Source organism: Diadema antillarum, unplaced genomic scaffold (genome assembly GCF_040938485.1).
Source record: "Diadema antillarum isolate AM-2024a unplaced genomic scaffold, OU_Dant_1.0 scf00000154, whole genome shotgun sequence".
Classification (NCBI taxonomy): Eukaryota; Metazoa; Echinodermata; class Echinoidea; order Diadematoida; family Diadematidae; genus Diadema; species Diadema antillarum.
In genome coordinates this window covers 40,848-168,391 of record NW_027271043.1, presented here as the reverse complement: position 1 = coordinate 168,391, position 127,544 = coordinate 40,848, and the positions used below count along the sequence as shown (strand labels likewise).

Here is a 127,544-nt window from a genome sequence, read left to right as displayed (position 1 = left end):
CTGTATAGCGGCTGGTTCTTCGTAATATTGCATAATGATATCTTATTGTTTGATATTCTACTATCCCAATATTGTGATACTATGATACTGATACCAACCATCCCCTTTCGGCGAATCAATTAATATGTGATATGCGGACAGGGAAGTTGGTTGCTGTGCTAATGTGTTTTAAGTTGTTTATATATGAAATGCATCAATAGGTCGTTCAAGGCTTAGCAAATAGATAATTTGAATTCATAACTTGGCTGTCTGATAAGTTGCCCCCACACAACCATGATGAGGTGCTAGGCACCGCCACTTTATGGTGTTGTAGCAAGGGTCTGAGGCAGATCACAAAACCTTATCGTTTTGCTGGAATGGTCGAGTGTCAATGCATGCATGCAGATGTTAAAATGTATGTTTACAGGTAGCAGAGTGCAAACATTATCAAGCAATGAACAATGTAACATGATTGATATACAAGCCATTTCTGTGTATTGGGTGTGTGAATGGCGATAATGTTATTGAATTCTACTTGTTGTTTACTTCATAAAATATCTCCTTCACCATACACACGTAGGATTATTCATGAATGTCACGATATGGTAGTTACACGCACGTTACAATTTTGTGGAAACTCCATACCCGAAGGGTGGTATAAGAACTTATATAACCCTTATCTTTGTTCCCCTCATTAATGTTCCCCCCAATGTAAATCTCCTTTCTTCGTAAATATTTTGATTATTCTCTTACCATACAAGTGAAAGGTATGCTTAAAAGGCCTCCCAAATACACTGGGAAATAATGCATTAAACAAAATAAAAGCAAAACGTGATAGCCCTGATTATGGGTGTTCACGAGAATGATCCAGGCTAAATAAATGAGTTCCTTGTTGAAATTAAATCCTAATGAATGACCTTCTCATTAACGCTAATGACGTCATATTGAAATAATTATGTTATGCATATTTATTTTCATCATCAGTGCTGTTGATGGAAGTAGGCTTCTACTTTGTCACGAGCACTGCAAACTATTCACTCTTATCAGTCAGATTTTGGGCAGGCAACTCGCAACTTCTCCCTGCAAGAAACCATTCTTTTTGCAGCAAACGCTTGTTGGTAAAACTTTGACAAAATGTTCAAGAAGATAATAAAATGGCGGACAGGCAAAGAAGCTCCGGGTGAGTGATTTCATTGCAATTTTAAAAACAAGAGGGATATTGCTGAGGTCTGGTGGAAAAAAAAATTCCTGTATAATTGCAAGGCTTTAGAATCTTTTGTTCGAAATGCCACGGCCGCTGGAGTGTAGTTATAGTTGCAGAAAATTAAATATGCGGGATAATATGGCCGGAAATCATGGTTAAATCTATTTTAAATGAGCGCTGGCTATGATCGATCGATTAGCTGCTGACTATATCGTATATTGTAATATTGAGGCCTGAGGTCTATAAGGTAATAGTTTCGAGATTCTGTTATTGATGAATTATTGACAAACATGCACTTGTTGGCTCAAAACACTGTGTCCGCACATAACTAAATGCACATGGCGTTGAGAATATAACCATATATTTCTGACCTTTTTATGAACAATATCTCATTTTTTTTCTATTCAGTTGCATGGTAAATTATCGTGTTAATATCAAATTTATATTGGGAATACGGGTGCGTGATGTTTGATACTTCCCTCTCTAAAAAAAATCGAGTGAAAATTTTCACTCTTAAAGGAGTGAATACAAAAAAGAGTGAATTTAGAGTGAAATTGGAGTGAATTTTGAGTGAAAATGTTCATTTTCACTCGTTTTAGAGTGACGTCAGGGATCACTCCAAAATCTTCGAGTGATCCCTGAGGTCACTCCAATATGAGTAAAAATGAACATTTTCACTCGAAATTCACTCCAATTTCACTCTAAATTCACTCTTTCTTGTATTCACTCCTTTAAGAGTGAATATTTTCACTCGATTTTTTTTAGAGAGATATGTATTTGATTCAAAATTAATGTAAAACTTGTGTCAATCCGTTACACCGTGAGTAGAATGGATCTGCAAAACGTTATAGGATGAAGTGACAGGACTGGTATTGTAACTGTCATAAATATCCCTATTCAGTAAATCAAAATACAAAATGCAAAGCATATATACATTACACCGTCAATATTACTTTAATCAGTTTGAAAAAAAAGAGTATTCATAACGCAATGTGAATGGTAAGGTAATATAATAGGATATATAACGAGCACAATATATTTGCTAGAGATCAAAAACATCGATGCATACTTTGAGAAGTCGACAGAAAAGTAAGTGTATGGAAAAAGAGTGGTTCACTAAAAAGCAAGGCTTGTAATACATGTAAGTGGATTGCTCAAAACGTAATAGATGTCACTGAATAGCGACACCATACAGTACTAACAGGCAAATTCGGACCTACTTTATGATATTGCAAACTGATGCATTCACCATTCGCTGAGCGGTACGCATCCAACAAAATGATGAATGTGGACGAAGAAAACAACAACAAAAAGAATAGTATAGATACATCACATGCGTATGCAATTGTCCGCACACGTAAAAAAAATAACAACCCCCCCCCCCAAAAAAAAGTCTTTTTGTTTTGAGTGTATATATCAGAGTGGACTTTCTTTCCTATAAGCTTGCTATATATATATTTATTATATAACTACAAATGTACGAACGCATATGACATTAGTCATGGGCTGCTTCGCGTTTATTTGTTTATTTAGTTGTTTGCTTGTTTGGCGTGTTCTACGCAGATCATTCATTGCACGGCTACAAGACGTATAACCCTGTAATAATACACACCATTTATAACTATAGGTTATTGTGATCTTTGTCGATTTGTATAGAGACTTTGTAAAATCACCAACTATTCATGTGGGCGACCAGTCTTTTGTATAATCCTTTCCAAAACTGTTTCTTTCAATCTACGGCCAGCCTTCATTGAAGGAACATCATTGTGTTGATGTTAATGATGGTACAAAGTGCAGGTAACCAAGATAAGCTGATAGGCCTAATCCACTTAGAGGCTTTTCAGAATAACGAAGCTCCCTTGTACCGTTATGTTGACCCATATCCGGGTTCTTAATAGTATAATTAGTTTGGGTTGCCATTCGCTTTATCGCGTGGATATGACGTGTAATTTATGGTCAACGTTCTCAAAGAAAACGGACAAATATGATATTAATTATGTGTGTTTCTTGGTAATTCTAATTTATCTATCCAAATCACAGTCATGCTCTGTCCCTGTGATTTCCCACTTTGCAGATGTGTCATGATGACCACATGCTTTGAACAAACAGTTTGCGATGGGTTCTTTATGGCCTGTTCATTCTCCAAACAATATGTCAGTTTAGTCGACGTGCATGCATGCACGTTTGATTCATTTTAACCGATTTCTTTCTTGTTCTAAAGTACCTGACGCAGTATCATTCCACCACGTTATGCTATCTGGATAAAATGAACTAACCTTCAAAGAGCAAAAAGTAGGTAATAATAGTTCTCGGTGATGACATTATAGAGTAGACCTTATATTCAGACATCGTTATAAAGAAAAGAAACACGTATCGATGACATTGACTGTGCTTTCATTAGATGTTTGTTGCCACGCGGTGCTATGCCGCGAGGATGACAACCTTCTTAATAGTCTGTAAAAGTGAATATTTTCGAGCGACTAATTTTTCGCGCTTGGCGAGGTAAGAAGAGTTTCGCGTGTTTTTAATTCCGCGGAATCAAGACAGCAACTATACCGTACTGGAACACACGGCACGCAAAAATATTCGCATGTTTTTTTTTTGTTTTTTTTTTCACGCTAGCTTCTGGTTACGCGAAATGCCCGAAAATTTCCACTTTTACAGCATGCATTTTCAGAATATCATATACAATGTATTTCATCATAATCTGCTTTATTATATTGTTGGGAGCAGTTGCCTAGATTTGTGCAGAGTAAATAAGATAGTCCAAATGGTAAAACTTTTATAGTGAAATCGGTGAAGAAAATAGAACGAGAAACGTGCATGGAGATATATGTAGTTAATTGCTCTAATTGTAGTTTTACATGTTTGCACGGCATACTATACAGGAATTCCGTAAAGTGATTTTTTTATTTCTTTTGTTTTATCAAAAAATAAAGGGGGCTCGCGCGCTAGGTGCGCCCCCTCTGAATCAGCCACTATAAGAGGAGCATTATAAAAACTGTGTCATCGCCTTACAACTTTCACAATAGTTTGAATACTATAATATTTTCATGTAAGAAACAAAACAAAACAAAACAAAACCGTGTTTTATCAAGGAAACATACCATAATAATTATCAACAATCATTAATAAATGAAATGAAATGAAATAAAAGAATTTTTAAAAATACGTATGTCCAACAATCTTATTTTATTCAACTTTTCAACTATGCAGCTTAAAAGGTATCATTGCTAAATAGTTACACTAATGATCTAAAGGATATTGAACACTTTCCAGACGAATTCATTTTAAAATTAAAAAGTTTAGTGAAGATAGCATTGATCTATGCTGATCAGTGAGAGTCCTGCGATGGGAGGTCGTCATTGCCACATCCATCAATTGGCGCAGTGGTTATAAAGATTACCACAGCTCAGTGAAAACAGGAAGGAAGCTGAAATAAAAAATCCGTAAGTCTTTTTTATTTCATTTCATTTTTTTTTTTTGCGGGGGGGGGGGGTAATCCTATAACATTGCACGTTGTTTATTACCTCTCTGGTTTGACCTGACATAAAAAAAACCTGAACTTTATGGAATTTCATGCACTTTGTTCTTAGTCTTAAGAGGACAGATATTCTTGTATAACCGTGCATAACCGTGCATATCTCTCTAAAAAAAATCGAGTGAAAATATTCACTCTTAAAGGAGTGAATACAACAAAGAGTGAATTTAGAGTGAAATTGGAGTGAATTTTGAGTGAAAATGTTCATTTTCACTCATTTTGGAGTGACCTCAGGGATCACTTGAAGATTTTGGAGTGATCCCTGAGGTCAATCTAAAACGAGTGAAAAATGAACATTTTCACTCAAAATTCACTTTTTTTTAGAGAGAGTAACCGTGCATAACCGTGTATAACATTGCACGTTGTTTATTACCTCTCTGGTTTGACCTGACATAAAAAAACCCTGAACTTTATGGAATTTCATGCACTTTGTTCTTAGTCTTAAGAGGACAGATATTCTTGTATAACCGTGAGGCCCAATAACCACAAGAGACAAAGTCGATATAATCATGTACTGTGTGCACATAGCTTTTGCAATATAAATGCCTGTCCTGAATAAGCTGTATTTAGCGAATCAGACAGGCCCGATGTCGTAAAAGACACATTTGTCATTTGCAGATGAAACAAAAACCCAGCTGTATTGCTGTAGAATGATCCTGTGAAATGGGAGTTAGAGATAAAAACAATCGATGTTTAAATGTTAAGCATAATTAGATGTACAAAATGTAAACAATATTTTCATTCAAATCGTTTCTAGAATAAACTGTTTATTATGCACTTTTAGTTTATTGAGAAAATTAGTGATATCTCCTTATATTTGTGACTTTAATGCAAATAATTCTTTTTTTTTAATATGGTAGGATGTTTTGTGACACAACTGAAATATACATATGCATTAGATGTGATGATCAACTCGATCATTTTTAATTACTGCTCCCAATGATAAACAATGCATTTAATTGGTACAGGATATGATAGTAGGTGTCTCTGAATGCGGGTGGGTGCGCCTTCACAAACGTGACGCTATTCGTATTAGAAATTTTGTGGAATTCTGAAGTCAAGTCAATCGGTGCAATCGGTGCAATGCTCAAAAAAAAAATTAACCCATTCTATCATCGTTTGACATCCGCTGAGATAGATCCCCTACCCCCGTTTTTCTTTTTCTTGTTTTTCTTCTCCTTTCTCCCAACTACTCCCTCCCCTTCACGCCCCCCCCCCCCCCCCAGCTTTCTCCATGTGCGCTCTACCGAGTGTACTATAAACCGCGAGGGGCTTTTATCTGTATTCACTCATTTGGCACCATACGTTATACGAACCAGTGTGCCAACTCAAAAGAAAAAGACCCGGTATAGCTAGCTGCAGGGATGTGCTCACCTCCTGGGCTGCTGGGTATAGTAATCGTTTTTATCAATCGAGCGGCGTACATGCCCTGCTGGGCCCAGTGTTTATATACGGCATTCACAGGGAAGGTTAAACGCGAGTTAAGGAAATAGATACGTTAAAAAACGCGTATATTAGATTATGCTTTATAGTCAACCCAAAGACAAGTCAACTGTCAACCGGCTCGGCGCAGGAGTGATAGACTCGTTCTTCCACACTTTACTCACAATGGAGATGGGTTAACGTGTGAAGTTGCTGGTCTACAACTATTAGGAGCTGGATCAAGTGAAGTCCATACTTATGATAGCAGGACAGAGAGAAAAAACAGTTGAAAGTGAACCATGGAGGAAGATCTTGAGGATATCCTCAATGACGACTTCCTGTACGACCAGGGAGGCGATGCCGGTAACCACCGTCCGCAGAACGAGAACAACCACATCGCAGGTAACAACTTATGTCACATTTTCATATTCTGATTACTATAGGGTAACAGGCTGTGTACAATGGAGGTAATAGAAGAACTGCGTGTCAACTGCATCGATTTTCGCATATGGCAGACGAAGTGCTGCATACTGTAAATGCGGAGGTTATTATGAAACGGGTATACTGATTCATTTCATAATGAATCGGTGTATATCGTACATCTTTGTCAACGATTTTATGTGTATCATTTATTGACCCTATAGTGCCTACATTTTGTTACTGCTCATGACTGCATTCCCTTAATTGTAGACAAATAATCTTTTCATGATTGCCAGATCCATCCGTTGAACTATATCTACAGGCAGCGGAACTTGACTTAAACCTAAAAATCCCAATTGTAATGGTGGCTGATTTCTAACAAAAACTCGGGTGTCCAGATTTGTGAGGTTTATTTTATTTACAACATGTCACATAACACGATTGAAAAAAAAAAATCCCCTGCTTAATAAACACCTATTTCGAACAAAGAAACTCGAAACCCGACCTACACCCACCTCAGGTGGATATCAATAAGTGCGTAGTCTTGAAACGTATGTCATGTGAACTGTTTCTGCTGCTTCAACACATGCACTCTTTCCAATTGCTTTTGATCTTCGGAAATACAATTTAGTGCACGCCAGTGGACCTGTTTAATAAAGCTGTTTTTAAAATATACGAACGACTTACAAACGACTGATGATCAGTTCTGATGTGCTATTCTTATATCAAAATTCAATAATTCAGCGCAAGAACTGATCACCAGTCATTCTTAAATCGTTCGTAACTTTAAGAACAGCTTTATGAAACACCCACATGGTGTTGTATGTATATCTCTTTGTGAGTAATCTGCGACATTCAATGATTTGCATCTGTAGTGTCAACCTAGCGTATATACGCATTATAATTATATACATACGTACAGAAAATTTATGGAAAGTATACTGATGTGGGGAAAAGGGAGGACACCTTGTTATGATGATTGTTCCTAGGAACAACGAAAGTTTGATTAACTATCTTTTGGAAGCTATAATATGCTTTGCAGCGAACGGTGCTCTTGTGGCGGAATACAACATTGGTGCGAGTAGTAATTCATATTGTTTTTATAAATTTGCTAAAAAATGAAATTAGAATTAAAGCGTAAATGACTGTATATGAGTGAAAATTCATCCAGGGCGATGGACAAGAAGCCATGTCATGATGTTAGGTCAACAGAAGATAATCAGACGATCTGGGGCCAGTTGCATAAAAGTTACTGTTATGGTAGCTTTGCCATCCAATGGTAACTACCATGGCAACAATACTCAACAGCCTATCAAAACCAAGAATTCCATGGAAGTTACCGCATTGGATGGCAAACAAGTTACCATAATTGTAACTTTTATGCAACGGGCCCCAGGTTTAGACTCAGACGGTTCTGGTTTTAGCAAAGTTCGTTGCTACTTTCTATGCAGGTTCTGATGCTCGATCTGGACAGGACGCTTAGTGAGATACACCGGTAAAAATAATGATCAGAGCAGCGAGAGTCTTAAATATATGATACATACATATTTAAAACTCTAAGGTCTTCCTTATCCAGGGTAGTCTCCTCCGTGTTGCCACTGCTTTACCAGAGGGCCCTGCCATCATTATTACCCTAACGGTGCCAAGTACCCATTTTTATACAACTGGGTCGAGAGGGACGTTATGGGTAAAAACATCTTTTCCAAGGATAAGCACTCGGAGGGAATTGAACTCGGGTCCTCCGATTGGGAGTAGGGTTCTTATCCATTATGCCACAGCGTCCACGTATCAGCTAGCCAGCACCTCACTAAAATTCATGCTGTATACTAGTACATTATTTATCACCGGGAAGTATCCATAATATTCAGGTAGAGAACCAAACAATTTGATAATGTGCGAGACAAAAGATGTTTTCCCTCACAATCAAATTGTTTCTCCCACCCAGCATAAGCAAACCTTCCTATAGCTATTAAAAGATATTCATATTAGCACATCTCACTACCCGCATGAAACTAATTTACTTCGTGATAAAACCATGGAATGATCCCTGTCAGCCGTTAGACCTGATAATCTGCGACGTGATGATGGAAAATTGATCATTGGAATGGTTGTAAACACTCATAAATGATTGAACTTTGATTTCAAAATTACAAATCATGCACACTTAAATATGCACACTGCGTCCTCGCAAGGAAAACTTAATAATGGCGTCATTACGGGTGATGTTCCTTATCCCGAAGGTTCGTTATTCCGAACCTCAGAAATTCTCTATATACCTATAGATGCTCGTTAATCTGAAAAATATGGTTCTTTACTCCGAACATTTTGTGGCGTTATTCCGAAGGCCCGTCATTCCGAAGGTACGTTAATCCGAAAATGAATGAGGTTAACTAATCCGATAAAGAATGATATCAAGGTGCATACTGATGAACCTTCGGAATCACGAACCTTATATTTTGTTTTCGGATTAACAAACCTTCGGAATAACGAACTGTGTGAAAGTTAATTATACTACATAGAGGTTTCACTTATTATTGTATTCTATAAAAGAAGAGTTGAAGTGATAGCATAGAAACGTATGGTGCCCTCTCGAAACCTTTAGAGGGATGGTACAGTACTGGTGGAGATGAGGATTGAGCTTTTAACTTTTTGCGAGATACCAAGAAACCACTTACGAAATAGTACAGAGCACACCATTCTAAGAGGAATTCAAGGTTAACTCGATTAAAATCGGTTTTGTAATGGCTGAGACATCCAACAACAAAGTAAAACAAAGCAATCGTAATAAAAAGGTGCATGATGCAGAGCTTATAGGATAGCTCTGTTTTTGGATATCTCAGCCATTTCAAAATCAATTTTCATCAAATAAACGTTGAATTCCCCTTGAAATCGCATGCTCTTTCATATTTCATAAGAAGTTTCTCATTATCTCACCAAAATGTTCGAAACCTGAAGTTAGGACACAACCACAACTATACCATCCCTTTAAGCTCCTCCTACATGGGACGTGCATGCTTCACACTGCACAAGGTGAGTATTATTGCTCATCCCCTACGCAGAACGTTCCTGATTCCTCTTCCTTTCGGCCCATCTCAGCAGAGTCAAATTACGAAAGGACTTAGACGGGATATGGTTTGAGAAGCGATGAAAGCCGTACGCCTTCTACGGCATTACACGTGACCATGTTCACAGGAAAGCCATTGTTATTAACCCTTCCACTACACCACCAGCGCATAATGCACCTGATGTGGTTCTCATAATATAATTTTAGGTTGCAATGTATACCGTATAGGTAAAGCGAGATTTAAATATTCTCAAGTTTCAGTCAGAAAACACTGGTCAGCAAACTGGTGTGTGATAATTATTATGTGTGTGTAAGTGTGTATGTGCGCGCGCGCATGAATATTGAAACTATGATAGATGACAAAACCCGTTGATTGGGAGTGATAATGGTTTGTTCCCTCAAAGAGTTGTGTTAGGCATGATTATGATAGGTTATATTTCCATTGTTGTTATCTTTCTATGCTATGAGTCAGTTCAGTTTAGACAGCGTGAACTGCAATTCTATATGCAAGGCAATAACGTCTCATTTTCTGAATGTGGAGAGGGGAAATTGACGTAATTTGCGATAATGAGTTCTTTTTCCGAATATTTTTTTTTATCATCATGCATGCATAATCACTTAATTGCTTTCTCTGTAATCGCTTTGTTGAATCGCGTTTCGGAAGAAAATATCGTAAACGATTGTTTCGTCCCGCTGTTTCTGATTAGCTATTTGCATGATTGTTAATCACCTAATATCTTCAGTCATTCGAATTAGAAATCGTGGAGTTTTTTCAGGTTTCGGCACGCAGGGGTATTATTGTGACAATATTGTTAGCCCCCTGTTAACATTTTGTAGATGAAGAAAAAACAGCTTAAAGGGATCGTACAGTTCTGGTTGAGACCTAAATTCAGGTTTCTAACATTTTTAGGTGAGATAATGAGAAATCTTTTATGAAATATGAAAGAGCATGTAATTCTATGAGGAATTCAACGTTTATTTGATAAAAATTGGTTTTGAAATGGCTGAGATTTCCAAAAAAGAGCGATTCTAATAAAGTGTGGGACCCACACTTTGTAACGATCGCTTTGTTTTACTTTGTTTTTGGATGTTTCAGTCATTACATACCCGATTTTCATCAAATAAGCTTTGAATTCCTCTTAAAATGGTATGCTCTGTGCTATATCATAAGTGTTTTCTTGGTATCTCGCAAAAATTTAAAAGCCCAATTCTCATCTCCACCAATACTGTACTATCCCTTTAAGTGGTTCGAAGAAGTCATAAAACGTGAGTTAGGAATAAAAATAACCAACAAGAATATATTGATCAGTATAATCAATCGATGGGAAATGTAAACTATAGTTTTATCAAAAACCGCTTCCAGAAAAACCGTCGCCTTGACGGGGTATTGAGAAAATCAAAAGTATATCTCCTTGTATTTGAGGCTTTATTGCGACATTTTTGTACGGTATGGGTGTTTTATGACACAACTTAACTGTGTGTTATGCATCAAATGCGACAATTCGATCATATCTTTATCACATGTAGCTCCCAATGATGAAGTGGCTAGAATCGTTTCGAGTGTTGTATACAGTGACCATTCACAGATTTCTTTCGAGGGTTTCTTTTTTCGGTTTTTTTTTTTTCTGCAGGGGGAAAGTTACCCATGCAATGGTTGATAGTACCAATTTTTGTCACAAAAACATAACCAGATTTCACATTTCATCATGAGTACAATATTTTTATCTTGTTTAATAACAATTTTGCAATCATCAGTCCAGTCTATACTACGTATCTCTGCGAGAGGGTATTGTTTCATGCTATTATGAACAGTCTAAGTGTCTTGCTCTCAAAATCGCTGGTTGAAGATTAACCAGAGAGAGCATGTTCGCCCCTAATTAGGATTACAGACGCACTTGCATACTGGTCCCGGGCTTTTCTTGTTCGCAGTGTAGACGGACTTTGTAACCAGAATGTGAATTTGGCCTGGCTATTAATGTTTTTCATATCGACGTAAGGTATATATTATAACGACAATAAGCAGCATTATTACAGTTTTCAGGTTTTGTCAAAGCCTATAGCTGTCTAACGTCTGTGTTTCTACACACAAGCTTGGATGCGACACAGTTGAATTTAGGAAGTTATAGTTGAGCTGTATAGCTGAGCTTCTTCCATGTTGCAATCATTATGAGATGTAATTAGCTGTCAAGCACCACATTGAATGCTTCGCTGCAGGAGAGAGAAAAAAATGATAGTAAGGGCATGACAAAATGTCATTCTTTTAGCATGTTAAACAATAACATAGGTGTACTTTGAATGACAAAATGTCATTCTTTATTATGTGAAACAATAATAGGTGTACTTTGAATGACAAAATGTCCTTCTTTTATCATGTGAAAAAATAATAGGTGTACTTTAAAGCTGGCTGCAGATCATTGATTACAGATAACCACGTATACCAGTCTGCCCTCATATAAAACCCATTCAAACGTTACAACCGCTTTTACAAAATGATGTAGGCCCACACAATCATGTTTGTAGATATTTTTCCGTGACGATATGGATTTAATGTTCACACATTTCAGTACGTGGAATCCAGTTTGCCAGCATCATACGCAGTTATTGCTCTTCTGGGCAAGTTCAGGCAAGCTCTCCTATGAAACAGTATCAGAACATTCTTCTTTAGAAAGGTATACAAAACCCCTTATGTCAGTAAAGTGGTTTCTGACGTCACTGAGACCAAAAGAGTATCCCTATATCATATACGTTCATTGTGGATTAAACATAATTATAAGTAAGTATATCGGCAATGCAAAACTTGCACTATCAGAGAACAGTGGGAACATCGCTCTCGAGTTTTCTGCAGGCGTTTGTGTCTAAACGATACTTCCATCATGGTAACCGACCAGCAATCACACTCTGGAATTTGCTTAAGTCTGACATCTAGATGTTTAAAAAAAAGGAAAGAAGATAAGTCTGGGCTCCTGTTTACGGACACTCGGGTGCATTAATGTAACGAGAAAATAAAACGTTCCATCAAAGTGTAGAATGAGTCTGAACGTGCAGTTTCGGTTGCTGCTTCCCAGCTTAAAGGGGAATGAAACCCAAATGCGATAATATGTGGGTTGAGAGAATGCCAAAAATATCAGTAGAACACATTTGTGAAGTTTGAGGAAGATAGAACAATTCTTTCAGAAGTTGTGAAATTTTAAAGTTTCAATATCATGCACCAACCCATGATGATGATCTCAGGAGACAACATCAATTCGTGATGTCACAAATGGAAAACGAAATAAAAAAAAGATAATAACGAAATTTCACATTTTTCCTATATATCACAATGAAAGAGCATCTGGATCATCCACCTCCTTCAGGAGGCAGGGGGAATGATGGTACCCTCAATATACATGTCGGGAACAAATGAAAAGAACGTACACTTTTCATAAATAGTGAAATTATTTTGTGGAATTCTCTTTATATCTTTTCGATATGGTTCTCCAACTGTGCCGTCACGTATTGCAAATAATTATAGTCCCCTTATCTATATCCAGCGATGGTTATATCCAACGATGGTGATACTGCATTTTTAAACATTCATACATTTTGAATGGATTGTCCGATTTCCTTCAAATTTCAACAATGAATTTCACTAATGCATTTGCATTCACTCAGTTCACGTTATACATATTTGTCTTTCATTTTCTTAAGATTATCCTTTCATATGTTGTTTGCTTTTTCTCACCGACCGTGATTATATTGAGTTGTGACGTTTTTCCGTTTGTCATTTTGTTAATCATTTTTTTCTTTTGTCGTTTGTTCATCGTTGATGAATTAATTTTGCTGCATGGATCACTGATCCTACAATATCCAATGTGAGAAGAATTAATGGCATCTCTTTTAGATAATTATTCGGACTGTCATGCTCCTATGGGATATCATGATAACTTGTACGATGATGATACGCGTTTAATATATTATTGACGAAGAGGTATACACAAGCCTTGAATATATTCTGTTTGGGCTCCGCAAAATGTAACGCAAAGAATAGCCTTGCCACCAGAAGACAAAATCTTCAAACACAAAGCCTGACGTGAATTTTCTGCTCATTTCGGAGAGGCGTGAGCTTCTCTGTTAAAAGAAAAGGAGATTGCATGAATATTGCTACTGAGTGTTCATAGTTCAAGTTCCTCCAAGACCAATATGGCATTGTGTCGTAGCTCCACTATATGGTTCCAACAAGGAGGTAATAGGCGTTCATCCTTGGTTCCAACAAGTTTATAACCAAAGTGAACAGAAATGTTATGGAAGACGCACCCAAGGCAATTTTGGTGCTACCAATCCTCGCGAGGGAAGTATAGGCCTATAAATAAATCTAGTACCAGGGCAGGTGGTTGATTCTATTATACACAACCGTCTGCGGCTCATGTGCATGCAAAACTCCATTGAACTTCATCATTCCCTACCATCAGACCATGGACCATAATACCTAGTGATTATACCAACACGCTCCAGTGACAAACAATACAATGAAACAAACGTGCAATGCCCTAACATTAACGATGTATCATACTCGAGTAGTTTGTCCCTTATTATATGAGAGTCGCACATGGGGCTGTTCAGAGGTCGTTGTTATGGCAACCTGTAAACTACCGTTCTTTCACTTCACAGATTTTTTCTATAGTGGCAGGTGTATTTTCCTGTATATTACAGTGATGTCCTTGGCGGGAAAACCCCTATAGTATAAGGGAGATCGCGTGTGTCTGCGTGTTTTTCTATCTGCGTTTTAAAGTACAACCAATATAAAACGTCTTTTAGCATTTAACCTCCTGATAATACAGGGCTTTATGATATAAAATAAAACAACAACATGACACTCATTTCTGTAAAAGCTCTATCAGAATTTATGCTGTTATACAAAGTAAGATGTAACACGATGATGTAGTTAATCATGTCTGCCCTTCTTTATAAAATGGCAGAGGTAAATATAACACAAAATAAACTAAATGTAAATGTAAATCACAAATATCTTAAATTTATTGAATGACACTATCATTAGTCTCTCGTTCTCAGTTAATTGCAATAATACTTGGCAAAAGTTAAGAACCCACAAATTGTACATAGATTATGTCCACCTAATATGCCGGTACGCCGAAGTGTTCACACGATAAGACAGCCTAATACAGTTGTACATCCAAGCTTAAATGTTTCATTGTCAAACAGGGTATACCGTATATTCAAGAATGGCAATTCAGCATGCTGGCAAAGTCTGCATTATTCACATGCACATTATACAATCATGACGTAGGATGTGATGATGGTAACTCTAACAATATAATTATGTCGATGACAACGATAATGATAAATCAATCAATATCAATGATTTATAGCAACGGTAATGAAGACATCAGTTATAAAAACAGTATCATCATACGCTATCTATATTTCTGATGGCGATAATGATAAATAATTTTCTTCTTATTGCGTTGGAAAGTAAAAACTTACAATATTCCCATTTCAGTCCAGTGGAGCTATGAACATGGTTAATTGATTGAAATAATTGAGATTTTGAGTATGGTTGAAAACATCAATTTAAAATATAATCGTATAATACATGTCATATCCTAGCGACCCGAATCCATACCAACAGTAACTGTTATAGAGCAAAAGACCCAAACAAACAAACAAATAAACAAACAAAACAGAAAAGAGCAAGAAAATTACCTATATATTGATACTGGTTCATCACTGTCAAATTTGTTAAGTTTTCTGTCAAAACGCAATAAGACATGAGAGCGTTTAAACCAAGGAGGGAATCCTACAGGAGGACGTCTCACCAAACTCGACCATCGCAATATCTTCCCGGCAGCCATCAGCGAATACTAATACATCAACAGACCATAACCCATTATAAACAATGTTCAACCTGAACGTTTTTACGATCTTCACCGTCAACTTGTGTATAAAGGATATCAAATACACAAGAAATTGTCATTCCGGTCATCGCTCTTATTGAATTCAATCTGACACAAGTAGACTGATGGAATTTGCCACTGTAATATGAAATCTTTGTATATGATATCAACAGGAGACATTTTTGTCGTTGCTGTTGTTGTTGCTATACATATTATACTGCGCACTTTGTAACACCCAAAGCGGCCTATGAGGATTATCATTAATTCTGTATTGTGTCAACCGAAGACGGGAATTAAAAATCGACAGAAGCACAGTATCCTCCAGCTTGCGATATATCCTGATGTGCTTTATCATTATCTATCTATCTGTCTATTTTGCTCTTGGTGGATTTTGGTAGAGTGAAATTAAATTACATTTGCTGATTTGAAGGCAATTATAGTTGTAATTTCAATGTATGAAGTGGAAACGTGGACTTTTATGACACAAGTCATGACGATGTCGTGTCATATCAAGTGCCCGTGTGAAGTGTTTAATGATCATAAGATATGTTATAATATTTTCGTACTCTTATCGAGTTTTGTTGCTTGCAGTAACATTTCCAATTCGAAACCCTCAAACACACACACACACACACACACACACACACACACACACAAATGCACTATCATTATTTTTTTCTCTATTTTGGTTACGCGTATACTATACCTTCGAACGCAGACACATTGTGCTTCATGGCATACACACAATATTCATGATATTCGATTAATCCATGCTCAGGGTCCGGCTCAGGGACACCTTATTCTAAATCACCTAACTGGACAAAAGGCACATACCCCATGCAGAATGTAAGTTATACATCTGATGACTCCAACAGCTCCATTGTCTCACCCTGTGCGATGGAAGACGAGCATAATATATCTTTTGGGTCACTGATGTATAGGGCCTATATAAAATCGAATCATGCCTTCAGTAAAGTTTAATGATTAGCAGATTAGTAATGGAAATTTTCTCATTAGTGATCAGTAGTGATCAGTCCTCGATCATACTGTATAGGCTTTTTTTTTGTGGAGTTCTCACTTTACCTAGCCTAGAATATTAATGTACACAGAAGTTCTTTGGAACCCAATTGCTATCAATCACCTGTAGATGCTGTCACGATGCTGCCATAATAATACACACATATACACGGCACACGTACGTTATTTATTGATATTGCACGTATAGATACCTTTATATTCGTAGATCTATTCATATTTACGTTGGAAATGCACATTTGAATTAGTGATGAGTCATCGCGTCTTGTTATTTTGCTTCGTTGGCTATAATGTATTATATTTTGGATCAAAAACGTATCCTCTTGTCTAATGATTGCTTGAAAAAGAGCTTCACGCGATTATGGGTATTTTCAGCTATATCAGAGTTTTGGCATGTTTGATACTCCATAAAGGACTATTTGCAAAATGACATCACTCCTATGGCAACATTTTGCAAATAATTACTATTTGCAAAATGATGTCACAAAGCATTTCTGAAATTGTGCAAAGCTTTGCATCGTCACTCTGTGACATGTAACAATTTTTAACAAACAATTATTGTTACCTCACAAAGCAATTCTGACATCGAGCAAGTAACACCCATAGATGGGACTTGTTGAAGGGATTGTATAGTTTTGGTTGACACCTAACGTCAGGTTTATAGCATTTTTGGTGAAATAGTGAGAAACCTCTTATGAAATATGGAAGAGCATCTAATTTCAAGAAGGATTCAATGTTTATTTGATGAAAATTTGTCTAGAAATCGCTGAGATATCCAAAAAAAGCTATTCTAATAAAAAAAAATCTCTTGTTTTTTGGACATTTCAGTCATTTCAAACCCGATTTTCATCAAACAAACTTTTGATTCCCCGTAGAATAATATGCTCTTTATTATTTCATAGCGTGGTTTCTGTATATCTCGCAAAAATGTTACAAGCTGAATCCTCACATCACCCAGTATACTGTACAGTCCCTTTAGTTTTCTCGGACTAGTCAACATGATCAATGAGGATAACGTGACTATCCTATAGGGGAGGGGCGGCGATATCGCTGCTTTCAAGGGATTCGAACCAAAGACCTCGTGATTGATAGTCCTTGGTCTGAGCGACAACAGCACCAACAGATGCGGTTGTATATAGATAATGTTGTCCTCCGGTGTCCACAACAATCTAAGCGAGGCTATCAGCATGACAATGGAAAAAGGACGGTCCAGTTACCTGAGGGATTCGGACAACAATACCAATCGGACTTACTACTGTGTGAATGGTGGACTTATCGATGTTTCGTCGCAAGTAAGACTGTTACGTCACTGCGACAAGAGGAGAGGAAAAAAATAAGCTCAACAAAGTGTCAAAATTTTCATTCTGGCTCTATTTTTCCGCCATGCTGTATTATCGAGCGAAGAAAGGAAAAGAAACCTTAAAATGTATCTGTCAGATAACAGCTTGAAGAGGATAATTTTAACAAAGGAACAACCCCTGTCGAAACCTTAGTGGGCAAAGGTGTGTCATGATGCCAAACACATACTATACCAACTTTGAAGCTAAAACGCTTTATTCATAGTTCTTTTTTATCATGCCCATCGTTAGTGACTCTAATTAGGCGTTTTCACACCAGCCCGATGTTTCGAAATAGTGCGCTATTTTCTGACTTGGGAAATTGGAAAATATCTCGAGCTTGGATTTTTATCGGGCTGATGTGAAAACGCCTTATAAGTGACGAATTTAGAATTTCTCAGGTCTTTGTTGCAAGTTGGTAATGTTTTGCTCCAGTTCTTTTTGTTTTATTCGTCGAATTTGTTTTGATTTTGCACTTCGTCATGCATACGTTGAAACAAAAACAAAAACACACAAAAAAATACTGCAACCAAACATGCTATTATATCAATGTATCACTTGACTGTCTGGACTGTTGCTTTTGACAATTCTCGTGAAAATTCCGCCAAAGTGGTGTATAAAAGCAGTATGTTGCTGCTAAGGACAAATAGCAGTGAATAGCAATACGGCGTGGAGAACGGCTTTCAGAGTGTCGACTGTCCTATATGATGTAACATGTAATGTGACTATACATTAATGGGTGGTCCCTCTCCATGGCAACGGCGACGCCATGTCATCGTTTGGACTTTACACATTGGAAATTAGGCCTACTGTGCAACCAAGGCAACAGCGTCGCAGTTTGTTGCAAAAAGTTGATCCCCCTCTCTCCCCCTCGTTCTTTTCTTGTCTTTCCCTTTATCACTCGCTCTGTCTCCTGATCCAATTACTAAAATGCCGCATAGTCTCGAGAGTATACGGTATAGCATAATACTATACATATAGCAAACATAACGCTTTACACCAAGCGTGCATTTTGGTAATTGGATCAGGGATAACGTGTTATGCGTCGCACGTCAAAAAAGTGTCGATTTTCGATGTTCGATTTTCCAGTGGTCAAATTTGCCTTTACGTTGCACGCCAAAGTGATTTTAACAGATCTAAAAAAAGATATGTCCTTCATTGCTATGTTTCGTGATTAGCGTGAACAAGAGGTTTAATCACACCCTATAAGCAATATTACAAGACAACTAGTGTATCAATCTGCCGATTACAAGCAACCTGAAAGTAATGAAATAACTCAGCTCCCTTAATTGCCACCAACAGTTCATTTTCACCCCCCTTCTCGTTCTCTCCCCCCTTTCGATACGAAATTGAACCCCTTTTTACATGCTTGAAGTCTTGTGCTTTTTTTAAGATGTCCCGTAAGTGATACAATAATCATTAGTCCCTCCCCTTGTCGAGCTAAACAAAGGGGGCATTGGTGCCTACATTGGTGCGCACTGAGCTAAGCATGTATTGACCGGATCTCATGGAGTCCTCACGGCGCTTCATGTCTACACTCTCTAATACTTCGCTTATAACGTGAAGTACAGATTAGAAGAGGATCTCAGAGGAGAGAACCAATCGTTGGAGAACTTTTGGATGTGATTTTCGAGTATTTTGAAGTCCTATGATACAGAGTACATTATACACCTTATCAGGGACCTGTGGAACATTGCGTCATAATGGATGATAATCGTCATCCTTGATTATCTCTGCGTGGCTTTTTGTGAAATGGCCAAGCCGAGAAAGTTACCTCATCTTGATTTGGAATTTGAAAGAGCGAAAGCACCTGCCGTAGTGACGACCTCTCAGCTGGGCGCAGAGTACCACATTCCTTCCCATAAGCATAAAGCTGGTAGGTTCTTCGACATACATAATTATAGTGATCGTATATATTAGATGTATGCATTCATGTTTCGAATGAAGAATTATCTTTTACAAAATATAATCACGATGCTCATAAAGGCGTTTCACTGGTACGTATGCGTTTGTTTTCCTTTATCAAAATGATGGCTTATCTGTCAGAATGTAATACACCCAAAAGGGTGAACCAGGGAGGTGGGATTCTTCCCACCTCCCTGTATATGAACTGTGCGGGAAAATAGGACGTGCGTTTTATTATGAGAACAATTCTTTTTTTTTTTAACGCCCAGTATGGAGTTTTGATTGATTTTGAAATTCATTCTGGTCATTGTGAGCATGTTGACGTGTAAAATCCCTATATGGATATAAGTCTTTATTATGGGCATCACGTGTCTGTATTGATTTTCATTGTTTTTAACTTAATACTTTAAAATTTAAGTGTTCCATATACGTCATGTTGCCCTCTGAATATACATTGCAATGACGGTTGTATATTAAATCTAAACCATGTTCCTGAATAATGTGATTCACGTTGCAAGCATATAAAGCGTGTATACTCACCAGTGTGTCATTCTTGAACAGTCATGATAGAATTATGCAGTGCACCAATAGGTCTTTAAGTAATCAGCGAGTAGCTCTGTATAGGACCTAGTGGCTAGATACAGAATCTTTTAAGCAATCTTGTCATTATTTCATTTAATACAGTGCACGGCCATAATAATGACCAACACCACCCCAAAGACCATGGAATCATCCCGAAAACCACAGTTTTCACATCAATTCAAGAGATGTGTTTGACAATTCTTGAGACGATGATATAACAATGTCAGCAATGTTACTAATAACAACTACATATACAACAACAACGATGAAATGTGTGCATGTTTTCTCATATTATAGAATATAATATGCGGGAAGAACGTTACGGTGTAACTATACTGTACACACGCATGACACAAAATGGAATACTTTTACGCTAATAAATGTAAATGTACATAAATATTATCATAGTGTAAATGTATGGAGCATGCAGGTAATTTTCATTTTAGCAGTATACGTGATCTTGATTGAACTGAGTGGATTATCACTCACATCAACTGCAACTAATGCTATAGAAAAGAATATAAAAAAAAATAAACTGCTCATGATGTTGGTATTAGTAAATTGAATATCCTGCTCAACCTGAAATTGACATTTCATGGATGATGCAATTCAAATTTCTATAAACACAAACAAATACAAAAAAGTTATATGTTTCATGATATTCCATTGACCAATTATACAATGCATGAGCGTGTCGTATGTTGTTCGACACACACCGGTTTACTTGTCTTGTTCACACCTGTTGTTATCTATTGCAAACTTTGATGCCTCGTGGGCAGTCATGACTACAGTGAAATCAATTTATGTTCAAGTTGACATTTAGTAGACAGAAACATTCAAACAAACAAACGGGAAAACAAGAGTAATTACTAACATTTTTTATTTCAAATTTTTTTAATGTTTTCATGTGTGTGTGTGTGTGTGTGTGTGTGTGTTTAAGTGATGTCAGTCTCAATGACGATATTACTCCTTGTATACAGGCCTCGAAATAGGATTTTGGAGGGGCACGGCCATTTAGAAAAGGGCACTTTTTCCAAGAGGCCAGGGCACTTAAGTCAGTCAGAGGGGCACCAAGGCCACTTTGGAAAGGGCATGTTTGGTGTTTATGAAAAAAGAAAGAAGAAAAACAAACCGAGAAAAACAAACAAACACACACACACACACAAAGTGCAAAACACAACAAAAGCCTCTTCCCTACAGCTGTAACACATTCCCGATCTCCGCGTTTCTATCAGTGAAACAACATTTTTTTTTAAACAGGAATAAAACAACAGCAGGTATTGATTGAAACTCGACACCCTTTCAGGCCAGCCAGGCTGCCATGAAACTTCAAAGCACATTCCGACAGCTGGCTGGTAAAACCACAAGGCAAAGGAATTTGCGTGCGCGTGTATGATTAGTCTGTGACAGACAGTTCATGACCTCCAAGAATGCGCCAGTACGCCCGGTTTCTTCTGTTGATTGGTCTCTCTCTCTCTCCACCCCTCCCCATTCCCCACTCTGGCACACCTTGGCATCGTGGGATTTTTCTTTTTTTCTTGGTGAACTTGGGAGTTCACTCTTCACTACTCTATCTGAATATGCGCTGCCTAGCTAGTACATACTCGCCGCCGCTGCACTGCGGAGGCAGTCGGGACGGTAAAAGCCGGTCGGGCGTACATGTAGGTACGTACATGTCGTCTCGCATCTCGGAAAGATACTTTGAGTTTGAATCAGATATATCGGGACGCAAGTGAACTGAAGGTATGATATTTGAGATCGGGAAAGTTGTTCAAGCTTATTAAAGAGACTTTGAGAAAGGGCATATCATACGTCATAGATAATAACTTTCATTCTAAAAGGGCACCACGGCCCCAAGAAAAAGGGCACATTTTTTTTTGGCCGTAACTTTGATCAAAAAACAAAAGGCATTGCGGCCAACGAGAGGGGCACCGACGGCCATGGCCGTCGGTGACCGTCGGTTAATTCGAGGCCTGTTGTATACATAGACGAGACAATAAGGTATTGCATCGCTGGATTACGCCTGGCAATGTCTAGAGCCTTTTGTCATTATTTACCAACAGTGACAAGTTCCCTCATAATGAAAAAAAAAGGAATATCAATTATTGCTTTACGATTTTTTTTCTCTCTCTGAAATAATTCGATGATTTTTTTCTCTCTCTGAAATAATTCGATGGTATTAACAAATAGGGATAATGATTTCCTTCCTTCTTTTTTTTTCAGAAACAGGTTACTTTAAGCGAGCGGAATTTAGCGAAGATCTCTGTTCAAGTAACTGCGGCGGACTTGAATGAGGCCTATGCATTGTCGTGTATAATTTGCATATATTTTGTTATTACTTGTAGTCTAGCAGCCAGAAAGGGTCCCCGTGCACCCCCCCTAAAACAAAATTCTACGATATGTTCGAAGATCGTCAGAACCTGTATTTTCCGAATCCGGTTGTCGCCAGCGGAAAAAAAGGTTGCGCGCGCGTCTTATTTGCGTATTTCTAAAATGGCCGCCGCCCGTTGCTAGGAGACGGATTATTTTGGAATAACTTTAGTTAGGAATAACAAATTACCATAAAAATGGTATCATTTTGAAGAGAATTAAATTTCCTACAAGCTGATACCCCATTTGATGGGATAAATAGTTGTTGTCATGAAATATTAAGGAAGGAATTATGTTTTTTAGCATTTTTCTAAAAAGATACGGAATTTGGTTATAATGTTCTTTTCCATACATCTAATATGCATTTACAAATAACATTTGAAATTTCCTAAAATTATCCCCCAATCATAGCTATTATCATGTGAAAACGGCTTGACAATACACCAATTCCTTTAAAAGTTACACGACATTAAAGGGGATAAGGTTCAATAGGTTTTACAGCAATATTATTTTAAGGGTTATAATGTCTCCGCGCGCAATTGCGTAGGTTCTGTATCTGGGGTTTGTTGTAGATCACTGCTATCTATTGATCAAATCTCATCGAAATCGGCGAAGAAAGAAAGAAAAATTACACTTTCTATTCCTTATATGAAATAAAAATGCTTTTTTTTTCTATTCTGTGTTAACAAACTCCATCCATTCAGCTTCCCATATGAACAGTTTCTTGTCTTTTTGCATTCCCTCCAAAATCACAACTTATCTGATATTAAAAAGTTAATGAAAAAAATTTGACGTGACAGTTTCCTCTTATTGGAAGATTAAAGTGAAAAAAAGAAGAAGAATCTTATGCTAAAAGCCCTAAGAAATAAAGAACTTGTTAAATGGCCTTTCAGAGTTTAAAATGAAACATGGCTATCTTATTTTTTCATAACAAAATGAAGGGAAGTATCTGTGTAGTTCATGTCGGCCCATACTGGGTTACTATTCTTCAGAAATGGTCCCCGTGCACCCCCCCCCCAAAAAAAAAAAAAAAAAAAAAATCTACGATGTGTTCGAAGATCGTCAGAACCTGTATTTTGCGAATCTGCTTGTCGCCAGCGGAAAAAGGGTTGCGCGTGCGTCTAATTTGCATACTTCTAGGATGGCCGCCGCCCGTTGCTAGGATACGGATTATTTTTGAATAACTTTAGTTAAGAATATCAAATTACCATAAAAATGGTATCATATTAAAGAGAATTAGATTTCCTACAAGTTAGTACCCCGTTTTATGTAATAAATAGTTGTTGTTATGAAATACTAAGGAAGGATTTTTTTTTGTTACATTTTTCCCAAGAAATACAGGTTTCAGTAATGTTTTTTCCATACATTTAATTTCTGTCTACAAATAACATCGGAATTTTCTTTAAGTTAAACCCCATAAATAAGTATTATTATGTGAAAGCGGCTATTCGATACACCAATTCCTTTAAAAGTTACACGACATTAAAGGGAAAAGGTTCAATACGGTTATACAGAAATTTAAGGGTAATGTCGACGGCCGCACTTGCGTAACGCGTGTAATACTATAATAATCATTGCAAGTATGAGACCCTATCACTTCTTACATCCAAATTATTGATTAAATATCATTAAATGTGACTCTGCACCTCAAAACAAACAAAAAGTCGCCAGACATGAATTTTTAGTTAAGACCATATTCTGAAAGAGCAGACTTTAAGCTTTAAAATGATGTATAACTCAAATCAAATGGACTCTCCTAACCTATGTAAATATTGGAAAGAAAGCACAAACTCAGGAAAAGTGTGAACTGAGAAAAGAGGCTCTAAAGTACAGTGTCTATTCAAGCGCTTAATCTTTACCAAACCGTGCTGGCTGTGCGATGAATGGGACAAAAAACAGGAAGTAAACCACCAGAGTAACAACAATGAAGGGATTATCAGATTAAACTGAAATTAAATATGCCTCATTAACACATTCTGTCTATAATCAATATCAACTTTCAAAGCAGTAGCACTGTCCTTTCAAAAGTTATTAGAGTAGAAAGTGAAGAGTGTGGACAAAGTTTTTCAGAAATGAAAAGGGGATTCTAAAGACACACCTAATCACACTATTCTACCAAAAATGTTCGAGTTAAACTGCTAAAAAACACACTTTCCTGCCCGTTTTATGATATCAAATTTTAGCATAATGTAAAAGAAGACCCGCTCTTTCAGAAAATATGAAAAAGTCAAGTTCGGCTAGGTTGACCCATTTCACTTATTTTCAGTCCTCACGCAAAATCAGTGTGTGCGACTTTATGTTCGTTTTGAGGTGCACGGTCACAAATATTGTGGAATATGAAAGCAAATTAAATTTTTTATTCGCTATCACCTTTGATCTACTCAGCTTCACTTTTAGTTTACGTCTTTTTTCATCAAATAGAATGAAGGCCTTACGAGAGGTGTAATTTCATGACGGCCGAAACGGGCTTACCTGGATAGGGGTTTCCAACATATCGATATTAATCAAACTTCTCTTCATCAACTCTCATTCTTCTGATCATCTTCACACACATACTCACACCTCCAATATCACACACAGGCATTCATGCAGGGGAAATGAGCTCAGTCGTGAATTTCGTGAATTTATTCAATACGCCATTAATCAGTGGCGTATCTAGGGGGGGGGGGGGCAAGGGGGGCACGTGCCCCGGGCGCCACTCCTTGGGGGCGCAAAAAAAAACGAAGAAGAAGAAAAAAAAAGAAAAAACGAAGAAAAAAAAAAGAAAAAAAGAAAAAAGAAAAGAAGAAGAAGAAGAAACTCACCGGAAAGAGGGGGGGGGGGGGGGGAAAGAATGGTGGGGGGGGGGGGCAGAAAACCAAATCAAAAAAAGATAAAAACAAAACATAACGATGACTCGGACAAAATGACAATGTTTATTGTGTTCACACAAGAATTCTATGTAAGCTGAAATACAATTTTCGGCTCGTTCGCTGCGCTCGCTCTCTAAATTCTATATAGAAGAAGAAGGTAAGAAAAAAATTTGATGATGAAGCCGACAAAATGACAATGTCTATTGTGTTCACACATGTCATTTTATATTTAGCAGACAAAATGTTTCACTGAGCAGCGGCTGCAATTTCTTTCGTTCTGAAGCGATCGCCGATTGGATCAAAAGAAGGCGCCAACGGTTCCGAACATACGGGGGGGGGGGGGCGCCAAAAAAATCAAACAAGATAAGAACAAAATGTAATGATGACGTGGAAATATACAAATTTCGGCTCACTCGCTCGTACTAATTTAGAGTATTTCTTCAAGCCCTCAGTTTGTTGGTAAAAATCGTTATCTATAAGGCCGTCACTATATCTTGATTAGAATTGTAAGATTTGATAAGCAAAAAATGACAAGTGTTCCATGTTTTGTAAGCTGAAATACAAAAATTTTCGGCTCGCTCGCTGCGCTCGCTCGCCAAAATTTATCAAAACAAAAAGGAGATAAAAACAAAACGTGATGATGATGACGCGGAAATATACAAATTTCGCCTCACTCGCTCGTACTAATTTAGAGTATTTCTTCAATTCCTTAGTTTGTTGGTAAAAATCGTTATCTATAAGGCCGTCACTATACATTGTGTCTTGATTAGAATTGTAAGATTTGATAAGCAAAAAATGACAAGAGTTCCATGTTTTGTAAGCTGAAATACAAAAATTTTCGGCTCGCTCGCTGCGCTCGCTCGCCAAAATTTATCAAAATAAAAAGGAGATAAGAACAAAACGTGATGATGATGCGGAAATATACAAATTTCGGCTCACTCGCTCGTACTAATTCAGAGTATTTTTTCAAGTCTTCAGTTTGTTGGTAAAAATAGTTATCTATAAGGCCGTCACTATACATTGTATCTTGATTAGAATTGTAAGATTTGATAAGCAAAAAATGACAAGAGTTCCATGTTTTGAAAACTGAAATACAAAAATTTTCGGCTCGCTCGCTGCTCTCGCTCGCCAAAATTTATCAAAATTAAAAAGGAGATAAGAACAAAACGTGATGATGACGCGTAAATATACAAAATTCAGCTCACTCGCGCGTACATGGGGGGGGGGGGGGCATTTCATAAAGCAATTTGTCAGATATTTCGTCTGACAAACTGTTAAAAGCTACTGAAATCCTTGCTTCTGATTGGCTGAAAGCAAATTTTGTGCGACAAGTTGTCGGACAAAATGCTTCATGAAATGCCCCTCTGGTTTAGAATATTTTTTAAAGTACTCAGTTTGTTGGCATAGATAAATCGTTATCTATAAGGCAGTCACTATCTTGATTAGAATTGTACGATTTGATAAGCAAAAAATGACAAAAATTCCATGTTTTGTCAGCTGAAATACACAAATTTTCGGCTCGCTCGCTGCGCTCGCTCGCCAAAATTTATCAAAATTCATTACATTTAAATCACCCTCAAAAGACCACTTTTAAGGGCTTGAAAAGCATATCATGTGGACTTTGCTTAAAGTCTCTACCGGGATGGGGTTGGGGTTGAACACTAGTCTTTTTCAGAAATTAGGGGCGCAATTTTCGCGCTTGCCCCGGGCGCCGTTTTCCCTAGATACGCCACTGCCATTAATGCATTCATGGAACATCAAACTCGAATGCTTTATTTAGATGTCGAAATAAGAGTTACATGTATACCGCACAAGCGAAATATTTCTCACCATGCTCTAGCATGAAATCAATTTATTTTTTAAGATAAGATCGCACATACGTGTTCTCATTCTTTGGTGGTTCGCCTGATGGTTTTTAAACATATTGCTCATACGTTTATTATTGCCAAGAAACTAATAGATAGATTACAAATACCAAGGAATGGCATTGATAAAAACGAATAGTTGCAAGTCAAATCCAGTCGCTTTCAAATTCTGTGTTTTTTTTTTAATAAAAAATGATTTCATGCACTTAACTTTATTACATGGGTTGATTTAAATGCAATACAACGTAAACTTGGTTGTTAAATCCGTTAGGAGTGACTAATAATCAATATCATACAAAAATGAGAGAGAGAGAGAAAAAAAATGTTATGGATAAGTAGACCTTAATGCATGGATCTATAAAACATGAGGGAAATGTCTGAGGGAACATTAACCATGCATGCGTGTATGTATGTATGTGTGCATGTATATACTATAACTATGTATATATACTATATCTATATCTATATATAAATATATAAATAAATAAATATATATATATATATATATATATATATATATATCAATCACGTTTATATTTATGCAGGTTTGTATACTTTTGTGTTGTGTGTGTTTGTGTTCAAGGATGTTTGTGTATGACTAATGTGTTAAACATTAGACATATTCAGAGTGTAAATGTTTAACCACAACGAATACAATATTTTCATGTTTTCCACAGAAATTAGACATCTATTATAATTAGATAAATTTGCTAAAATGATTTGAAGTGTATCTGCTATAGGCGCATCTGACGTGCAATCCACTTTATAGAGCGCATGTAAGTTTCGCTGGAATAACAACTCATGCATGAAATAGATACACCATCCAATGTTTTCAGATATCCATGCCCTACTCGTCCGCCGGTCCTTTTTAGATAGAGTAACTATAAATGTGCATGATCGATACCCAAAAGATTATTGACATTGCACGTTAAACACTTTCACTAGGTTGCCATTGTCGCGAGTCTCGATATGCTAATACATGTATACTATCTACCACAGATCGATTCTTAGTCTACGAGTGACCGTGGTGATCTTATCATGGCTTATCACATCTTGAGGTCTATGGTGGTAATCGTGTTGATCGTAGAAGAATTATTGGACTGTTCGAGAAATTACTACGATCAACACAATGTCTTTGACTGACATCAAGATTTGATTGTCTGATGATCAGCACGATTAGTCCCCGAGTAAGACCACGATTTCGGGCGAATCGAGAAAGTGGACCCAGCTTAGTGAATTCCACGAGAGTGGTAACGTACCATAAGGATAATCAACACGACAGTTTCAATACCGTACATATCAATATTTACATATCTTCAAAGATTACTTCACCTATGTAATCTAGATTCTTTTGTATGCCTCCGCCAAGAAGTGGTGCCGGAGGCATTATGTTTTCGGGTTGTCCGTCCTTCCGTCCGTCCTTCTCTCCGTCCGTAATGAATTTTGTGGACAGCGTAACAAAAAAGAAAAAAAAAAACCTGAAATTTGGCATGTATGTGTATTGGGGGTGAAATTCTGCCTATCAACTTTTGGGTGCACATGCTCAAGGTCAAAAGTCAAAAGGTCGAGGTCAAATGCTTAAAATTTCACTATTTCCCTCATATCTCTGCAATGCCTAAAGATATTTTCTTGAAACTTAGTGTATACAGGTATTACCCAATTAAAATTCACTGGTAAAAGTTTGGGGTCATAAGGTTAAGGTCAAATGTGAAAAGGTCAAGTGAAAATGTTAAAATGTTACTTTTTTTCTCTGTATCTTGTATATTGTTCAAGGTATCTTCATGGAACATAGTATATATTATGCATGTACTGACTGGAAGTGATTATCTAGGGAATTTGGGGTTCATGGGGTCAAAGGTCAAGGGCAACACTTCAAAATGTTATTATTTCCCTCATATTTATGCAATGCCAGCAGGACTTAAACTTGGTGTATGCATGTATAACCCAAAATAGAGATTCTCCGGCAATTTCTTTTTTTTTTGCCAAAAAGGTCAAAGATCAAAGATCAAGAGAAAGTGCTGAACTTGCTTCTTCCTCCATGTCTCGGAAGTGGCTCATGGTATCTTGAAACTTAGTACATATTTATGCATGTTCTGCCTGACAGTAATTCTCTTATGAATTTTAGGGTCAAAGGCCAGATGAAAATGGTAACAATTTTCTACTCAATACAAAAATTGCACTTTTTCTCCATACCTTGAAAATTACTTAATGCATAAACTTATGAAAGGGCCAAAGTCAAGTTAAAATCCTATTTAAATCCCCAAATACATGCTCTCCTATTCATCCAATTAGACCTAGGTCAAGGAAGGTGACCATTTTGAATTTTGAATGGAAACAATGTCATTATCGTTTTCAAATTCCCAGTAACAGGGCATTTAATCTTGTTGCTTTCGTGTGGCCTTTCTTTCTATGATATACAAGAAGTAAATTTGTTATTGCTTTCAGCAATAACAAATTTAGGCCCGTTTATCTATATCATGACGAACCTCCGGAATAACGAACCTTTGGGGGAAAAAAAATGAACCTTCGGAATAATAAACTGTGACCAATATTGTTATATTGTACAAGCTTTAACGCCGACATCTATTAACCTACTATATTACTACTTTCACTCTTTGAAAGGAAACACGCCTAACAACCAACGACACAACAGGAATGGAAACAATGTCATTATCGTTTTCAAATTCCCAGTAACCGAGCATTAATCTTGTTACTTTCGCGTGGCCATTCTTTCTATACTATACAAGAAGTAAATTTGTTATTGCTTTCAGCCGGCAGCATAGCTTTCGATGGTTTGTGATATCATTAGAATTAAAACATTGAGCTCTCCATAGCTGACAATTGTAAAGTAGTAGCCCGCCAAAGTTGGATTACCTTTTTTTGATACGCACTGTATAACCTGAAAAAACAGATTTATTGGGTTTTTATCAATTGTACATTATAGCCACTCAAATAATGATGTATTGTTTGAGTTAGTCTTCGTACACCACTTAATTACCAACTGCTAATAGTAGTCGTAATCTTCGTTGTAATATTAAACTAGAAATGTCGCTATGACGACTGGTATGCCTCCGCCATAATGCATGATTCTCCTAATAGGTCTATAGTACATGTGGACAATGTGTGATTACATTTTCACAAAATTGGCAAAATATTATAATGGCATGTTTGTCACAAATGTGTTGAATGGTCACCTTCCTTGACCTAGGTTTAATTGGATGAATAGGAGAGCATGTATTTCACTTGATCTTTGACCTTTGACCTATCGCAGATTTTTTTTTGGGGGGGGGGTGCACGGGGACCATTTCTGAAGAATTTATGATGTAACCCAGTATGGGCCGACATGAACTACACAGATACTTCCCTTCATTTTGTTATGAAAAAATAAGATGGCCATGTTTCATTTTAAACTCTGAAAGGCCATTTAACAAGTCCTTTATTTCTTAGCGCTTTTAGCATAAGATTCTTTTTTTTTCACTTTAATCTTACAATAACAGGAAACTGTCACGTAATTTTTTTTCTTTAACTTTTTAATATCAGATAAGTTGTGATTAATTTCACGTTCTTGGAGGGAATCCAAAAAGACAAGAAACTGTTCATATGGGAAGCTGAATGGATTGAGTTTGGTAACACAGAATAGAAAAAAAAAAACATTTTTATTTCATATAAGGAATAGAAAGTGTAATTTTTCTTTCTTTCTTCACCGATTTCGATGAGATTTGATCAATAGATAGCAGTGATCTACAACAAACCCCACATACAGAACCTACGCAATTGCGCGCGGAGACATTGTAACTCTTCAATATTGCTGTAAAACCTATTGAACCATATCCCCTTTAATGTCGTGTAACTTTTAAAGGAATTGATGTATTGGAAAGCCGTTTTCACATGATAATAGCTATGTTTTGGGGATAATTATAGGAAAATTCAAATGTTATTTGTAAATGCATATTAAATGTATGGAAAAGAACATTATAACCAAATTCCGTATCTTTTTAGAAAAATGCTAAAAAACATAATTCCTTCCTTAATATTTCATGACAACATCTATTTATCCCATCAAATGGGGTATCAGCTTGTAGGAAATTTAATTCTCTTCAAAATGATACCATTTTAATGGTAATTTGTTATTCCTAACAAAAGTTATTCAAAAATAATCCGTCTCCTAGCAACGGGCGGCGGCCATCTTAGAAATATGCAAATTAGACGCGCGCGCAACCTTTTTTTCCGCTGGCGACAACCGGATTCGGAAAATACAGGTTCTGACGATCTTCGAACATATCGTAGAATTTTGTTTTAGGGGGGGTGCACGGGGACCCTTTCTGGCTGCTAGACTATTGTGTGTGACCGAAATCTATGTTATGAATACGCGACAACATTTTGAGATTATTTCAAAAGAAATATACGTATGGCATAATAGACCCTTTATGGAATAAAATGGTGGCATATTTTGCCTCAGATTTCAAACAATATATACGTCCACCCATACTCGATGCATTTCAGAACCTGCAATCAGCTTGCTTAAGTTTTTCGTTGCTGTATCCGGAAAAAAAAAACTCTGGAAAGCAATTCAGTTTTCAAAAAATGCTTTTAATATGTACTTACGCTTTGAATATGAAAAACTGGTCGTTTTCCTAACATCGGTAATCATCATTCATGCAGACTGCTTCTGTAAAATATGCGAATATAACAACAATAACAACAACAACAACAACAACACGAAAATAAGAAAATATAGTTAAAACTTAATACATGTACCGTCAATATCCAAAGAACGTTTAGCCAGCAGTTCGCCTCTGTATTTTTTTTTTCGTCTTGTTGTATTGTCGTTTCCAGTATCTTTGTCTCTTTTTCGACGATCTCAATAACTTTATACAGTCATGTTCGCCTACATCAATCAATAATATCAATTGCGCCAGGTATAATATTTCCCCCATATACCGTTAAGTGCCTGCGACGTATAATGCTCGCGTATTTATTGATTTCGTAATATACAGTCATCTATCTTTATTCCTTTGAAACAATTAGATCCATTGATCTTCCAATTCAACGATTCACTAAAAAATATGATTTTGGAAAGATGTAACCCTGCCTGGACCCACCGGATCTATAGGCTATTCTGAATCCCCCAACGTGAAGAAATCATTTGTGAAAGGAGGAGACAACTTTACAGCGATTATGGATAACGTTTTATCTAGGAAAGACAATGCACCTGAAAAAAAAAAGTCAATACTTTTAGAAATAGGCTTATATAGCGTTGAGAAATTGAATCCATTTGTTTTTCTCTTCAAAATCAATTAGTATCAGCTATACTGGCAAACGACCTAAGAATGATATTGATTTTAAAGGCATTGTTTTTCATTTGGAGATGAAAAGAAAATCCAGCTTATATAGTGCTTCAAAATATTTCTCAAATGTGAGTTAGGGATAGAAACAAAGAATATGACAATGTTAACAATATATTCAACGTAAATATTGTTAGATATATGAACAATATGATAAAAATTGATTGTTATAAACCATCTGCAGTTATACGGTTTATTGAGAAAATATATAGTGATATCTCCTTTTATTTTAGGTTTTGTTGCGACTTTTTTTTAAATATGGCAGGCTGTTTTGTGATACAACTGACCTACACAATACTCATATTCATCAATGTGATAGCTAGAACATTTTTAAATCATTGCTCCCAAATGTTACAGTGCCTTTAATCGTGCAGTTAGACTCAGAGGCAGTCTTTTTTTTTTTTCAACAAACGTCGTCACAGTAGTGAAAACACACCTATTTCATTCAGCATACAAACTCAATAATTTCAATTTTCACTCATTCCTCTATTTCTTTCTTTCTCTGTATGCAGTGTTAGGAATTTCTGTGACCTTTGAGCATTCCAACTGAGGGGTGGGGGACATTGGAAATAGCCCTGTTATTACTATATTACCGTATTATCTTTTAGAATGTTATTATTATCATTATCATTATTATTATCATCATCATTATCATTAAGATGATGATGATGATGATGATGATGATGATGATGATGATGATGGTGACTTTATTTTGCTTTTCACGGAGTGGGGGGAAAGTAGGCCCTATAATAAGCAGAGGCTCATTTTAATTGCTGAATTGTAAACCTTAGCAAAATACATCGTAAAAGGAAACAACAACATCACTAATACGATTCAGACGAACCTGATGGCCTTTATGTTTACCGACATCCCACAACAACGTCATTCAACAAGATTAGTAGATTAATAATGAAATTTTGGGATATTTAATTTGATTACGTAATCTTATCTCCTAAGTTATTCTAATGTGTCAGGAAGCAGCGGCGAAAGCGAAGATTCCGTGCTTCCACGTTAAAACAAAGGGAACATCTTCGATCGATAGATACTGAGTAGCGCCTCGACAGCCTCCCATTCATTGAGCGAATACACACTAGGCCTACTACTAGTAGTAGTCCGTGAGTTCCAATATCGGATCGGAACCCTGTGCTTGGACCTTCGTGAAGCAGGGTACAATGTACCGACTTGTAAAATTGTGTGACGATGTGCCTGCCTGATCAATGCCGTTCGGTTTACGTGTGTACAGGTACGAACGTGTGTCTGTGTGTTCCACCGTGACAACGGGAGTACACATATCAAGTCTCGAGAAATGTAACAAGAAATTGCCCTTTCCACCTCTTTTCAGGTGAGCACGAACTCAATGAAGTGACCCCGAGTGCACAAGATCTATATGGACCAGATGCTACGAAGGAATTCGGCACAACTCCAGCAACAGCATCAAAAGTTGCGATAGACGGAGTTGGTGAGGAGTTTGGAAACTTTCAGAACAACGGCGGCCCTGCACCCGTGATTACAGAGGCTGACCCCGTCATGTCTGGCCACGGCAGACCGCTGTCGCGGGCCCGTCCCGTTTCGAGAGGAAGCATGCACCATGGGCACATAGACGCTGCCGTGGAATACGAAATGAACAAGTACAAAGATGATTACTCAGAGGAGGCTATGGAAAAGAGAGCAAAAGTCATCAAGGCAGTCCCTACAACAATCGATAGAAAAAGAAGCTTAAGGTAAACATTTATTTATTTTATATAGATCTACAATGTATATTAATTAGGCCTATTATTATAGAAGGTCTTATTTTTTGGAGGGGGGGGGGGGGGGGGGGGGGGGGGGGAGTCTAGCTGGCAGCTACACAGTTTATTTAACACAACAACTGTTAGTACTGTCAATGACTTACTTTTCATTTACCGGCACTATTCCTGTGGGATGGAGGACACTCCACACCTCGCCATGATGCATGTTCACGTTGCTAAACTTTTTACCTCGCCAAGGAAGGAGGTTGAACTAAAGGTCCTGTTTACCTTTGGGAACAGTGATTTTGAAAAATTTCAAAATAGATCTAGGGCCTATGACATTTAATGCATAGGTCCTATAGACGTGTGTAGGTCTGTTATATACCACAAAACATTGTATCATAAAATTTTCACAATAAAGCCTAAAATATATGGAGATATAATGTATGTGTATTTTTCTCAATAAATCATAACTGCAGAAGATTTTAGTCTGGAAATATTCCATAATAAATTCAGGGCTGCCAATATTGGAAACTAGTTGAGAGTGAGACTCCCATCATAGGCCAATGCTATAATTTAGGAGTCAAAATGAGTAAGATCATATGCATGCAAATGAAGTAAAGTTTTAGAGTGAGAAAGGACCAAAATGAGTGAGTCTCACTCTCAATGAGTGAGAGTTGGCAGTCATGTAACTATTGTTCACAATTCAACGATACTTCAAATTTAAATTAAAATTCAAATTTATTTCACATGCTAAAAAGAAAACATCACGTTCACAATAAAACAAAAGAGAAAAATATAGAAGTTTCTACAAACAAACATAGCACTTAAATTGAGGGATCAGTAAAGGCCGTATGAAGCCTATTGAGGCCGAGTCCCTTACAAACAATAAATAGTACGCATGCAATTTCCATCAAATATACATCAAGGAACAAAAACAACGAAAAAACATCACTTGATACTGATTTTAGCGATTGACATTTTACATTGGTTGTTTGTATCCCTAACTCACATTTAAGAAAAAGGCTCTAATGCTGGGTTTTTGTTTCATCTGCAAATGGTAAAGTTATGCCTTCAAAGTGATCATCGGCATTTGTTTGTCTGTTTGCAAAATAACTCAAAAAGTTGTGTATGGATTAACGTGAAACTTGCATGAATAGTCAATATTGACACAAGGAACACCTCACTCAATTTTGGTAGTGATACGGGTATTTCTATGAATTTTTAAAGGATTTTTCAACTATTTGGCATGTATAAGGTCAACAAACTGAAGGGGTTCAAGCTGTGTGTACTTGAGGACTGGTTTATATGCACATTTACATTTGTAAAGCGTGCACTTTGCTCGGGCATGCGCCATGCAATGACATTTCTTTATAAACAATGCTTCTATTTGAGGAAATTGCTTGCGTGTAAGGGTGGAATTGATGAGTTGCTGCCTTTGCGGAGATCTGTGCTGTCCGAGTGCTTTTCTAGATAATGTTGCTACACTCTGTTGTGAGGTCCAATTGGATATTGAACTTTAGACACTGTGTCAGGAGTGAAATTAGGCAAAAATGATGGTACATGTTGATGTAAACACTAAAAGAAGTTGTAATCAAAATCAGACATTTTACTATTAAGATTAAGAAAGTTAGGAAATGGTAACTCTTGCACAAAATGTACTGCAGTTGGTCTAATGTTTCAAAGACACACAAAGTTTAAAACACAACTCAGTGGTCGTGTAGGAAGTATTTACAGTTTTTCATGCTGTAGTGGCCCCCTTGGCAGACAGAATATAAAAAGTTGTGGTTTCATGGCATTTCGATACTGTACGTCATCATTTTCAGCATTTTCAGTGTATGTCAGCATTTGGGAGGTCTGCATACAGTGTAGCTCTAAGTATAAGTATGTGGGTAATTCCGTGAAGTTGGGGCACAAAGTGTTACATTTTAACATACACCTGTAACTCAATACTAATTATGCTATATATATATTGTTTATAGGCTTTACATTTGTATTGAGACCATACATTTTCCTGGAAATTTTGTGCCATTCAGACTCAATTTTGATGAAGTTATTAAAACAATATGTAACAGTGTCCTGTAGCATCGTGACGTGTCCATGTAGCATCGTGATAGTTAAAATCTGGTCCTAAAAGACAAAGTAATGCAATTAGCTTGACCAAAATTTGATATAATATGCATAATTACTAGATTAGTCAGATAGCTAAATACAGTGTATCTTAATTCTCCTTTCCACAGTTTTACTTTTACAAATTTTAAAATTACACAATGTGTCACTCGTATGCTACGCGGTGTCCACCAAATGTAACAAAAAAGGACACCGAATAGCATTGTGATACATTTTGTTATTTTTAAAAAAAAATTAAAACTGTGTACAGGAAATTTCAGATATTTAGCTATCTCATTCATATCTTGTAAATGCATATTGCATCAAATTTTGGTCAAGCTTATTGCCATAATTTGTCTCTTAGGAGTAGAGGACCAAATTTTAAAATATCATGATGCTACAGTACTGTACATTGACATGTCACGATGCTACATGACACTGTTATAACTTCATCAAAATTGAGTCTGAATGGCACAAAATTTCCAGGAAAATGTGTGGCCTCAATGCAAATGTAAAGCCTACGAACAATAAATGTATAGCATAATTAGTATTGAGTTATGCTGAAATGTATTTTTTAAATATCATGATGCTACATGGACACTGCCCCAACTTCATGGAATTACCCATGTACATTGTAGATGTGTGCAGCCAGACACTGCATAGAAATGATCATAATTTCACAGGATATGATGTAATGTTGCCATTCCACAGGCCTGCATTCATGGGCCAACTGCAATTCACTTGTTTGGAAGAGGGCACACTACTCCGCTGTTCAAAGTGATTTTTACATACATTGTACTTCCCTGATGGGGGCAAGGATTTTTTGTTTGTTTGTTTTTTTACTTTTTTTATACTTTCAAGTATGTTTATGATTTGTCTGGTATGCAGGGTTAGCCAATAAATGTTGAGTAGTCTTTGAATATTTTCAAAATTTTTCCTCCAGAATGTTACCAGCATCTGACATACTGCCCAAACTTGAAAGATTCAGGAGTCTATTTAAAAAAAAAAAAAAGGGTAATGAGCATATTAAACTCTGTAGCTTTGCATACCAGTACACTGCTGTGCCTCCCTCATGTACTGCTACAGTGTAGCACATTTGATATGCTGTAAAAGTGGAAATTTTTGCGATGTTGAAATTTTCATGCATTTTGCGCAACCAGAAGCTAGTGCAAAAATAAAAGCACGCAAATATTTTTGCTTGCCATATGTTGCAGAAGTTGATGTCTTGATTCCGCGGAATTAAAAACTGTACGCTAAACCCTTTTTAACCGGCCGAGTGCGAAAAATTAGTTTCACAAAAATATCCACCTTTACAGTATTGGATTAGAGCAAACATGGTACAGTGGATACATTGCTATGGATTTGCTAGCTGAGATCTTGAATTACAGTTTGAATATTGCAGAGCCGTCTTGGAAGGCACCCTGGGGGAATTAAAGCTACAATGTATTACAACATGTTACAATTTTTACTGACAATTGGCACACATGAATGTTTGAGAAACCCTATCCCATTGTGCAAAAGAGGGCTAAACAGGAGTGTAAGCATACAAAATATATTTGTATTATGTCTCCTATTTACAAAATGTACAATGTAGTGCAGGCAGTTTACCCAAGTTTCTGAATACTTGTACAATGTATGAATTGCATTGGTGGTTTCTTTTTAATGGGACATGAAAAACTGTAATGTACATAATGTACATGATAGTATGTAATTTGATACATGAACCATGAATTGTGTAGTCAAAGTCCCAAGTGAATGAAATTCAAAGGATCCAATATTCTTCTACACATCATTGTTTTGTTACTGGTACCGGGTATACTGTACATAGTTGTCTTGTTTATTCTCAAAATCAACTATTTTGACAGATTGATTGCTCACCACGTAGTGCTTCAATTCGAAATGTTTGGTTTTCTCTTTATTTACTGTACAAATGTTTGTGAGTTGAATTAAAACCAGTTAGTCTTCATTATTCCTCTTCAAAATCTACAGTAATTTATCTGTTGTTTTACAGTCATAAAAGTCACCCATATTACATTTATTATTGATAAAAGCAGCTTCATTCAAGGATAGCATAGACTTGCGTAGTGACCTGCTGCAATGAGTTGAAGTTTACGCGGCTACCATGTTTAGCCCCGCCTCTAAATCAAGTGATGAGTCTAAAGGTACTGGAACCGTTGCGCACGTTTACCGGACATCAAGATTGCACATCCTTCTCACTTAGAATAGCAAACAGTGTCACTGTGTTTAATTTGAGCAATAAAGCTCAGAGAGGGAAAAAAAATCTGCTGTTCATAAAATTATATTACAGTGTAATCATCAAGTGTGTATCCCCAGTATAGATTGTATTTCTACTTTCTGTTTATTCCTGTCTACAGTATGAAAGACAATGGGCTGCTGATAGTGTGTTGCCATGAAATAGCTGGTGTTATTATGGACTTTAATAAAAGATTACCTTGTACTCATATATTACGTTTGTATTTCTTCCTTTGTGGCAAGAGTGACCATCAAAAGCAAGCCCTGCTGCTCATTAGATAAGACTATCTTATAGAGGATCTTGGGACCTAACGTTTCAGTTTGATCATATTCATAATGGAACCTGTTGCTGGAAGTAATGATGGAGCTGGTTTTGACCGACCAAGAGATGAGCTGGTTGCTAGGGGAAATAATGGTCATGGGTAAGCATGACGTTTGGCTTGAAAAGTAAAACTTTTACAGCCAGCTATTTATATACCATGTAGTACATATGATTTAAGTGGAATAACACTCCCATACTCTATACGCTATAATTTTCGCGTACATAAATTTTCGCGAATTGCCGCTGTCACACATTTTCGCGAGTAGTTAAATTCGCGATTGGGGGACCAGAGAAAATATGAAGTGGCAAAGAAAGTGTGAATTTTCAACTTACTAGCAAATAAGAATGTTACTAGTTATACACTGCATGAAAAAAACTTACCAAACTCTGCGAACTAGTAAGTTAGAATTCAACATTTTTGAAGTGGTTAAGTCCATCGCGCTAGATTTCTGACGAGTGGTCCCCTTGCGATAATGGATTGGCTCTCTAACGTTACAGTATTCGTAAGTAGACGTAGACGTGCGTAAACAAGCTTAGCCAGTATGGTCTGTTCGGTAAGCCGTGACATGGTATACTAGTACTGAAATGTTTGTATCATCAAGGCAAGGGATTCATTTTGGAAGGTAATATTTTCGTGTGTTGTTAATTTCGCGAATAGCTCCCGACTCGCGAAATTCGCGAAAATAAAACCCCCGCGAAATATATAGCGTATACAGTATATGATGAGAGTGGTAGCATTCTTATTCCGAGTATGGTATGCTTGACATTCAGACTACTAGTATGGCGGGGTTCCTGAATGATATACCATGTAGTGCTGCGAGGCACTGAATATTGGTAATTGATTGAATACTGATAAATTCATGATGTGTTCACTTTTCACATTAGGTGTACACATCCCTGTATCATACTTGCCAACTCTACCACATTTGGCAGTAGACTACCGCTTTTGAAAGATTTCATTAGCATTCAAGCTAGCGCTGCTCGCATAGGCATCCTGGATTCTACCGCTTTCTCAAATGAAAATGTTGGCAAGTATGCTGTATGCGTACGCTCTATAATCACTTCATGTGAAAGATTTGGTGATCTGTGTTTGCTAAATTGTATTTGTACAGTGTATTTGACCCAGGACATGACTATCTACATTGTAGCATCATGTGCAGAGAATATTGCAGACTTTGCAGAGTGTATATAAGAGAATTAAACTCTATCGAGAGGTCTAACACTAATTACATTGTAAGGCGTATCTAAAGTGTAGTGTCAGTGTAATAGAATAGAAGAGTTGTGTCAGTTGATGTCTGTGGGAAACTTTCCAGAGAAGAGGAAACATCCTCGCCAAATAATGATGAAGAAGCTGCAAGTAACATGGGAACAACGAGGAGAAGACCTTCGGTAGCGGAGTATCTAGATACGATGGAGGAGGAGGAGAAGCAAGAATTTTTGTGAGTAACTTGCATGCAAGTTGCTGAGGCCTGCCATGTTTAACTTGTGGAGTTCATCAGAAACACCTCTCCTGAAGGCACCCACCCCAGCGTTTGAGCCATTAATTTATCATGTCACCACTGCTTGAATTTCAACATTGCAGTGTCTATGATGTGCATCTTATAGCTAACTTATGTGTCATAATTTTATTGGTATGGTGATTGTTACATAAACATTTCATTACTGGTCACATTGAATCTTTCATGTGCAGTTTACAGAAGTGCAGCAAAGCTTTAAATTCTGAATGTGTAAAGTTGAACACACAGCATTCATACTGTGAACAATGCATGACTTAAAAGACAATTGAATGAACACAAGTAGAGCATGTCTTTCCTTAAACACCAGTTGGTGATTTTTTAATGTTAAAAGAATGATTGTTGCTCACAATGTAGCTTATCTAACGTGACTGAGTTCATTGATGTGCTGTAGTTGTACAAACTTAACATACTTGTAGCATGCACTGCAGTACAGTTTGTATTCCATGTTAAATCAATGACTTGAAAAATGTGTGGTTAGGTTAATACCCATTGGGGATCATAATGCTGCCTGCTTCTGTTGTAGATGAATTTGATAACTGGCATATACATCATAGCATGTTTGTACATCTGTACCGATCATGCCCGTTTGTGCAGTCCTATTCAAGTTTATTTACATGGCAAAAGAATTTAAATCAAGAAACAGAGCCATTTGTGCTTTTTTGAAGTGGCATTGGTATGTTACTTTTGTACCTATAGCTATGCTTATTGGAATCTTCAAATTTCCAGTGACTGTCACTTGAAATGGTTTGAGATGTGTACAGCGTAATTTGGAGACAAATATAGAAATGAATGCACACACTGAAACCATGTACAGTATGTAGCAGCTTTGATATAACCTATACTCAGTATTTACCCTGTACGCAAATCAATAAAAATTTGTTAGTTTGTCATATTTTATGCTATATGGATATAGCAAAACTAGTGGTCCCCCAGTATGGCACACAAAATAATGTATTTGTTATATCTCTGTGGGTTTTTTTTAGAATCTTCAAGTGCTTCAGCCCATATAGCAACAAGGCAGCCACTGTTTTTTTTTTAATCCTGCCATAGTTTTGCCAAGATTTCATGTATTTTCTTCCCTTCAGTGGCATGAGTAATCATACAGTATCATACAGTATGTGAGTGAGTGTCTGCACTATTTTAAGAAAAGTGCAAATGTGTAATCCAAATACTGACTAGCATACAGTTTGTACATCCATTGTCATAGTGTCAGTGGAGGTTTGTGCCTTGCACCCTGAAGCTGTATTTACTCAAGTGGCACAGTCCTGCCATCACCATTCATTTGCTTTTCACCTCAGGATTACATAACAGCATGTAAAGGGTCTTTCTGTCTGTGCCTCAGGCTGCAGTTGTTGTTTTTTAACTCCTCTTGTTTGGTATGATGTCGGCATGCATGGCAGTGTGTTTTATGTGTGTGTGTGTGTGTTATATTATGTATGCAAGGGAAAGGCTTTAGAAGGGTCAGCTTCATTGCTACAAAGGTGAAACATTAATAATTATCTTGGTTGTACAAATATCTAGGAGAAACATCTGTGCAAGATTGATTACAAGTGTGTACTACAGATAGTAGGCCATGGGGTGAAGCTGAAAAAGAGGCTTAGAAAATGGGTTTCGTTCCAGCAACACTGGCACTACTTTCTGAATGCGGAAATGTGATGTTTTGTACATCCTAAATATACTGTAAAAAGTTCTCCTCGAAATATCCTGTAGTTTTTGCGAAAATCCATATTTTATAAACTGCGACCAGCAGCCCAATACACATATCGTAATGGGGCTGTGAACTGTAGCATACAGGATCATGAGGGAAGTTTTATCGCGGACAAATATCAACTTAAAATCGGGAAAAAATCTTCAATTTGAAGACTTATTAATAAATTTGAAGTATTGATAACAGAGTTCGTGCAAGGTTTGCTTCTGCAAATAGTTCCTTTCTGTTCAAATTGATGACTAAATGTGACTCGGTCGAGAGGAAACTGGGAGAACTACGCTGAATTGACGGTCAGCGCAGGCGCACACATCACTGCGCACAAATTTCGAATCCATTGACTGGATATTAAGCTGTCTGTGTGTGCATGCGCTGGCCGTCAATTCAGTGTAGTTCTCCCAGTTTCCTCTCGACCGAGTCACATTTAGTCATCAATTTGAATAGAAAGGAACTATTTGCAGAAGCAACCCTTGCACGAACTCTGTTATCAATACTTCAAATTTATTAATAAGTCTTCAAATTGAAGATTTTTTCCCGATTTTAAGTTGATATTTGTCCGCGATAAAACTTCCGTCATGATCCTGTATGCTACAGTTCACAGCCCCATGACGCTATGCGTATGGGGCTGCTGGCCGCAGTTATGCGTATGGGGCTGCTAGCCGCAGTATAGTTCCCATGGTGTTTCTAAGCTGAAATACATATACACATTTGTAAAGCACTGCTTTTAGCCATATACCTAGAAAAAAAAGTGAAGTTTTGGTTTAATAGTTGTATTATATCTCATGTTTCAGCTTTTCCTAATGCTGGCTATGCAAAGGAAGACAAGAGCAAAGTGGTTCGAGACCATAAGAGAGAGAGAGCACTGACTGACCGTCAGAGGTCAAGGCAAATGCCTTATATTCTGTTTAAAGACATGTTATTAATCAAATGACTAATCATTCAAGGCAAAAAAAAAAGAGAAAAAATTCAGTGCGTTTGTTTGTGTGTGTGTCCGCGTGCATGTGGGAGAATCTTCTTGTACACACACACACACACCCTCACATGCACACACACATACGCACACACATAGTTATGAAGATTCAATATACCCAAGTGTATTAAAATATTATTCTACATGCCTTGGCCATTTATCACATCAGCATCATAAAAAAGATGATCATAAACATGAACACACACAATGATATAATACATGTATTGATCAGTGCATTACACATACACAGGTGCATAAAAACGCTGACATTATATACACTCATACGCACATATACAAACTCATTTACACACATGAGACATTACTATTAAACAGATCATATTGTTTATCAGTAAACATGTCTTTCTTTTCTTCTTCTTCTTCTTCTTCTTAAGAAGCTTTAATATACTTAGATCACATAGCAATCACGTTGTTCATGAAATATTATACAGTACTTTAGAAAATTTAATCTTCATAAAATTTCTTGAAGTTTTCATTGCTATCATTAGGTTACAGCATGGTGGGACACTACCTCCTTTCATGTAAGATAGCTCAAAATGATAATCAGTCAAATTTTCTAGTTTTAATAAATTTCCTGGAACATTCCATGGTCCAAATATCCTTGAAAGGGTGTAAAAGTTTTGAAAAATGCCAATATATAAAATAAAGGCAAAATTATAGTTTACCCATTCATGAGTGAAAACTGTTGGATTCTGTATTGGAGGCAATGTTTACCTGAAAATCTTGGAGAGAATAAAAAAGGTTTGGCATTAAAAATTATGATAACATTGCAATTAACTTCCAATATCAGAGGATCTGTGCAAACCTGACTAAACTTATGCACAATTTTCATTTGGCTGGTGTGTATTAGTTTTAGCAAACTGATTTTGTACTCACACCTACATTGTACTGACCTTTCTACATGAACATTCTGTTTCAGTATTAATAATATTTACATATTCTTTTTCCCAGAGTGGGAGAAACAAATTTTAATTGTAGTCATTCAGTTTTATGAAAAAAACCACACTCAGGAAAACATCTTTCCTTAGAATAATTCAACCCTAATCAAATCATCATAGTGGGCAGAAATGTTTGCTAAAGGGCGAACAATCACATACTGAGGCAAGGAGTCAAAACATGTTGCATAAACATTGGCATTCAAAATACAGGAAGCAATCTGTATTACAAAGACATTTTATCATGCACAACTTTGGTAAGATGTCAATTCTTGAATATCAATCACATTGACCAAAGCACTGGTGCATATACAGTACATTCTGTTGTTTCTGAACTTTGCACTGAAGTTCTTTGTGTATGTGTGTGAATGTTTCAGTGGTGTATATATATTGCTCCATTTTATCAAGGACAACTTATAGTAACATGACAATGTTTTCATGCTTCAATATCAATCATATTAACCTATTTCCCTTGGCAAGTAATGAGCAGGTTGACTCTGTTGCAAATGATGCATTTTACAGGCAACACAGCAGAACCTGAAGAGCTTCCAGAAGAAAATCTTGATCTTGATGTGAGCGTCTTAGGGGAGGAAACAGATGCTCCTGCTGATGGACCAGGCTCCTCCTTCAGCTTTCGTTTCCTAGCGAGATTCAGGCGTTTGCTATCTATAAACCTCTTGTAGCACGTTTCATGGAATCCTATTCAATACAATGGAGAAATGAACAGCAATGATTAGCCGTTGGATTTTGTTAGGGGGAAAAAAAGGCTAAACGCTAGAGGGAGGGGTTGAACATTACACTCAATATATCATTAAATGTACGGTAGACTATTGACTGCCAATACTTGAATCTTGTAATTACCAATAGGCCCTAGTACTATGCCAGGTAATCATTAACACCTCATTATCATTGTCATCATCAACTACTTCAACTTGTACTTGCAGTCCAATTACTGATTTTAAATTACATCTACAGCTTTCAGCACCTGATCACATGCAATATCAATTATCATAATTATGAATACAACTGCCTTATCATCATTAATACTAGTAATCCTTGGCCTTTCACTATCGCCACCACCCACTGCTTTATAGTTTGGCACAACATAATGGTAATCATGTTTTAGGGAGTTTAATTGTTGAAATTATGTTCTTGTCATTGTTGGTTTTTTAGACCTATTTATATCAAATATTAATAAGTTAATTTAATGAGATGCTAAATGTGTGTTTTGAGGGGGGATTCGCCAATTTCGGGGTGAGAGAAACAGGATGGATTTTTAATATTACTACTCCATGGCCATGATTATGAAAATATAAATTTACATGCAGTTTAGACCTTTTTCAATCCAGTCCTGTGTGTCAAGATTTTTACAAAACAATATCACCGATCAGCCACATCAACCTAACCTGGGCTGTACATAGAACAACATGTAAAATTACATCTAGGCTACATTATAACGGCGCTATGCCATGCCAAGGTGAAATTCAAGATAATTTATCTAAAATGTAACAGACACGCTAATGGCTAAGCTACTGCATTAGCGCCCATTATAACATACACAAGCAACGTTCATAACATAGCTAACGTTGTACTTGTAGTCATCATGGTCATTAACATTACGCATATAACATGAGAGAGACTGCACTGCAGTGTCGACTTCTACGACTGTACGCACGTAAACTAACCTGTAAATTATCCTACGTAGGTTGCAGTCAGTCCCCCGAGCAGCTGAATCACTTCGTTCTGGTCTGCGATTTCACGGTCTCCCCCACTCAATTTGATCCACTCTTTGGCACACAAAATAGGTTTCGTCTATCTTAGGTTTGTCATGGCCGTGAAATTTTCAAACTTCATCGATGTTACATGCATAATAACGCATCTTAAAAGTTTCGGCAGAGCAGACGACGTAGACGCGTCGACAGGCTCACAGGGGGCGGCCATTTTGACTCGTAAACGATAATTCTCGATTCGGATTGGATAACATACATCACATGATCGTTCGCGAATGAATATCGTACACGGCAAAGTGTACATATTCAGCTCCTCAGTGACAAAAAAGTTCACTGTTTCCCCCTAAATTACCAAAATACTACAGGAGGGTTTGTGTCGAACTTTTTCCTGTAGCCTTTTTGGTTATTTGTTTACACGTAGCTGTGGAGAAATTTTAGTGCCGCAGTTGTCGGAACGAAACAAGCGAAAAAACCAGCTCACCCCATGGCCTATAGCACAAAAGGATCTACAATTGTACAGTGCAAATGTGCAGATGGCAAACAAAGTGCCATGCGTGCCTGTATGAATGTAATTTGTTTTCTATCTACGGTAGTATATTCCCTGTATGATAAGTGTAATTTTGGTCCATTTAGAGGAGTTTATTTGGCCAGTGAGGCAATAAATTTTCTAATTTCCCTTCCTTCACGCTTCTAACATCAGTCAGTAGATTTTCCTCACCAAGTCTGCTGAGTGAAACTAGAGATTGTTACAATGTTTTTAAGCACTGTTAGTGAATTTACAAAGGACAGGTCCACCTTCGTATACATGTACATGTGGATTGAGTGAATGCAACATTATGGTGGAACACATCAGTGAAAGTTTGGTGAAAATCCCACAATCTGTTAAAAAGTTATGAATTTTTAAAGTATCTGCGCAGTCACTGCTGGATGAGAAGACTACTACAGTGTATGATGTCACATGCCTACAACGATGTAAGGAAAATAAAAAGAGAATTTCACAAAACTTTACTTTCTGAATAAAGTACACATTTCTTCGACTTGTTACTGACATACATACGCTGTAAGGGTAATGTTATTCCCCTGCCTCCAGAAAGAGAGAAGTTGAGTGCTCTTTTGTTATGCGGGAAAAGTGAAAATATGTTGAATTTTGTTTATACTTTCCTTATATTGATGTACACATGTGACATCACAAGCTATAGTAGTCTTCTCATCCAGCCGTGACTGAGCAGAAACTTTAAAAATTCATAACTTTTGAACGGATTGTCTGATTTTCCTCAAACTGTCATTGATGTGTTCTACAGTACTAATATTGCTGCATAAAATTACACAACCCACATGTCTACAATGTATGAAGGTGAACTTGTCCTGTACTTTGAGCTAAAATGAGCAAGTGTTACAACCTCTGGTTACAACAATGTCAATGTCAGTAATATTATTTAGCGAACATGATACCCTCTTGTATGCAGCCTTGAAATATCCGTGTCAGTCTAAAGCCTTGCTGTTGTTTCCATAGTAATTGATTTGCTGAGATAACTAAAAGTGACCAAATATAAATTTTGTTGCAATTTGACCAAAAAATAAATATCATGTATAGACTTGTATTGATAAGCAGTAAATTGAATGATCTTTGAAGAAAATGTGACACATTATATGTAAATGTAATGACCAAGATGACACACATCTGTTGCCAGTTGAATAACATACAATTATGATTAAAAAAAATTGTAGTTCTTGTCTATAAAAATTGGCAGAGATCTACTCTTCCATTGTGCATTTGCTAATTTTACTGTTTTTAAATAACATGACAGTTTTCCCTCTTGGTACAAATGGATGCATGTTCATGGAGCACACTACTAATAATATGTAGATCTTGATGTGATGAGATGATTTGAAATTATGCATGCAAAGTTACATGCATTTGTAGGTGTGATTAAGAATTCCATTCCAAATATATCTTGCATCACTTTCCAGGATAGCTCTACTGTGCGCTGATGTAAATTTGCATGTGATCCCATGTTACAACAGTAGTCAATACCCTTTTGTATACTTTTATACAAAAGGGTACTTTTGTATACTTTTTTTTATTTTGATTTTTGCTGTATGTCATGTCAATCTTATTACAAAGTGTTGAGTGTGAGTGTGTGTGTTTTTATTTTGCATGATGGAGAGGGAACTAACTATTGTATTGTATTATACAAATACATGTAACTGTTTCATGTTACTGCCTCAAGAAAAAAAAAAATAATGAAAAGAAAATTATTGCCTTTGACCACTCCCAGATGTCTGATGCTAAAATATATGGTAAGAATATGTTTTGGTGCTTTGGTGCTACATGTAAGTGTAAGAAGTTTCTGCCGGTTGATGATTTTTAGCTCACCTGAGCCAAAGGCTCAAGTGAGCTATTGCGATCGCCCTTCGTCCGGCGTCCGTCGTGCGTCGTGCGTCGTGCGTCGTCCGTCGTCCGTCGTCCGTCGTCCGTCGTGCGTCGTGCGTAAACTTTTTACATTTTCATCTTCTTCTTGAAAACCCCAAGACCGATTTTCATCAAACTTGGCAGGTAGCATCCCTAGGGGGTTAGGAACTCAATTTGTTAAAATGGGCACCATGCCCCACCCAGGGGGCCCCCAGGGGGGCCCAAACCCCCCAAAATTAAGGAATCTGTAAAAATCTTCTTCTCTAGAACCAGAAGTGATAGAGCTAAGTTAATACTATGAGTTAGTACATTGATGACTGTAGTTTCAAGTTTGTTCATGGCAGAATCAGGGGTGCCCCCCTTGGGACCCAGGGGAGGGGGGTGGGGAGGGGTTCTAATGGGGCCTAAATTGTACATTTTCATCTTCTTCTTAAGAATCCCATGACCCATTTTCACCAAACTTGGCAGCTAGCATCCCTAGGGGGTTAGGAACCCAATTTGTTAAAATGGGCACCATGCCCCACCCAGGGGGCCCCAGGGGGCCCAAACCCCCCAAAATTAAGGAATCTGTAAAAATCTTCTTCTCTAGAACCATAAGTGATAGAGCTAAGTTAATACTATGAGTTTGTGCATTAATGACTGTAGTTTCAAGTTTGTTCATGGCAGAATCAGGGGTGCCCCCATTGGGACCCAGGGGAGGGGGGTGAGGAGGATCCTAATGGGGCCTAAATTGTACATTTTTATCTTCTTGAGAACCCCATGACCCATTTTCACCAAACTTGGCAGGTAGCATCCCTAAGGGGTTAGGATCTCAATTTGTTAAAATGGGCACCATGCCCCACCCAGGGGGCCCCTGGGGGGCCCACACCCCCAAAATGAAGGAATCTTTTAAAATCTTCTCTAGTATCAGAAGTTATAGAGCTAAGATAATACTATGAGTGAGTACATTAATGACTGTAGTTTCAAGTTTGTTCATAGGAGATCCAGGGGTGCCCCTCGGGGAGGGGGGGGGGGGGGTGGTTGGGAAGGTCCAAATGGGGGCCTAAATTGTACATTTTCATCTTCTTCCTGAAAACCTCATGATGGATTTTCGTCAAACTTGGCAAGTAGCATCCCTAGGGGATCAGGATCACAATTTATCAAAATGAGCACCATGCCCCACCCAGAGGGCCCCAGGGGGCCCCAATCCCCCCAAATTAAGGAATCTTTTAAAAAATAGGACCTTATTGTACATTTTCATCTTCTACTTGAGAGTGCCTGGTCAAATTTTGGTAGAGCTGTGAATAATTTAGATTAGTGACTGCGTGAAAGGTGAACTTGCGATACTCAGGTGAGCGCTAGACCCGCGGGTCTCTTGTTATTTTATACCACTCTTGAATTGGGTATAAGAAAATGCTTCAAATGAGCATGATGAGTGTAGTACTCATGTCATGTGTACATTGTATCTGGTATTTATGATGATGGCTGAAATGATGAAATTTTTCTTGTAGAGTACTACTTGTATATCAACTGATAGTATGTTGGATAGACGCATTCGTAAACTGAGTTTTGAATTAAAGATTACATTTTGATGATTGTTTTCACCTCAGGTTTATTCATGTATTGCCAATTGTATTTCAGCCAGAAATTATGATATTGAGTTATGTGATCTAAGGGAAATATAGGTATTATATATCTTTTTTTTTAAAATATACGTCTGGGGTCTTTGACTGGTTTTTCATCTTTTGACTTTGTTCACCTGTTTTGTTTTTGTTTTTTAATTTTTAGGAAGAAATATGGCAAGGGGAAGCTGAAGGCACTCTCTGGATGGAAGGCTTTCAAGTATAACATTGCTCTGGTGAGTTTTACAGACATGGTCTGGTCTCTCTCATCAATTCATTGATCTTTGTCCTACAGTACAAGCACAAGCACATATTGAGAGACATTAGCGAACATTTCTAGGTTCTTTCCCAAAGCTGGTCATCAGTAAACTTTCTTTTTACCTGTTGCTATAACCTGTTAGTTGTGGTGATGATTTAAAGTAAACATTGTATTGCAGAAAAACTTACAAATTATAAGACTATACAATCAAGTGTTCACAGCATTGTTGCTCACACCATGGACCTAATATACAAGGACATTCATCATATCGTTTTAATTCGTGCACCTGTACATCTCAAAAGTGCCACAAAGACCGTAGCATGCTTCACTGCTTTGATCTCATCATCGTCAACGCCAGCAAGTAGGGAGAAGAACAAGACAGAGATTCAAGAAATCTAAAACTATATGCGCAGAAGTAAATAATCACAAAAATCAAGTAAAGTGAATGTGCAGTTGTGGTGTGTGTATGTTAGGTAATCATGCCTCAAACAATTTCGATTGGGAGAAGCAGGCAGTTTTAATAAAAGAAAGCTAACATTTTGGCAGAATGATTGTCATTTGCGAGCTCAATATTTCACTTTTCCGCAGCATATTCCGGAGCAAAAAGGGATGGTAATGGTAGAGAACAGGTATATCTTGCCATCAGGCAAGGTCTTATACGTGTGCGAAAATGTGTGAATCAGCAATTACCCATCTTTTGACACAGATCTCAGGTTTGCTGCTCCTCATCATCTGTATTTATTCAAAGACATTTCCGTCTGAAAAAGGCACCAGCGAAACAAGACTGACATGAGCGAAACAATTCTTTTGTTAGTGATGATACATGATCACACAATCGTTATTGTCCTGACACCTGAATATACTCATTAAGATGCACATAATCATGTGTCGGCGACAATCATTACATCAAAGAAAGACTACCGTGAACAGTCCATGTATATTAAAGGGAAGCAGTCCTGAGATTTTCACTGTACTGATAATTAAGAAGAGTAAAAAGTATAACCTTTCACCAATTTATATGCGTGGACATAAAAAATTGTCTCTGTACGCGATTTAAAAAAATAATTCCTGCAAGCGATCGTGTAAGAGCCTGCCAAAAAGTGCAACGTCATTGATGCCCTACTCTCAAGTTGACAGCCGTGCCTCAGAAAACCAATTTAAGTGTTCAAAATGATCATATCTGATTTTTTCATAAAATGTGACAATATGTGGTTTTATTATTTCAAACAAAATATTTCAAGCTTATTTATATATACAATTAATATAAAAATAAATAGTAAACATGTATTTATAAATAACTAGGGATGACGAGCAGAACACCGCTGGAAAGAGTTGTGCATCGATGACGTATGACTCTCCACCAAGACTTGCTCATTTGCAGAGTCGCACTTTTTTAACCGAAATGTACGAGCTTATTTGGTGATTTGAAAGTTTGTTTTTGATGAAAGTAGTTCATTGGAGGTACCAACAACAACATATTTTTTTAAGTTTCGTGAGGACTGCGTCCCTTTAACTCCATGCTCACACTAACTATACGTGGGCATACTGTGATTATGACTATAATTAGACACATCTGCAGTTGATTATACCCCCATTGTTTGGATAACAATTTACAGCATCTTTGGAATGCAGAAACTTCTTCTATTCTTCCTTGAAGAGCATGCCATCACCTGTGAACTTCTTCCTTCATACCACCAAATGCAGTGTTTTGGTGGGGTGGAGCAGGGAGGTAGCCGACCTCCCTTGGTGGAGGAACTTTGGGGATGCATCTGTTCACCCAACCAGCTAGCCTTTTTCAAGGACCACTGCTTTTGCCCCTGAACTCTTGAGTGAAGTGCTTTAGACCTGAAGCTGAGTGCCTCAGTTCAAAGGCATTTCTTTTTTTAGACCTGAGATTGATACTATTCATAACTGGAAGATGGCCCAAAAGCACACACCACTCAATACTGAATAATTAAGTTGGTCACTTCTACCACTTGAATTAAGATGCACTTGTTGGCCTTCAGTGCAAAACGTGTTTGCGTGAGCTTTGGACAGTGCTTTGCTAATTGGTTGTGATTTATAATTCCAACAACCAAGTGCTGGAAGCAAAATTTGGTAATTCAGTGCATAAGTTATTAAATTCTAACAGATCTCCAAAGGCCTCCTTGTTGGGTTGGGATATTAGTTGCACATAAGTGTTTTCTACTTGTCCCTCTTGCAGTGACTTTAGCAGAAGGGCCCTTGACAAGAGCTGCCAACCAGCTACAACTATTGTAATTACAAAGTGTGCTAAAAATAGAACTTGTATGCATCAATTTGAATATAGCACATATTTTCCCTAAGGCATAAGTTTTTTGATAGGAATAATCACTATGAGTAATATGTATGAATAACGAATGTTTATGAGTGCAATGGACAGAATATTTCATGAGGTGAAAGATGAAATGATCCATTCAGCTCGGCTGCGCCTCGTTGAATGGAGACAAAGATTTCATCTTTCACCGAATTAAATACTGTAAAACATGATATATTCGCAGCATGAAATTTTTGCAAACTGCCACTGGCATTCAATGCATATAGTGTAGACAAGAACTTTCGTGTGCAATTTAATTTTGCGAATCTAGGCACTCGCGAAATTCGCAAAATTAAACTGTACGCAAACATTCCTCGTTTTACAGTATTCTGTCCAGTGCACGAATAAAAAACATTTATTATTTGTTTTATTAAATGCCTAAAATAGATCCTTGCCATTTGATGTTTTGATTTAGAAACGAGAGAATCTGAGATCGAGAGAGTGCTCACTGAGCGCTTTACGCTCTGAGCGCACTATCGCATAGCCTTACACACTGCAAACGTAAGCGTTTTACATGCATAGTGTGCAGGGTTCTCGGTGTGCGTGCAATGGAGCAAATTGTATGGATCCAAAATTGCACGGTAAATGGAGCCACAATTGCACGGATGATGACGTCATAGTGTAAGTGCTAAATGATCAATGTCAATTATATAACGCCTGAAGAGATCCTTGTAATTTGATTGGTTGTTTGACATTGATTATTCAGTCCATTTCACTATGACGTCATCATCCGTGCAATTGTGGTTCTATTTACCGTGCAATTTTGGATCCATACAATTTGCTCCATTGCACGCTCACTGAGAGCCCGCGTATATATGCTTGCGTTTTGCAGTGTATGTATGCGACAGCGCGCTACATAGCGTGAAGCGCCCAGTGAGCACTCTCTCGATCTCAGATTCTCTCTTGTTTTTATATTAATAAAACATGAAAGGACAAGGATCTCTTCTAGGCGTTATATAAAACAAATAATAAATGTTTTTCATTCGTGCAATGGACAGAATATAAATAATATTCTGTCCATTGCACTCATAAACATTCATTATTTGTATAACATCCAATCAAATGACAAGGATCTCTTTTAATAGGCGTTATATAAATGTTTTATGTACACCTTTGTATAATGTAGTAGAATAGGTATGATGATATGATGTGCCATACATCCGTGTATGCATTGTGTAACATGCCTGTATTGTATACATAACTTCTGCTGAGTTTTTCAAAAGATGTTTGTGCAGTGGGGCTTGAACATAAAAGATACTGATCTATATCAGAGTCAGTTGCATTCCATAAATTGTCTGACATTTTTTTGTCCACCCCTCCCTTCTTTGTGCAATGTTTTTGTAGAACTTCAGGGGCCATAAATGTTTTACTAGTGTAAAAGATAATTAAAGGTAGCACTGGTGAGGGCAAAGGTAAAGGAGTCCAGTATGTATTGTAAATATGCTCTACATTTATGGTATCTATGATTGTATGTACATTCCTGATCACAAGCATATCATTACAGTCCCTATCAAGATCTTGTTTTGCCATTAAATTTCTTAGTTACACATATTAAATACAATTGTACTTCTGTAGCTGCTGTAATATTTGAAGAGTGTTTTAAGTGCAACTTTGCTTCTGATAAGATACACCGTAGATATGGAAAATTATGTACTTGTGCACGTGATTGGGTTTCATTGCCGGATAGCATGTTTGTTTTGAACAGCGGGAGCTTGAAGCACAAAGGGGAAAATGGATGTGTCTCTCCAGAAATCCACAAAGCTACAAGAGTTTGTGAAGTAGCAAAGCATACATTTGTATGAAGAATGGTGATTTTTTTATTTCATTTTATACATTCAAAGGCCATTCCTTGTTGAAGTTGCCATTTTTTAGTTGGAGTAAAATCTGGTAATGACAGTACATGTTTCATAAAGTGATATTAAAAAGAAGGTTTATGAAATTTTCACGCAACACTCAAGAAATTCAAGGAAAACTGTGCTGTCAGGTTTTGTAATCCGAGTGTACAAAACAGATATCATGTACTGTACACCCCTCATAATGTCTTCAAGTGCTTGTCACAGTAAAGTCAAATAATAAAGATTTATGAAGGACACCACATGTACAATATGGTGAGCATGGATTCTTCCATTCATTGCTGCAATGTGTATTGTCATAATAGCCTGAAAGGGTCAGAGCTTTTGTAAACTTGAGAGTTACCTTGAAGACATCTCTTTGTTAAGCAACTTATGTGTGTGTGATGGTTACCGTGAAGTCAAAATGATTTAGTATCCAACATCTTTCTGTCCTATATCTTTTGAAGGATGTACAACAATTGTAGCTATACAATAAAGGGTAATCTTTATATTGTGCACAATGTTGGAATCTGTCTCTTATGAAAGGTAAAAGTTGGTACGAGTGCATAGTGTGTTTGATTTTTGTTTGCATTTTATTTTGGATCTTTTCATTTCTGCAAAGCAGAAGGTAGATTGCAAAACACTCCATTTTCCTCATCCTGAAGTACTTTTGAAGTGTGTATGATGTGAGGGGGTTTGTCAAGTGTGCACCATGTTGCACTAATTGCCACCATGGTGTTGAGACAACTGGAAAGAAATTGTTTACTTTATACGTACAGAATAGTATGGGTAATCTGCTGTGACTTACATGTATAATCCAAGAATGTCATCCTCTGTCTCACAATGTGGTTGTTTACACACGGATTCAACAGAAGATGTTTTTTTCATTGTGGAAATGTTTATTTCAGTCTATAGACTAAAAGTGTTTGGCTTGGGGAGAAACTAATGTTGAAATGTGAGAAAGTATAATTTCTACATTTGCTTTAAATAAAAACAGTTGTTTTTTGCATCCTACATGATACAGTGTAAAGCAGTAAGCAGTTGTAAAGTAAGTAAAGTGGTAAGCAGTTGCCATTAGATATTGAAGTGGCAAGTCTTATGATGTGGCCCTTTAATACAATCATGAAATTTGATGTTACAATTTTTTAATAATGTCCAATGAAAAAGATCTATTGTATATTGCAATTTGTGTGCACTTTCATTTTGAATCTCAAATGTATTGTCTCTTTACTATGCGTGCGCGCACACACACACACATACACAACACACACAAATCAGTAAATTATTCTCCACAGAGACACATTGAAAATCAAAAAGTAAAAAATATATGTATATTTTAGTCAAAAGAAAGAATACTATTTTTGCGATTTTCATCTGAATAAACTAACATGCTTTTCCATTCTGAAATTGTAAATGGAGGGAGGGGTTAGCTCAAAGTCTGTTCAGAGGTTCTTTTTAAAAGGGAAGACTATAGCTTCACCACTCAATAATTGCATTTGTTTGTTTGTTTTTTTAAATCTATACTGAAACAAACATAGTCTCCCTGAATTTAATAGAAATTGTGTCTACCCTCCAAATGACTTGTATTTGTAGAGGGATTCACCTTTATTAACCACACGTAATTAATTCTTCCAGGCTGGCATAGTTGATTTATTTTTTTATTTTTTGTTGATAACCCCCCTCCCCCCCAACAGTCTTTTACAGTATCTTTGTTATGAAAAAGCAATGGGGCTTAGGCTGGTCTTTTTTTTTTTTACAAGTGTGAGACCATCAATATGTGATCATTCATTCTCTTCAAATGCAGAAATGGAAGAGGATGAAAGAGAACCTCTACGACTTCAGGTTACGGTTTGAGGTGTGGCGTTCTTCACTGAAAGAGGTGGAAGGTGAGTTTTGAAGTCTCAGCTCTCTCTGAAATTTTGTTTCATTGCCAGACCCCAAGCTTTGTGCTGTGTGCTTGTTCTTGTTTACGTGGGTGTTTTGGTTTGCGCTAAAGATAAACAATCCACTCAGGATAAACAATCCACTCAGGATATCCTCAATAACCTCCGGAGAGCATACTATAGGCCTGTTCACACACAACGAAAATCGAAATTACAATCGCAATCCAAATTTCGGGGTTTTTTTTCGACCGTTCGTACACAGGAAAAAATCGCACTTCGCAGCAAGGAAAGAACGATCAGTGGCCAAATTGCGCATGCGCGAAACTTGCATGACCGAAGACTGACCCCGCGGTCCCAATAGAGTTTCGCGCGCGATTAAAAAATACCGATTTCCGAATCTCGATCGCGCTCACACACACGACGCTTGGCAAAATAATCGCGATTTTTCTGAAAAATCGCACAAATAGTGCGAGTTGGATCGCGATTAGGATCGCGAAAATTAGTGAGATTTTTCTGTCCACACAGGAAAAAATTTCGAAATTTTGATCACGATAAGAAAATCGATTTTTAAATCTCACTTTTTCCCTTGTGTGTGAACGGGCCTTATGTCCTTATCGCTTTCATGGCTTTCTTGCTTGTTTACCAACAGCAATAGCCAGCAAAGAAACCTTTGCTGTCTATAATACACAAAAGATGTCCTTCTTGTCTGTCATTGACCACACTAGTGCAATATTGCACATAGGGAACTGGTCAAATGACCGCTTTGATCATATTTTTTTAAGTATATGCTCATATCATTGAGTGTCCTGTTCATTTTGAACTCAAGTTCATGTCCGAATGGTTGTTTAGTGATACTGATCATTCTTCCTTCCCTCCCTAGAAATGTTGGAATTACATGTATTTATGAAATTTAAATATAATTGTATACTGAATGTTTGGCCAGTTTGTATTACATGTTTATTATTTGTGTAACAGAAGTTTGGCATTGTCAGACCATGTTTCTTTGTGTGTGTGTGTTTGTGTGTGTGTGTGTATGTGTGTGTGTGTTTTTCTCCAAGTAAGATGCCAGTTAATCAGGTCCTTTGATTACCTTCACCACACCGTGATGCCAAAGGCACTTGTTCTTTTGTCGTTTGTGATTTGTTGGTACCTGGATGACTGAAGAATAATGAACCTCCAAATGTGTCCTGTGATTTGGGGTTACAACGTTGTAGGCCATAAGTAAAGATCAAAAGCCAGAGTCAGACATGCTTTACTCCACTTTTTCAGATGTAATACATATATCTATAAACACACACAAATTGCTCTGGTGTGAAGATAAAAAAGGAGCATGAGCTGGGAGCAGTCTGGCACAGTTCCTTCCAGTGAGAATGCAACCAACTCTTGGGCTATCACCATCCCAATTCCAGTGTTCCCTCTCATCTCCACACTTCTCCTGCAGGCAAGTTCGGGACTGCGGTGGTGTCCTATTTTGTCTTTCTCAAGTGGTTGCTGTTCCTCAACACCTACATATTCCTCATCATGTTCGGCTTCATAGTCATCCCGGAGCTCATTCTTGGCGAAAACTACCAGCAGTGTGAGTTTGACCCTTGACCTCATGGCCGATCTGCGTGAAATTGCCATTTTTAAAGAATAATTCAGAGCAGATGTAAATCCTCCTTTTTTTGTAAGTAGAGGTTTAGTTGCCTACATGTACAGTAATGGTTACTCTGTCACTGAATTTGTGAATCCTTTACAGCATAGAGAACGGTCATGTGAGGATGCTGTCAAATCTAAGTCACATACATGATATTTTTGCATGATATCAAAGTGTGTGGTACTTTTGTACATTCTATTCCTGGCTAGGGCCTTTTCAACATACGGTGTACTATCCATCACATACAATGTACCACTGTAGCATCCAATGTCCTTGTGTTGCAGATGTTGCAGATTTAGATGTCTTTACATTTTTATTGCAGTGCTAATCACTGAAGACATATATAAGTGCAAGTAATCAATTAAGGAAGGGTGCGTGTGTACTGGTCTCTTCATTTTCTCTAACAGTTTGCGGGACTTGCAGAGATCGAACATGACTCTTCGTTTGCCACTTTTTCTGGCCCTTTTCAATATGAATATCCAACAGTTCAGTTAGCAATAGTGGGGCAGTAGTACCAATTTAGATATAAATTCCCTGCAGAACGATGAATGTAGGTCATGATCAGGAGGGGTGCAAGCTTTCATTTCATTAAAAGTGCATCACTTGATTGAAAAATGGGAGTGCCTTTAATATCTCTAAGTGATGTGCATGGCTGACAGCCTAACCTTGCACCATAATACTTACTACTCATTCAAATTCGTTACTGGTAATCAATCATCAGATCATTTGATATACATGCCGTGATCACTTTGTTGTTACTTTTTTAGGTGACCAATGTTGTTGTCTTTTTGTTTTTTTTTAAGCAAGGGAATGCAGCTGTCCCATTCCACAAATTGAATAGTTGAAGAAACAGAGGACAGTACTTGTTTAAAAAACATGTTGATTTTAACTTGGGTATGCCAAACCTAGAGTAACTTGGGTAAGGATAGCACCATGGTTTTATAGAATTGATAAGAGTATACTGCTGAAATTAAGGTTAGGCTTTTTATGTCTGTCTGGCCATGTGTATAAAGTCTGTATGTTTGTGTGTGCGTTCATCTACATGTATGTATGTTTCAGTGTTTTTAGCTTACCTGAGCCGAAGGCTCAAGTGAGCTATTGCGATGGCTCTTCGTCCGTCGTGCGTCTTGCGTCGTGCGTCATCCGTCGTGCGTAAACTTTTACATTTTCATCTTCTTCTTGAGAACCCCTTGACCGATTTTCACCAAACTTGGTAGGTAGCATCCCTAGGGGGATAGGATCTCAATTTGTTCAAGTGGGCACCATACCCCTCCTGGGGGGCCGCCAGAGGGGCCCAAACCCCCCAAAATTAAGGAATCTTAAAAAATCTTCTTCTCTAGAACCAGAAGTGATAGAGCTAAGTTAATACTATGAATTAGTGCATTGATGACTGTAGTTTCAAGTTTGTTCATGGCGGAATCAGGGGTGCCCCCCTTGGGACCCAGGGGAGGAGGGTAGGGAGGGGTCCTAATGGGGCCCAAATTGTACATTTTCATCTTTTTCTTGAAAATGCCATTATGAATTTTCACCAAAGTTGGCAGGTAGCATCCCTAGGGGGAAAGAATCTTATTCCCATCAAATGGGCACCATGCCCCATCTGGGGGGCTCCAGGGGGACTAAATTTGGACCGAAATGGTAAATTTTCATCTTTTTCTTGAAAACCCTATCACTAATTTTCACCAAACTTGGCAGGTAGCATCCCTAGGGGGATAGAATCTCAATTCCATCAAATGGGCACCATGCCCCACCTGGGGGGCCCCAGGGGTCCCACTCCCCCCCCCCCCCCCTCCTGTAAGGAATCTTTACAGATTTTCTTTAGAACTGGAAGTGATTGAGCTAAGTTAATACAATAAGTCAGTATATTGATGACTGTTGCTTCAAGTTTGTTCATGGGAGAATCAGGGGTGCCCCCCCCCCCCCCCCCTTGGGACCCAAGGAAGCGGGATGGGATGGGGGGGGGGGGGGGGTCCAAATGCGTGCCTAAATTTTCATCTTCTTGCTGAAAACAACATGATGGATTTTCACCAAACTTGTCAAGGAGCATTCCCATAGGGATAAAATCTCAAAGTGTTTGAATGGGCACCATGCTTCCTTGGGGGCCCCAGGGGGTCCAAACCTCCTAAATTAATGAATATTAAATAATATTTTTCACTAGTTCTAATCAAAAGTGATAGGGCTTTAAGTCTTTTTTCCTAAGCTGCATAATCCAACGTTCTATAAAGTACAGTGTACTTGGCAGGTATTTTTATCAGTGTGATGGAATATGTACCATGGACACCATGCCCCCATTCTCAAAGCTACCCCCACCATTAGTTTCCAATGTTCTCAGGTAAGAGTCTGCAAGAATGCATGGAAGGTGAACTTGCAATACTCAGGTGAGCATGTGACCCCCGGGTCTCTTGTCATGAAGATGGTCTCAGGGATATGATTGTCACTTTCTCTGGCCACTGTACACATACTGCTAACTGTTCACCTGTTGGTCTTTTGTATGTCTTTAGTTTGATGGTCATTGTGTACATGCAGTCCCACATTGCTTGGTCGAGCAGACCGTCAGGTTGTTACTGGCAATCTTTTGTCAAGGAGATGTGTGCAAGATTTGACTACATTAACGACATAACACATTCCAATCAGCTTTTTGACCCAATCCTCTCATTTTTTTTATTTCTTGTATTTTTATCTATTTATTTTTTTAAGGGGGAAGAGGGTAGGGGCATGTTGGAAGGATTCGGGGGGGGGGGGGGGGGGAGGGTTGCTGTTGTACATGGGATGTGGCAGGTATACCAAGAACGAGTATGAGTTGGAAAGGTAGAGAGTAAGAATCTATCGTGGCCAATATGTGTAGCGTTATCTGTCTTCTGTTTTCTTCTTACAGCATCTACCTGTGAAGAAAACTATGATGACACAATCGACACAGCATGCAATGACAACAACGATGGCGTCCAGTGTATCCTGGACTTCCTCGAGGGAACGGTAAGAGTAACACCATTAGTCTTGGCACATATTGCTGATTCATTTAAACTTCATCCAAGACCCTGTTGCATACAATCAGTTATAAGTCAGAAAATCAATTATAAGTCAGGCATCAGCAAATCAGGACTGAATATTCAGACACTTACGTTTGATCTCAACTCTTATGCAGTCGGGGCCCTGGGCTCTGGTTATTTCTGTTCAGTTTAAAAGATTTGAAAAACACACACACACATGCACGTACAAACAAAAATATAAACTGTTTACCCCGCACACATACAGACATGCATAATGTGCATACTCACATACATTTATGAAGGTATACAGCTTTGCATCAATTTTGTAGAACAGTCATTGTCCAAAAGAACACACACACACACACACACACACACACACACACACACACACAAACAACTTTTTAGTGATATGCAAAAACCAAAATTGATGCATTCTAAAAATCCTAATTTGTTTGTTTGTTTGGTTTTTTTATGAAAATCTGCATACGTAGATTTCTTCTTCTTTTTTTTTTTCAGTGATCCATATCAGTACCAGAATTGGTGCCTGTTACCAGATTATAAGTTAGCACAAATCACCTGACTGGATGGTTAAACAGTGACCATAAATAAGCTTAAACTTGATTGCTCTTCCATATTATTTAAGACCGTGACCAAAGTGCAGCAAACAGGTACACAGAATGAACTGTCGTTTATCACTTTTGTCCTAACAAAGGGATTTTCCCAGCAGCTGGCAATTCTACAAGTGGCATTTGGTGTGACATGTGCACAGTTTCTCACACCAGGGAAGGGCTGTTATATCATCTATATCCCATCGAAATGAAGTGTTCTGTTTGCAGTACTAGAGCATAATTTTTGTGAACGACTAATAAGTCAGCAAGCAGATATAATTGATGCATTATTACCAAATGTGTATATTTGCCTTTCGTGATGCGCATGCATTGTGCTAGGAGGTCACGAGAGAAAATATCAGAATTACATTAGAAATATGAACTTACATTGGGCAACTGTCCAGCATATAGGGTTGAAGTTTTATTGAGATATTTGCAGACAGACCCAAATTTCCAAACTTACTTGCTTACATTGTAATCATGATGTAAGAAGATTTGTTAAGATTTTGTCATGGGTGTCTCTTCAGGATAAATCCCCCTCCCCCCATATTTTACGGTCTTACGTTGTATACAGGGTTTTTTTCAGATTTTGCTGCTGTTTTACCATGCAAAATTGTTGAAAAATTGCACAATCATTCATGTAGAACTCATGCGACCATAGGCATTTTTTTCTGTAATGATCTTTTTTTCCCCCCTTTTCATGCCAATGAAGCAAGAAGTGATGTGTGGCGTATAAAAGATGGTAAAAGTTTTTAAAGTTGCGTAGAGATATTGAACAATAGTGTTTACAAAGTATAAGATGACTTGATCGGATGGGGTAACAAGAATTAGTCTATTTCAAGCATGGACAGTCTCGCTTGTATAGCTTATGAATTCATACTGATTTGTCAGACAATGTTAAACATTACATCTACTATATACCTCATATGATGCACCTCTCTAAGCAGAGAAATCAGTATTCTTTGTGTGTACGTACAACCGTACATACAGTATGTCTCATCTTTCAAGATGAAAAGAATATGTCTCCAAATGACAAACTTGTGGACACACTGTATTACTTCTGTGGTTCTCTGTGCTACCCTTCTAGTACAACTACAATAGGTCTACAAAGAAAATATGTGATGTGATGTGAAATATCTTTTCTAATTATCAGTAGATGTATTGTGTGCTCTCCTGTTATGTTGGCGATGCAATCAAGAGCGTGGCTTGATTGTAAAGAAAGCCCATTATGGTGGTAATTGATAATGATAGCAATTACCATGGCAACAGCTATTCACCTTTCTAGATATCTTCCAATTATCTCATTACTGTGTCAATTCCTATTGTTATCCCCCTTTCCGAATTGTGTGTCTGGGGTGACATTACACAGTTCGGCCCTTTCTAAACGACCAGATTGAGAAAATGTTTGATGAGATTTGTTTGAAAGATTGGTAGTTCAATCTTTTCCACCTTATCACGGCAATCTGTTCGATTATATCACAACTGGAAATCTGATGATGCATGCATATCACCCGGAGAGCAAACATTTGTGTCCTGTTTAAATATTTGTTGACCACTCACGACTAGACTGTATGATTGGGGCTGAAATTTGGACTGGGATGAGTGGCTGCATACATACAATTGGGACATGTGCTGTGTCTTTGAAAGTTTGTGTTTGCGTATCAGGTGGGTCATCGAGTTGGCCAGCATAATTCTATCTCGCCTTCCAAGTTCAGGGGTCTAGTAGGAGTGTATCAGTTTGTTTGATCTGAACTCCAGAAGTAATAATGATAGGAGAAACAAGAAGAGATGACGTGGCCTCCTATTTGTTGCTCAAATCATTTTGGGACAGTACCGAAAAATAGGCCACAAGCATGACGAGCCACTTTATCTTAATAAGCATGTACGCCCCTACTTGTCACAACTGTTCAAGTACCTTGATTACCCTTTGTTTTACTTCATGGAAGCCAGTCTATATACTATGCAATTTGCATTGCGTAACCCACGAAGTAAATTCAGAATAATGTCATTATACTCTTTCTGGTTGTTGATTTGAATGGCCAATTCCTTTTCCATTTCTCATTGTTGAACAAAGTGTCACTGTCAGATTTATAGAAAAAAAAAAAATTACAGTGGACTAATGAAGATCACATAATCTTTTGTGACCTCTTGTGTAATAGTGAGAAATGTGCCAAAATTTTCTTGATTTTTCCTGCCAATACATTTTCAGTGATTTCATGAAATTTTCTTTCATTTGAAAGCAAGATGAGTAAGTTGGCTTATGATGCTTTTGTTGCAAAATTCTTTCCCAGGGAATCAGTTGATCTACCGTCACTTTTGACTACGTATTTCGTACTGTACATCTGTAAGCAGGGTAGGTGTGATCTATCTTTTTTTAAACCTCACACTGAATAGACACAACTGATTTGAGAAGAAAATAAGGCTACATAGACCCTGTGCTCTCTTGATTTTCTAGTTTTCAAATTAACAGTGAAATTTTCAAAAATACCCATACTTGCTCAATATCATGTATGAAGATGTTGATGTGAGACTATCTCAGCAAGTGCACTGATTTGACAATTTTCTGTTCCCCTTCCCCCGACCCCATGCACATACCTCCTCACCCCAACAGGGATGGATGGAGCAGACGCCGCTGTTCTACGGCAACTACTCGCCGTCCTTCTTCAGTGTGAACGACAGCTCCTCGCTGAGCTCGCAGTACTCGTTCATCCCCAACCCCGTCAACTACAACCTGCCCCTGGCATACCTCCTCACCACCATCAGTTACTTCCTCATCAGCCTCTTCATGATGGTCAGCTAGTGAGTATCATGGAGGACATCCCCCCCCCTACTATTTTTGGGGGGGATATGGGAAATGAGGTTTAAGTCTGGTCTATAAACCTCCTACATAAACTCCATCAACAACAACATCAACAGCAACAACAACGACAGACAACTAGACAGTATCATGGGGGACATCCCCCCATCCCCTGGACAATTCTTGGGGAAGCAAAAAAAGATATGTCAGATGAAGTTGAAGTCTGGTCTAACCTCCATCAAACACTCCCCCAACAACAACAGCAACAACAGCCACAAAAATAATAACGATGACAACAACAAAAACAACAACGAAACAACTAGTGAGTATCATGGGGATATCCACCACCTGTACAGCTCTTGGGAAAAGAAAAATATGGGAGATGAAGTTTAAGTCTTCGTCTAACCTCCTGCAAGCACTCCCTCAACAACAACAATAAAAACAACAACAACAACAACTGCAGCAGCAGCAACAGCAACGACGACGACGACAATGACGACGACAAAAACTACTACTACTTCGACATTGTCAACAATGGCAACAACAACAACAACAATAACAAACAAACAAAATGATCCATGACCATGATTATTAAGCTTTCCTCATACCATTTCTGTTTGTGCAACAATAGTGGTTGCTCATGAAGAAGAAAAATCGAAGCTCCTCTGTATAGAATACATCTTGTTAACTTTCAAACTGCCTCCTCCCCATCCAGACAGCCATTTATGATTGAAGAAAAAACAATGAAAAAGCAACAAACTTACAGGTGTCTCATTCCCTCCCCTCCACCTCCCCAAATAAATTCTTGCCTTCATGACTGAAAGCATCTTGTAAATACCATTTCACTTTCACAAAGCACAATTTCACTGTCTGTAGATCTACATGCATAGGAAACTTTCATTTTCACATGTTATAAGATGTTTGTGGAGTCCTTATTCATAGGCCAGTCATGCTATCCAAACCCAATATTGTCACAATCTAAAGGTCTGTTTGAAACAAACAAACAAACATGGACCCCTACATTTAATGATGATAGATGGTAAAATGCATTCATGTATTATGGGAAGAGGACAAAATTGTGTGTGTCTGTGACTGTGTTGTTTATCCATGGTCTCTGTGTTTGTTTTCCTCCAGCACTGCCAAGGGTTTCAAGGAAAGCATGGCCAACCGAGAAGACACCTACTTCAAATACTGCAACCAGGTGTTCGCTGGTTGGGACTACTCCCTCACTGACTTCAACAACTGCTACCTGAAGCATCGCAGCATTCACTACGAGATAGCTGTGAGTGCAAACAATTTTGCAATTGTGATGATAACTGACAAAATTTTTTATTGTCAGTTATTTGTATTTTTGATTTTTGCAGTGACACCAGGTGCATTATGGTTGATACAGCACCTACTCTATTACCTCGAACTTGAAAGAATTTCCCACATTCAGGCATTGTGTTCGTGGCCTTGACCTTTGATGAAAAAAAAAAGAAAAATATAGCCATGTGTAGGTGTTGTGATATATTCCCTGTGAGTTATGACCACCTGTTCATGTTGAGGGCAAGTGAGCTTTTATTCACATGCAGGCCCTCCACTGATCCCTGGAAACAAATAAATAACAGCCATTCAGAGGGACATTATTCTCAATTGAGAAGCAGAAAGATGTTCAGAGAATGTGACCAGTGATGATAATGTATTCAAGTTTCTCATGGTCATTTTGCACATAACAAAGATGCTGCTAAGATCAAAAGCTCAAGCCCCTTTTGACTCCATGTTTTCAGGTTAGATGCTAAATTTCATCAGTAACGCCCTTATGCTTCTCAAATGAAGATAAATGAACCATCTCATGTGTAGGAGAACAGAAATGATTTTTTTTTTTCTTATTAAAAACTTGAATTTCAATATACCTTGGAATACAGCATTTTTCTGTGCCCTGACCCACATGTTGTTACCATCTATTCTTCTTTATACCCCCGCCAAACGAAGTTTGAAGGGGGTATATAGGAATCAGTGGACGGTCGGGCGGTCGGGCGGTCGGGCGGGCGGTCGGGCGGGCGGTCGGGCGGTCGGGCGGTCGGTCCGTTGCAAATCTTGCGTCGCGAACTACTTCCTCAGTTTTCAACCGATTCCCATAAAACTTGGCACAGATGTGTGCCTTGGGTTGTAGATGTGCAAGACATATTTTTTGACAGTACCCAAAAGTACGTTGCCATGGTAACGGCATATTATGGGCAAAAATGGGTACAAATCTTGCGTCGCAAACTCCTCCCACAGTTTTTGATCAATTTTTATGAAATTAGGTACAGATGTTCATCTGAATATGTTAATGTGCAAGACACATATTTCCGCAGTGGCAAAAAGTGCGTTGCCATGGTAACGGCATGTTATTGGTAAGATATAGGGCAAAATGCTTCATGGCAAAACTGCTTCATCAGTGTTCTTCCAATTCTCATAGAATTCATATTGAATGTTTGTCTTAGGATATAGGTCAGCATGACACATTTCTTGACAGTGACAAAAAGTATGTTGCCATGGTAACAGCTCACATACTGTGAGCCAAAATGATGGAAAATTTTGTGTTGCAAACTACTTCTTCAGTTTTTGCCCAATTTCCATGAAACTTGGTACAGATGTGTGCCTTTGGTTGTAGATGTGCAAGACGCATTTTTCGACAGTACCCGAAAGTACGTTGCCATGGTAACGGCATATTAATGGCAGAAGATCAAGGAAAGATCTTGCGGATTTAACTACTTCCTCAGTTTTTTGACCAAAGCTTATGAAATGTTGTTTGGCGGGGGTATAACCAGTCGCTGTAGCGACATTTCTAGTTCATTTTGTGTTGCATGTACAGCTCAGTTTATCCCTTTGTACTGTTCATTCTTGTCTTTGATTTATGTTTTTAATGCTTATGATATGTATCTTATGCTCTGTACCTTGTCAGATAAATAGTAATAATTATGATGATAATAATAATAATGATAATAATAATAATAACAATAATAATAATGATAATAATAATAATAATCGTAATGATGATGATGATGATGATGATGATAATAATAATGATAACATAATGATAATAATAATAGTAATAATAATAATAATAATAATAATAATAATAATAATAATAATGATAATAATAATAGTAATTATGATAATAATAATAATAATAATAATAATAATAATAATAATAATAATGATAATAATAATAATAAAAATAATGGTAATAATAATGATAATAATAATGATAATAATGATAATCATCATCATCATCATCATGAAATATGCGAATGCTAAAACTTTCATACTTTTATCCTTTGATGTTGGCAGACCTCCCTTGAAGAAGAGCGCCTGGCCCTGAAGAGAGCCAAGCGAACCACGGGTCAGAAGTGCAAGCTCTACACCCTGCGTCTCTTCCTTAACCTACTTGTCATCATGGTGCTGGCCGGAGCGGGGTACCTTATCTACTTCACTACAGACTTTGCTGTATTGGTACGTCGCTACAAAGGATGTTTTCATGTTAAAGGGACTGTACAGTACTGGTTGAGGTGGGGATTCATGTGTTGAACATTCCTAAGTGAGATAATGAGAAACCTCTTTTGAAATACAAAAGAGCATGTAATTTTAAGAAGGATTCAATGTTTATTTGATGAAAATTGGTTTTCAAATGGCTGAAATATCAAAAAAAGTGATAATAATAAAAGGCGACAGGCTACACCTTTTATTAGGATCTCTTTGTTTCAACTTGTTTTTGGATATCTCAGCCATTTCAAAACCGATTTTCATCAAATAAACTTTTGATACCCCGTAGAATTGCATGCTCTTTGACATCTCATAGAGTGGTTTCTGAATATCTTGCAAAACGTTAAAAGCTAAATTGTTACGACCAAAATCACTCCGAGAATGATCGCACAAAAGAAACAATCAACTGATGTTCAGGCGGTTTATTAACAGTGATATTGTAGGTACAGACTGGTAATCGGTTTCACATCAGTACAATAATGATCAATAGAAACAAATATAAGTCAGTAATGGAATCACTTACGTACGCATTACACGCAATATCCGTGGAAATGTCCAAATACGATGCTCGATGCACAAACGAATGATCCGCGATGCACCGATGAATGATTCCTCTGACGTAACTCCAGAGGCACAGGTTACGATAGTCCACGGTATAGATCCGGGGTAAAATCCACGATATACGTCCACGGCGAAACGTGCAGAGTCCAAATGTTGTGACGACCACATCCAGTTGATGCGTTGAATGATGATTCACTTAATATTGTCCAGCTAGGAATCCAGCCCGTCACAGCTTTTCCGTAACAATGTCCATTGACATAAAAATGGTGTCTATCCCCAATGAAGGCAAATCAATTATCTGCAGGCAAAATGTCTCCCAGGCCTTATCTCCACAAACATAACAGGTCAGCAGGTAACACAGGACTGACTATAACAAGTCGCTTCAGAGCCAGAAGTGACGTAACTCTCAGAGCAGAGGTGTTGGGTACTCTGCCTACTGCAGAATTTCTCTGGCTTATATACTATCCATTCAACCCCTTCTAGCACATTCTATAACTCTCTCCAACCTACTAGCCAGTCCAAGTTCCAGGAATCCTGGATGATTCACTGCCTATCTATGTACAAAACATCATTGCCAAGAATAACTACCAATCACATTGGGCTACAGGGACAGTGCCTCACTCAGCCAAGGTTATGTTAGCACTTCCCAGAAGATTCTGGAATGGGTGAAATCAATCTAGATTGAGTGAGCTATAATGTATTTCCTGCTACATGCATGTACTGTATAGCTACATTGTATACCACCTAGAAAATTCTCCACTGATCTAGTCAGCCTGTATGTACTATATCTATACCACATAGAATGTTCTCCATTAATCTGGTCAACCTGTGTACATACACATTAAAACAGCCACGCATACAGTACATCATACATGTACATAACTATTAGTGTGTACATTTGTGACACCATCCCCCATGGGAAAAAGAAAGCCTTGCTGTAGCAAGGGTTTCTTTTACCTTCACAATTTCTCATTGTTATTTGCAACGAATGTGAGGTAAAGTCCAAGTCAAGCAACAATAATCACATACTATCACATGCCTTTTGGATAGCTGTATTAATTCCATGTTCTCTTTTCATGGGTACTGTTTACAATGATATTGCTTGGATTCTCGGAGCTTATACAATCATATCAAACTGTTTTGCACACATTAATGAATATGCTAAACACATACACTGGAAATAATATGCGGTGAAAACTTTTCACCTTTGATACTCTCTTCATGTTACACTCTTGACAGAGCGTCGGCAATTACATTGTTCTTGCCTGCCACATGTTTGATTTTGAGTGCATATGGCTGCGTCATCATGCTCCATCTGAACAACCTGTTCTTCTTCATTTTGAACCGGTCTAAAAAGACCAAGGGGTTGTGGTCAGTATAGACCGTGATCTCCCCTTTGCTATTTGTCAAGTACACTTCGTATTGCTGGAGGGCAAGGATGAGACTGAAAGCCTCCTTCTCAATTGTGGAGTACTTCTTCTGGTATGTGTTCAATTTTTTGGAGAAGTAGCTAACTGGTCGTTCAGTGCCTTCTTCATCTTCTTGGAGCAAAACCGCTCCCACTCCTACATCGCTAGCATCTATTGCCACCTTGAATGGCTTTGCGAAGTCAGGAGCTGCCAAAACAGGCTCATTAGCAAGGACTGCCTTTAGTTTCTCGAAGGCTCTTTGACACTCATCAGTCCAGGTGTACTTTGCCTTGCCCTTCAGCAGGTTTGTTAGGGGGGTGACTACAGTGCTGAAATTCGGTACAAATTTCCTGTAGAAACCAGCCATGCCCAGAAATCTGAGCAACTCCTTCTTGGATTGGGGGATGGGAAAGCCTAGTATAGCCTCTACCTTGGCTTCTCTTGGCAATACTTGTCCCTGACCGACTACATGCCCGAGATACACCACTTTGGCCTTTGCAAATTCACTCTTTGCCAGATTAATCACCAATCCGGCCTCCTTGAGTCGATTAAAAAGTTGCCGCAAGTGTGTAATGTGCTCCTCCCACGTGTCACTATACACTAGGATGTCATCAATGTATACTACACAGTTGTCAAGTCCGGCAATGATTTGGTTTGTCAGCCGTTGGAAGGTGGCCGGAGCATTTTTCATGCCGAATGGCATTACTTTGCATTGGAACAAGCCATCTGGTGTAGCAAAGGCAGAAATCTCTCTGGCTTTGTCGGTCAAGGGCACTTGCCAGTATCCCTTTAGAAGGTCTATTTTACTGACATATGCAGAATTGCCGACCCTGTCAATGCAGTCTTCAAGTCTGGGAATGGGGAAAGAATCTGTTTTCGTCACAGCATTCACCTTTCGGTAATCTATACAGAATCTTTGAGACCCATCCGGTTTGGGCACCATGACGATTGGGGAGCTCCAACTGCTTTTACTAGGTTCTATTATGTCATTGTCTAGCATGTATTGAACCTCTTCCCTTACTTTTTGCAGTTTGCTCGGGTTTAGTCTGTAAGGGTTTTGCTTGATAGGGTCAGCATCTCCTACATCAACATCATGTACAGCCAGAGGGGTGCAGCCTGGTTTGTCTTTACACAGTTCTTTGTACTCATGTAACAGACTAGTCATATCTTTCCTCTGATTTTCAGGTAGGTAGTTCAGTGCCTCATCTACTTTCCCTAACATCTCTGAGTTAGACAACCTGGCACTAGAGGGCTCACTTCCATGCTCATCTTGAGCTTCTCCCTCTTCCTCTACTTCCTCTTCTACCACCTGAGCTACGCCTACCGGCTGACCAGCCTTTCTCTCATAGTACTCTTTCAGCATGTTTACATGACACACCCTCTGATCTTTGCGTCTGTCTGGCGTACTGATCACATAGTTCACATCATTGAGTTTCTTTTTGACATAGTACGGGCCACTGAACTTGGCTTTCAGTGGTTCACCTTGTATGGGCAGCAGTACAAGAACTTTGTCACCTGGGTTGAAAGTTCGGGCTTTGGCATTTTTGTCTGCCTTTCTCTTCATAGAGTCTTGTGACACTTTCAAGTGTTCCCTAGCTACCTCACAAGCCTTTGAAAGCCTTTCACGAAACTTTGACACATAGTCAAGTAGGTGGACCTCATCATCCTCAGTCATGAATTTCTCTTTGATGAGCTTCAGTGGGCCCCTAACTTCATGACCGTACACCAACTCAAATGGGCTGAAACCAGTCGACTCATTTGGGGAGTCCCTCGTTGCAAACAGCAGGAAAGGGATGCCCTTATCCCAATCCTCGGGATACTCCTCACAAAATGCCCTAATCATTGTCTTTAGGGTCTGGTGGTAGCGCTCCAACGCACCTTGGGATTGGGGATGATAAGCTGACGACTTCAGCTGCTTCACACCCAAACGATACATCACCTCTTGAAATATGCCTGACATGAAATTTGACCCTTGGTCAGACTGCACTTCCTTGGGCAACCCATACCTAGTGAAAAACTGCACTAGAGCATCTACCACAGTCTTAGCAGTGATATTTCGCAAGGGGATAGCCTCTGGAAACCGTGTAGACATATCCATGATTGTCAAGAGGTACTTGTGACCTGACCTAGTCCTAGGCAAAGGTCCAACACAGTCAACTAGAACCCGACTGAATGGTTCTTCAAACGCAGGTATCGGAATCAATGGCGCCGGCTTCACCGAATGCTGTGGTTTACCAGCCACCTGACATGTGTGACAAGTCTTGCAAAACTCAGCCACATCCACATTCAACCCTGGCCAATAGAAATGCCTCATGATCCGATCCTTTGTCTTTCTGACGCCTAAATGGCCGCCAACAGGTAACTCGTGAGCAATCCTCAAGATCTCACCGCGGTAACTAGGAGGGACAACAACTTGACGGACCACCGTCCAATCCTCATCAGCTGGCCTATGGGGAGGTCTCCACTTCCTCATCAAAATGCCATCTTTGACATAATAGCACTCAGGGACCTTTTCAGCCTCAGCCTCAGAACACGCCGTCTGAGACAAGCCTTTCAACTCAGAGTCTGCCTGCTGTGCTTCAACCAAGGAAGACTTGCTAAACAGCCCATCACTGTTAGCCTTGGAGCCTAATACAGCAACCCCATCATTCAAATCCTTGAAAAAGGTTTCTGCCAACCAAACACCGGAATTCTCCTCCACATCAACAGAATCCGCATCATCTTGAACAGCTCTACGAGCCTGAGACCTAGTCACAACACAATCTGGGAATATCCCAGGAAACTCCTCCTGCAACTGCTCAGTTTCAGCAACCACCACTGGTTTATCCGAAACAACTGGAGACACAACCACCTTATCCCCAGCCAAGTCATTCCCCAACAAGAAGTCAATGCCTGCCATGGGCAACTCAGGAACAACTCCAACAGTAACAGGACCAGAAACTAGGTCACACTTCAAATCCACTCTATACAGTGGCACTGACATATAACTGCCATCAACAGTCTGAATCAAGACTTTTGCATTCACTGCACTATCTGGTGGAAAAGTCATACCACCATCCACCATCAACGACTGAGAGGCCCCCGTATCCCGCAGGATGACCACTGGCTTACCTGCCTTACCAGAAGTACATGGGGTCACCTCACCATCAAACAAAAAGCTACGATAGCTCTCATCCACCTGCTTCATCCTATCTTTGAATTTGGGAGATTGACTTTCAATGGCCTGTGTTTCACTGAACGGGACACTGTTTTCAGGTAGGACACCTTTTGACGTGACAAATCCCAAGTCCTTCTTTGTTTTGTTTTGCAACTTCCAACACTGTGACTTTACGTGCCCTGTCTTGTTACAGTGAAAGCATTTGATGACATTTGCACTTGTACTGGACCCTTTGTCAGATTGAGGCTTTGGTGCCGATGAAGTTTCAGAACTCGTGCCTTTTTCAGGACCAGCATTCTTTGGATTGCTCGAATGAATTTTGTCTCTCTTATTTCCAGAGAAATTCCTGAAAGGTGGCCTGTTGTCATTTCTGTGGGTCAGCTCATACTCATCAGCCATCAAGGCTGCTTTATGGAAACTTGTCACTTTGTGATCATCCAAATGTGACCTCACACTGAAAGCAACACTCTTTTTGAATTCTTCCAAGAGAACAACCTCACGTAGGTTATCAAAATCCTGATCCACTTTCAGGGACCTGTACCACCTATCAAACATCATTTCTTTTTCACGAGCAAACTCAACATGTGTCTGGCCTGGTTTTCGGTACGAATTTCTGAACTTGTGTCTGTACGCCTCTGGCACCAACTCATAAGCATTCAACACTGCTTTCTTGACTGTAGCATAGTCACGTGATTGCTCTTCAGAGAGAGATGAGTACACATCAGCTGCTTTGCCGACAAACACACTTTGAAGGAGCATGGGCCAAAATTCCTGTGGCCATTTCAAACTGTTAGCCACCTTCTCAAATGACACAAAGTATGCATCAACTCTGTTTTCCTCAAACTTTGGCACCAATCGAATGTTCTTGGCCAAATCAAATTCAGAGGGAGCCCTGTCATGATTTCCAACAGTCTGTGCATGAGTCAATTCCATCTCACGCAATTTCAGTTGTTGCTCCACTTCAAGTTTCTTCATTTCAATTTCTTTCTCCACTTCTCTTCGTTCTCTATCCCTCTCCCTTTCCATTTCTAATCTCATCTTCTCTTTCTCCAGTTCTAATTCCCTTGCCCTTTCTCTCTCCTTCATTTCCAATTTAGCAAGCTCAAGCCGTGTTTGATCTGAAATTTGAGCTCGATCTGGAGTGTCAATTTCTTCTTTGAGCTCCATGTGATCAGCCACTAAGTCAAGAATTTCTGCTTTTCTTACACCTTGTGGAACATCAACATTTAAATGCTGTGCAATAGCAGTCAAATCACATTTGCGTAACCTTTGCAAATCTTTGAGGGACAAATCTGTCCTCTGAACAAATGCCTGAACATCCATTGTACTGATTGACATTATCACACTGTAATACACACAATATACAATTGAACAATCAACTCAACTGGTATTTTGTCTGTTCCAATATTCTGGATTCCGGAACGTTCCAAATTCTAAGTTTTGGCTTAAATTCACTTCTCGGACACAAGCCCCCAATTTTGTTACGACCAAAATCACTCCGAGAATGATCGCACAAAAGAAACAATCAACTGATGTTCAGGCGGTTTATTAACAGTGATATTGTAGGTACAGACTGGTAATCGGTTTCACATCAGTACAATAATGATCAATAGAAACAAATATAAGTCAGTAATGGAATCACTTACGTACGCATTACACGCAATATCCGTGGAAATGTCCAAATACGATGCTCGATGCACAAACGAATGATCCGCGATGCACCGATGAATGATTCCTCTGACGTAACTCCAGAGGCACAGGTTACGATAGTCCACGGTATAGATCCGGGGTAAAATCCACGATATACGTCCACGGCGAAACGTGCAGAGTCCAAATGTTGTGACGACCACATCCAGTTGATGCGTTGAATGATGATTCACTTAATATTGTCCAGCTAGGAATCCAGCCCGTCACAGCTTTTCCGTAACAATGTCCATTGACATAAAAATGGTATCTATCCCCAATGAAGGCAAATTAATTATCTGCAGGCAAAATGTCTCCCAGGCCTTATCTCCACAAACATAACAGGTCAGCAGGTAACACAGGACTGACTATAACAAGTCGCTTCAGAGCCAGAAGTGACGTAACTCTCAGAGCAGAGGTGTTGGGTACTCTGCCTACTGCAGAATTTCTCTGGCTTATATACTATCCATTCAACCCCTTCTAGCACATTCTATAACTCTCTCCAACCTACTAGCCAGTCCAAGTTCCAGGAATCCTGGATGATTCACTGCCTATCTATGTACAAAACATCATTGCCAAGAATAACTACCAATCACATTGGGCTACAGGGACAGTGCCTCACTCAGCCAAGGTTATGTTAGCACTTCCCAGAAGATTCTGGAATGGGTGAAATCAATCTAGATTGAGTGAGCTATAATGTATTTCCTGCTACATGCATGTACTGTATAGCTACATTGTATACCACCTAGAAAATTCTTCACTGATCTAGTCAGCCTGTATGTACTATATCTATACCACATAGAATGTTCTCCATTAATCTGGTCAACCTGTGTACATACACATTAAAACAGCCAGGCATACAGTACATCATACATGTACATAACTATTAGTGTGTACATTTGTGACAAAATCCTCACCTCAACCAGAACTGTACACACCCTTAAATATGTAATGCTTAAGTTCATGACTAAGTGGTGATGCTGCTTACTTTAGTATTCACAGTGTCGTGCATGTTGCACCTTTGTAGATACCCTTGAGTGTGCTGCATCTCCACTAATGCCCCCTCACGTATGTAGTAATTTTATAATAAGCCTTGCAGTGATGCTTTTTTGCTGCACAATTTTTGCGCTCTTTGTGCATTAGCGAAATTAAATAAGAGAGCAAGCATGACTCCTTCCAGCACTTCTGATTGTCTACATTCTTAAACCCATTTTATAAAAGCCATTATCGACCTATTAATCATCTGTCAATTGTCCTCATTAATCTTTACACTGATCCATGTACAGTGTGTATGGCATGCAGACATATACACATGGCTTTATGTCATCCATCCTCCCCTAATTCATTCATCTGTCCATCAGTCAAAGTTTTACCCACTAATTTGTATGTGTCTATCCTCAGTTTTTATCTCCATGTCATTATTATCCTTTCTAAACTAATTTTTGTCTGCTCATTAATTCCCATTTTCATCCATGTCACTGTAGGGCCAACATTACTGACTGTATAAACACACAGATGCATGTACTTCATATGCAATATATTAACACAACCACACGTTCATCCTTCCAATTATTCATCTGTTTATGTATCAGTCTATTTATCGTTCATTTCCGGTAGCTTTCAGCCAGTTTTTATCCAGTTGTCATTGATTTCTTTCTTTGTCGTCCTTCTGTCCCTCAGAACTCCAGCAAACCTGTCACCACCGATGCCTTTGCCAGTCTGCTGATCAGCTACCTGCCGTCCATCACCATCACCTTGCTCAACGGCGTCGTCCCGCTCATCTTCAACGTCATCGTCCGCTTCGAGGACTACAGCCCTCAGTTTGAGATCAGCATCACCTTGATCAGGTACCTGGGCATCTCGGAATTGGCAGAAATATATATGTGATTCAAGTGTCATTCTTTTTTGTACAAACTTGAACTCAGGGATGCCTCGTGATCATTTTTTTAAGCTGTAATTAAACGACTCATTCTTGAATGAGAATCTGTACGAGCTCATTGGATTCCACTGTGGACTGTCAATCTTGAGTTGGCGTTGATGGTAGCTTAAGGTTCTTTATCCCCATTGCCTCATCCTGTTGAGGGGAATTATTAAAAGGCATTGGTCCTGTGGTTGCTTGTACACAAGTACTTATGCCCAAGTCACATAGACATCCCGGATCACCCCAAACCACCCCGGATCTGATCCGAGGAGAGATCTGTGTTGATGCCGGGAGGCCAACACGGTCAAAAACATCCGGCGTCATCCGGGGATTGCCGTGTTGGCAGAGCAATCCAGGGTGGTCCGTGTGGCTGCCGTGTAGCTGCCGTGTTGATCTGTGTAGCTGCCGTGTTGATCCGTGTAGATGCCGTGTTCGTCCGTGTAGATGCCGCGCTCTTCCGGCCTTATCCGTGTAGCTGCCGTGTTGATACCGTGTGTACAGTCATACCAAAATCCCGGATCTCCCCGGACGTCCCCGGATCTCCCTGGATCACCGTGTAGATCCTTGAACATCCGTGTTTATATGTGACTGGGGCATTACCCTCATCCATAGTGGCCAAGTTGAATAAATCCAAACTCAATGGTCCAAGGTACATTTCAGTCAGAGAACAGCTTATCTTGTGTTTTAACACACACACAGACACACATGCACACACACAATGCATTCAGTATTTTTATACATAAAAACCTGTTTCTGGTGCTAGTCAGTCAATCCATCTTGACCTTTCTTTTCATATTGACTCTTAGTAAGCCTGTAAACTTATTCTGTTTGCATACTGTAAATGGGGGGGATAATTTCAGTTAATATTTCTCATCTCAATTTCTCAATGTATGATTTTTATTTAGGTATTCCTTTACAAATGAATTGACCTCTCTTGAGACAATAGTGGGATGTATGATGGTAGTGCACCTATGTGCAGCTGTTGTCTTATCAGAGATTATGTCATTAAATGTATACTGTGTACACCAAATATTTAGTGAGGTTATTTTTGCAAATTTTGCGAGTCAGGTGCTGTTCGTTAATTTTAAAACACGCTAAAATATTGACTCTCATCCCGACATGAATGTGACATGCACATATATATTTCTATGTTTGGTATACCATACTCCATGATTGCAAATTTTACCACTCACAAAATCGTCAGGAAGTTCCGATTCGCGAAAAATTAGACTTGCTGAATATAGGGCGTATACAGTATCTGGTGGCGGACTTCATCTTAACATGCCCCCTTTCTTTTCCTCCTCACTTTCAGGACGGTATTCTTGAGGTTGGCATCCCTGGTGGTCCTCTTCCTCTCCCTCTACCCTCAGGTCGTCTGTCCGGGGACGGCCACGGAAGCCTGCAACATCTGCCCCAGTGATCTGAGAGTAAGTCACTGTGTAAAGGAAGGGCTTTCTCAGTTAATGTTTTGTTTTCTCGTAATGTTATGATACTTTTTTGGGGGTGAGGTTTCATTGTCTTTGTCTAATTTCAAAACTGCCAAATCTCCCTAATTTTGAACATTTGAATGTTGCCTTGTGTACCTGACAAGAGAATGTAAAAGTCTTCCTTAACTTACATTATTATTAGGGAATTATTTTGCCTTTTGATTTGCATGTGGCACACTAATATCTGGCCAGTAACTCTTTGAAAAATGACTGATTTGGATGTGAGACTGGGGGGAACCGTGTAATGGCTGACCAAAGCCTTGATATGCTCAATTCTAAGTGACTTTTTTAAAACCTGTTCATCTTTTCCCCAAGAGACTGGATAGATGTAAGGCAATTAATGAACCTGTGTTAGTAAGCCTTTCTCTCTCTTTCTCCCTGTTTCAGTGCTGGGAGACATACATTGGTCAAGAGTTTTACAAGCTGACGATCACTGACTTTGCTGCTGTGTTGCTTGTCATCATCTTAGTGGAATTTCCACGAAAGTAAGTGATTTCATTGTTTGTTTTGGATGCTTTTTTTTTAATGGAAGAGTGTCATACCAAGTTGCCATCTACAACATACTTAGTACTTACATTCAATTCTTTCTCTTTCAGTTAGAAAGCAAAAAAAAGTCAATTCTGTTTTTAACATTTTCCGTGTTAACTGTCTACCAGTTTTATTTCCAGTACTTTCATTTGTATTTGCATTTATCGGATTGTGTGTGTGTGTGTGTGTGTGTATGTGTGTGTGTGTGTGTGTGTTTTGTATTGTTTTGTTTCACTTCACTTAACAATATTGTTTTAGTCTTTTTTCATTGTCAGTCACATTCAGAAGCTTGATTTTTTGAGGATGCATATCTTAGATTTAGCTCTAATATTCTTCTTTATGTTAATGTTTGCCTGTATTTCTTATCACTGGTTGTCTTTGTCTCTCTCTCATGTTCTACCTGGCACTCTCGACAGGCTCGCAGCAAAGTACTGTCATTGCGGTATAGCCCAGGCACTGGGAAACATGGAGTTTGAGATCCCCAAGAATGTGCTGGCCATTGTCTACTCCCAAGCCTTGTGCTGGTAAGAGTTTCCTCATGTATACAGCAATGAGTAGGAAAGAAAGGAGAAAAGACATTGGGTTTCCCCTATTTCTAAGTCAAGAATTGACTGGTACATTAGATGGACTTCTACAAAGAGAAAGAAGAAAAGACCTGTTGATTTGTCTGATTTGGGGAGATTTTCTCTTTGTAAGCTGAGTTAAATAAAGTTAAATATGAAGTAGTGTTTTTTTTTAAGCTTTATTGCCTCTTTTTTTGGACATTTCCCAATTTCTATTTTGTGCTAAAGAAATAAATTTTAAAAAATTGCGTGAAAACACATTAGAGACTTTCAAAGAGTCCGCAGTATCTTTAGTGAGCACATTATTTTGGTTAATTTGGATATCCCTTCAGAGTGGATGCAATCGAGTTTCAAATCCCCTTTCCGATCCAAACACAGTAAAAGGTTACTCAATGGACCTCAAAGCCCCTTTTCTCAGAAGTAACATTCCTGTGTGGTTGATTTCATGGAATAATTTGGCGCATGTAGAAATTTCATTTTGAAATGTTTTGCTCCACTTTAAAGCGGAGAATTTGCCTTTGCAGAATGTGACCTTCACTCCATAAATCTTTTCTGGCCATTATTTGTTCTGTTATGCGAGGTCACATTTCATGGTTTTGTTTTCTCCTCGAAATCCTTCCTCCCTGTTCCCATCCAGGGTGGGATCGTTCTACAGCCCCATCCTGCCAGCAATCTGCGTCCTCAAGTGCTTCATCTTCTTCTACTTCAAGAAGTGGAGCCTGCTGTACAATATGGTGCCGTCGTCCCGCCCCTTCCGGGCCACCCGGTCGGGCATCTTCTTCATGGTCATCCTGCTGGTCACTTTCCTCATTTGCCTCATCCCGATCGGCTACTCCATCTCCTCGTGAGTGGTCATCCCGGCTGGCCAGACCTTCAGGGGGCCATTTCATGAAGTTTTCTGTCAGATATTTTTTTTTTTCTGACAAATTGTTACAAGCTACTGAAATCCTTGCATCGGATTAGCTGAGAGCAAATTTGTCAGACAAATTTGTCAGACAAAATGCGTCATGAAATACCCCCCAGCATTCTTTACACTTTTCCCCCACACTGCTGTTGTGGTGCTCATGGCTTCAATGCCTATGACAGAATACCCCTGCCATGCCGAAATTGCTTCACAACATCTTCTCAATGTCTGGGTTGCATGATGTATTTGTTTTGATAGTGACATGCTTGAGGATATGTGGCTGCCATATGTAAATGCCATCACATAATTTTCTTATGTAATACTCTAGTTTTACTAATTTTCCTGCATTAATCATCCTTCTTTGATTTGTAAACAATGTAATGGCTCGGTCACAAATACCATTAAGAACAGCTACAAATGCTGTACGAATGATTTCTAGACAATTTCGTAAGATATTCTTATGAAGGCCGTACGAAACCAGCGTTCATAGACCGTTTGTAAGTTTGTAGCCTGGTCTATGGTCTTGTCCAAGATTTTTTTTTTAACTTCGTACAAAACCCTCTCTTCGTAAGGCGGCCGTATGAACTCCAGAATTCGTAAGAATGCATCATTCGCACGAACTTTTGTGACCGTAGCTTTACATGAAAACAAACCGCTGATCCAGTTTAGTTTAATCAGTGATGATGGTCTCAACGATTGAAGAGAGAGAGAGAGAGAGATAGATTGAGAAATAGAGCGAAGGAGAGGAATCGTTATTACTTTGGCATGCTGACGTAGCTACAAAAAGAGAGAAGCCGAATAAAATGGAAACCATAGAAATGTGAGGAAGCATACATATGGTATCTTTCCAGAAGCAAGGGGAATCACCGAATTTGTTCTTTCGCTCTCTCTGTATCACTTTTTCTTTTGTTATCTCTCTTTCTCTTTTTCTTTCACCTACTTTTCCCCACAATCAGGATCAGTCCGTCCAAAGGGTGTGGTCCGTTCCGAGGCCTTGATTCCATGTGGAGTGAGCTGGTCATGACCATCGACACCTGGGACAACTTCCTGGAGCAGGTCTTTGAGTTCATCGGCTCCGCAGCCTTCGTTGTCCCCCTCATCATCATTCTCCTGTGAGTATATTTCTTCAAACCACCATGACAGTTTAGGGTGCCATGTAGACTCATCTTTGTTCAAAGTGAAAACATAGTTCTCATGTGCCTGCAGAACTGTCTGTTTTTGCTCTAGTGTGTATAAATACACATTAGAAGTATGAGATATGATGTTGTAGTAACACAATGTCAGTTGGGTGACAACAAAAATGTGATATATTAGCCAAAAAGGTTCACAATCTAAGCTCATACCTGATCATGGTGGCTATGTAATCGTTTAGTTCATTATTGACAATCAACAAATCTAGCAACAGAAGTACTCCAATACTGTTGTGAATTGCATGAGGTTTTTTGGAAAATATGATTGCGTGGGCATGAGCAATCCTCATGTAACTTTCTGCCTACCCACAATGCTGAAAGGGGAGGACTCTTCTGGAATAAAAGTATAACAATCAATAATATTCTACACATTTGATTTCAAAATACTTCAAAGCAACTCATCATCCTAGCAAATCTTGTCAGCAAGGTAAGTTTCTTGGTAGACCCTTTTGATATATTGCAAGCAAGTTTTGCTGACATATATATGTTATATACTGTGTATATCAAATTAGATAATAATGGCCTCCGTGTTTTCACCAATTGCAGGCTGGCCCTCTACTATTTCCAGGCCATCTCATCGGCACATCGGGACATGGTACTCCTCCTCAAGGAACAACTCATCATGGTATGTCATGGTGGTGATAGTGAGAATGATAATGATGATAATGGTATAGTACTTGCGAGGTAATGATGATGAAAATTATGATGGCATGGCTGATGGCAATGCTGCTGCTGCTGTTGATGCTGCTACTGATGATGATGACAGAGGTGATGACGATGGTGGTAAAGATGATGGTGAGGATAATGGTAATGGTAATGGTAATGGTAATGATGATAGTAGTGATGATGATAATGCTGATAAAGTTGATTGTAGTGTTCATGGTGTGGATGATGGTTATGCTTATGGTAATGATTTTGTTAGTGATGAGGGATGATGCTGATGAACATGATGTTAGTGACAATGGTAATGATGATGGTGATGATGATACTGATGATGTAGGGATAATGATGAAGGTGATGGCAGTGTTGTTGGTGAAGATGACAATAATGGTATTAATGATGGTTTTAATGATTATGATTATGATAATGATGGCAATGATCATAAATCAGTAATTTTATCGAGTATTAACTCTTGATTGCAAATTCTGGTGATATCCGAAATGTTTGAGCACAAGATTTCAAGTGTTGCTGATGTATGAAGATATAAACAATATAGATAGAGAACGACATGTTGATTATAATCAGAGTCAAAATGTAGTCACAAGATAAAGTTAACTAAGGGAACCGTCATGAAAATATCTGTTTACAAGCAGGGTAATGTCAACATGCCAATGTCATTGACTTTGTAGCATAATGTGTAATGTCTGACTTTCTTGAGAGGTCTTTGAGGTATGTTATCTCCACATTAAATAATCTACATGGATCTTAAGACCCTGGGAGTGTAACTGTAAGACAAAGTGCCCTCTTCCACCTGTCTTAGGGGGTGTTGCAAGAAAGTAGAGTTGCAGTCTATTGCAAATATCCATTGCAAATTTTGCAATAGAGTTTGCAATAGATAGATCTATTGCAAATTTGCAATAGATTTTGGGGAGTTGCAAGTAATTGCAACTTTCTTGCAACGTCCTCTTAGTTGACTCAAAGCATCACTCACTCTTATGTAATGCTAATTGTGCCTTTTTTCCCTTTTGTGCTAATGCTTGTGATGTGTGTTTGTAGGAGGGTCGTGACAAGCACTTTCTTCTTGCAAGGCTCAACGAGCTTGACCCCACCACAACCAAGGGTCACAAGAAATCAAGGAAAAAGGAGTTGTCAGTAGGGCCTCCGAGGAACCCGTCGGATGCCTGGAGCGAGGGCGGACCTGTGGACAAGCATCCGTTTGCTCCTGGCCAGTGAGAGGAAACGGTTGCCTCGGAGACAATGACATAATCACAACCTCATCTTTACGATGTCCTGATGGGGTTTATAGTATTTATGCTCATGCATTTTGTTCATATGGCAAGGCACAACAAAGCGAAGTATGAGGGAAAATGCAGTAAAAGAAACTACTGTGCAAATTTTGAAAGGATAGATGTCAGACACAGTTTTTCTTGTTCAGTCAATTCCAATCTTGTTTGCAGATATTCAATGCATTGGCAAGTTTTCTCTCACCCCCCCCCCCCCCACTTCCATTCATGTATCTGGATGTGTCCATATTGGAGCTTAGAAGGATACAGAATCGAGGAATTACCTTTACATGGCACTTTCTTGGGGAACTTCATGAAAACTTCCTGTAGAAGCTGTCAAAATGTTACTAAATGCCACGGGCTGCAGTTACCATGGACCACGACTTATATGGAGAGGTCTCACACATTATCCAAAGTGTTTATTACAAGAGGTTTGATATCTTCAGCGTTACGCTAAGCTCCAGGATTCAAAATGAAAACTCTGAGTCCATTACTGTACAACAGCACTGTGCCGTCGGGCCATGTTAGGGACTGCCTGCAAATTGATACTTTTTAATACTGTGAGTACTGCCAGTGATGTCTTCGTTTGAAATAATCCATGCCTTTCCAGGAAATGCAATTGATTTCTTACTTTCATACTAATGCTAATTATGATTCTCTATAGAGAGAATAAACTTCTACATGAATATGATTATTATGGTACCTGCCTGATAAATATATTTTGAAGAAAAAAAAATACTTTAGAGGGGAAAAAAACATGCCAAATTTAGAGTGGTATTTGTGCTTTTACTGGAGCTAAACATACATCCATGTATGCATCCAATAAAGTGAAGCTATATCCTGTCTTCCAGTGAGTAAACAGAGTTCCCATGACTGTCCCAGAGAAAAGGAAATACATAGTGGGGAAACTACTGGGTATGAACGATATTAGTAGGTTCATGCTATTTTATAGACTGCTTTGCATGTGATCAAGTTTGGTGTTACCCCAGGTATATCTGACTGTGACTACAGTCTTCAACTACAAACTTATCCAGTTCTAATGCAAATTTTATACCTGACAATGAATGCATACATAAGAATTCCAAAAAAAAGAGGGAATGATAAATAAAACGAAATCTGGAATTTGTATCATACTTGTAAATGATTTTGACAAAGCTATAATGTAAATACTATGCATGGTTTTGCTGAAGAAAATTTAAAAAGTAATTTTCTAAGTGTTGATCAGCTGGTGCATGCAAGAAGTAATGCAGATTGTGTGTTTTGTAAATATTGCAAAGTGCTATATGATAGTATAGATAAGAGTTTGTACATTTCAGTTTATTTGAGGTTTGGTCGTCTATCGCTCTTTCTCTCCCGCTATCTTCCTGTGAAATATGTTAACTAAAAGATATCATCTTCACAGAGTGTAGTAACTTTTAACAGGGTATGACAATGTGTGAAGATAGTGGGGAATGATTAATGTTTGTGAGAGATTTGTCATTGTCTTTGAATTTTTGCTTTGAATTTTATCGTCACTTTGAGCTCATCGAGAGCTGCGAAAGACAATCCGCAATTTGTGCGCAACCTTTGTGAAGTATTTTCTCACAAAAGCTCTGTGTTCCTCTGGCAGACCTAAAAATAAAATTCCTTTCATCAGCTGCTGTATAATTTAAAGGTAATTAATTCAGACCTTTCCTCAGAATAATAAAGCCAGAAACTTCTTTATGGTGGAGGGGAAACAATGCTTTAGATTTCTAATTGAATTATTTGGACCCCACCCCCCCCCCCCCCCCCCCATAAAAGAAAAAAACAACCCAGCCATTATCCCTGGTATAAAACAGGCATATTCTTGAGTGAAAATGAGTTAGTTTTTTATTTCGTTTTCATAAACTGAGGTGTATTACAGTTCGACCTCGATTATACGGCCTCCTTTTATCCGGAAATCTCTATTATCCGGACGCATTCATGCAGTGAAGGACTTTTTTTTTCGTCCAAAAATTGAGAAAAAACAGTGACTTTAAACTCAAATTAAAATTTCTACAAAACTCACATGATTTACCTACAATATTCCCTACAGAACTAACATAAAGATATACTTTATTTTTGTGAAGAAGGGACTATAATTTTGCGCAGGCTAGCATAGATTACACCACGGTTGCGGGGTACGCTACCTGCCTAGCTGCCAGTGCACTGGGACAGCAGCAAAATACATTAATATTGTGTCTCCCATATCTGGCCAATTCGCTTATCCGGATGAGGGCCAGTCCCGACATGGCCGGATAATCGGGGTCGAACTGTACTGTAAGATTTCATATGTGATGTCAGGAGACATTATTCTTCAACCATGCAAAATTTGTGACATTTGCAAAAGGGATATCTGACCTTCAAAGTCTGTCAGACTGTTTATCTTGATGAAACACTGAAAAATTCTGCACTCTTGATTTTTGAAGTGACTTATATTTAGTACCGTGTTGATATAAAATGTGAAAGGAACGCTTAAAACCTGGCTTGACCGTGACTTCTAACCTTATGAAGCCTCAAAGCCATGAACTGTGTGAATGTTTTCATGTTTGAATTGAGAGCTATCTCCTAGGAGTAGAAGGACTTGCTACAAGAAAGGAAAATGCCATTTCAAGATATTTGAAATGATAATCAATGTATTCATGGAATGAGTATTCTTTTGTTATTGTCTTTCAAATTTCAAATCCTCCCTGTCTTTCACAATATTTTTAAAGATACTCTAAAAGTGTGGATAATTAGATGACATAGTTGATTTATGTTTGAATTCGGGGCAAGGATATGTTTCTCTTTGATAGAACAAGTGTCGGAATATCCCTCTATCACCATATTACATATTTGTAGCGCAGTATTTATGCAATACATCAGTCAGAAAGCAGTATAGCATGCATTGATGAATATATTCTTCCATGATTGAGGTATGTCACGTAGATCACATGCCTGCTGTCATTTATCTATGAAGTATAGTCTTTAGTAGTTATTTACATCAGTCACATATGTCAATGTTAGGATTTGTGAGAAGAGAAAATGCCAGAAATTGCATGGCTGATTAGACTGTCAATGTAGATCCCCACTTGTTAACTTAATGTGTGTACCAGCAAAAGTGTTCTAAACGATTTAATTGATACAGAGTAGTACACCCTGGTAGAGGATGTTAAGCTATCATAAATATTTATTATTGAGCTGATTGTTATTTCAGATTTCATTTTGTTTTACAGTTGTTTCTTAGAAATGATTGTCACAAATTGTGGTCTGACAATATGAGCTGAAGTTTCTATTTATGCTCTTGATTATATTATTGCTTTTCATGCTGCCAAGGGAGCTCCGGCTCTCACAAAACAAAATGATATGGTGTCCTCATGTAGTCGGGGTTACAAAAGAAAACATGTATTCATAGCACTTTCTTCTGATATTTGTTTCCCCCACATACCTTGAAGGATCCCAGACACCAGCATAAAACAGCAGAACTGTCACTGTGTCGCTGTGTCAAACTGCATGAGGGCGCTTGACTAAAATTCTTGCAGAGGCTGTGCTGATGACATTGCTTTGTCATCAGACATACTGCCAGAAAGCTCATCCCTAGCTTCGTATGATTTTGACTATACCGCTGAAAGCCCACCGATGAGCTAGGAGTAAAAAAATGGAGATGAGAACAAAGTGCATCATTGACATGCTGGCACCCTGTAAATTACTAGTAGAAAGTGTTGGAAGACCAATGCCTGTTAGATCTGTTTCTGGTGGACAATAGTTTTGACAGAGGTTAATTTTGTCTAATTCTTGTTTGTGTAAAGATAAAATACACTGGGAAAGAACTTTGCCTCTCAAATTGACTGCAAGATATATTTACAATTTTAGGTATTCCGTCTAGGCCTTCAGTGTGGATATTGTGTGATTTGAGAAATGTTTCTACCTCTCTGAGATGTAAAACAAGCACTGATTTCCAACAGGCTCAGTGAACAGCCTGCAGAGTAATGTCACTTGGTCTATACTGCAGTCGTTTGTTCTGCCTAGGCCACACCAAAACTTTCCGTTTCAAAGTCAGTTTGTTTCCTTGATTTATGAAATACTTGCATGGCCTGTGTTTTACCAAAAACACTGTTTTACTAAAAACAGAGCATTTTTGCTGTGAATTATGCATTTAATTTGGGCATTTCTGTAACAGACAATGTCACATTGATTCTTGTTCAGGTGATCCTTTTTGCCTTCTCTGTGTCATTTTGATGTCATTTCAGTGCTGATTTGTTGTAGAGAAAAATGAAGTGGAAATGCAGCAGAAAACTTTAGGCTGTTGTAATTTGAAATATCCCTTTCCTCTAAAAGGCAAAGAAATGTAGTGCAGTAATGACTCGGTCACTTTGGAATCAGTTCAAATGATGCATTCCAAGATGTATGTTGACCCTTTTCCCGGGTCTTCACACCAAAATGGAAACGCATGCTATCATAGCGTTGGTGTGCTTGAGGTGTAACCTGTTTTTGTTTCTGTCAAGCCTTTGAATATGTGACAATGCATATTCCTGTCACAAAAGTTAATAGTTGCATTGTCAAATTTCCCAGAGGTAGAGCTAACAGCAGATTGGTCTCGTTCAAGCTTTTTATGTTTCAGTCTTCGCAATTATTTTTTTAAAAAGTTTATTTATCTTTTCTGAGTGTTCGATGTAGACAAGATAACTGACGGCAAATGGAAGAGCCAACTGTGATAATGTTATGATGTCACAGTATGCAACGAACCAGTACAGAATGACGCAAACTGCAGAAAGTATACAAGCCCGTGTAGGGGGAATCCATGTTTCAGTTTGTGTAATCTGTCAGATGGGCTGTTCCAATGCCTTTCGGAGCAGATGGCTCCAGATGTCAGGTTTACATGAATACATGTAATGTGGTTTGTGGCTTCTGCAGATTATAACTGGTTTGTTGCGGTTTCTGTAGATTGTAACTGTTAGTTTGCAGTGTCTGCAGATTATAACTGTTGTGTGCGCATGCCATGAAATGGTTCTTTTCAGACTTGTTTGTTGTTGTGTCAGAGTCAGCATAAATTGTGTGAACTTCTTCACTGAGTGATTGCATGTTAATTTATGTTAATATATGTTGTGTATATAGAATAAACATATTTTCATATGTACACAGAGCTTCTATCTGAAAATTTCTCTGCTTTGTTAAACTTTTATTAATCTTTGCTGCTTTATTCAGCGAGTGTTCATAATAAATAAAAAGTCTTTCAATATTATTTCATGGCTTATGTTTCTTTGTACACATGTATATTGTACAGAAGCAGGATATCTGAGTGGGAGAAAAGAGAGATTAAAGGACAAGTTCACCTTCATAGACATGTGGGTTTAGTGAATGCAGCAATATTAGTACAACACATCAGTGAGAGTTTGAGCAAAATCGGACAATCCGTTCAAAAGTTATGAATTTTTGAAGTTTCTGCTCAGTCACGGCTGAATGAAAAGACTACTATAGCTTGTGATGTCACATGAGTACAACGATATAAAGAAAGAATAAAGAAAATTCAACATATTTCCATTTTTCTCGCATAACAAAAGAACACTTGATTTCTCTCTTCCAGAAGGCAGGGGGAATAATATTACCCTTAACATACGTCAGTAGCAAGTCGAAGAAATGTGCACTTTATTCAAAAAGTCAAGTGTTGTGAAATTCTCTTTTTATTTTCCTTATATAGTTGTAGGCATGTGACATCATACACTGTGGTAGTCTCCTTTTCCAGCAGTGACTGCGCAGATGCTTGAAAATATTCGTAACTTTTGAACGGATTGTCCAATTTTCCTCAAACTTTCACTGATGTGTTCTACTAATATTGCTGCATTCTCTCAATCCTTGTATATGAAGGTGGACTTGTCCTTTAATGTTGACATAAGGGAAGTGAAAGAACTGGTAGCTGAGTGGATTGATGTGATGAGAGATAACAGTAGACAAGATTAGCTGCTGTTTATCTTACTACAAACACATCTCTTAGCAAGTTTTCATGCAATATCTTTCACATCTAATGTTTCTGCAATGCACAGGGGTATACCTTAGTATGAAAAATTTTGCAATTTGATAATGATGGGGTAATACGTTGTTTTATCAAAATGATGATAGTGGTAATATTAAAAAGATGATAATGATTTTATCAGGCCAGCAATCATGCACTCCCACACAAGCATACACAAACAGCAGAGTACAACACTCTGGCATTTAATAGGGTGTGAGCAAGGAGGTTTAAAGGGTGTGTACAGTTCTGGTCGAGGTGTAGATTTAGCTTTTAACATTTTGCAAGATATTCAGAAACCACTCTTATGAGATGTAAGGGGGAATGCAGTTCTAAGGGATATCACAAGTTTATTCGATGAAAATCGGTTTTGAAATGGCTGAGATATCCAAAAACAAGGTGAAACAAAGAGATCCTAATAAAGTTGTGGCATGTTGCCTTTTATTATTAGCACTTTTTTGGATATCAGCCATTTGAAAACCAATTTTCATCAAATAAACGTTGAATCCTTCTTAAAATTACATGCTCTTTCATATTTCATAAGAGGCTTTTTATTATCTCACTTAGGAATGTTCAAAACATGAATCCCTACCTCAACCAGTACTGTACAGTCCCTTTAAGAGTTGGGAGTTCCAATTGGCTGTAATTATTCAAACAGTTGTCAGATTTCTATTGACTTACAAAAGAACTTCACAGGTGCATTTGTGCCTGTGATGATCGATGTTTGAAGCCGCCGTCTTGGTGAGCAATCTGAAGATTTATTTTGAACGCTAACATAATATTAGCCGAATTTTGCTTATTTATTTATCAAATGTAATAAAGTTTCACTTGATGAAATGGATGTAAAACAAAAGTCAATCCCGTGCAGAAATTTGTGCAATTGTGTAAATCAGAGCTGTATCATGTGAAAATGTTTAAAACTGTACCATCGTGGAAAGCCTGTTTTATCACTTTTCCGCTTAATTCCGACAAATAAAACTAACATGAAATAATCTTCAAATATAATTCTCTATTGATAGATATATCAAATTAGTGCCCGATTATGCCCAGTCGAGTAATTTTCATCTTTATTTCAGCATTTTTTGCACAATTTCTATTCGCACATCCTCGTGTCTATACCACCTACCTTTTATAAGAAGGGATAGCGAAAATCAATTACCATCACAAAGACATATCTTCCTTAGAAAGTGGCTGGTGATTATGCAATGAGACACGAGTCAATTGTCTTCCTATCAGCGTGGCAGATCCTGTTTGGCACATGCTTCAAATATTTTCGAGCGGCGGCATTGAACATCTAGAAAAGGAAATAAGACAGTTGCGACTCCATTCTCTTGAACCTTTTTGGTGTGAGGAATGTACTATAGTCCATACAGTGATACTGCCATAATTGTCATAAGATCAAAGAACATTTACGTGCATATATAGAGTGCTGAAGTGTAACATCATAGCCATTCATTGTCATGGGAATTGGTTTGAAATAACCTCACGCAACCCAAACATCTGTGAACACAACAGTTGCTAATGTAACTTGTACCTGGACCAAACCCACTGCCCAAAGTCTTTTGCAAGGGTAACCTGCACTATTAAGCTGTAACTATAGACTGTGACATTATTTCTTACATGCTCCATTAGCCCTGTTGAAGAGGCACAACAGAATTCAAAAAACAAAAAATAAAACACACCAACAGACCACACACACACATCATATACAATGTATTGAAGATTTACAGAAAGACCAAGTTCTGTGACGTATGTAGCAAGTACTTTTTATTGACATTTCTAGGTATCTACAAATTACACAAGGTTGGAGTGATGACATGAATCAATTTCTCAACACGTGTGATATACACATGCAATCAAGGTGATCGTAAGTCTGTCAAACAAACAAAAGAATCCTTCTGATGTACAAATAAAAATGTGATGTGCTACTACCAAAACGCCAATTCAGATGTTGAGGTTTTAAACATCCAATTTAACACAGCCACAAATTCTTTGCATCATTGCAGAAATATTCTAGATATTTCTGTCTTTTCATCATATTTCATCAGCATGATCATGAATTTGCACAGATTCTCTTTATTCCTGAACTTGGAACAAAGCTACTATTCGAGGGAAATTTGGCTTATCAATAAAGAAAAAAGGAAAGATAAGTATGAATGGGAATTAAAAGCTGAATCAGCATTTCATCACTATGAAAGATTTTATTTTCTAGTGGGCGGCTACAGAACATAAACTGTACACTGTGCACACTGTGCTGCTACTATTTTTCAATTCTGACGAGTCTCCAACCTTCTTGCCTTTTTCCAAGTTCTGTGAATAGGTTACAATACATAAAGGAACAGAATGAGAATGATGTCATAGAATGGACACCATGCATCAAGGGGAGCACTCGGCTTGAGAAGGCGGGACCACGTCACCTTGGCAACCGTGGAGAATTATCTTCCAAAAAGATGCCTCTCTCTCCTGGAGCTGGTACATCTCATCTGTGCTACAATCTCCTTCAAAATGAAGTTACGATGCATGACTCGTGACAAAATGTGCATAATGATATTTTCAGACCTACCAGTACCTCACAGTGTACTGTACAATAGAAGATATCGGTCTGTATCACAATTTCAATATAATTTACACATATATACATATATGTACAATGTTACTTAATAAAGAAGGCATTTTTATTCCCATTGTACAGCAAACTGAATCACTAAACACTTTTTCTGTTGGTGTTTTTTAACACTACTGAGATTGGGCATACAAATATCACATTTTTGTTTTCCTCATATAAAAATCTCATCTCAAGTAATACATGTTTGGAAAACTGCTTTGAAGGACTGAAGTAAGCTTCCTTTCTTGTTTTCAACCAGTGATCAAACTAAATCGTATGGAATACCATTGTGATGAATATCAATACCTTGAAAGAAAGTTGAATGATCTTTAGAGGGTTAAAAATTTCAGTGGACTACTGAAAGTGATGCTCTTAGCCGTGTCTGAATTTAGAAAAAAAAAAAGGACTTTCAACAAGATTGATACGATTACTGCTTCAATCATCCTTCTTTTCATTCCTGACAGCAAAAAATGTCCTGTTCTATATCTTGGGCTGCATCCTCTACTCCTTCAAGTTTGTCTTCCTTTTTTCTCATGTGACACATGTGACTTTATATTTCTTGCTCCTGCTGTGACATTCTACTGCTGTCCCAAGGATGCCTGCCTTTGTCTGCAGGGATCTCTTCTTACAAGTCAGAAATATCCCAGACCAGCTTTCTCCTTTTCCTCAGCTTTCTTCCTATCTCAAATCCACGTCCCAACGATCCCTCTACCAACTCTACCTTGGCATTAACTTTCCCATTTCACACACACAAAAAAATAACAGAAAATGTACGTTCACATAAATTACTGAAGTCTGATGCCTAGTTTCCTCACTCTGCTTTCCCTCCTTAACCATGCTATATCTCATCTCCTCTCATCATTCTGTGTCCAGGCCCATCTGTGCACCAGTCCCTGTGAGTTTTCTCTTTTTTATGTGCTCATTGAAGGTCAAATATTCCTTTTGCAAATGTCATGAAATTTTGCGTGGTTGAACAATGTCTCCCCAAACTGTGAATGAAAAATCTTATGTTATTAAATACACCAGAGTTTTTAAAAAAGAAATGAAAACCTAACCCCTTGTCACTCCAGGATACACTTCCCTCTTGTAAGAAAATAGCGGTTGGAATTTTTTTGTGGTCTGAATAAACTCACTGGAAATCTACGGTATTGTTTTCCTCTCCATCCTAAAGAAGTTTCCAAGTTTATTCTTCTGAGAAAAGGTGTGAATTGCCTACCTCTACAATATACCAGCTTATGAGGAATCCAATTTTCATGGTTGCACAAAAGGGACATACAAACTTTAAACTTAAGGACCACATATCTCATCTCTTCATGCCATCTTTCCCCCTGTAAAATCCTTTTCTCCATTTCTTCTCTTTCTTCTGACATTTCTCCATTTCATGTTCCATCTTGCTCCTCCTTCCGCTGCATCTTCCCTCCGTCTCCCGTCTCCTAGTTACCGATGGGAACCCGGTTGTCCTTGGCCCATTTCTTCATGACCCTGATGATGTACTCCACCTGTGGGTTGCCCGTGTTGCGCAGAATCTGCAGGATGTCTCGCAGCGTCTCTCTGGGAGTGGTAGAACATTGTAAAATGAAATAAACTATGTATGAGAGCACTGGCAATATTGGTACATCAATGCAGGTTAATGGTCAAAGCAGTATTAAACAGTCTGTTGTCATTGTTGTTTTTATTTACCTGGATACTTGATAAGCTAGTTCATGCTTCTAAGCATTTCAAAACACTCAGCCACACACTAACATTCCATCAGAAAGTAAATCAACACTTCACCAGCTTAACAAACTGGAAAACAGCTGTAAAATCTCTGTTTCCTCATTCTGCATTTAAAGATACCAGTTATGCTGTATTCTCACTTCCCTCTCCATTCCTTCTGGTACGGCAGAATGTACGAAAACTCTTATCCATAAAATCTGTGCACAAGTAGTTCTGTATGATTTGGGCAAACTAGATTCAATTAAAGACCGAGGGTTGCAGTTAAATCAAAATTTGACACATCTTGTAACATCTTGTATTTGTGGATTGATATGAAGATGATTTACAGTGAAAATACATGCTTTTGATTCATGGTCATATGTGATCAAAAGAAACCTTGGATAAGTTATATAGTGAGTTCCATGTAGTTCAAAGTCCAGTGGCCAAGCCTGCTGAAATCAAGAAAGTTTGGGACTCCCTTCATTTGATTTTCGTCTCTATTGCTACTAGGTACTTTAGCATGGATACACTTCATAAGCCTTGTGATCTCAAATGAGGTTCACATCAGCTGAACACCACTACTTTCATGCCATTAAACATAGAAATCTATGTTTGCAATCCTGCAGTTGTACTTTCTGAAACTTAGAATGCATCTTTAGTAGACACAAAAATGATCACAAAGTGCTTTACCTTGGTTCATGGCCAGCTATAATCTGCTGGAAGACACCCACACAGGCTCCTCTCTTGCCCTCCCAGTACTCTGGGTTGGGGTCCAGTCTCTCTAACACATCAAAGGCCTTGGCTGCATAGTAGAACTGGCCCATCTGCAGATGGGAAGGAAGGAAAAATATGAAAAGGAGAGAAAAAAAAAACACTTTTATGATTGATTCATTCATTGGCCTGAAGATTTTTAGATGGTTGAAAACTTAAAACTTGTTTTAAATCAGACCTCCTTGAAAACTTGGGCCTTAATGGTCAAATGAATCAAATTTAGACAATCTCTAACAGGCGTGCCGGAAGCAGTTTTGGATTGGGGGGGGGGGGCAAACATTGGAGGGGGCTCAAGATTAGACCATGCATATGTTACACAATATACACATGCACACACACACACACACACACACACACACACACTCACATCTATTATTTATATATATATATATATATATATATATATATATATATGTAAAGTGGCATACGGTGGGTCGAAACATGGGGGGAACCATAAAGTAATTTTGACGGTCTGTACATGCTTGTGCGTGTGTGCGTGAGCAATAATGGGACTACAATACATTACGGAATGTGATACATTCAAGAACGCAGTCATTGAGGAACATTGTAAGTTTTCCTTACATGGATTATGGAATGACGGTGTGAAATGATCGACAAATTATATACTGTCAGCAACATAAGGTGAATGGCATAACAATAAAATGCGAGCGAGCGAAGCGAGCGAGCTTGAAAATTTTGATATTCTACAGTTCCAAAACTGGATTTTTAATTGTAGCTACATATTTCGCTTTGAAATAAATGGGGGCGCATCGGGCGCAACTGCTGGCAATTATTGGCAGCAACATTAGGAGAATGGCATAACGATTCAATGCGAGCGAGCGAAGCGAGCAAGCTTGAAAATTTTGACATTCTACAGTCCCAAAACTGGGGTTTGTAGCTTTATCTTTCACTTTGGAAATTAATGGGGTGGCGCATCAGGCGCAACTGCTGGCAATTATTGGCAGCAACATCAGGAGTATGGCATAACGATTCAATGCGAGCGAGCAAAGCGAGCGAGCTTGAGAATTTTGACATTTTACAGTCCAAAAAGTCCCGTTTGTAGCTATATCTTTCGCTTTGGAAATTAAGGGGGAGCATCGGACGCAACTGCTGGCAATTACTGGCAGCAACATTAGGAGAGCTTGAAAATTTTGACGTTCTAGAGTCCAACAACTGCTGTCGTAGCTATGTTTTTCGCTTTAGAAATTAAGGGGGAGGCGCACCGGGCTCAACTGCTGGATGCGAGCGAGCGAAGCGAGCGAGCTTGAAAATTTTGACATTTTACAGTCCAAAAGCTGCCGTTTGTAGCCACATTTTTTCCCTTTTATTCATATATATACATATTTATTTCATTTTCTTTGTTTATTCATTTATTTTTATTATCATTATTTTTTTTTTTTTTTTTTTTTTTTTTTGGGGGGGGGGGGGCTTTTTTTTGGGGGAAAATGGATTTTGCCCCCCCACTTTTTGGATTGGGGGGCGGCTGCCCCCCCTGCCCCCCCCCCCCCCCCCCCCCCCCCCCACTTCCGGCGCCTATGATCTCTAAGATTCTTCCTATCGAGAAGTCCACTTCTTCTAGAGAGCAATAAAGTGATAGACAGAAAGAAGGATAGGGACAGATGAGAAGAGAAAACCAGAGAAGAATGAGAGCATGAAGGAGGGATGAAGGAGGGAGGGGTAAGGAGAAAAGTGAGTGTATCGCACTTGAGTCACATAGCGCAATGCAGAGAACATTGTGCCAAAGTGCAGTCCATCATACCTGCTGAGCATTGTTATCAATGATGAACAATCCTGCTATACACGAATACCGTATACGCCAAATATTTCACAAATTTTGCAAGGCGGATTCCATTTGGCCAATTTAAAAGCATGTAAAAATATTCAAATTCAAATTCAAATTCAAAGTTTATTTCATTTTTCGACAAGACATACAAGTTACACTTCTTTTGACAACAGAGAATAAGGTAAAACAGAAACATTATGTATCAAAAAGAATGTACAATCTGGAATAATAAACATCATTGGGAAGATTAATTGAAGCATCATAAATACAAAAGGGAAAAAAAAGAAAAAAGAAGAGGAAGAAGTCCTGGAAGCCCACTGAGAATTAGATTCACAAATAAGTACACTTACTCATGTAGACGTGAACAAACATAGGGACAAGACTAGGACAAACAGAAACAAACTGCTGGAGAAAAGGCTGTACGGGACAAAAACGGGATGGGACAAGACTAAACACACGCAAAAAATTTTAATTCTGATCAAGATATGAATGTGACGTGCAGGCATACATTTTCTCTGTTCAGTACTGTACTCCACAACTGCACATCTAAACCACTCGCGAAAATTGTCCAGGGGAGTCCCGATTCGCAAAAAGAATGAGACTCGCTAAACATATGGCATAAACAGTAAAACATGAGGTAAGGGGTAGAGGGAGGATGAGGAGATGGTATTATCAGCTCACCTTGTAGCAGTCATTAGCAATGAGCTGAAGAAGACTGAAGGAGTCCCCTGATGTCTCCATCTTGAGGTACAGCTCCCAGGCCAGCCGGGCCTTGCGATTCATGATGTCTGGAAGAGGTAAAAACAGCATGTCACAATGGCATAATGACCACATTTCATGCACCAGTAGGTCTTAGTCTTTGGAATTCCAGTTTAGCTCTTAGAAAAATGAAGGGACTCCTGAGGAAAATAGCATCCAACAAAGCAACTCACTGAAATTAGATGTTTTAAAATGTTGATCAAGCCCCATCCTCATCGAATAAACAAACAAACCTGGATCAGCTCAAAGAACCAAAGTTAACCTTCAAATCGAAATCTTGCTGTTGGTCACTTTCCCACCAAAATCCAATCCATTCCACTTGAAATCAGGTTTCTAGGGGAATGCATACTAGCTCCCATTGCCCTGGCTAGTTTATACTTGTTAATCATACTGTCTTACATTGCATCTGACAGTGTCAATGCACTCAAAGCACATAGACGATTAAAACTTTTTTAAGTGTCTTGATCTGACTGGGGGTGACTGAATGTTCTACTTACAGCACTTTGCCAGCCAGCTGAGGTACACATAGTCATGCTTGAACTTGTCATTCTGAATGAGCATGAAGATCTGCACAGAAAAGACAAAATGATGAGAGGAAGGAGAGATATAATTAATTCAGAGGTGTGTTGAAGGGCAAAATTACAGATGGAACTACATCCAAGGGAATACATGATATTGAGCTATTCATAAACGTGAACCAATTTCAAGTGAAAAAATCAAAACATTTTGTAGCCTGGGTGTAAACATTTCCATCAATACCTACAAAAATAATGGAATTCATCCAGGAAGAAAATTGTTGCACTGGAGCAGATAGTGTAACCTCTGAAATATCTAGCAAATTATAAATAAGACAACTATTCATTGCATATTTTATCCAAAGGAAGCCTAATGAAATGTGATGAAATAGCATGAAACACAGTAACAGGCTCATTTTATTTCCATACAAGACCATGATGAAAGTGAGACAATTGAATGTTAAATCTGAGGTCAATACTGCAGCGGCAGAGTGAATACGTAAAATGCAATTTCTTCAAACTATCCTTTACATAAATTGAATGTGCAATGGAGCCTCCATAAAGAGGAAATAATCACTTTTTTTCAGAAAGTAGGGAAATTAGCCTTAGTGAGTTCTCTTGAGAAACCTGCTATACCTCTTCTGCCTCTTTGTAGTTTCCAGCAGTGGCTTTGGCCTGGGCATAGTTGAAGTTGAAGTTGTCATCATTGTAGAAGTAGCTCTGATGTGTGGAAGAAGACATGAGTGAAGGATATAAGGTGCATGAACAACAACAGTAAATCTATTCCATCTCAAGAGAAATCAGTTGATCCTATAAAAAGATTATGTGTGCCAGGTAAACTTGGAAAAGTTTCCCCCCTGCAAATTAAAGAACAACATCAGTGAAGTCTTGATTTTACTCCAATATCTAATAAGGTTTGACATCTGAAATGATTTGCATAGCAAATAACGTAAAACACGATATTTTGAATTTTATTCCAATATCTAATAAGATTTGACATCTGGAAAGACTTGCATAGCAAATACTGTAAAACAAAATATTTTGAAAATTTTGCGAATTGGGGCCGACGGTCTTTCTCGCAGCATGAAAGTTTCGCGAATTGCCACTGGCATCAAATGCATATTGCGTAAGCAAGAACTTTCGCATGCATTTTAATTTCGCGAAGTTTGGCGCTCACGAAATTATAATGCACGCGAACATTCCTCGTTTTACAGTAATATGGGGAAAATGGGAGGGGGAATTGGGTAAACTGGATTTAGACTAAATTCATTCTTATTTTCTTTGTAGGAAAATTTTAAGAAAATATATTCCATACATGCCTTTTTCAGTTTCAACTAATTTCATATGACACATATTTTCATTATTACTCCATCTATCGTTTTACGGGGGGGGGGGGGGGGGGGGGGGGGAGGGGAGAGAAGGGGTAAGATGGATGATTGATGAAGTCTAGATACCTTGATTGAGTTGAGATAGATGAGGACATCTTCAAACTGTTTGAGGAGGAAGAAACAGGATGCCATACACTGCCTACCAGGGATGGTATCTGGTGGAAGACATTGGAAGAGAGAATCAATGGTATGCTATTCAATGATACTATCAGGTCAACCTTGCTTAAGTCGATCTCGCATAAGTCAAATAATCACTTAAGCTGAAAGCCTTTCCAAGTTCTCTTCTCTTTATATTCTATTGATTTCAATCCCTCATAAGTCAAATTTTCTCTAAGTCGAGCCTATTTCTTCAGTCCAAATAGATTTGACTTTAGGCAAGGTTGACTGTATGTTCCATCACCAAGTAGAACTGTAGAAACATTTGCATGTATGCTGAGTGCTTTAATGATCCCAGTACTAAAGGACAGAATGAAAAGGCTGATTGCATGTTTTTTTTAAAGGATTTCAAGAAGGAAACGCACTGCCAGGTAACACTCGTACACCAGTCATATGTATTGATCTTAAGATGGCTGGTCAACTAATGTGAGTCTATGAACAGTGATCCAAATAATTTTATCATTTTCAAGAAGAAACTTTTGGTAACGTTACAATCATATATATGCATTGATCTTAAGATGGTTGATCAAGTCATGTGAGTCTCTAAATGATGATCAAATAATTTTGAAAGCTGTGGCAGACAAGGCCTGACCCAAACAACTTTTAAGAGACAAGTCAAACTGAGACAACAATAACGCTAACCACATTCAATTTCATTTTCACTGCAAGGTTTGCTTTGAAAGCTGAAACAGACAGATTTCATGTGCCTGCTGCTTATTGTTTGCTTGTTTCTAATTCCTAGAAATCACCATGTTGTTCTAGTAAATACAGAATGTTTTGCATGTCCACACTGACCTGAGTTTTAAAGGGTGTCATGCTCAATTTGTAGGGAAATAATTTCAGTCAGATTTTCACATGAACCAGATCTGCCCATTTGCATCTTGACTCTAGTTTCCATTCAAAGCAACCTGTTTGAGTATAATGGCAGTTTTCATGCAGTTGTTCTCAGAGAACGATGGAACCAGGATCTCTCGCAACATACAAAGCAAAGCTTAAAGGGATGATATAGTTTTGGTAGAGATGGGATTCAGGTTTTAACTATTTGTGAGATAATCAGAAACCACTTATATGAAATACTGAGGAGCATATGATTCTAAGAGGAATTAGAAGTTTATTTCTTGAAAATCAGTTTTGAAATGGCTGAGATATCAGAAAACCAAGAGGTCCTAATAAAAGGTGGGACCCACCTTTTATTAGGACTTTATTTTTCATTGTTTTTGGATATCTCAGCCATTTCAAAACTGATTTTTATCAAATAAATTTCTATTCCCCTTAGAAATCATAAACTCTTTAAAATTCAATGAAAGAGGTTTCTAATTATCTTGCAAATGTTAAAACCCAAATCTCCATCTCAACCAAAACTATACTATTCCTTTAAGAAGATGGTATCAAAACTGGGATGTAATAATGAAGCACAGCAGACAAACAGGCATACAGTTCCAATGTTACAAGTGACGCAGGAACTGGAAAAGAGTAGCTTACCACATTCACTTGCCGACCCTCCTACCAGCTGGAAGTATTGCTGGGCGATCTTTAGATGCTCCCTCTGAATGCATTTAAACAGGAAATATCATCTATGAATGAGTACATCAAATACTGCAGATTTTGTTGATGTTATCTTGAAGACAACTTCTTCAAAGCAAACCTGGTTGCAGACTCGACATTTAAACAAGTGCTTCAGTACTTTAATGGTTCAATATTATCAAATCTGCTGATGGCAATGACTATAGTCTTTGAACTCCCTTATTTTCCAAAAAGTATAACAACAAAAACAAATAATCTTAACCTGACAGTACCACTCAATGCTCTGGATAGCAAAAGAAATAATTAATCTGCACTTCATGAAACATAACTATAACATCAGACTCAATGATTCATTGGTTCTGCATAGACTGTAAAATTCTGATCAACTTCCTATCTTGCAAGACAGAACAGAACACATATTTGACACACATATTCAAAATAAAGGGGCTAGTAATAGGCTTTTTGTTAAACCTATACATTCTTAACAAAAAGAGATGCAACTCACCGATCCCTGTTCCTGCCCCAGGGCAGCGTTGACTACGCCCTTTAGGATGTACTCTTGGGGTGTGGTAGGCTCCAGGTCCTTGATCAGATTGTATGCTTCATTGACGTCATCTGCGGAGGGGAAGATACATCAACACTTGAAACCATCACATTGCAAATCTTTGCAGGTGTCTTCAAGCTGAGTGATGACCTGGTTACTGTTTTTAGAATTTTTATTTATTTATTTTTTTTTACATTCTTTAATCAGGCATAGATACATCTTTGGTGTTCGTGTTGAAAAAGTATATTACTCATTTAGAACATTCTTTGCAAACTACTAAGAGAGGGAAAAAAAGCATGAAACACCAGAAAACAATGACATCCAGTCATACCTTGCTTCAGATAATAGATGACAAGATTGAGCCTGGCCTCGGGAATGACATCAATCAGAGGGGGAAGTACCTGAAGGGCTCCCTCGCCTGCCCGGAACACAACCTAAGTGAATATAAACCAAGCAAAAGAGAGACATGAAAAGGTCACTTACGATTGGTAATAGTCATCTTTCTACAATCATACCTAGAAAAAACATCTTCCCTTCTGAGATATCAATACTGCTGTATTAGCCATATATTTTGCAGGTTGTTTTTTTTTCACAAATTTCACAAGTCAAGTGTTATTCGCAAATATAACAACACACAAAAATCATGATGCCAAAATGAAAAGCCGAATGAACAAGGCGCGTGATAATACTGTACTCTATGATCACAACTTTAACCACCTGCAAAATTGTTGGGAAGTCTTGATTCGCAACAAACAAACAAACAAATAAACACCTAGACAGGCTAAATATAGGGTGTTTACAGTATTTTATCCTCAGTTTAATCTGCATCATACTACGGACAGAGGAAGGTACATTAACTTCCTTGTAATGTGACTTCTGCCTGAAGTTTACTTTTGTTTGTCTTCTGTGCAAAAGGGCAATCAACAGAAGAAACCACTAAAAGGAAGACTCAATATGACTGGTATATAATCATCAACAGACACCATGGCCAATCCTTATTTTCCTTGTCCCCATCTGCATCTTCATCATCATCATCATCATCATCATCATCATCATCATCATCATTTTCACCATCCCATCATCATTTTCACCATCATAATCATCTGATTCCTCATCACTGTCGTAATAAAAGTGCCACCAACATTCAACACACCACAGGTGTACCAATATGGGAGGCAGGTCTCACCAGGTTGTGTTTGATGAGGTCCTGGGCAAATGTGAATGAAGGGGAGGCCAGGTCCTGTAGGTTCTTCAGTTCAGCCTGTTGGTCAAACACAAATTTAGCACAGCAATGTACTCCTGTCTCTCAAACATCCATAAGAAAAGAATGAACTGGTTTTCTGTTCGAATATGAGCTTTGAAAAAAATGCCAATAAATAAGAGTCTTTATGACAACTTTTAAAGTAGAAGCCGTCATTAAATTAACGGCGTCACGAGTAATCAAACAGAAACTGCACTGTACAGTGGTATCCAATCCTGTGATTGGACAACAGCATTGGAGTAATGTTCCATTTGCCTATAAAGCTTATACTTTTTGCACTACCATTCCAAGGTTTAACACAATCCCTTAGAGGTTTACACATTAAAATTTTGAAATGGACAATCATATCATCACAATAGCATACACAACACTATGATAATGTCACTTCGGAAACTGATCATATGTGCTCTCTCAGTTGTATAGCTTTGTCAAATTGTTTTTACAATTTCTCTGAAGGCTTTTCGTGGACCGGAAAAAAAAATCACATCAATCCCCATATTGTACACAGCCCTGCCCCTGAACAATGCAATCACAATCTCGGGGGCTCACCTCTGCTGCCTTGCCGTTGTAGAGCCTGAAGTGATTGCACGCTTTGAGGTTGAGGGCAATGGCACTGTCTTGGTAGTTCTGAAGGTACACCGCCAGCACCTCCTGAGACACATCGTAGTAGTCAAGCTTGTAGTAGCACAGCGCCACATAAACGTTAAGAGCCAGGTAGTCCCTGAAAAGGGTCAAAGATTATAGCATTGGGTCAAAGGTCATGGTGACAGGTCAATATGTCAGCTATGTGTTACAGCAAAGGGAAGTACATCACTTCCGATATTATACTAAGGAAAAATCAAATAGCAAATCATTAAGGAGTTGAGCAAAATTACATAAAATCTACATATTCATATTTTCCATAATTCCATGAATGCATTCCATGTTTACATCACAACAGCATCTACTGCTTATCAGTAAAGGGGAAACACTACTGGTATATAATAGTTCTGAATTCTCTTTACTCATCTCCAGTATTTTAATTCATCTTAGCAAAATCAAATGTGAATACTGAATCATCTACATGCTGGCAACAGCTCAAACAACATGTTTTGCTTACTGTGCTGCACATCGTCTTTAGACCCTCTACCATTCTCTGCTGTGGGAATTGCAAAACAGCCTTCATGGATGAGTAACCATGCTGTCACTCACATTGTATCAAAATTTTGATTCTGTCTACAAAAATCTTTCAGCTTTGAATGCTCTCTGAAGGAAACCAAACCTGAGAATACTGTAAAAGTGAAAATTGTTGTGTATTTTATGCAACATGAAGCTCGCATTACTTAAAGCATGCTGATATTTTTGCTGTTGATAATCATGTAATGATATTTCATATGTTTGATCACCCCAAATTAAACACACACGAAATTCATTTTATCTGACTAAGCTTGCTAATGCAAAAATGTCCACTTTTACAGTATAGGCAAAAAACCTCCTCCATGAACCATGATATTCAATCTAGCAATGAGACAATACCTGTTGTCGAGCAGGATGCGCTTGTAGATGTCGATGGCCTCCTGGTAGTGGCTGCGGAGGTAGTGGATGGAGGCGAGGCTGAGCTGGTCTTCGATGACGTCCTGCAGGGACTGGTGGTAGCTCATTAACCGGGATTCATCGTTGAACTGAAATGGGGGAAGATGAGGGGAAGGTAAAATTACTAATGCATCATTTTTCTTTTTTCAGCTACTGCCACAGAATACGGAAATATAAGAATGGTTGACCACATAATCTGCTTGCACATGGGAGTGTCAAACCCGCATTTTGCTCTCTGAACCTGTGAAGCATTCTTTCTGTGATGAAATGGTTACCATTCAACTCTGCAAAGAGTACTGTAGTTGCACATACTCTGCTACCACTATTACTACTTCTACTCCTGCTGCTGCTGCTGCTGTTACTACTACTACTACTACTACTACTACTACTACTACTATACTACTACTATTACTACTACTACTACTACTACTACTACTACTACTACTACTACTACGACTACTACTACTACTACTACTACTACTACTACTACTACTACTACCACCTCCTACCACTACTACTGCTACTGCTACTACTATTTCTACTGCTGCTGCTGCTGCTATTACAACTGATACTACTACTTCCACTACTGCTACCACCCAGAAATTGTTGTAAAAGAAACTACCAGGAAGCAACGCTGTGCTTGTAAATGGTACTCATTCAATTATTGCATGTAATTTCACTGCACACTCCAGAAGTGTGCAATAAGACAACAACAAAACAAGTGGGTACTAGTACCATGTTGTGTGAATCTTTTAATGTCAGCCTGACAATGCAAATAGTTGTTTTTTATTCTACAACACTGGTATGGTATACACTTTACATTCTTTTGTAAATAATCATATATCAGAAATGCATAGTATTGTACTTGTACAATCTACAAGAAATGTGTATGATACAGAGCATGCAGGATGCAAGAGAGACTATTCGACAGCTCATCTAATCTTACCTTCTGTGATAAGTGAAACAGCAGTCTGTTCTGTAGGCCGCTTTTGGGAGCTGAAATAGAATAGCAGTCAAAAAGAAAATTAGCTGAATCTCACATCAATTTACATCACAAGTGCACAATGGTTCCACTACACATTGATGAAAAAATAGAGAGCAAATCTGAAAAATGATTTGTTTTGGTGGGTGCTGTGCATCAAAATGAGGATGAATTTGCTTTGCACAACAGCAACTGTAATTTCATGCATATGCATGAGAAAGAAACAGTAACTTCCACAAAGTTTTATCTTTTGGCATCTGTGTGCATGAACTGCTCACAATAGTTTGTAACAAAAACAATCATCCATTTAAGAACTAAAAAAAAATCTTGGAAGCAATCCAAGTGAAAAGAATTATGAAACAGGTTATTACGGGGAAAAAGAAGAATCAAGAAAGAATGAGAAAAATGTTAAAAATGATACTTACTTAAGAGATGAGTAAAGCTCATCTCCGTTAGGATATGTACGTGGATTTTTTTTTTTTTTTTTCATTGGAACTCACACGTCTCACCTTTTTTGGCCGCATCATCAGACTCGGGGTACATGCCAAGAAAGAAGTAGCAGCAGGCCAGGTTGACCCAGACGTCGGGGTTGATGTTCTCCTTCTTGGTCAGCTTCTCATACTCCAGCATGGCCTGTTTGTAGTCCCCCAGGTGGAAGAGGCAGAAGGCCAGCCAGAGGTCCGTCTCGTCAGAGCCCTTGCCACTGTGGCGGGTGAACTGAGAGGAAAAGAAAATCCCAGGTCAGGTAATGACAGGAAGGTGGAGGGTGAGAGGAATGATGGGAGCATACATTTAATGATCAGATTTCCTGATATAAGATTTAGTCTATGGCAGATACAAATATTTCTTATTCAAAAAACAAAACAAACAAACAAACATACAAACAAAAAACATCTAACTACAACTGGGAAACTCACTGAAAATGGAAGAAGGCATGCCAGATCTCATTCCTGTCTATTACATGGTGACTATACGGATTTGTAGTCGTTGTTTCATCTTTTAATGAGCATTCAATTAATCTTGACAGAATCAGACATGTAGGCCTACGAAGGCTAATTACTAGGGTAGGATTTCTATGTTTTTTTTCACTTCCTCTGCACATTCAAATAAAAGTTAACAAATAAAACAAGGGCATGTATTTATGTTGATATTTTCTACTCGATAAAACACTTATTCCAAATCAAGCAATAACCATTAACTGTAACTCTTCATCCTTCATTAAGGTATGGCATTATGCTGTCAAAGTATGCTGTGCAGGACAATGACATAAAAATGGTAAAATGTGTAGATATAAAACCGGAGTTAGTGTCAATCCAGTATTGATGTTTCAGGAAAATGTAATGTCAGTACAGATTGGCACCTACCTCTAATAAAGTGACAGCTCCTGTGTAGTCTCGTGCATCCAGGAACTCCTTGAGTTTTGGCATCTGCTTCTTCTTCTTCGTCTCCTGGGCAGGAGTTGTCGAGCCTGGCCCTGTGGCAGGCTTTTGCCTTGAGAGCATCTTGATGAAATAAAGTCAATGCAGAGGCTTGTTAACAAACAGAAACAAAATGACACTTGAACGTGTATTTCAGCTTTGTATGGCAAATCTATGCTGTTGTAATAAAACAGACTTTTTGAAAGAAAATTTCCTCTAAAGCTCTTAGAAGTTACGAACACACGAAAACTAGAGAAAGAGAAAGAAAAAGAGGGGGAATTAGCACTTATAAACAAAAATATAAGCAGACGTTTTAGTGTACTGTTATCTAGTGTAAATCATCAAACAATTCTAAGACGGTCACTCTTATCATCAGCATATATCAGTATACAACTACAGTGGTTTCTTACGACACATGCAAGAAACATAATTGTGGTCCTGGACACACCCGATTTACAATTACAAGGTCTGCACTTCAGACAAATTATTAGCAATATTACTGTACCTCAACTTATTGCTCACTCTTGTAGTTGTAGACAAATATTTAATGAGAAAATACAATGTCATTGTACTTTCTCATTAAATATTTGTCTAGGAGTGAGTTGAGGTACAGTAGCATTATCATTATTAATAATTTGAATGAGAAATAAAAGTTTGTTTGCTTCATATAATTGCCACACTCAGATGCTGTTAAATGAAATGTGTACCACCAGTACACAAAAGTGAGAGCAATACAGGGGTAATGGGGCCATGCTCTGTTTGACCTGAATTTGACACAGATATTCTATCTTACACTACAGAAATGTATTCTGGCATGTTTCACTTTCTCAATGGTGCTAATTGTAAACAAAATGTGACAATCAGTAATGAAATAATTGCCATTAAAATATTGTGGGATGACTACAGAAATCGTATAGTTACCAATGGTTGCTACAGTACCGTAGTTATGGGTGAACTCGGCCTAGCGAGTAAAGTCGGCCGCCAGCGCGCACAGTACAATTTTAGGGCAAGTCCAAGATAAGGTCCCCTCAGAAGGCAAAATTTCATCTTTGCTCAATATTGACATGTTTGGTATCATTTTGAAGCTTATGAGTTGAAGTTTTGATTTCCATGGAGGAAAAAATTATATTACGTAAATTTATGCAAATTTCAAGGGCTTCATTTGCATAAATGTGAAACACAGCGTTACGTATGGGACATTTATAAAAATTCATATTAATTCAAAGGAAAGCAAATCATATTTGATTAATATGTGGACATAAGAAGTTCATCAAATAGTTTAACTTAGTATAAAAATTTAGGGATTATGCAAATGATTATGCAAATTAGCTCATGTCCTATCATGAGATGTCCCATACGTAACAAATTGAGGTCATTTTTTTAGGTTTTTTCTGAAATTGCTAAGGTTATATTAATGCCCTTTTGGAAAGTTCTAATTTATTGTTTAGAGAAATTAAACACCATAGAAAAAAGAAAAAACAGTAAAAGGAATATTTTTTATTAGGCATTGAAATAATGTTACGTATGGGACAAATGCGTTACGTATGGGACATCCTCATACATAATGCATGTGAATGCATGTAGCTAGCTGGGAAGGTCTCTCAGTACACAAATGGTCAATCATCCTGAAGAAAGCATCCCAACATTGTAGCTACTTTTTGAGTTATAGACACTTTAAACAATACATGTACTTGACTGAACAATTTTCAGAAAGGGGGAGGGGAAAATGGCAAAATATACAATGAAAAATCAGCATTAAAGGGATGGTATAGTTTTTTGTAGAAATGGGGATTCAGTTTTCAACATTTAATGAGATGATTGGAAACCAATTATATGAATTACTAAAGAGCATACAATCCTAAGACTAGAGGAATTCAAAGTTTAGTGATGGAGATCCAATTTGAAATGGTTGTGATATAAATATTTAAACAGAATATAAAGTAAAATGATTTTTTTTATTTTTATTGCAAGTGATACACAAATTGTCCTTATTCAGGTTTCAATAATAGCCACGACAAAATTCATGGGTATACATACTGAGGTGTGACTCGAATCAATGACCTGACTGCTAGACAGACATCATATATCTACTCGATCACTGGGGTTCCACGCAGCAGGTATTGCTTATTTATAAAAATCAATATTTCTTGTGTCAAGTTGTTTTTATCGAAACGAAATGGCAAGCTGCCCTTCATCAATGGAAGTAAACACTTTAAACTATTCAATTTTTCAGTACCAAGGTACTGTAGTAACTATCCTGATAAAAATAGGGCATACATAAAAATATAGAATATGATTAAATATGATTATGAGGGTAAATATTTGGGGAATATTGTTCCCTTGTCAATCTGGATCAGTATTTGAGTAGTTTCAACTGATTCCATTTCAGTAATTATGCAAAAATTTGTTTATGGGTATTTTGCAAAATTATTTTGCAAAATACCCATAAACATGTCTCTCAACACACTAAACGAATGGGGGACAAAGGGCATGCATACTCAGGTTGGTCATAAAAATATAAAAATATGATTGAATATGATTAGGATGGTGAATATTTGGGGAATATTGTTTCCTTGACAATCTGGATCAGTATTTGAGTAGTTTCAACTGATTTTACTTCAATAATTATGCAAAATACCCATAAACATGGTTCTTCACACACTAAATGAATGGGGGACAAACTGTCCCATACGTAACTGTCCCATACGTAACACGTCATGTCTGTCTTTAATTAGAACCTGTAATTAGAGCTTTTTACCTAATGACACGAAACTTACCTGTGATAATCTTGAGTGTTGTGACTTTCATCACAGTGAGTTACAAGTTGTAGAATGAAATACTTTCAGAGAGTTTTGAGGTTGAAAAAAATGTTCAAAAAAACAAAATTTTTCTGGTCCCATACGTAATGGCACATATTTTGTCTTCTAGAATAAAATTGTGAAGGTCATTTTTCTCCATTTTTTGCATGATTATACTTCTCCTAGATATCAATCACCATGATAAAGTTTAATAAGATCAAAAGCCATTAACACTATTTTTCAGGTCATAAAAGTCTCTGAATGTCCCATACGTAACACGCGTGTTATCTTGGACTTGCCCTTTAATGTACTGTGCGCGCTGGCGGCCGACTTTACCCGCTAGGCCGAGTTTACCCATAACTCAGTTCGGGAAACCCACTCACAAGGGGGGCCCCTCCTTATAAGTATAAACCCGTCCCCCTTATAAGTAACCCCGTCCCCCTTATAAGTAACCCCCGGGGCACCCCTTATAAGGAGTCTCCACGCTTTTTTGCAATGCAACGCGAAAATGAAAGGACTGCGGCAATTCGCTTGATTATGTCCATAAAGCTTCACAAGTTTCCTAGTTACTAGAATGCTAGAGTGCAGACGTGGCGACTCAGTCGCCACGTCTGCACTCAAGCATTGCCGTGCCGCCGCGCCTGGCGACACTCACGCCTGTAATCGCTCGCATTTCAGCATTCGCATGGGTCGTTTGACATCGCATTTAAATCCATGATTTTAGATATGATGCCTCGAACCGATTTTGCTCAAATTTCGTGCGTAACTAGGAAACTTGTGAAGCTTTATGGACATAATCAAGCGAATTGCCGCAGTCCTTTCATTTTCGCGTTGCATTGCAAAAAAGCATGGAGACTCCTTATAAATAAGGGGTGCCCCGGGGGTTACTTATAAGGGGGACGGGGTTACTTATAAGGGGGACGGGTTACTTATAAGGAGGGGCCCCCCTTGTGAAAATCATCTGCTGAGCAGTGAAGATAGCTAGCCACTTTGATGGAAAGCTGGGCCCAGCTACAGCTGTGAGAATCGTTAACGCGAATCGTTCAGGCTAACTGCATGTGTAGCGTTACAACTGGGAGCGTCCCGGGGTTAAGTTAGGATCTACTAAATTTACATCCACATTTAACTGTTTCTCATCAGCATGATTAGAGCATTTACCGGTACTCTATAAGAGAGCTTTAACACTTGTTAGAAACTCTAAACAATAAAACTACCAGGGCACCTAGTATTATCAACACCTCGATTTTTCTTTGTCTGACTAGGTAAGACTGACCATCGCACATCTATCTGCATTGCCAATGCCATTGCAATTGCATTGCGTTGTCAGTAAAACCAAAAAACCAAACAACACGTTTAGAGTCTAGGTCTATGTGCAATTGGAAAACTGATGATATGCGAGTTCGATTATCATTTATGATTCAATTCAAATTTAACATCAGAATGTTCCCGTTCTACCCTAAAAAATTCTGCCCGTAACCTCTGTCAGCTTAAAGAGTAACTTAGACGGCAATCCGCGGTGAGGCGGAGTCGCGATCGTCGGCTAGGAAAAATTGCGATAGCGTCTAATGTTGCTAAGCCACCGGTGCGGTGCAGGGGACAAGTTCCCACACAATAACGTAGTAGGCTACTGACTGAGACACAAGTCTTTGGTACTTTACTTACCATTTTGACAACGCAATGTGGTAGAAATCACTTATTCCACACAAAGACACGCTATTTCAAAAATTCATGAATGAAAGGTTGGTCATCTAATATTACAAACAGTCATGATGAGCTCATTCTTCTTAAATTTCACGTTAAACAAGACCCCAGCGACACACGAAAACCGACTTCAGCTCAATGCGATCGCAGGAATTTCGTACCATTTCGAAACGATAGAGGGCGACAAAAGAACATGATCCTCACTACTGAGCAGCAAAAGTGAGCGCCACCTGCAAATTCTCTCTAACCATGTGGAGCAAAGAGTATAGAAGCTAAATAACTAATGCTCTGTAGAATAATTAATCATTCAAACAGTTTTAATTCAGTTTTATCTCTTTGTTGATCGGGGTTTGAAGCAGCCACCTTTCTGAGCTATTTGAAGACTTATTGGGAGAAGATGCATTTTGAAGTCAAACAAACTGTTTATCAGCTGTTGAATAAAGTGAAATGAAACTAGTATGATTAAACGGGGGACATATAAATAAAAAGAAAATACCATCCATAGAATAGTTGTTATTTTCGTTGTTATTATCACGTGGATCTGTCTCTTTTAATGTGATGAGATATTCGCTAAACTATTGTTGAATCATTTTCTTTCTTCTGCTGTGCACAGCCTGAGTGGATCACGATGAAGATGGTGTAGCTCTTATGGTTTAGCTCTTCACCTTGAACACAGTGTTGCGTTGTTTTAGGTTTAAATTTTAATTTCATTCTTTGTATTTTTGTATTCCAAAAATATATCGTTTTGTAATTGTTATTCAGAGCTAAAAAATGAATGAATAAACAAATTTACTATTCAATTTAAAAGAACTGCTAATAATGCGTCGTTCTTTCTCCCCCAGTCTTCTTATTTGAACAACAGATTTAGAAAATTGCTCTCCCACTTTGATATTCATATTTCTTTTGTATTTACTTAAATACCGAGTGGACGCCTATTTGTCCCGTCGGTGACATATATATATATATATATATATGAGATATGAGATAGGAATATGTTTAGTGGCATGATGCTGATGTTTTACCAAATGCTTTTGTCATCATGGGAATAATAATATATTTGAGACAATGAAGACAGTATAGATCCCAAAGATGACAAAAGCATTTTGTACAAATATCAGCATCACATCTCACTATATTACATTTATATACAGGGTGGCCCAAAAAGAACGGAACGCCTAAGAATTTTAATTTTAGCAATATTTTTTTCTAATATGTCATTATTTTGTATACGATTGGAAAGGCCATTCTTTTTCCAAAAGAATGACACCAAGTTCTTTCATTTTGGTTAATGCATCATGGTTTTAGGACCATTTGTGTCAACCCTTGCAATTTTCAAAATGTGATCATTTTACACTCTCAGAGACACCGAAATAAGCGAGAATTCAGCTTGCCATAGAAGCAGTAACAATCACAATGTGTGGAATGTGGCTATCATTGTCCGTTACCATTGTGAATGAGACGACGTGACGACAATAACACTGTCCGCCCCACATTCCGCACATTGCGAACGCTACTGGTTCTACGGTAAGCCGAATTTTCACTGGTTTCTGTATCTCTGAGAGTGCAAAATGATCACATTTTGAAAATTGCAAGGGTTGACAAAAATGGGCCAGAAAGCGTAACGCAATAACTGAAATTAAAGAGCTTGGTGTCATTCTATTGGAAAAAGAATGGCCTTTCTAATAGTATGCAACATGATGACATATTTGCAACGATATTGCTGAAATTAAAGATCTTAGGCGTTCCGATCTTTTTGGGCCACCCTGTATATATATATATATATATATATATATATATATATATATATATATATATATATATATATAGGTAGTCCACGTGTTGGCAAGCTAAAAAGATAAGTAACAAAACTGCAACAAAGTTCATGCTGTATTCACCAACGGTTTATTTCTTCACACAAATTTTCGAGCGTCTCGCCGCCCTTTCTCAAGTGTTGATACTGAGAGAACATTTGTTCCATTTGAACCATATATATAATATATATATATATATATATATATATATATAATATGTTGGTAAGGGGCAACAATGATATATTTGAAAGCATGAAGTGAGAAAGAAAGAGAAGAGCAAACTCTACAAAAAACATTTACCTCACACAAACAGAAATCAAGCTCATACTCTTGGCTCTCAATTCATTTTCAATCTTTTGAATGTATAGGAATGACACGCTGCAGAACATCATCATAATACCCAGTTCATATACTGTAAAACATGATATATTCGCGGCATGAAATTTTCGCGAATTGGAGCTGACAGCCTTTTTCGTGGCATGAAAATTTCTTGAAGTGCTAATGGCGTTCAATGCATATAGTGTAAATAAGAACTTTCGCGTGCAATTTAATTTCGCGAATCTTGGCGCTCACGAAATTCGCGAAATTAAAGTGCACGCAAAAATTCTTTGTTTTACAGTAGTTCTACCAACATTACACCAAGTGCAAAAATAATTAAAGCTCTGTACATGTCAAAGTCTATTCATAAATACTGACTTTACATCTACACACTCATCTCACCTTTTATTTTCATGAGGAATAATATAATAATTCCATCTTACATATGTACATCTTAAAAATGCCTTTAATATCAGCCAAAATAAGACCCAGGTGCAAATATATGACAATGTACAATATGTACAGAAGTTACAAATAACTCCATTAAATGCCACTGTAAAAGTGGAAATTTTCGTGGTGAGGAAATTTTTGCAAAAATATAAGTATGTGAATGTTTTGCACATCTATGTTCCATATTAATGAACGTGTTGATTCTCATTCATTAAAAACATGTGAAATTCATCTTACCCCAGCCGAGCACAAAAAAAAATTACTCACACGAAAATAACCACTTTTACAGTACTGCCCTGATCTGGTGAAGAAAAAAAAAGTAATTGCAGAGCAATGCAATCTATATTCCACATAGGATTCCAACCTACATTCCACTTAAAGCATACAACTTTCATTGAAATCAGTTATGGACTTTTTCACAGATCATGAAGCACTCATATTGGTAAAAACAAAACAGCAACACCGCATGTGCAACTGCAAAATCCCTGTATTAAACAAAATGTCAAAATCACTAATTTTCTTTTAGTGTATGCAACTTTACATTTGTAAAGTACCCATGTATCATGCTTTGTTGCAACATCTGCATCTCGAAGGCAGGTATAATCATTTGCGACTGCCGCTAAATCAAACTGAAAATGATTGTGATTTATGCAAGAGATTAACATGTGGGCATAACTGCAACTTTCCCTGAGGATATGATCCTCTGTGAAATACACAACACAACACAACACAACAAAACTTCAACCACATTTTCCCTTTTACCTTACATGTCACACATATTGTACCTCAAGTGTCTTGGCATTCTTCCAGCCTGACAATCAATATTAGTACCTCCACCTAGTGTAAGAATCAGCAGGCACAAGCCACGCATGAATCAGCACCCTGTTCACCATGTCTACTGTACCATGACAGCTGCAAAGTTTTCAGTTCATCTCTTTTCAAACATCTACATCATAGTCTACTTTGGGTTATACATGATTCCTTCCGCATGAAAGACAATGACAACAAAAAAGAGAACAACTGATGACCTGAAAATTAAATACAAAAAAAATGCCATAAAGCTGAGTGATCCTAAAATATTCCTTCTTTAACTCCCCACCCCATACACACACAATAACGAGAAACCATTACAATGGAAAGATATGCAAAGCTTTTCACCTAACAATATACAGACACTATAAGATTTTGTACATGCACATTGAAAAAAAAAAGACTACCATGGTGATGCACTTTGGGCTTTAAATTTGGACAGGATTATGAGAGGGTATTTTGAGAATACCACGGGTAGTGAATTGAACCGAATTAAATAGAATGATGATTTGTTTTACATAGCCACCTAAAGAGCTACATAGGAGCCTATAGAAATTGCACGAAATCCTGATTTCAGTAGAAATCATTGGAAATATCTTTAGACATAGAGCTTGCTGAACTTTGGACTAACTCTGGAGACATTTTGGGGTCAACAGGTGCAGCCAGCTAACTGATTCAGTTTTAATTAGATAAGATAGAGATAGCTGCAAGGGGTGGTCAGATCTCCGAATAATAAGTGGCTATATATATGCCTTCAAGATGATGCATCTGCCACAAATACACACACTGTCAAAGTGGAAACTCTTGCCCCCATTTTTCCCCCATTGTACAGGGCTTGTTTCAATGCTTTGACTTGATCTCTGATTTCAAGGATGAGAGTATTTTTATACTCGTTTTAATACCTCCCAAAAGTATTTCCCTTCCATCATTTTTGCACTAGTTTGGTCAAGTGCAAATTCAGCTCAAGTTAAAAAAAAAAAAACAACAAAGTTCTGTACAATTGGAAATTTTCGCGCATTTCATGCAACCAGAAACTAGCGCGAAAATGAAAGCAAGCGAATATTTTTGCTTGCCATATGTTCCAGTAGTTGATGTCTTGATTCCGCAGAATTAAAAACATGCGAAACTCTTCTTACCCAGCTGAATGTGAAAAATTAGTCGAACAAAAATATCCCCTTTTAAAGTAATCCAGGTTTACTGTGTACAGCTAAACAGACATACTGTATGTACTGCTCACACATCTCTTTAAAGTTCTCACATTTGCATGTACTCTACCTTTTTTATTTAAGTTTCTGTTAAATTTTTTACACATAAAAATTCTACACAGTAGAAGTAAATGTGTCAAAATAATGCATGTGCATATATCATAGTATAGTACACGATGCACACTCATATATACGCTATGTACACAAGAACTAATAGTGACTCTTTTTTACACCAACAATTGTACTCTACCTTTATTGGTTCAAATTTCTGTTGAATTTTTTACACATAAAAATTCTACACCGTAGAATTACAATGCACAAAATTAAGACACATTAAATATATATTTATATCTTATATATATATTTTTTTTTAAAATAATGCATGTGTGTAGCACATATACATGTATCACATGATGCACACTCGCTGATTGAGTAAGCTGATGTACATGTTGCATTTGAAGGCAAAGCAGACTGCCATTTCATTTCATGCAACAGTAACTTCACAAACAATGGCCTATAGATGCCATGTCGGTTGTTAGATGAACGTCATTGAAGCCTAGCAGGACACATGTAAACAATGTACTTTTCAAGACAGACAAAATGCATTGTTTTTTAGAGTTTCTCACTGACAATGGATACATGTATGTACATGTTCCATGTAGGTATCAAGGAAGGCAATTTTGCAGGGGATCAAGAGCAGAGATTGAAAAACAAGTTTTCAGACACAAAAACTGGAGCCCTTCAATATCCATGTTTTAAAGCATATTGTATATAGTTGCTACCAATCTTTCCACTTCAAAATACATAAAAATTGTACCTAGCGAATATACATGTACTAACTTCGAGGTAAAATAATGAGCGCCAAGAGCAGGCTACATATTAACCCGCAAAGTTGATTTTGCTACAATGTATAACACGCATTTCCAGTGGACACCTGCCAAAGTCTACTCTAGTCTAGCCTTCAACGGGTGAAGACACATATATTTTCACTACATGGAACTTGTTATCCTGGTTAACAATTGACTGTATAAAAGATAAGCCTTCCATACTGTACTTGCTAGATGTATTGTACATGCAAGCAGGGCCCGACATTAGCAGTGGCCCGGGGCCACTAAAAATTGACGTCAGACCACCAATTTTAAAAAATGGCTATCTCTTGGTGGTCCCATCAGACAAATAAGATTTAAAGTGGATTGTTATATTTCTTTTTATTGTGGGCTATTTCACTTCTTTGTTGGTCCACCAAAATGTCACATAATCAAGATTTTTAGTGGCCCAAACAGGCCACTGGAGAAAAGAGTTAGTGTTGAACCCTGATGTATGCGATTACAATTACATCATACACACATGTGTATGGTGTGTGTCTGTGTCTGTTCTTATATGTCTACATATCTGCCTGTCTGATAATCTCTAGATCTTTCTATCTGTGTTTTACGATGTGACAGTTTCCTGCATCATTTCCTTGTATCATGGCCCTTGGATTCTAAACAGATAACCAAACACATACACAGACTTCCTGTCTACTCCAGCTCTTGTCCTTTCAGCTACTAATAATTCCTTTAGTGACTAGTACCAGAGTTGCATATCCTGGGATGAGCCCAAGTTTTCTCAGACAATTCATTGCTGTATGAAGACACACACCATTTCATACACGATATGCCGTTAATTGTCCCTTGTTTATAAATGCCCCCAAAACAGATTATTTTAAGAACTCTTTTCATTATCAAGCTTCAAATATGTGGAATAATTTGCCAAATTTTATTCGAAATGCGCAGTCATTGTTTGTTTTCAAAAAATTATGCAGGGTACTCAGCATGATTGATAGGTTATGAAAGCATGCATAGAGATATATATAATGGAAAATGTATCAAAATCAGCTGAGATCTGTGTGTTTATGCTATATATCATTAAGTTCATTAAGGTTGTTTTTTTGTGTTTTTTTTTTGTTGTTGTTGCTATATGAAGAAATGATTGAAGTCCGAAATTTGAAGATATTGTATAATAATTGTAAGGAGGGGGGGGGGGTAGGTGAAGTGCCAATACTTTTCTGATTGCCCTATCAAGCTGCTTTTAAGCTGTAATCGTATTAATGTTTGAGTTTGTTTGTATTTTGTTTTGGAGTAGTGGTCGATTTGTAGTATAAGATATCTCATTGTTTGTACTTTGTTTTGATGTTCATGACATTTTTATCTGTACATAATGTGAGCAGGGCCCCTTGGTAGAACAGTTAACCAACTGAAAGGGCTACCCTGCTAAAAGAATATTGAAATAAATAAATAAATAAATGAATAACAAAAATGATAAAATCAACCTCCCCCTCAAAAAAAAAAAAAAATTTAAGACCTTACATTTATGATTTAACCCGTTGAGGATGATTTGATTTTCCTACAACATGCATTTCCCATAGACGCTTGCCCTAGTATACTCGGGACTCATCCTCAACGGGTTAAGGATACTTTTGAAAGGTTTGTCTTCAACATTTTGTGACACACTGACATGGCTTAAAAATCCCCTTGAGATTGAATGTAGTACCATAGAGCTAACACCCGTCAATGTTTCAACTGGTAACATGTTGGAGGCAAGAGTATGCAACCACCTACACTTTGTTACAACATCAAATGATCTCAATTACACTTGAGCAATAACTAACACATGGCTCAAAGACAAATGTTGAAATGCTTCAATACCTGAAGTTTAGACTACAAAGTCTCATGCAATGAGTACTGTGTACTCTTTTCTGCTGGGAAGGAATCTAGTCGGCCGAAGATGGCCTGAAGTTAAAATCCACCTTCCTTGGCATCTCTCCTTCCGTGTGCATGACCATTCCCCCGTCGCGCACGTCGAACGTCGCAAATGCATTGCTGCCCGGCCGGCACTCCACGATGGACGGGAGAACCAGGTGGTGGATGCCTACCTCGTCGCAGTGGTGGGCGTACTCGTGGGTGTGGCCAAAGAGAGTGGCCACCACACAGGGGCTGGCCCGGAGAATGTCCAGGACCTCCTGGTAGTTCCAGACCAGGCAATCCTCTAGGGTCACCTCTGGACAGATGGGTACATGACCTGCAAAGGGTGTGAAGTAGATGGAGATTGGGTGTGATGAGTACGTGAAGACTAGGGCAGTGTGATGAGATTCCAAGCAGCAAACATCATTCCTGCAAAGACAAAGTTTGCGATTCCTGGCAGAGAACTCCCCCCCCCCCCCCCCCCCCCTTAAAAAAGATAATAAATAAATCATCATCATCATCATCATAATTACAGGTAAGTAATGCCTTGAAACAACAAAGCAACCTGACAGGATATAATACATTGTATGCTCAGTTGCAAGAGTGAGATTGCAAATTGCATGATGAAACAATTTTTTTTTTATCAAACAAATCATAAAATCCCTAGTTTTGCTTTAAAAGAAACAGAAAAAACTACAGACATTCCAGTAATGGTAATGCCTAATGCCCCTTTCAGTATTTTTTTTTTCACATTAAGACCAGTATCTATGTTCCCTTTTAATGCAAGATCAAGTTAAACCTATCAATATATTTCTGTTTTGAGTTATAATTTGTCATTGTTGTACCTTACTACATTTTTAATCTCCTTTAGCAGTTAATTAACTTTATGTTGCAAATGTTGTGAAATACAAATAACTGCACTTTTTTTTTCCCTGAAAGTGCAGAAATAGAGTCCTTCCAGAAATATGGAACAAACAAATCAATCAGTCAATCAATCATATATCAATAAATCAATCTATGTAAATGGATTGAACCAATCAAGAACATTCTCTCAAGTTGTAATTCTCATGGGGGTAGAGTAAGTGTATAAAAAAATGGACATTGCAGCAAAACTCTTACCGAAGAGCATGACTTTCTCATTTTTTACTGATGCCTTGCTCAGCACGCCCTGCAGCCAGTCAAGCTGGGTGTTGCTGATGCCCCCGTTGTATTCAACGAAGCGCTTTTCAAGCCCTTCAAGGCCACTGTGGTCATAAAGGTCAGAGTTCTGGTTGTGTGCACAAAGAATGCTCAGGGCATCATCTTTGAGGGCACACTCACTGTCTCCGTAACCATGGATGGATATTTCAAACGTGTCCAGAATCACAAATCGGAAACCCTTGTGAGGACTGAAGTCGTAGTAGGCGGGCACTGTCTCTTCCAGGACCAGATCACAGTCTGCATTGGACTTGATACTCTGACTGTAATTTGTTTGCAGATCCACCCTGTGCAAATGCTGGTTGTGCGACACACTAGAGGAAGACAGCGACTTCTTGTAAGCTTGAGGGTGACACCGCTCAAGGTGCTTTTTTCCTGAGAAGAGGGGTCCGTTCAGCAGTTCATGCCGGCTGAAGTTGTACAGTTCGTGGTTACCCCAAGCATGGTGGAAATCCCCTTCAAAAGAGGCACACACGTTAAGGATGCTGTTCAGGACTTGACACGACTGCTCCTTTCCACCTTTCATGGCATTGAAGCCATCGAGGACATCGCCAAGTTGGACGACGACGGATGGCTTCTTGCTCCGGCTGTTCCAGAAGGCTACAGTGTCCTCCAGGCATTCAATGGCCTTGCGGTAGTAGCGGTTGGCCAGTGGCGGGCATATCCGGTCATCCAGATCTCCACACTGGACATCAGCAACAGCACCAAAACTGAAAGCAACATCTGAACCCATCTTGATGACTCTGGTACACTCACAACTCAGTCTGCTGTCTTGGAATCCTATGTCCTGCAGAAGAGCAGAAAAAGAAATGATTTTGTGTAAACTTGATCAAATGTAGAAGTACTGGAAGTTCTCTACAGGGCTAGACAAAATTTATACAGCATAAGCAGGGGCTACTTGAAAAAAAAAAGGGGGGCAGGGGCGCAAAACCCCAAGAAAGTCTAGTACTTTAAGGACAAGTCAACCTTCATATACATGTGGATTGAGTGAATGCAACAATATTTGTGGAACACATGAGTGAAAGTTTGGGGAAAATCCGACAATCCCTTTAAAAGTTATGATTTTTTTAAGTATCTGCGTAATCACTGCTGGATGAGAAGACTACTACAGTGTATGATGTCACACGTGTACCACGACATAAGGAAAATAAAAAGAGAATTTCACATTTCTTCAACTTGTTACTGACGTATGTTAAGGGTAATATTATTCCCCCTGCCTTCTGAAAGAGGGAAGTTGAGTGTTCTTTTGTTATGCGAGAAAAGTGAAAATATGTTGAATTTTCTTTATACTCTCTTTATATTGTTGTACACATGTGACATCACAAGCTATAGTAGTCTTCTCATCCAGCCGTGACTAAGTAGAAACTTCAAAAATTCATAACTTTTGAACGGATGGACCGATTTTCCTGAAACTCTCATTGATGTATTCTACTAATATTGCTGCATTCACACAACCTACATGTCTTTGAAGGTGAACTTGTCCCTTAATGTACATGCAAGTATGTGTCTTCACCTTTCCAGACAGGTATATCTTAAAGGTCTCAAAAAGAAAGCACTGGATTGGCAATGGTCCACATTTCACCATATCCAAGGGGTGCTAGTAGAGATCCAGTCACCATCAACAATGACAACTGCGTACCCCCCCCCCCCCCCCCCCCCCCGACACACAAGCCAGGAAACATTTAGCACTTTCCTTTTAAAAGAACAAAACAAACACAGCAGCGATGTCAAGCACAACATGATCACATGAACGTCGCGTGGCCATGTCAACAGCTTCATATGAACTTTAGGTCTACTTTTACACTGTACATCACATCATAAACTGTAAATTGTTTGTTTGTTTTTATTGTTCCATATTCCATGTTTCAACATATAAACCATAAACATTATAAAAGTTAAATACATTGTAGGTGAATTGTCAAGTATTGTGTATAGCAATTAAGACAACTCATGTCAAATATGAGGAATCTACATAGAAGCATTGTAGCTTGGAGGGTGTCGATTCCCAGATGCTGATATGACTTTATGAGATGAATTCTTACATTAAAGTTACAATTGAAAGGAATGACAATTTATGAAGTACAGAAATATAGATATCGAAGAATATAAAACAGAAAACAATGTTTGCAACACAAAACTTCTAGAGAGTGGCGTGATCATCCGAGCAAGGCACACGTCAGATACAATGACCGAAATACAAAGTATGCACATAGAAAGCTAAGAAGGATAGAAGAAATCGCTGTAGGTATGAATTCAGAAAAACTAATTTAAGTTAATGATTAAATGAATTCAGAGATTGAGATTGGATTATTTCTCCATCCAGGTCATTCCAGAATTTAGGTCCTGTGGAAGTTATCGTTTTGCACTTAAGCAGAAGACTGTACCGGTACCTACTGTACAAAGAATGTTTGTTTTATAGCAACAAGTGTAGTTCCACATCATATTCAACTATGTTCTCTAGAACTTCCATTTAATAAACCTTTCTAAATTATTTTCTAGGGGTGAATTCAGTCCAAGTTTTTAAAATAAAAAAAAAGCATGCTAGGGCGATCCAGAGCAGTCTGGAGGCTGAGCATACAGGCTACATCCACAGTTCAGACTGACCACTTCAAAAGCAAACTGTGCCATGAAGCATGTCATGATGTACACAGAAAAATCTGTCTGTCCCGAGGAGTTTTGTAACATTTTCTTTTTTGACATTTAAGGCTCTCCTCTGTATAGTGGGATTCTGTGAAGCCAGACGCAGTCTCCACGGAACATATCCCCAAACAAGATACAGACCGATTTTTCAGTCACGCCATGGCGGATCACCTAAATTGTGTGTTAGATGCAGAGCATGGCTGAGTGAACCATGTTGCTTTGAGTTTGAGTCTTTACTCTAGACCTACAGTGTAGTTTTAATAAATCATGTTGATATAGAATTTCTGGATCTCCATAAAAGTTAAGTGTAAGTTTGAAGTCTCAAACACTCACACACCATCTACACACAACTACCCCCTTAAGGGGTGTGTACAGTTCTGGTCGAGGTGAAGATTTAGCTTTGAACATTTTGTGAGATATTCAGAAATCACTCTATGAGATGTCAAGGAGCACGCATTTCTAAAGGGTATCAAAAGTTTATTCGATGAAAATCGGTTTTGAAATGCCTGAGATATCCAAAAACAAAGTGAAACAAAGAGATACTAATAAAGTTGGGGCATGTCGCCTTTTATTATTAGCACTTTTTTGGATATCTCAGCCATTTGAAAACCAATTTTCATCAAATAAACGTTGAATCCTTCTTAAAATTACATGCTCTTTCATATTTCATAACAGGCTTTTCATTATCTCACTTAGGAATGTTCAAAACATGAAACCCTACCTCAACCAGTACTGCACAGTCCCTTTAATGAAAACAGCAACAATTTAGCAATAGAGTTTTGAAAAAGGTATTTCTTAACCTTCATTAAACCATTGAGGACTGGCTGATTTTGCTACAACATGCAGTTCCCATAGACGCCTACCCGAGTATACTCGGGATCGTCCTTGCGCAACAGATTAACACATTTTTGGCTAACTTCTGTGTAAAAAATGAAAATGATCTGTTAAGTCCTGCATGAATAAGTATATTAGACAAATATAATGGTATTACCGGACAGCATGGTTACTCCGGACATGCACATTTTTGCGTACTACTGACATTCAATATGCTCAAGACTTTGTAGATAAGCCTCACAGAAAGTTGTATGGACCAAAATCATACCAAAAAAATGACATAAAAATTTAAAAACGTGAAGACATTCACATTTTACATTCAGATTTCGAAGAAGTTGTCGATTTTCACAAGGTTTTATCACGTGAACTGTTCGAAAAGTTCAAGTTAAACATTTTACCGTAAAATACGAAATTCAAGCCTCATTTGCAAATTTTTAATCTTTTTTTTTTTTTTGTCGTCCTCTCGGTAAGAATGTGTACGGTGATTTGCGGGTATAAATTGTGATTCTGGCGCAAGGGTAAGGTGCAAAAGACGTTGATTATTCCGTTACGAAAATCGTGTCCAGAATATCAGAGTATACATTACGATTATACACTGTGCAAAATGAAAACTTTTTGGAGAGGGGTATATTTGAAGTCTATTTTCCAAAAATGGGGTGATCAAATAATTTTCATAATTTTGCCAAATTCGTAATTTTCAGGATTCTGTGATTAATTGGAGCTATTCTTGACCGAAATTTAATCCTCGGAGTACGGAATTCAGAGCCACGAAAAAAAAAAAGCGTCCAGTGATACGATCAACTACCTCTCCTACTACTAGCCCGACCAGACGCCGTGCGCTAGTCGCGACTACACTTGTGTACAGCGACAGGGCTGTGTATAGTTACTCTCCTACATAAAAGACAAAATGGTCACTTTGCATGAGTCACAAGAGTCACTTTCGGCGGTCTGTTAGTGTTAGTGCAGGGAGGTGGGAAGAGAACATTCTGTTCTGTCGTTTCATCATCCAGCATTTGAACCCACCCACACTTGTCCTCACAATTTTTAATTGATGTTAGATAGGTCTATGCTATGTTAGACAAAATGTTATGGTGATTACAATTGGGGGAAACAGCTATCTATTTAACACGAGCCTTCATTCAGTTTATTGAAATAATTGACATTACTTTTAGGCATGCCTTACTTTTAATACTTGACTGTTCTTACTGAGCATGGCATAATAACAGAAACTCTACAGCTGGACAAAATATTTCAAAGCTTTTTTTAATCATTATCTACATGGGAGGTGTAACTGGTGACAAAGACCTCATTCCGATCCAAGATTCCCAATCAAAATACATGTACCGGTAAAATTTAGATGTAGTAGGTTCTACATTACACATCTAAGAGATCATTAGAGATCTATTGTCTATCTAGGCCTACTCACCTTCTTTTTAAATAGGTAGACAACCGGTTGACACAGTCAGCTCTCAGTTCTCAAGCCTTTTTGTTTGTTGGTAGTGAAAGTGGAGCAATCATCTTGCCTTGGTCATAGAGTCACAGCAATTGATGATCAGCCGATGCCAGTGATGGTAAACTACTTGGACAGCAGCAGCCCCCTAGCCCTAGCCTGCTGGCCCTATATTTTAGATCTGCTTGGAATCTAGTGGGGTTTTCTAAGTATTACGTTGCGTGATGGATGACGTGGGCTGATAGAAAAAGATTAAGGTAAACAAAGATAATGATAATGAAGTATGAAGCATGTAAGCACTAGAAGAGTAGAGTTCTAGTCTACAACGCGACGGCACTCGATCTCCCCAGCGCAGTCGGGTGAAACAGGGAGTAAGACCGAAGATTCACTGCGCGATGCTGAGTGTAATGTCTGATGACGAATGAAGGCTGTATCACTTGCCAGAGCAATCCACTTTCAATAAACTTGCAAATGTCGTGAATTTCAGCAGGCCTGGGCTTTAAGTCGATCTTGTTCTTGAGTACAAGCAGGAAGAAACACAGTCCGACGACAGATAAGGTTTTACAACTACAGTGTACATACGGTACAGTACAGTTGGGCCAGCGCCAACATCAACTTGATCGCACGACAGATCGGCGAGATAGGGGAATGCCGAACATCAGCTGTCCACGTGAATATCAGATGCGCAAACTGAGCTAGCTTATTTGAAGGTACGGGGCCCATTATTGTACAACGCTATCATTACCGACCGCGAATTTAAACACACGCGAAAAAGTCCGCACCGATGGAAACCGCGAAAGTTTCTGTACGCGAAAGAAACCACTTTTACAGTACTAGAGTACAATGCATTAGGTAAACAAAATAAAAGACAAGAAACGCACTGCTGTAGATTAGTCTATTTTTACAGACACAAACACACAGTTATGCTGCTAATAGTTCACTGCACCATTTTGTCCTGTGCATAAGGATAAAAGTGTTATAGAACTACACTGTAAAAACATCGGTGTTAGATTTAACACCATGGGTGTTAAATCTAACACCGATCAAACTTCAATAGAGGACCACACCCACAGGTGTAGAAAATGTATTGTGACGGTGTTAAAAGGTGTTCACCTGGCACTTTGTGGTGTTAATTTGACACTGTGGCTGGTGATATTTTTGACACTGCGCGAGAGTTAATTCAATAATGACACCGCATGGTGTTGATGATTTGATATTGGTGGTGTTAATTTCAATGGTATAACACCCGTCCAGCTTCAATAGGGGACCACACCAACTGGTGTTACTCTGATGTAAATGCGTTTTCACATTTTTTTCAAAAATCAAGTACTTTATCGGAAAATTCTTTATCGTCTTGTTGAAGTTCGAAATTAACAAGAAGTGCAGTAACTAAGAAACTATTCAAAAAACAATTTTAAATTTTGAAATGACACCCGGAGGTGTTAATCTAACACCATGAATGAGCACCAGAAATTTAACACCAGCTCGGTGTTTCATATTTAACACCGGACTTTTTGCAGTGCAGAGGGAAAACAGATGACTCTTTCACTTTTGAAGATAATCAAATGCCGTCTCGGGGAAAAAAAATGCTCTGTGTTTTATCAAACCCAGCAAAGGAAATGTTTCGATTTTCATTATTTTCCTCTTTTCTACACTCATTGAAATCAGCCATATTTTCCGTTCATTGAAATCTATTCCTTCACCAATTTCTCTCTATATACATTCACATTAGATCCTTTCTTTAGTCTTTAAGCATTTAGCTTGAAATTTGGCGCATGTGACCGCTGTCGTGCGTAGATGTGTATTTTTTTATTGTTTAGCAATGTGTTACTATGGTAACAGTTTTTTTTTACCAAAAAGCATACAGAAATTTGGTACATGTGACCGTTACAGTACAAAGATGTGCAAACGTAATTAATCTTTTGGTATTGTTGAATAGTGTGTTTCCATGATAATTGCTTATTTTGAACAAAGAACTCGGATACGAGTATTGTGGATTTAGCTAGCTCGCTGAGCTTTTGAGCGTTGTGGGGTGTTGGTTTGAGATTTGGCACATTGTGACCGCTATGTACATGCGCACATGCGCAAATTTATTCATTTATCCTTTTTCGTCATTGTTGAACAAAGTGTTGCCATGGTATCAGTATGTTTTGGATGAGGATTATACAAAAATTTTGGTTTGGCTAACTCTCTCAGTTTTTTTGAGTATTTGGTTTCGGATTTGATATGTGTGATCATTATGTTACCTATATAGATGTGAAAGATTTGATTTTTTTTTTATTGTTGGGAAATGTGATTCACGGTAACTCCATATTTTGAATGATAATCATTTATTATGATAATGTGATTTCAGTTTTTTTCAGACTTTTGGGCAATTGATTTGAAATTCGGCATACATGACTGTTATGATATGTGGGTGTGCACAATTCATCATTTGTTCACATTGAATTGGAAACATTGAGTCGTTGTGGTAACAGTATACAAATTAATTGTTAGCTGAGTTTACATTCTCGGTGTTTGATGGGGTATTAATCACATTGACTGATAGTTTTAGTTTCGATTTGTACACATGTGCTTCATTTTTATATTTATGCTGACGACAATGATGATTATGTTCTAAGAGGTTAGAGGCTTAGGGTTGGGGGTCGGGTGGAAATCCAGGAATCTCCTACATTTATGTTGACATTTTTTTTTCAGTTTTTGAAATTAATGTATGAATATATTTATAAATGAAGTCAAGGGTTGGATGATTATATTGGAAATTTATTGTGTTTTTATGTTTTGAAGTTTGATAAGGATTATGGAGTTAAGGAGTGGGGATCAGGGGTTGAGTGATAATTTTTTAATGCAAAGTTGTTAGATGTTTATTATCAACATGTGTGGGTTCACATGCCTATACGGGCAATGGTAAATGTATATACTTTTGTGAGCCCTGACCGTCATGTATAGTCTCCATTCATTTCATTTTCACATTGTGTAACGTGTACAGTACAGTGTATCCTTTGTAATGTTCATTCTTGTTTTTGTTTCATGTTGTGATGTTAATGATATGTATCCTATATTCTTTACCTGGTCGAATAAATAATAATAATAATAATAATAATAATAATAATATTGAGTGCAGTACAGTTAATTCATCTTAGTTTACTTCTTACTTCTTCTTTTTTTTTAGCATAGTCGATGTCATCCCTTATATAATCATCCCTTTGCTTAATTTTGTTGACAAAGTAGCACATGCTTTAGACAATCGGTCACATTTGATTGGTATCTTCCTGGACTTCTCCAAGGCCTTCGACACTATAAACCATGATATCTTACTCTACAAGTTGTCTCATTATGGTATACG

General features: G+C 38.1%; 3 protein-coding genes across 4 annotated transcripts; 1 reads left to right on the top strand and 2 right to left on the bottom strand.

The window, feature by feature from the left end:
* Positions 1-6,057: 6,057 nt before the first annotated feature.
* LOC139722005 (transmembrane channel-like protein 7) lies at positions 6,058-83,462 on the top strand. Its single transcript, XM_071633332.1, has 17 exons — positions 6,058-6,548; positions 34,155-34,533; positions 50,279-50,348; positions 56,343-56,424; positions 57,863-57,997; positions 60,930-61,027; positions 64,261-64,448; positions 65,581-65,728; positions 67,765-67,926; positions 76,447-76,613; positions 78,000-78,114; positions 78,562-78,659; positions 79,119-79,226; positions 79,903-80,109; positions 81,126-81,281; positions 81,906-81,984; positions 83,076-83,462. Exons 1-17 carry the CDS (start codon positions 6,446-6,448, stop codon positions 83,250-83,252), a joined length of 2,472 nt encoding a protein of 823 aa, XP_071489433.1. The 5' UTR covers positions 6,058-6,445; the 3' UTR covers positions 83,253-83,462.
* An 8,836-nt stretch (positions 83,463-92,298) lies between these two features.
* Positions 92,299-110,883, bottom strand: LOC139721992 (intraflagellar transport protein 56-like). Of its 2 annotated transcripts, none has more exons than XM_071633319.1 (16): positions 110,722-110,883; positions 106,208-106,345; positions 105,344-105,560; positions 104,808-104,857; positions 103,805-103,950; positions 102,839-103,010; positions 102,215-102,289; positions 101,360-101,462; positions 100,990-101,099; positions 100,443-100,506; positions 98,871-98,959; positions 98,053-98,136; positions 97,399-97,468; positions 96,824-96,930; positions 94,279-94,412; positions 92,299-93,444 (listed from the first exon to the last, which is right to left on the bottom strand). In XM_071633319.1, exons 1-16 carry the CDS (start codon positions 110,722-110,724, stop codon positions 93,327-93,329), a joined length of 1,680 nt encoding a protein of 559 aa, XP_071489420.1. In that variant the 5' UTR covers positions 110,725-110,883; the 3' UTR covers positions 92,299-93,326. The 2 variants fall into 2 exon arrangements, with proteins under 2 accessions (XP_071489420.1, XP_071489421.1); XM_071633320.1 differs by having other exon boundaries at positions 105,353-105,560.
* Positions 110,884-117,681: 6,798 nt separating this feature from the next.
* On the bottom strand, positions 117,682-124,419 carry LOC139721991 (manganese-dependent ADP-ribose/CDP-alcohol diphosphatase-like). The gene is made up of 3 exons (XM_071633318.1): positions 124,175-124,419; positions 119,197-120,061; positions 117,682-118,414 (listed from the first exon to the last, which is right to left on the bottom strand). The coding sequence occupies exons 2-3, from the start codon at positions 120,005-120,007 to the stop codon at positions 118,107-118,109; spliced, it is 1,119 nt and encodes a 372-aa protein (XP_071489419.1). The 5' UTR covers positions 120,008-120,061; positions 124,175-124,419; the 3' UTR covers positions 117,682-118,106.
* Positions 124,420-127,544: the final 3,125 nt, after the last annotated feature.

What these genes read in the sequence shown, in the direction of transcription:
- LOC139721992 (XM_071633319.1), bottom strand. An exon ending in TTGCTAATGACTGCTACAAG is followed by an intron (nt 94,413 to 96,823) that starts GTGAGCTGATAA and finishes TCCCATCTGCAG; the next exon opens with ATGGGCCAGTTCTACTATGC. An exon ending in ATAGCTGGCCATGAACCAAG is followed by an intron (nt 93,445 to 94,278) that starts GTAAAGCACTTT and finishes TACCACTCCCAG; the next exon opens with AGAGACGCTGCGAGACATCC.
- LOC139722005 (XM_071633332.1), top strand. Translation starts at nt 6,446, where the DNA reads ATGGAGGAAGATCTTGAGGATATCCTCAATGACGACTTCCTGTACGAC. An exon ending in TGGCGAAAACTACCAGCAGT is followed by an intron (nt 57,998 to 60,929) that starts GTGAGTTTGACC and finishes TTCTTCTTACAG; the next exon opens with CATCTACCTGTGAAGAAAAC. An exon ending in TACTCCCAAGCCTTGTGCTG is followed by an intron (nt 79,227 to 79,902) that starts GTAAGAGTTTCC and finishes GTTCCCATCCAG; the next exon opens with GGTGGGATCGTTCTACAGCC.
- LOC139721991 (XM_071633318.1), bottom strand. Translation starts at nt 120,007, where the DNA reads ATGGGTTCAGATGTTGCTTTCAGTTTTGGTGCTGTTGCTGATGTCCAG. An exon ending in TGAGAAAGTCATGCTCTTCG is followed by an intron (nt 118,415 to 119,196) that starts GTAAGAGTTTTG and finishes CACCCTTTGCAG; the next exon opens with GTCATGTACCCATCTGTCCA.